Raw genomic sequence first — 119,380 nt, 5'->3', positions numbered from 1 at the left:
CAAGCTTGATTCTTATATTTGACCATTTTTCGACTGTTTACTTGCTGACTAATGTATCCCCCTTACATTATCCGTTATATTCAGAATAGCAATGTTATTTATACAGTATACCTCCCAGTAGTTTTAATGTTTTGGCTAATTGTGGCTGCAAACGTGTGCAATTACATTGTGTAAAAACTGGAATGTTGACGTTTTTCACCGTCCATTAATATTTCACTTGCACGTTGGACACACTTATGAAAGACCTCGAACAGCCCACCAACATTTTATGAGCCTACCAATCCAGCACTGACGCCTTAATGCTGAGAACAATTTGCAGCACCCCAAGATAAACGACTGCCAAAACCTCCCTGGCACTGCTGCCAGCCGGGCTGCGTGATCCTGCACTGCTTCAGAAACAGCTCTGGAATATTTACCTAACTGAACAACAGCGGACACTTTCCATGCCTTACTCTCTCTGTCTCTCACACTCAAGACCAGTATTGGTTATTAGCTAACTCCATTTGTTTAGTTATGTGGATTCAAACTAAATTAAAATGGATTAAAAATAGCAAAAATTGTGGGAAGGAGTGGTCCACTGCAGCATAATTATTGTTGCTGCTCCTTCTGAATTTTATGAAATGTCATGAAATATGAAATCACAGTTATAAAACTTAAACTTGAAATGGCAGATACTGGCACTAGCACTGCGTGTCAACAAACACAGCGCTTTATGAGTCTGAGAACTGTTCCAGCTCCTCAGAGCAACACAAAGCATAACACAGCATTTTGACAGTAATACATTAATTTAAAGTCATATCAAGACCAAAGAAACACACAGTAGACCCCATTTGACATGACATTTACACAGAGCAAGACATTATCAGTCGGTGTTGTGCCATTTCACAGTTTTTCTGAACTAGTTCAAGTTCAGTTCATACATGCTCAAAGTAAACAGTTCAGGTTCAAAGTTCACAATTTTAATTCTGAATTAGTTCAAAGTTCAGTTCATTTTACTTTTTTTGTGAGATATTCAAATAAATACTTTTTTCACACTACAAGCTAGAAATCACTATACGTTCTTTAAAACTGCTCATTGTAGATATTTGCTCATGACACTGCAATTGTGGGTTTCTTACCAGGTGATGAAAATGTTCATAAGGAGAATCAATGTCTGTCTCCATGCCATCACATCCACTTGCTATTTTTTTTTATTGCAGGGCTTCCTCTTACTCTCGTCATTGGTCTCTCTCTCTCTCTCTCTCTCTCTCTCTCTCTCTTTCTCTCTCTCTGTATCTCTCTCTCTCTCTCTCTCTCTCTCTCTCTTTCTCTCTCTCTGTATCTCTCTCGCCCTCGCGCTCCACGCTCTCCGTTTCGTTGCTCCTCTCTCTCTCTCTCTCTCGCTCACGCTCTCCGCGTGTCTGCAGTTCATGACACATAATGTGAACTAATTCATGTTCAAGTTCTTTATTAAAAAATGTGTTGCGTTCAGTTCAGCGTTCACAAAAAAAATTTGCGTGTTCAATGAACACGTTCTTTTGAACTCGTTCACGCACAACACTGTTACCAGTGCTGGTTTATGGAGCACCTAACTGCTTCCTATTTCTTCCCCTATGTCTGAGAATGACTGCATATCACTAGAGGGGGCTAAATGTAGGAAAAAGGCTAAACAGCACAAAAATCAAATTAAAAATAGTGTCTAACTAATTGTCCAGTGTATACTTTTAATTTTAGAAAGTAGATTTAAATGTTTAGCTAAAAAAGAAATGAGAGCTGGCCTGAGTATTTCCATTTTTCTACATCAAACGATTTTTAAACAGTAAATGCACTAGCATTACTGGGTTCTGACCGTGCTGTCTGAGCTGATGCTGAAGACACAGAGAGTGCACTGTCCTAGAACTGAAGTTTAAAAACTGTAAATGAGCTGCGCATGCCCAAAGCCGCTGCTGACTGACCCCGTCCCGTATTTACAGAGCAGGATGCAAATATATATGTGTCTTCAGTGCAACACGAAAATAAATCACTGAATTTATCTTACACAATATCAGTCAGTCACTCACCTCATTCACAGTGTGTGCCTCTTTGTAAAAAGCTAAACATCTAGTCATTTGTCTATAATAGGTTTAAACTAAAGAAAAGTAAAAATAAATAAATAAATAAAACAAAAACAAACAAAAAAAACTGAAAAAACAACAACAAAAAGTAGAATAACAGTTCTGGCTAACTGCTGCTCTTATAAAAACCTTTATCAACATGGCAAAAAATTGATTTATTTAATTTACGTTAAAAAAAGGTATTTTGAGAAGTGACTGCCTATTTAAAAAGCAACAGAATTTGTTCATTTGTTAGAGTTCATTTGTAACATTTCTGACATATTTAAGTTGTTTTTTACTCATTTTCCACAACATTATTCCTTTACAGCTTCAAAAACATGCATTATGCAAATTAGACGATGACGTCATTTAGCGACTTCTAACGACTTTCAGGACAGCTAATAGCTCCTTTCCTTACTGAGGAGTTGGCCACACTAATTCCTTTGTCAGAGTGCACAAAAGGGGAGCTCAAACTTACACAATTTAGTAAATGCTAGCGGGGCAAACAGGAGTCTGCGCTAGGCTAAAAGCTAACACTAGCTGAGTGGCTTTTAGCTCTCCCTCAGCTAACTAACAAACTGCTAAAAACACATCTGAATGAAAATGACTGGCATATTTATTGTTATAGATTAGAAGGGGTGGTCACAAACACTTGGATATATTGTGTATATCATTATTGTCAGGCAACAAGTGTATCATCAAAATAAAATTTATTTTTTTGTACGTTAACCTTCATTTAAAATAAGCTTTTTTAGGGATACAAGATTTGGGTGAATGGTACAGAAGCATAAGTATAACCCAAACATAGCCACAGCTGAAGTGAATCAGGACTGTACTCATTTCTAAACATCTGTCATTGATATTTAAGTAAAAAAGGGAAATATACACACACAGCTAAGCTAATTGTGATACACAAACATATTCAAAAGATACTGTTGCATGCATAGTTTGATGAATGCTGTGTGGGTGGAACAAGTGCCCCTTTCCCTACTCCCCTAAATCTTCTGGAAGGTTGTGTAAACAGTAGGGACTACTACAAACCAGCCCTCCCACATCATCATCAGGACGTTTGATCCCAGTGGAAACCTGCCTCATGATGTATTTATATATTCATGCCTGACCAGTTGAACCCTGTGCTGATATGTGACGCTGTGACTGATTATTCAGGCCTTATGGTGCTGCCTTTAGATAAACACTGTCCTTTCACTGACAGGTAAGAGCTCTCCTTCAAAAGCAGGACCTGCTCCTTTGATCATTTCCCCGTCATCTGAGTCTTTATCAGGACAGTTCAGTCAAGGCCAAGGTAGATACATTTTCTCTTTCAGTTCCCGGAGTACAGTACTGTTTATCTGGACACACTTGTTTCTAATCACCATTAGCACAAACAGTTTGAGAGATGTGTAATGTAAAAAGAACAAATAAATGAGGAAATCATCTGCTTTTGATTATGAATAATAAACCATCATCTTCGAGCATGTGGGCCAAACATGTCAGCATATTCTTTATACAACACTGTGGCACTGATAAGATGAAAAGACTTTAGCTTAATTATTTCATCCAAAAACACAAATTATTATGAAAAACTGTCATTTTGCTTTTCTTGCACATCCCTGTGCTCAATAAGTAAAAACAAAATCAGTTGACTAAGATTTTTTGCAAATTTGCTCTAATTATGTTCACATTTTATTGAAAGCTTCAACTTGATCTTCTTCTTATCTTGATCTAATTTTGAACTTCAAACCAAAATCAAATATTGTGTCTGTTGAGTGTGAGTCTCCAGTGTTTAAACTGCAAGCCTTAATCAACTCCTGAGACTGTTAAATCTGTTAATGAGGTGTGAGTGAGTCAGATCTTTGGGGTGTGAATCTGAACAAAGGCTGTCTGAGGATGTTACTCCATTTTTAGTCTCTAGTCTCATGTTACTGTGGTGAGTCTAAATCTCTGGCATGAATCCAAGTCAATTCTCAAATGCAAGTCTGAATTGTCCCATGTTTTTTTTGCAGGTTGAGTTTGAAGTCTTTAGTACATGTGCTAGTCTTAAATCTCTGGAGTGTAAGTGTCGCTCTAGACTTTCTAAATCGCAACCCAGAGTTTTAGAGAGATCTGCAGTCAGAACTAAAACTTTTGTCTGTAAGATGAGTCCATTCTCCAGTCTCTGAGGTGCATTTCTAAATGGAGTCTTTAGTCTGTAGAATGCAAATGTTAATGCAATTTTAAGTCAAGTCTTAAAGCTCAGGGTTGTAAATCTGAGCTCAGGGTTGTAAAGCGTGAATTCAGCTGTAGCTGAAAACTGTGCTGGACTGAGGTGCACAGCTTTCAACATGTGCATTTACAAGCACGTACCCAACCATGTGGATGGAGGCCATGTGGTCACCTCGTCGTGCGATGTGACTATTGCGCATGCACACATTGCGATGGCGATGCTTAAACAATATATTGTGCAGCCTCAGTCAGTAGTCAGTCAATGCTATAGATGTGCAGCTAAATACTTGCATTTACACACAAATTGAGCTAAAACAAGAGTACTGTAATAGTAATAGTAATGTATTAGTACTGTACCTCATGTGAACCTCGTGTAAAGAGGCCAAGTGTTTCTGCAGATTTGACAACCAGCTCACTGTGAACTGAATGAGACTAATAATTTATTAACAGTACAGCTATGTGCTTTTAAATCCCTCGTCCCCATATAATGCTGCCTCTGCTGCAGATTAAGAATCGTTCACTGGAGACAAACAGTGTTTGCTAAAACAGACACATTCCATGCAATGAAAAAAAAATGATAGATTAGAACATTTTAAGCTCATAATCACAAAATGGCAAGCAATATTAAATTTGTAACTGTTTTGTTTTGTCTTGTTTTTAAAAGATGTATACTGTCAAGATAATGTGTATGAAGAAACACAGTAAATGTCAAACTTTTGCTTCACAAACAACATGATTAATAACTGTTCCTCCCATGTCTCCTCCTCCGAGTCCAATCTGCGCTTGGCTAGCTTGAAAACAAGATCTGTGGGACTTGTGGCATGTACTGTACATTACTCCAAACCTGCGTCACTGGACTTTCCCCTGTAACTGAGATCTGCTTTAGATGACCCAATCTCCTCGCAGATGCTGGCTGCCCTGGCTGGATGTGGGCCATAAGCAACACCGCCCTGTGGGACGCACGTAACATGGCCTTCAGTCTACCTCAGAAAACCTAATGGCCCAGAACTCTTGCCAAGGGCTGCTTACACACCAAACAAAACTGCACCAGCAGAACATCATGATATGGGGCAAGTAAATTACTGCTGTCAAAAGAAAACCTTGATTTAAAAACACTTCTGATATAATAAGTTTTAAATGTTTTACAGTGTGTGAACATTTTATAATTAATAGGCCATGAGAAATTTTATTCTTAAATGGCTATAAATTCTACTTGTTTCAAGTCTTTTACAATAATACAGGAATTTGACTAAATTATTTTCGTCCAATGAATTATACATTTAAAAGAAGTGGTTCAGAATGAAATGGTACATTTGTAGATAAACCTTGTCATTGTTTTGCACGTTAAATAGACATGAACACAGTGATTCCACTTCCATTTTATAGAAATTAAGCCAAAATTATCTGCCTTGTCAACCAGAGTCTACTGTCAATCACTTAATGTCTAGGTGTAGTTAGGAAAAACTAACTGTTCAGATTAGAAACTGGACGTAAAAAGACAGTTTAGAGTAGGCAAATGCGATGGAAAATAAATTTTTTTTTCACAGACACATATATGGTAATAGGCAGAACTACACACCATACTACAGGTTAAGGTTCTAAGAGGCATTAAAGTTGTCTTCTGGGGTCTTGGTCTTCAGTGTCTTCTTGGTTTTGACAGTAAAGTATATGTACATTTTAAGAAAATACACTTTTGTGGGGATTATTTTGCTGTACAGTGCTCTGAATGGAAAATATGCATAGTCAATGTTTCCTCTAATATCAAGGTATATTAAAATTGATTCATCATGCTTTTGTTGGCGTAACTCTCTCAAATGTTTAGGAAAGGCTTTATACTAGATTTTGGAGCATTTTGTGAGGATTTATTTGCATTCAGTGATGAGCATAAGTGAGGTCAGGATGTTGGATGGTCACCACCTCACCTCATGCCCAGTTCCCCATCTTTTACCACAGGTATTGGAGATTGCTCTGTCATTCCAGAGAACACAGTCCCACTGCTACACAAGTCAGTGCTTGCCAAATCTTTAAAATTATGATCATGAATCGTTCTCCATCAGGCAACATGTTTTGTACCTGTTTTGCGTATTAACATTCAGTGATGTAGCTTTGCTCCGGCATTACTCACAACAATATATTACATTTTGCATACAAATGGATCTGTAAAATTCCCCTTGGAATATAACCCAGATTGCATTGTTGTCCATGTACAGCTCTGGAAAAAAATAAGAGACCACTTAATGAGGAGTTTCTTTGATTTTACCAAATTGTAAACCTCTGATATAATTAACAGGAAGATGAACTGCTTGAATTTTTGTACAAGGAGTGGTATAAAGTTATCCAAAAATAGTGTGTAAGACATGCCAAGATACATGAAAACTGTGATTAAAAATCAGGGTTATTCCACCAAATGTTGATTTCTGAACTCTTAAAACTATTTCAGCAATTTCTCATTTTCTGCAAATAAATGCTCTAAATGAAACTATTTTTATTTGGAATTTGGGAGAAATGTTGTCCATAGTTTATATAATAAAACAACAATTTTCGCTTTACTCAAACATATACCTATAAATAGCAAAGTCAGAGAAACTGATTCAGAAACTGAAGTGGTCTCTTATTTTTTTTCCAGAGCTCTAGATACTGGACAATATGCATTGCAATGTAATGATCCAAAATATTTAAAACAATTAATTCATGTTAACCCGTGTTAGAAAAAAACAATCTTCTTCTCTTTTGATTCTGCTGTGGTAAATAAACACTCAGTGATGTGGACCATTACTGCAGCCAGAGCAGTTCCTCACTGGGTCAGAGTGTATCATCTGCCATAATGAACACAGTTCACATCATTCACATGGTTGAATCAGCAGGTCACGACTTTTTGCTAAACAGAGGCTGGAGTGCCTCGTCCCGGAGGAGTGCCATGTTGTTGGACGGAAGCGCCTGAACTTCAGCTAAAGGGCACGGTGCTTCCAGCTGGTTTCCCAATCTCTCCATCCATCTCTCTGGCCTTTCTGTGGAGGCTGTGACTGACGTCAGGGTGAGATACTCTCCCTCTCTCCGCTGACAGTGAGGAGGACTTCTAAAAATATTTCGCCTGGAGGAGCCCCATGGGTTTAGGCCACTCCTTAAGTTGGCACTGCATGGGTGCTATTCTCATGCAGGCTATTCTTTCCCTCCCGCTACAGTAGGTTTTCTGTCGGTGGATATTCCGTCATCTCTCTCTCTCTCTCAGCCAACAAAGCCTCATATCTCCAACTAAAAACAGGGATTGTATTTATTTTCATGTGAACTAATCTAAAAAGATTTAACTGATGAGTTAACTGTTCAGCATTTTACTGACTCTCTTATCCAAAGTAAGCAAGTGTGCTGTTAGAAGTATTGTCCAAAGAATCTTATCAGTCTAGTATGGTTTGCTGGGAAATCACAGACTAGTCTGCCATGGGAAAGACTAGTAGCTGTCTAATAGAATTCAGTAAATTTTAACTGATTCTGGGTCAGCATTCTTACGCAAGTGCACTATGGGAAATGTTAGTGCCCTCAGATTCACATTTAAATTCCACTTAATAATTCAGAAACTCAGAGAAAAATAACATGTATGGGTTTAGGGTTAGTTTGTGATGAAGTTAAATAGATAAAGTTTGGGTTGAGGTTAAAGTTAAAGGTTAGGACCAGATTTACCAGGGTTTATATTTTGGGTTCAGGTTAAAATTGGAGATGTGATTAGGATAAGAATTAACTCAAGGATTTGATTTTAAAGGGTCTCTCAGACAGAGATTAATTCTAATCGTAATTAAATACTTTCCAGTCAATAAAACTGTTCATTCAAAAGAGTACTTGAACTTCACAGCACAGACTGACAATTGGACATTATTCAGAAAGCAGAATTCATGATTTGGCAAATTTTCAAGGTTTGGCCCTGAAACAGCAAAACACACCTACCATGTTTGACATTTTGTGAAATGTTGTTTTCCACATCTACAATTAACGTAGCTTCCTGTCTTTAATTCTAGAAAAATGCTTATATTTTTTGGGAATTGTGTTTTTTTTGGGAACCATTCACACCTGGTATTATCTTGCATTTTGGGTTATCTAATCAGAAATGATTGCCAAAATGCATAGCTATTTACTGCTGGCATTATAAATACATATCTTGTGAGCACTTATGATTGAATTTCCTAATAATTTCTGCTGGAGGAAAGCTAGTTTCCTTTATTTGTTACTTGCTCTTATTTGTTACAGGGTTAATGTGGGCACATCAAGATGCTTGGGTGTTTACAACAATAATGATAATAACGTGGTGATGTGCGTATTTGTTTACATTACATTACATTTGGCAGACGCTTTTGTCCAAAGCGACTTACAATAATGAAGTACAAAAGTAATAGGAATTAAGATAAACCATTTTTAGATAGGGCTTAAAGGAGGTTGAAGGGAAATAAAGGGATAGAGAAGTGAAGGAGGGGAACGAGGAAATGGGGTTAGAAGTAGTTAGTTAGTTAGAGGTGTTAGGAGAGTAAGTGCTCTTTGAAGAGCTCTGTCTTCAGGAGTCTCTTAAAGATAGTGAGAGATTCTCCTGATCTGGTAGTGGAAGGTAGTTTGTTCCACCATTGGGGAACTCTGTATGAGAACAGTCTGGATTGCTTTGTGTGAGTTTTTGGCAAAGCGAGGCGACGTTCGTTGGAGGAGCGCAGCGGCCGGGAGGTAGCGTAAGCCTTCAGGAGTGAGTGCAGGTAGGAAGGAGCCTGTACTGTCATCACCTTGTAGGCGATTGTAAGAGTTTTGAATTTGATGCGAGCATCAACTGGTAGCCAGTGGAGCTCAATGAGCAGCGGGGTGACATGTGCCCGTTTTGGTTGGTTGAAGACCAGACGTGCTGCTGCATTCTGGATCATTTGGAGTGGTTTTACTACGCAGGCTGGGAGGCCAGTTAGCAGGGCATTGCAGTAGTCGAGGCGTGAGATGACGACTGCTTGTACCAGGAGTTGGGTGGCCTGTTGCGTCAGAAACTGTCTAATTTTCCCGATGTTATAAAGCGTGAAGCGGCAGGATCGAGCAACTGAGGCCACATGGTGCGTGAAGGAGAGCTGGTCATCAACCATAACACCCAGGTTCCTAGCAACCTTTGTCGGTGAGAGAGAGAGAGAGAGTCGATGCTTATAGAGAGATTGTGTTGATCATATTCTGATGCATCTGTGAGACACATTGTACCCTGTTCAGCCTGTACTTTATGCTGGCCACTGATGATTTTCCTGTTCTCTTTGTGGTTGCGAATTCATTCAGCACTGCACCTTGGGCGAGTGAGGCCTGCAGTTCATTATCTGTTTGTTTAGGTTCATTTGTGACTTCCTGGAAAAGCCATCGCTGTGTTCTTGGAGGAATTTCGGAATCCCAGTTATTTCTTGGAAGATTCAGTACTGTTCCAAATTTTCTTAATTTAGAGAAAGTGGCTCTCACTCTCACATAATTTCTTTGGATTGTGTCTCATTAAGACCATTCGTTGCACGTCACATTGCTGGAAATGTTCTATTTAAGTGGAGTTCCCATTCAGAGGGAGTGGAAGTAATCAAGCCTGTGTGTGGTTGCGGATCGTGTGTGGTTTAATGTATTTCATTTATCAATGAGTTGGTGACAGAAAGCGTTTCTTTAACTAGAAAAGTGATTTTTTTAGGGAAATGCAGAATGATTGCGCAGCTGAATGGCTGGAATGAGGGATAAAAACATGACAAATAGATGAGTGTGCCTCAGCATGGCTGTGGAATAGGACTTGTGGACCTGCACTGAATGAAAACCTGCACTTTGAAAGCTATTTTACAAAGAGCTGCTTTACAAAAGAAAAATAAAAGTACAAATACAAATGTGCAGGTCAAAACAAGTTCTGATTTTAGTTTAGATGTTAGATGATTGTCTGATCAAAAAAGGTTCATACAAGCCCACATCACACAATGAGCCACAAGTCTCCTTTTGCTAAAATCCACTTATTCTTATTCTTTGTGAAACACTATAGGTCTCTCTGAGTTGTGCTATATCTTTACAACTAAGGCTGTATCTCTGAAAACTTTTTGTCCTTTGAGTTTAAGAGCTGTAAATTTGACTGTGGGGGGAATGCATGTAGGCATTCTCTGCTGCAGTGCTGTTAGCCAATCAGAGGTGATATATTTGCATGTATGAATATTCATGAGAAAGATTATACAGAAACACTGGAGCACCTTTTCATTTTTTCTATTTTTTTTATTTATTATTATGATATTTTTTAAATGGCTCACATGGCATTCATCCATACTAGAGGCCACAACTAGACATTTTAAAATGAATGAAAATTAAATTTGGTGGCAAACGTTTGTTGGAAGAAACTCTATGACTTGGACATGTGGCAAAATGAATGGGAGTGAATGGAAGTAACAAGTGATGAAAATGAATTTGTTCTCAGGGGGCCTGCCTTAATATAGTGCATCTTAAATGTTGTTGGTTGTTCAAGCAGAAATACAGAACATGACTGTGCACTTTTGCACTTCATTTTAATTAAAAAAAAAAAATATTTAAAAAAACATATATTTTTTATTTGCTTATATTGAATACTCAAATTTAAAATCAAGTGTAAATTGTAACCAGGGCATATATTTACTATCAATCAATCAAACTTTATTTTCACTCCGTGATACATTAAGGGTAATCCTCATTTACAATGCCGCCAATCTGAGCTAACTCCCTACCTCTATCACTCTCACACACTCTCCTCACACACACACACACACACACACAGATCACTCACCAATCAGTGTGCCATTACTGAAAGATGAATTCTAATATATAGGCTAAGTCCACATACCATCTGCACACCCCTACACACACATTCATCACCTCCCAATCAGTGTGCCATTACTGAAAGATGAATTCTGATATGAGGTACGTCCGCACACCATCTGCACACCCCTCCACACACACAAACACACAGCTTCCTGTTCTTCAGACAGTAAATGCCAGACCGCCCTCTCCACCCTGCAGCCCCTACATTGTAAGAGAGCATCTGATAAAGGTCACATCATCACACCCGAGACGTGACTCTCGCACGCAGCATCTGCAGGAACAGTCCACCTTATAGAAGAGCACAGAGCGGAAAAAACAGCATGCTTGTGTCTTTAATTACCACACGACCAAAAAGAACATGAAGTGTGTTTAACCACTATACCTTCACATCCATGTCAGCCCGATGATAAGTTTCCTCCTAGTCAGTTAATTTATGCTCTAAAATCTAAAATCCTCTGTTACTAATGTGTATAAATCTACTTTATACATTTAATTTATCTGAGAAAACACATAATGGTAGAATGTGTGGCTTTGTGGCTGGCCTGCTGCTTTAACCACAAGTATCTGAAACAGTTTAGCAGATGTCTAAGATGCTGTCAGATATTCTGGTGGGTTTTGTTGCTCAACACAGCAAAAACCACCTACTTTAACAAGATGATTTGATGATTGACATGCAAACCAAACAATTAAAGACTCTTGTTCTAGTGCAGCAGGTGATTCTGGAAAAAAAAATATGTTAGTAACTGTTAGTATGTTGCTTGAGAAATACAAAAGCCTTTTTAATACAGTACCATAAAAAATATTTACCTGCTTAGGATCTTTAACTGGACCAGCTTAAATAGAGGCTTTGCCACTTTGATCTGAGGATGTATCGGAGGAAGCATGTGCTAGTCTTCACCCTCCTGGTGTGTTGGAGCATCACTAGTGATAGGGGGAGTCCTAATGAGTGGGTTGGTTAATTGGCCGTGTAAATTGGGGAGAAAATGGGAAAAATTAGAAAAAAAAAAAAAAAAAAAGTTTACAGGTTTGCGGGTGGCATGCACACTTTCCATATTGACATGCTAAATTTCCATATTATTATACTTTGTTTAATCCCCCATATTATGCAGTGAAGTGGAGACTTACAGTGGTATTAGGATACAAATAAACATAATATTAGACTTTTTATACTGCAGTTTTTGCTTCAGACATAAATGCTAATAGAAATATCATGTAGATAAGACATCAGAGAATCTTTATCATTACATGTGGGTATGCCAATCCCCCCCCCCCCCCCCCAAAATAAAAAAAAACCCACTGAGTGCCCATCGATGAAGTAGAGTGGGTTGTTACAGAGGCAGCAGCCCTTGGGAAAAAGCTTTTCCTTTGTCTGTTGGTCAGAAACAGTGTGTGTGTTTTTTTCCTGAATTAATTGATTAAAGGCAGAGGCCAAAATCCTTTTTTTTTTTTCAAAAACAAATCATGATTAAAGGTCCAATATAAATGCTCCAAAATTATTTGAATTATTTTTTTTTATTTTATTACATTGACTTACAATAAAGGTTTCAGAAAAAGCTGACTTTTTTTAAAGACTGACTGACTGAGGAAAAAATGTGCATAGGAAAAAACATATCAGTTTTGAGGCCAAGCTTGGTTTGAAATGCCATTAATTTTTTCCATAAAGAAAAACATCCAAGACCTGGACTTCCTTATCAAGCTGATTCACAAACTCTGTCTGAGTCTGTTGCACTGGGAGTGTTGGCACGCAGAAGTGACGTCATGGAAATGCAGCTCGGAGAAGTTTGAGTTCCTCAGAAAGAGGTTTATGACTAGGAAAGCAGAGAAAGTGGCCTTTTTTTCTGCTGGGAAGTGGGAGAAGACCTCAATTCCAGCTTCAGTTCCAAGCATAGAAGCAGTATAAGTGGCTGTAAGTGGAGTCCATAAAGCTCCTGTAGAGTTTGTAAGTTCTGTAGAAGCCCTGCATTGTGAGTGACTTCTGTCCTCTACCCATGTTTACATTCAGAGGTCAGGCCGGGCGCCCAGACGTGAGGACTATTATGAATAAAAACAGTACACAGACACACAAGATATAAATGGCTTCTGTATATTAAACAGTACAGACATTAATTCCTATTCAGCAGCAGCCTAAACCTCCAGCAAACAGGCTTCTGAGAATATGTGACTGAGGGGACTTCACAAACTGTACCAGGCTAAGTGCTTTTACGAGAAACGAAGCTGTAAAGCGTCCAACCAAAAAAAAGTGGCTGCTTAATTCCAGTCAGTGTTATTTTCTTTTTATATTTATTCACAAGTTCCACTTTCCTTTGCATTGTAATGGCCAGATGGGCTCAGCGGGGTCACAAGAGAGCAAGCTCACAGTGCTCTATAAATAGCTAATGAATTCATAATTTTCCGTGTTGCAGGATGACTGCTGTGTCACTGTGCGTTTGTGTATTTTTGTGTGTGTGTTTTTTTAATTGTTTGTTGGGACCTAATATATCCATGATTATAGAAAAAAACTGTCCATTGTTATAGTGTTTATGTGCAAACATACATAATAAATGCTTGCTTAAGGAGATTTTAAAGAATTACTTTAGCTGCAGACATTAATGTTTAAGACTTTAGTTTTTTTTTCTTCAAGTTTCAAAGCAGCATTATGTTATCTTTTTGCTCTTTTTGCTGTTTAACAACACTGTCATAAATACAAATCACACTTTAAGCTCTTAATTGTGGATAGCTGTAAACATTCACTTGTTGACAAGATGAAAGATACAGAGGAAGTTAAATAAGAGTGTGAATTGACACACTGGAAGAAATAGACAAAATAATTAAAAAATTGTAATGTATATGCTTACATTAAGCAAATAAAAACTGCTATTTTTTTTTTATTAATCTCAGTTTGAGTAAGACTTAAATCAAGGTAAAATTCCTGATTTTAATCATCAGAACACGATCATTAAGATCATTGGTTCTAAAATAAGCAAATTAATCTTAAACTTACAATGCTTGGTAAGACAAAAAATATTTTTTGCATTAAAATATTAGCTAAATTCACTTGCAAATATTTGTTTTTGGCAGTGCATGGTGGAGCAGGGTCCATTAGAGGTCTCCAGCACCAGGATTGAGGAACACTTTGGTAGAGGCTTCTTGCTCAAATGGAAGGACAGGAAGCTACATTTAAAGATTTCCATTTTTTTCTATAAAAGCAAGAATATTTCCCCTTTCCACTTGGGCAAACAGGAGACATCACACAGTGAGGGGGCGCTGCATCCGCAACCCCAAAGTCTCTCTAATGATGACAAAAACAAAGCCTGTATTGATCTGTAGGAGAAAAAAAAGCTTCACAAGCGAAGATGATCATGATGTGTTTTTCTCCCACTTCCTTTCCTATACAAAACAGCTCTTTATTCCCTTTCCTCAGTTTTTATTCTGACGCTGAGTAGCAGTTATCTCAGTGGCTTGTGACCCACTCAATGAGCACAGTGTCCATTTGCTCTGCGGGACTCTGATAAGAGACTCTAACTGGACTTCCTGCCCGCAGGGTCACTGTCAACTGCCATTTCATTAACCCACCACACATCTCAGCAGCTTAATTAATCAGTTTATATCAAGCCTTCTCCCTCAAGTAGATTGTTGGGATTTCATTTACAGAAATGTATACATACAGACAAACGCAGGAACCAAATTGTGGCTAGTTATTATCGAAACACCAGCAGTAGAATACTCTGCATGTCCATTTTCAGCTTTAATCAGGGACATTTTTGCCTTCTCTAATGGGTGTTTCCGAGTAGGACAGATGCCCTCTGCCTGACACCACAGGCGACTCTCTCTGTGGCCTTCAGCACTAAAAGAGCTTTTCATCCTTCAAAGAGAAAACAGGCAAACATGCTTATCTCAAAAAGCATACACCACACAGGCACTGTAAAGCTCTATAGAAGACCCCCAACGCCTACCATGATATCCTAATCACCTCTATTTTCCTGAAAGACCAGGAAGTCATCTACACTTATATATGCCCTCATATTATATGGAATGCATTAGTCAGAAAGGCCATGCTGTAAAATTGTCACTGTTGGAAGGTAACATTGCATCCCCAAAAATTACACTTCTAGAACTGGGTGAACATAATATTTATTGCAATCTTCTAGAGTTTTTATCTTACATTTAAATGCTTTCATGCATAGTACAATGATTTTTTTTACAATGAAGTACTGATTATTTATATATATATGTACAGTTGTGGTCAAAAGTTTACATACACTTGTAAAAAAACATAATGTTATGGCTGTCTTGAGTTTTCAATAAGTTCTACAACTCTTGTTTTTCTGTGATAGAGTGATCGGAACACATACATGTTTGTCACAAAAAACAGTCATAAAATTTGGTTCTTTCATAAATTTATTATGGGTCTGCTGAAAATGTCACCAAATCTGCTGGGTCAAAAATATACATACAGCAACATTAGTATTTGGTTACATGTCCCTTGGCCATTTTCACGGCAACTAGGCGCTTTTGGTAGCCATCCACAAGCTCCTGGCAAGCTTCAGGTCGAATGTTTGACCACTCTTCTTGACAGAATTGGTGCAGTTCAGCTAAATGTGATGGTTTTCTTGCATGAACCCGTTTCTTTAGCACTGTCCACATGTTCTCAATGGGGTTTAAGTCAGGACTTTGGGAAGGCCATTCTAAAACCTTAATTCTAGCCTGGTTTAGCCATTCCTTTACCACTTTTGATGTGTGTTTTGGGTCATTGTCTTGTTGGAATACCCAACTGCGCCCAAGACCCAACCTTCGGGCTGATGGTTTTAAGTTTTCCTGCAGAATTTGGAGGTAATCCTCCTTCTTCATTATCCCATTTACTTTCTGCAAAGAACCAGTTCCACTGGCAGCAAAACATCCCCAGAGCATAATACTACCACCACCATGCTTGACAGTAGGCATGGTGTTCCTGGGATTAAAGGCCTCACCTTTTCTCCTCCAAACATATTGCTGGGTGTTGTGGCCAAACAGCTCAATTTTTGTTTCGTCTGACCAGAGAACTTTCCTCCAGAAGGTTTTATCTTTGTCCATGTGATCAGCAGCAAACTTCAGCCGAGTCTTAAGGTGCCTTTTCTGGAGCAAGGGCTTCTTTCTTGCACGGCAGCCTCTCAGTCCATGGCAATGTAAAACACGCTTGACTGTGGAGACTGACACCTGTGTTCCATCAGCTTCCAAATCCTTGCAGACCTGCTTCTTGGTGATTCTTGGTTGACTCTTGACCATCCTGACCAATCTCCTCTCGGCAGCATGTGATAGCTTGCGTTTTCTTCCTGATCGTGGCAGTGACACAACTGTTCCATGCACTTTATACTTGCGTATAATTGTCTGCACAGTTGCTCTTGGGACCTGTAGCTGCTTTGAAATGGCTCCAAGTGACTTCCCTGACTTGTTCAAGTCAATAATTCGCTTTTTCAGATCCACATTGAGTTCCTTTGACTTTCCCATTGTAGCTTTTGTAGCTGAGTCTAATCACTGGGTCAAATGAGCCCTATTTAAATGGGCTCATGAGAAGTCAACAGCTGTAGTCAATCAGAATCACTTACAAGAAGTGAAGAGGCCATGACATGAAGCTAATTTGATTGACACAACTCGCTACATCACCAAAATTGACAAATTTTGTTGCTGTATGTATATTTTTGACCCAGCAGATTTGGTGACATTTTCAGCAGACCCATAATAAATTTATGAAAGAACCAAATTTTATGACTGTTTTTTGTGACAAACATGTATGTGTTCCGATCACTCTATCACAGAAAAATAAGAGTTGTAGAACTTATTGAAAACTCAAGACAGCCATAACATTATGTTTTTTTACAAGTGTATGTAAACTTTTGACCACAACTGTATATATATATATATATATATATATATATATATATATATATATATATATATATATATTATATTTCTTTTTAATTCTTCAGCCAGATCACTGTGTATTTGTCAACCAGCTTCAACCAACCTAGCTTATCTTTCATAATGAGCAAAGGTTTGCATAGTAAAAAAAGTTTATTCACTTTTTTACAATAAGAGATATAACTAGATACAAAATATATGTATATTTTTAAATTGCTGTTTTTATTAAGACACAAATTCTCCTGTTATGTATTTGAGTTTTTAGAATTTTGTAGTTATGAAACGAGACATGCTGGTTTTTTTTTTCAGGATTTCAGAGTTTGTTAAAACTGAATTCAGAATTTAGTTCTGAATAAAATTGAACAAAAAAAGAAATTGCCCTAAACCAGTCACTGTTAACCTAAAAATAGATTTTCTGTTTGTCCATTCATCATGAAAAGTTGACTCAGTGTAACTGTAAATGTTTACTGTCCTGTGATGCACTTAGGGACTTTATCAGTTAAAGTGAAGGACCGAGTGAGGTAAGGAATTTTACACATATTTTATGTGGAAATGATGACCACTAACATGAATGTTTGGGAGGATATTTTAAACTTAGTGTATTCAGGCACATACGCACCTCATCCTTTTAGCTACAACACATTTTGTGTTTGAAACGTATTAAGCTAGGCCAAAAATTGCTCTAAATAATGGAGGCTTGAGAAGTGCGTGCATGCGCTCATGACGCATGAGTGACAGGGCAGCTTGTTGAAGGTTTTGCCAGACTTCCTGCAGTGAAAGGGCTTGTCGTTGGTGTGCATGTTGCGCCAAATGTGTGTAAGAATTTGCTTGTGGTAGTTAGGCTTCTTGCCTGTATGCAAGCGCTTGTGCTGCTGTAGCGTGCCCTGATGCAAATTGGTCTTCCAGCATGTGTCGCAATATGGTAAAGGTGCAGCTTGAGTCCGCTGTCAATGTCCATGTGACTCATGAAGTTTAATGTACTTCTTAAGTCCAGTGGAAGCAGATGCATATGTAGGGCCGATTCTCAGCATCTGGCTACTGAGTTTCCTGTTGGCATAGGTCACCAAACCAAATGATAATGGTGTGAAGTCTTTTGAATTGTGCAAAAAAAAAAAAAAAAAGAATTAACATAGTTATAAATGTGTCTGTTGTCTGTACATGAAAAGATGTTATAGTATAGTATAGTATAGTGTATGTGTACAGTATGTGGAACTGAAGTTGAAACTACCTTAACTAGAGGTGTGCCATATCGTATCGTACACAATAATATCGCCAACATTTTTGAATATCGTGAACGATATTATACCCTGAAATATCGTGCCATAACACTCACCCCTAATTATCACATAAGGGTACTCCATTGTTTTTGTTCTCATTTCCTATTAAATATCTACTAGAGACAGATTATGTCTGCCCAGTATCATTTATTTTACCTTAATCCTGGATATATGGAGATATATGGAGTTCATTATTATTAGTAGTATCATGACATTCTGAATCATTGACTTCTGTTACAAATCTGCTAAAATCTGCTTGTTTTTTTTTTATATCTTAGTTAGAGGTGTGCAAAATCATATCGTACACAATAATAAATTGTAAGTTTTGTTTTTTTTACAGTAGTGTATTTTTTACTTTTTTGTCATATCACCAAGAGTATCGTTATCGCGATAATACCATGAAATATCGTGGTATTATTTTATGGCCATATCGCCCACCCCTAACCTTAACCACTAATAATGAATTACTCACTTCACTGTTTGTCCTACATATCTTTGACCTCAGATGTCAGCCATTGTATACACCAGCCACTGGTGTATCAACATTTGCATTACTAAAAATAAGTGTCAGTGTCAACTCCATGAACAGAGGTTGATTGTACTGCTGTTTTTTTTCTTGCCAACTTAAATCCTCTTATTTGTTTTATTCATATTATACAAAGAGGACAGTGTGTGTGAGTTTCTTAGAAATTGTAGTATTTGCTAAAATAGTTGCCTATTCCTGGTTTGTCACAAAAGGCATCGTCAAACTCCATATATGGCAAAAACTCTCTAGTAAACTCTAAGAAATACGAACACGTATATATTACAGAGGTTAATATATTGGTCTCTAATGCAGTAAATTATGGATGTCAGCATAGCTGGGATTACAGCAGACCCACTGGTCTCCAGGATTCCACAGGCAGTAAAGCAGTGGTGTTTTTCTGACACTGGTCTGATACTGACACTCGGACCGAGTTTGAGGCTGGCTGGTGGTCAGAGATGCCGAGCCAGGGAATTTCTCCAGCTTGAGCTTATGGACCTTGTGGGTTCCATTCCCCCTCAAGGCCTGGATAATATCATAGTGTGGGGGGGATCTCCAACCAGACCAGGGTGGAGCTCTAACTTCGCATTACTGACAAGATGCCTTAAGACCAGTGTCACCATAACAAGTTCGAAGCCACAATCAGTTTATTGTATTTGCTTGACTTTTATAAGCTTGCAGCAGTTTAAGTTACATTAAAATCTGCTCTAGATGAATTTGAGTTGAGTTTATATAAATAAGTCATGGCATTCCACTCACATTTATCTTATGGTTGTAATCAAGGAGTCAGTAAGCTGAGATGGGAGAAACCGTTTCATAACCATTTCACCCCACCTGGGATTAATAATAAAAAGAAAAAGCTATTGGTAAAAAAATAAATAAATAAAACGATTTGGGCAATTCAAAAGTCAAAGTTTGACAAGATAAAATTAAGCTTTACTGTCTTTGTGTAAAATTCTAAATATGGCACTGATCCTTACCTGAAAACATACTCTTTACTGTGAAGCATGGTGTTGGGAGGATGGATGGAGTGTCTTTAAGGACAACCGGTTCTGTTTTATCAAGTCGCTTGATATTGAGGTAAAAGTCCACCTTCCAAAATGACAGTGACCAAAAGAATACAACCAAACATGCTTGAGTCATTTAGGGCCAATAAATACATGTTTTAGAATTACTTTAAAGTAGCTTTTTGACATACAGATCCAATGTGACTAAAAATCTTTATTTTTAACCCATTTATCTCCACAATTATGCTAAGCCAGTTAAACTTCCCACTTATTAGGACTCATATCAATTGTATCGCCCATGACACTGAAGTCAGCCACTGCGTCTTAACAAAGGGGCCATCAATGCAGCCAATTCACTTAGAGGAAGGCACCAGATCCCAGCTCTGATACATCAGCCACACAATAGGAGTGATGAGGGTAGAGAGCGCAGTCTACTCACCCAGTGTGATCATGGCCAATTGTGCTGTGCCAGTTCAAGTTCGTTCACTCAGTGGCCATCTTTTCCAGCTGATGATTGGGCCCATGTATTGTAGAATCTTAAGTTAGAACCTCCTGGCCTCAGACAGAACACTGAAGATGGGTTGTGGATCCTACAAACTACACCAAAATAAGTGGTACGCGTTTAATTTTTTTTTTCCTGAGCTTGATAAATATTGCCAGAGCATTAAGGCAAACATACTGCTGCCATGTTTACTACGTCAATCCAATGATTAATTGATTTCCCAACAGGGATTAACATATCTTATATAACCAATAATAATTTTACTCAACATCATCCATTAAACTGACTAATATTCCTAAGGATGGCAACTTTTGGAAAAATATGCATTTTTTAGGATTAAACACAGCCTGCTTTTATACCCAACACCACACTTTCCATGTGCAATCATCTTAAGCATCAATCACACTATCCAGGCCACACTTACTCCCTCACTCAACACACACACACACACACACACACACGTGCGTTCTTGCTTTTGCACCACATTCCTTTTCCGTGAATAGAGGGACAGTTTGCTCTTTCAGCAACTTTATAGCATCTTGTAAAGACCCTGCTATAGAGTTCTATGAGCCGATTAAGGCCAGCAGGAAGTGAGCCCACTGGCCATCAGCCAGAAGGACAAACAGTGTGTGAATCAAGCGAGCCCATTACTGTTCCGCCGTGTAGCAGGTGAGTGTGTGTTTGTGCAGGGTCATGCCGAGGAGGAGGAGCACTTTAGCAGCATCTGGGTGAGCGCTAGAGCTTTTAGGAAGCTGAATGAGCGGGTCATTAGCGCCCGAGTGACTTCATTAGCGAGGCTGTATTGCTGGGCCTCCTGGACGTGCAGGTGAGGAGGCACATTTTCTTTAATGTGAAGGAGAGTACAAACAGTACTCTGGGGCTGTACCTGATGGTAGGGGCTGTACCTGATGTATTAAGTTGCAGATGGCTGGCCTCTGACTCAGTGGTCTAAGAGCAACTCCATCTCTGACCTTCAGCTTGGGTGAAAGTGCAGGTCAGAGTGTACTGGATTATTACAGAAACACTATACACGTCTACCTAAGTTAAATTACATTACATTATATTACATTTGGCAGACGCTTTTGTCCAAAGCGACCTACAATAATGATGTACATTTAGTAATAGAAATTCAAGATAAAAAAAAAACATTTTTAGATAGGGTCTAAAGGAAGCCAAAGAGAAATAGTGGGATAGAGGAGGAAGGGAATGAAAGAAGGAAATGAGGTTAGAAGTAGTTAGTTAGTTAGTTAGAGGTGTTAGGAGAGTAAGTGCTCTTTGAAGAGCTCTGTCTTCAGGAGTTTCTTAAAGATAGCGAGAGATTCTCCTGATCTGGTAAAAAAAGGTAGTTTGTTTCATCATTGGGGAACTCTCTTTCTCTGCTTCCCTTTGCAGTCTGACTCATCCCAAAGCATCTCTTGTGTTTTTAGGTTGGGTAAATGTGGAGGCCAAACATTGTTTTGTATCTCCAAACTTTTGACTGGCACTGTGTATTGTAAAAAAAAACTACACATGCCCTTTAAAATAGTGGTGATAAAAGCTATGTCAGGCATATACATCTCTTAAAAAAAAAAAAAAAAAAAAAAAAAAAAAAAAACCATTTTAGACAGCAGGTAATGTATTCCCAACCGGTTAATGTGATTCATCTTTTGGGGCTGTGCTTTCAAAGACTCATTCAACTTTTTAGAAGTCTGCTTCCTATCTTAATTCTGGTATGCATGTATGCTCCTCAAGAACAACATCGACAGTGTAATAACCATTAAATTATAAAAGTAATAGTTTAATTGGAATGCATTTAAACATACCTGTTTGACTGCAGGCTTAACCTGGCATCTATGTCTACAGCACTGGATGAATCATGTATTTTTTACAATCTTAAAAGCAAGTACTGTTTTATAATAGAAGTATTGCAATTTGCCCACCACTCGTCTACAAAAGGCTATTGGTGTTGCTGTTTATTGGAGTGCAGACTAAATTTAATTACACAAGATTTCATTAGAGCGAAACAACACATAATAGCAGCTCTCTGTACTCCACATAATTATGACCACAAGCTCAAATGGAACATGAAAGTACATTATAGGAACAGTTAAGAACAAGCCAAGAGCAGATTGGTGTTTTAAGTGTAGTTATATAAGAGATAAACATGTACACACGTAGCTAGGTTGCACAGAGCTAACACTTGTTTGATGCTTGATTTTGTCTGTACATTTCCCCTTTAATATAAATATCAGTGTGTCTTGTGATGTATCATCAGACTATTCAAGGTTACTTTAACCATCAAATGGTTTCAGGGAAGTGTGTGGTAGTTTAGACATGACGTTAGCACCACGCAAACTTGTGGTTTCCTTTTTGTGTTCGCTGCATTAGCCTCATAGCTGCAGTCCAAAAATACAGAGACGACATTTAGTCATCAAACACGTCTAAGCTGATCAGTTTGATGTTCTGTGAAGTGCAGAGCAGGTGTATTTACAGTGGTGTTGACAGTGTAACCAGTGGTTACAGTATTTATACTGCAAATATAGCCATTTCCTTTACTCTTCAAAATGACCAGTGAATCTACATTTTTACACAGATTGTTAATAATGGTATGCTTTATAACAAACTCTTTAAAAGAGATAAATCTAACTGTTAAACATTTCTCTAAGGACTATTTTACCTTCTAATACCCTATATGTACACTTTATGATGTCCAAATGTTTGTGGACACTTTTACATCAAGGAAAAATCTGGTGTAAAGTTGACTTTTGGTGCAGTAAAACATGATAAAATGTACTTACCTTTGTTGAATAGCCCACCTCAGCTTTCTGAAGTGAGAAGCTACTTTAAACCTGGATACCAGTGTAAAAAGCGATTTATCGGGGCAAAATATGCCCCGAAGAGCCAGTTGTACAGAGTGCTGGTCAAAAAGCACAAAATAACTGGATCTCAAAAAGCTGTAGGAGAGCGGAGGTGGGCTATTCAACTAAGGTATCGTACTTTTTATCTGCAAAATAGGCCATTGCACTATAGGTCCCTGCACTATAGGCCCCTGCACTATAGGTCCCTGTCCAATCTTTTTGTCCAATCTTCTTCTCTGATGTTTCTGCTAGTTAGACTTCTAGGACTCTGTTAAGATCCTGGTCCAGTTTGCTCCCTTGTTGTTGTTGTTTTCCGGGTGTTTTTCTCTTCTCATCTCACTTTTCAGAATGGCCAACTTAGTTTTAATCTGCTTATTCATAAATAGTTAAAACAAAACAAAACAAATACCCAGATTTAGCCACTCTGAAAAGAGACTGCACCACAATGCATGTTTTAAAAGTGTTTTTTTTGTGTGTTTTCACTGCAATTACATTTATAGACTGTCACTTTGAAGTATCATTAATTAATGTAAAAAAAACAGGGCTGGATGAAATAGACTGCATCTCAAACAACAGTATTTACACAGTTTAGATTTTCAAAGGTTTGTGGTCTATAGCAGACTGCATTTTTCACATGCCTAAGTGACAATCTCAAAGTGAGGAGTGTCCACATCATGTAATTTTTTTCTCTGGGACAATTAATAGAGCAAACAGAGCGCCTGGCTCCCGTCCCTGAACACTGCACCAGTTCAAACACTCCCTTTATGATTTATTCTGTTTTCTTTTTTCTGTTGTCCAGACGGTTCTAGTATTTTCACACTTTTTGTTTGACAGTTGAGCTAACTGTTTTTGAGGCTGTGTGTTAGAGAGAGAGAGAGAGTGTGTGTGAGTAAGAGAGAGAGAGAGAGAGAGAGAGAGAGAGAGAGAGAGAGAGAGAGAGAGAGAGAGAGAGAGAGAGAGAGAGAGAGAAAAAGTGTAAGAGACCGAGAGAGAAGTTCGCTGCCCTGTGGGAATCTGTGAGGTGTGTTTTAAATGCCAGTGAGATGTGCTCAGCCCCTCTGTGGTCCAGTGATAATGAAAACATGCTCCAGAGGCCTACGACACAAACGTCAACCACAATCCAGCAACACAGCTCCCACTGCAGATTCAGCTACAGCCCCAGTAACACAGTTCCAGTTTCAGCTCTTAAACCCAAACAAGGCAATGCAATAAATCTGCAGCACTTTTTACTGAAAATTATTTTAATGTCAGCAGTAAATGTCACACAGAATGATGCTTGAGGACTGGGCAGTTCCACAGGAATCAGACATAAGTACAGACAGAATGATGCATCCTTATTTGGTCATTTTACAAGGCAGGAATGGTCTGAGTTTTGTCTTACCGCTCTAGCGTATTTGTCTCCTGATTTTCATTCAGAGAAAACATGGAAAAAAAATGTAACAACAGCCTCATCTAATGGGCAAAATCAGTATTGCATTCAAATAAAGTATTGTGCAGTAAACACACTTTCATGCTACATCAAGAGTGGAAAATTATACCTATTTTTTTCATTATATTAACAACTTGATGAACTTTAGACAAAAACTGTGTTTGCTTTAAACTTATTTTCTTACCTCACATTTTCATGGAAAATCATAATTTACTTCCTTTACAATTAAATTGAATATACAGTACCTGTCAAATGTTTGGACACACTTCTCATTTAATTATTTTTTTCTTTCTTATTATTTTTTATGATTATTAATACTGAATACATCAAAAATATGAAGTAACACATGCAATTATGAATAAACAAAAAAGTGTTAAACAGGCCCAAATAGATTTTATACTTTAGATGCTTAAAAAAAAAGCTCCTTTTGTTTTGATGCCAAATTTGCCCTCTCTTGGCATCATTCTCTCACTCAGCTTCATGAGAAGCTGGGCTAAGCTCTTGTTAACTGTTTTTCTTTTACTCTGAGCTTCAACTCGGTTTTATCTATCAGGTGTTTTTTAAGTCTTTAATTTTAATCTAAAATGTAAAAAATGATAAAAATGAGAGAAATATTAGAGAATGTGTGTTCAAACATTTGACTGGTACTAAATGTTTTTCATAGTAGTTACTTTGAACTTTTGATGTACATTTTTCCACTTTACTTTTTAAATATTAGCCTCATCCTATGGACAGAATATGGACATAATTTCATATGTTAATTTCATTAAAAAGTACATTTGTCAGTTTTTATAAACTAACAGCAGTTTTTTTTTTTAAACGCTTACGTAAACAGTCCTTCTATCAAATAATTTTACATTCATATCTGAAAAAGGATATTAAACCTTATTTAAAACCTTTCATACAAAATCAGTGCATGATTACGCTGTCTTAAACAGTCTTAATTATTCAGGAAAGTCAGCTTATGCTTAGCTTAAGCTACTTCAAAGTATGTAAAATAAATCATAGGTATAAAAAAATGATAGTAAAAAAAAATGTTATAAAAATGCTAAAATGCTGATTACAGGCATACGCTTAGAGGTATTAGGGGCATTAGAGTCACAGCTGCTACAAATAATGTTTTTTTCTGTATGTCAATTCATTTGATTCTCTTGTTAGTGTGAAGAGTCTCAGGGGCTTGTGAGCTGTTCTTCCTCCAGTCACAGATCTCGCTGTAGGGACACATGGTGCACTTCCATGCATCCTCTATATCCACTCCTCTGGGCTCCCTCTGGCCGGTCCAGTAGGCCAGGTAGCCCCGCAGGTCTGACCGTAGCTGTGCCTCGTCGAAGGGGACCACCCTGGTGCCGATGAGGCTATTAGAGTCCTGGTGACGGTACTCCATCTGGAGGAGGTCGATGCACGGCACCTCAGTACAGGACAGGACCATGAGAAAAGTGTCCACCAGCTCACCGAACGTAACCACATTAATCCCGATCCTCAGAGCATGTGCCTGAACCTCAGATCCCAGTACCTGCGAGGGTCGCAGTGTGAAATTGTTCACAATGTGCTCTCTCCTCACTTCTCCTCTGATCAGTCCATCAAACAGAAGCTTATACAAGCCAACCTAATAACCACACAGAGAGAAGTGTTTAATCAGAGTAAAAAATACCAGATGTTTCTCCACAGAGTTTTCTAAATGTAATTTGAATGGTCTGGTACATTTTGGCAGATTTAGTAGTTTTTCTGGCTGTATCACTTTTTTTTATTTACTTAGATCACATGCACAGCCTCTGAATGGGGACGGGGATGGGGACACACAAAAGGGGTGGGACAATTGGGACACAATGTGGAAAAGTCAGAAATAAAATGATAAAAAAAACACCTTTGAAAACTACTTTTCTGCATGCTTGCTGCAATTAAATATTCTCATATTTAGAGGTCTCTAAATCCCCAAAGCCCTTAAATTCACGGACTGTCGCTTTAATGTTCTAAGCAGCAGTGGACAAAGTACAAGAAAACAGCCCTAAAGATGAGTACTAATGAAAACTGTACTAGATTACCGTGTTTGGCGCACTTTAAATCCTTAGAAGGGAAATGGCTACACCCTTGTTCACTTCAAGTATGCAGTCACTTAATGCGCCTTATAATCCAGTGTGCCTTATAATATTTAAATTTCTGATAGTTCTGATATACACCTCCATTCTAAATTATGTATGTTAAAACAAAAGCTACTCAGGCTGAAAACTGTATTAACATTATTTTTAAAAAATACAGATGCAATAAAAATGATAATTCAATTTAAAATATTAGTCAAATGTCATAAAAACAGGAAAATAAACAACATATATTTTTTAAATATGTGACGCTAAAATGAAAGTAAAAAAAAAAAAAGTCAAAGCAGCCATGTAAAGGCCTTCATACGAAACAAGCCAAGCTGGTTTATCCTTATCTTTTTCTTTAAAGCTCAGGTTCAGAAGACTGTCTGGTGGATTTGTTCTGCTCAGTGTACAGGTATACACCAGTACACAGTACTACTACATTTTTTTTTTCTTACAAGTTGCTGGTGTGTAAAAAAAGCTGTAAACTCAGAGGCAGAACCAATCAGAAACTACAATAATTGAATAAATTGTGAGGAAAAATAACACTCTTAGGTTTGCTATATCTAAAGGGACTCTCAAGTTCAAAAAGTTAGATTTTGTCTTTTGATAAGAAGCTGATTATTTGAATCAGATGTTTTAGAGCAAGGAAGCACCCAAACCTAGAAAAAAATTGTCTACAGTATCACTATGTTTTTTTATTTCAGTTCATTTTATTTTTTGGCAAAAATATAATGCAATCAGATCTTTCAGACAATACAGTTTCTATCTTTCACTCACCTGAAATGAGTGTCCGAGGGCCTGAGCATCTCCAGGGAGAGAGTCGTGCCTGCGGGTCTTAAGCTCGTTCAACACCAGCTCCCCCTTCTGGTTATAACTCAGCTCATCAATGACTCCCATAATATTCACACCTTCCAACACTCCAAACACTGGAAACTCACGCACACACTGGCCTGAAACCACACACAACAGCTATTTAACAATTTAGTAGTTTTTTCTTTATTATTTTTTAATTTCTATAAATCAATACTTTGTGTTGAACAACAATTGCATCAGTTCTTAATCAACATAATGATGTACCTGCTTCCAGTATGGGAATCATATGTAGCACATTAAGGATCCTGATACCAAAAGAATCCTCTCTGGTCTTCGTATCAATAGGAATCACTGAATGAACTTCCAGCTCTGTAAACAGAGGTAGGTGGTTGGGGATTGGTGTTAAATGCATCCACAAAGAGCAAAACAATTAGACAGAAAAGAGAAAAAGCAGAAATACACCCCAATGTAGTTGGATGAGCTAGTTGTATGTGTATGTGAGCATAATGTGACATCTTAAAGATATGATTAAGTCTCAGTAGGAAACCGATGGATTGTTTACTCCAGGTGGAGTTCCAGTATCTCAGTGTTTTATTCATGAGTGAGGGAACAATGGAGTGTGAGATTGGCCACAGAATGTTGTGACTAAAAGGAAGCTGAGCAAAAAAGCTAAGCTCTTGATCTACCAGATCCTCAGTCCTACTCTCACCTATGGTCATGATAGATGGGTTATGATCGAAAGGATGAGATTGTGAAATTGGCTTCCTCAGAATTATGGCTGGGGTCTCTTTTGGAGATAAGATGAGAAGATCAGTCATCCGTGAGGGATTCAGAGTAGAACCATTTCTTCTTTGCATGGAAAGAAGCCAGTCGAGGTGGTTTGGGCATCTGATAAGGATGCCACCACGGCGCCTCCTGGTTGGAAACCTCAGTGCAGACCAAGAACTAAGTGGAGAGATTATATCTCCACTTTTGCCTGGGAACACCTAGGGATTCCTCAGTCAGAGTTGGACAATGTTATCAGGGAAAGGGAGGTTAGGAAAGTTAGCTAGAGCTGCAACCTCCTAATCCCAGATAAGCATGGATGGATGGATGGGTGCAACTAAAAAGGGCTGAATGCATTCAATTTTAATGCATTTCTTTAGACATAAAGTTTCAAACGCAACCCAAACTTAACATACATCATTCATGAACATCTAAAGGCCGCAATTAACTGGATCAGATGGGGTGGATTGGGTTGGATCCACAGTGTAAGGCAGATCAGAAAACTGTTCTGGCCCACCCCTGTTTTTTAAGGGAACATAGTTCTGCAGAAGCATGGCTGAAGATCAGTGCCCTGTACAATGCACTGCGCATGTTATAAAACCATTAAAACCTCTGCATTCATGTCACTAGGGTTTGATTTGATTTTACCAAATTGAAAAACTCTGGAATATAATCAAGAGGAAGATGGATGTTCAAATGCCATCAAACCAAGCTGAACTGCTTGAATTTTTGCACCAGGAGTGGCATTAAGTTATCTAAAAGCAGTGTGTAAAACTGGTGGAGGAGATAATGCCAAGATGCTTGAAAACTTTGATTAAAAACCAGGGTTAATAAAACTTAACCAATATAAACTTGTTTTCTTTGCATTATTTGAGGTCTGAAATCGATGTCTTTTTTGTAATTTCAGCCATTTCTTATATTCTGCAAATAAATGCTCTAAATGACATTTTTTATTTGGAATTTGGGAGAAATGTTGTCCGTAGTTTATAGAATAAAACAACAATGTTCATTTTTAGTTAAACACATACCTATAAATAGCAAAATCTGAGATACTGATTCAGAAACTGAAGTGGTCCCTTAATTTTTTCCAGAGTTGTATACTCTCACTTGGTAGGAAATACACATTCAGTAATTCAGACTGAAATCTGACTGTGTTGATTGTTTTGATTGTACTGGGCTGGGTTTTGTTTTATGACTGTCTTATATAACAGATGACTCAGACCAACAGCTGTGGTTTGACTGATTGAAATATGATGCATTTTAAATGTGTTTTGCGTGTGTTTTTATTTGCATTTTTATGTAACTTGGCCTTTCCTAGATATAATCCTAATTAGGGATGTGCTACATTTTTTTATATAGTTATCGCAAAAATACCCTAAAACGTTGTGATATTATTAGGTATTAGATATTATTATTATTAACTTTTTTGCTGTTTGTAGTAGAAGGAAAACTCACACTTCTCATTTCCTTTATATATCTAACAAAGGCATATTATATTTGTCCATTATTTTGTATTTTACCGTATTTTAATCCTGACTATATGGAGTGCATTATTATTTAATCATGCCATGTTGGATCATTTTGACATCTATTACAATCTGGTAAAAAGCTTAATTAGGGCTGTACCATGCCATATCGTATTGAATAATATCGGCAAATCAAATTTAATCTTCATCCTTTTTGCAATACAGTATTATTGAAATTATTTTATTTTAATTTAATGATATGTCATATTACAGAAGTACCCTGAAATATTAATATTATTTTAGGGCCATTTTGCCAGGCCTAGCTCATACCTAAAATAGTTAAACCACTTTATTAACATAATAAAAAACCCTTCACTTATTTAGGTTGTATCCTCTTATAACTTCTCTAATACATTGGAGTAAATGGAGCACAAAAAGTAATAAAAACTGATATCTGAAGAATTAGAAATGCTTGAATTGGTGCTGATTCTGACCCCATGGATTGGACTCGGACATCCCTAGGTATCATAATGCAATATGATATCTACAGTAAAGTAAACACAGATAAAGATAGCTAGTATTTGTCTTAACCTCTTGCCAGGTGAATACTGGCGCCTGTCTGGATCTCTGTCCGCCGCTCGTCTGTTTTCCTGATTTGAGGATTTCGGATGCCGTATTCGAGCTTTAGCTCACACCAGGTCTGCTCACACAGCTGGGTTACACTCAGGTGACGCTTCATGAAGCGCAGTAAGGGCTTTTGGACAACCCCAGCGTTTCTCTTCCTCTTCTCACCTCTCTCCTCATCTGTTTTAACACTCCTCTGCTGCAGGCCCAGTTCATTCCTGACAGCCAGGACACAGACAATACTGACCATTATATACTGAGCAGCCCCTGCACATTATTCAGTTACCACCCCACACCAGAAACTGCAATCTGCAGCTCAACACAATAGAACTATTATCTATCAAGAACTACAGAGCAGAGAAAGACTCTAGTAAAGACTTGTAGTATGACACATTATTAGTAAGGAGGGTAAAAAGTCACAAAATGCATAATTCTACACAATATTGGTGATTTTCAGTACATCTGTATTACTACATTTTTGACAGATTTACAGTTATTGAATTCTGTAAGGGACACTGAATCAGAGCAATGTATTAATGTTACATAAGCAGGCTAACCCTGCGTTCACACTAGCAAACAAAAAATCACTTATGTTTCCCCATGTTTTGTTTGTTGTGGGGGTTGTTCAAGGCCGTTTACATTGACAGTTTTGTTTTTACACTTTTTAATACCTCACAGAATTAAGACAAAATTAAGATCGCTTTTGCAAGTAAAAAGCAAAAATCACACAATAATACAAAATGTACAGACTTTACAGTAATCTTGTAACTCCTGTTGTCTGACAGACCAAAATTAGAACCAAAACTGGAACTGTTTGTACACTTAAATTAGGGTACAATCAAAAATTAAGGTTATCTAACCCCCATGAAATGTTTTTAGGGTCTCTGGACCATTTTAAGACTTTGGGAGATGGATTTTAAACATTTTGACACAAATAAAAAGTATTTTTTTATGAATCTGCAGATACCCTGATCTGATAAAAATAACTTTAATTTTACTTTAAACTGTTCCCGTATATGCATGCACATATTACCGCTGTCAATGAAAGACAATTATTCCCATTTTTGTCGACTTTTAGTTTACTACATAATTATATAACACACAAACTGTCCCTTACACTATTGACATTTCTTCAAGTCAAGAGGCTTTATTTGTCATTCAATGATGAAAAATTACCTGATATTAACTATTCCATTGAAAGTGAAGAAGGCCTTATTTCTCTCCTGTGTCGCTTTTTGGAGATTATTAACATTAGGTTTTTGTTTCAGCTACAATTTACCTGTGATCTGATGGTAAGGAAATTATGGCGTTCACAGTGTCTTTACTGGTGTCAGGTTTGCTACAGGATGGCTTAGGTTGTTCATCTGAAACATGAATAAGTACAAACACTGTAAAAATAAGAGTCATAGTAACAGACCCTGAAAGCAACATTACTGTTGGCCAAACCTTTAAATGTACACATCTCTAACAGACAGATAATAATTTCATTACTGCACTTCACCTGTCAGACTGTCTTCTCTTCATTGCTGAAACTGAGACTTATTTCAGTGTTAAGCTGAGCTAAAGCTAAGTTACCATGTGGGTCAGTCAAACCTCTTCCTGTGTACCAGTTTCCTCTGGTGTAGGAAACAGTGCTCACCATTCCTCTGATTTTTTTTTTAAATACAAGGCTCATACTTTTAATATTCACAGAGTTCTCTGTGTTTCTGTGTGTTTTTCTAGTTATTATGATGAATGTGTTAATGAGCTGTGTGTAAGTGTGTAAATGCTGCAGTGGAGACTGCAGTAACATGATATGTACCAGCATTGCTTTACTACAGATTAAGGCTTGGTAAATATACATTTTTAAAAATCAATTTCCAGTGCTCAGTTTATTTCCATTGCTACGTACCAGCTGTATGGTGTTAACAATTTTTTGTTGAAGAATAATCATGCCTTTATTTTATTACATTTTTTACAACACTAAAAGTAGTATTATTATTTTTTTTAAAAAACCTCTATGACCTCAATCAGCTTTCACTCCTGCTCTGACTTTAAACCCATACATCACCCAGTGCCCCTCTTAAACTACCCCTCTTTTTTTTTTTAAGGCATTTTTCAAATTGAGCTGAGAGTAGAGTCAGCAAAAAACAGGGGGTTTAATGGTCTTTTAAAGGCCTTAAAAAAAAATTTACTGCCTAAATTTGTACACTGTATTTTTTACCATTGCTGGTTATTAAAGTGGGTTTTCTAAAAATTTTGACCAGAATTGCATATAAAATTAATTGTAGTTTCATTCAGAAGCTGTAAATGGGAATTCTGTAAAAAGAAAAAAATATACTAATTATGGAAATTATTAAATTACAAATTAATTATAAGATTAATTATTTTGTAATTATTTTAATTATTATTTTATTATATATAGTTTTTTTTTTATAAATTATTAATTCCAAGTGATAAAGTGATATGTAAATGCCATATGTAGTCCAGTTTAGGACCACATTAATATTGCAATCAGGGGAGTGTACAACACAATCAAAACTCCTGTGTAGGCTATAATTTGGCTTAATTTATATGTAGCAGTGTGAAACAAATTAATCAATTCAAATGAAAAAGAGACAATATCACAAAAAACAAGCTTGACTAGATTTTAGCAAACAGACTGGACATGTGAAAACAGAACGGCTTAACTAAAGCATTGAAATACGTTACATAAGACATATTTAACGCTATCAAACTAAAACAGAAGAAACCTTGTAGTGTAGATACTGACTTATCACACAGCAGCAGACACGTGATAATAATTCAACAAAACAACAACAGCGCCGCCTCGTGACCACAGCGAGCCTGAACATCTACTGACCATACATGTTTAGATACTACAGATTCATTAGTAAATCAATAAACCATATAAAAATACTCTTAATTTTAACTAAAGCAAGTTTTTTTTTTACAAATCTCTCTGTATGAACATACTAAGCTAACGCTAGCTAAGCTAATACAATCTACAACTGTCTACTGAGTGTGAGCAGGCGCTGGTAACTTAGCTGGTCATAAGGTTAGTATTTCTGGTGTTTAAAATTATTAATGTAGTAATGATCATGGTGTGATAATTACCTGAGCTGTAGTGATCTAGATCGATATCCAGGAGCTCAGAGTCGCTGATGTTGTCCCACTCTTCACTCTGAGACTCCATGATAACAGCAGCAGCAGCAGCTCAGACTCTCATCACTATTACAGAGTACTGGTGATTATACTGCTGCTGTAATCACGTGTTCACATGTTGTGATAATCACGCGCGTATTAAAGGTATCACAGGTCCCATCACTCACTTACTCACACCTCTCTCTATTTACTAGCTATAGATCTTCATGTTCTGACTCACTTCCTGTGTGTTTGTGTTATGCCTGGACATGCCTCCAGTTTAGGGCACGCCCCCGCAACACCATTGGCTCACACGTGAATCACTACGGCAACGCATTCTAGTTTTTAATACAGCGTGTTTACATTAGAAATCGAATTTGATTATAAATGTCCCAAACATAAAATAGTAAAGAAATATTTAATAATAAGGTAAAACTTAAGATTTTGATGCATATAAACATTTCTATCTTTTAGAGACACTACACACCCCAGTATACATTTATAACTTAACGAATAAAGTAATGAACTAAATTTAGCTTAAAGCAGCACTAGGTAGAATTTCCTAGATTTTTTTATCTTTTTAAAGAAGTAAAATTACAGCTTGAAACTCACTGCAGCGCTGCATTGAGGTGTATTAGGAGGAATAGCACGCAGTGCTCTCTGAGCTCAAACCAGACTTTGTATGTTTTCAGAGGCGGCCGCGACCAACGCTCGGGAGAACTGCGACCTGCTTTCCGACCTTTAGTTCTAACAGTTCTACAAAGATTACTGGTTCATTCTTTACAAACTAACATACAGTCGCTCTGGCAGAAGCTGGAAAGAGACCGAATATGTCTGTGAAAGCCAGAAAACGAGAAAGAGAAACTAATCCGCCTGAAACATTTATTACACTCTACAACGGTGGGGGGGGGGGGGGGGGCCACGAGCACAAAATCTCAATCCTACCTAGTGGAGCTTTAAATCAGTGAATTGGCCAGTGTCCAAAGGTGTGAAAAGTATTCACATTCATTACTCAGGTAGAAGTCATAGATACTAGGGTTTAAAATTAACTCAAGCCTTTATTTTTTAAGTAAAAGTGTAAACATACTGCTTTCAAAACTGCTTAAAGTATAAAAGTAAAAGTAATTAAGGGGGAAAATGGCATTAGGAACAAAAGCTTTGGCCACGTCACAGGGTTAAATAGTGCATGTGGATTGCCTATCAACCAATAGGGTGTCGGAATGGTATGTTAATACTTCACATCCAATCAAAGTCAAATTTACTCTATCGGGATGGAGATATTTATCTGGATAGTTTTTTTTTTTTTCAATGATGAGAAGCCGGAATAAAACAAATAAAAAATAAATAGGAGTAACAAGACTATTTTTAAAATGTAAGATGTAGAAAATTCAAATAATTGTGTGAAAATGTAAAAATCATTTCTCCAGTAAAGTATAGATAACCTAAATATCTATATAAGTAAGGAAACAAAGTATTTGTACGGTACTTTATTACTTACTACAGTGTCTGCCAGTTGTAGAAGTGCGGCCAGTGTCGCTTGTGTCGATACCAATATAATTCCAATATCCTTGTTCATCCTACTTAAGGCAGTAATAAACATTGTTAAATGGTAAAGGAATGTATCAACTAATTATTAATTGATACTAAGACATTATTAAATGTTAATGCTTAAGTATGTTGTAAATATTAATGAACGAAGACATCAGATAAAAAATTAATGATTAATAATGTCTAAACTAGTGTCAGTTAACATTACTAACTACAGAACATCTCAACTAATTATTATATGTTACAGATTAACACAACACTGACACTGAGGGAAACTAATTTATGATGGAAACAAAATAAATAACTTAAACAGTCAAACTGCAAACAATCCAAAGTAGCAGCTAAAAGACAGTGACCATTTACTGTGTATTTAAGTTCTGTTTATTAGTACTGAATATTACTGAATATTAATGAAATATCTTGTATTTCATTAATATCTAAATGTAAGTATCTAAATGAATAAAACATCAAACAGATATGCTTAGGTAGATGTTTATTATATATCTAAATATAAATATAATCAGAAAGATATGACAAGTTTGGACTATAAAACTATTTTGTAATATTTATGCACACGTGTGGTTATATTAATCCTTTCCAGCAGGATTTTCACATACCCCCATTTTCTCACCTCTAGGGGGCGTCAGAGTATAATGAATAGGCGTCTAAATTGCTGGTACTGTCCTGCTGTCTCCACACATTTTAAAACACCCAAACTATTCAACAAAATCACATCACAGTACTTGTTGGAAAAAGCCCATGTTTATTTCAGCCTGAAACTAATGTGTTTTGTACGATTTGTCCTATACCCCTTTCTATTCATCTGAATATTCAACAGGGCAACAATATTCGGAAAACTGAAATAAATATACTGAAAACAGTGATTTTCATATGACATGATTAAATTGAAGTGCCTCTGAACTGGTAAAGTCATTACATTAAAAGAAATGGGATTGTCTACAAGTGCTGCAATTCAAACATATATACACACACAAACACACACATTCATAAGAGATCAGTTCTCCCTCTCAGAACAACCATTCATATTTCCTCACTTATTCGCAGCAAAAATAAAAAACCCAAACAAACAAGACATTACAACCAAGCAGTGTGATATACTTGGCATATTACTTTCAGAAAGAAAAAATCATAAGGAAGAATTACGGTACGTGATAAAATCTTGAAAATGACATATGCCTAAACATAGACGTACAGTAGTGCACATAGAATGTGAAGAGTGTGTGTCGAACTCTAGTGGATCCTGGGTTTCAGGTATGCAAATCCATATCTTCTCGACCTGTTAGCACTGTGCAAAATATCCAATATTACCCTGTTTCTTAAGAAAATAATTTTCCATCCATGAGAGAGCGCACAGATTCTTGAGTCCTGTGATACATAAATGTGAAGTTAGACCTGGGTAAAACATCTCAACATGTGCACATTCAAAACAGAGCAGGGTGAACAAAAGCACAGGAAAAGCCACATATCTGCACACATGCAGTTTAAAATTATGATTTTGTGTAAATTGACTTAAAAAAGCCAGATTTCAGGTTTGCAGGTTTTTTCATGAAAACCTAAATATATAGTCACCCTGGACCATACAATGTTACAATACTAGCATTTTCCTTGATGTATGTGTGCAGCTATCTCACTTTACATCATCAGTGAAACAAACTACAGATACCCCATTAACTTACATAAAACAGCCTTTTTACCTGTTTAATTTTATATCAGCATTACAAGTAAAATCATCTCATCCTCATAAGTCACTTCCCTGCACGGTTTTATATACAGTTTGCCTTACTACCAATAAACTACCAATAAACCCCTCAGTCAGTAATGATCCAACATCACTGAGCATCATCTCAGCATTAACCAAAACCAAGCAAACATCTGCAGCAGCATTAAAAAGCCCAAAGTAATAGAATCTCACAGAGTTTGGGTCACAGAAAAGGCTGCAGATGTTACTTAGAAAATATGATCCATTTCCATAATCCAACCCTCCACTTGCCAAAGCTAATCTCTCTAAACCAGAGCCATAACAGTCCCAGCTAAAAACAATTATGCTAAAAGAAACAGGGGGTTAAAACAGGCAGTCTTAGGAAGTCCACTCATAGTTAATAGTCCAGATTTGTCCCGATTACTGTGAGCATCAGTCTTTAAAGGGTTAAGGATAGGCATACTTTGTAAGAAATCTCTGAAAAGCCAATCACCCTTCAGTTCTGACTGGCTCTACAGTCAGACGCCTCCAGCTCCACACTGGACAGGAAGCGTTTGGACAGCTTCCGTCCATCATAACTGAGGTGGGTGGTGTAGAGGGTCCTGGCATGCTTGGGGTATACAATAGTGGTGCTCTGGTAGCGCTGCACCCGCTGACGAGGCTGGAACTCCAGCTGCGTTTTGTAACGCCTCCAGGTGCTCTGAGACAGAGCCAACACAGTCTGGCTGCACAGCTCCAGACCCAGACCCTTGGGCTGTAGAGACACGTCCTGGATGAAGTGGCGATCCGAGTCATAGCGCACTGATGAGGTGTATCTGCAACAATAACCAGAAGTTCCACACGTGTTTAACTCGTGTTTGTACACAAAAAAAAAAAATGAACATGATGGACATTATGCACCTGAAAGATAATCACCTTATTTCTTTTGGAGGCAGAGGATCAAGTTCAATTCCTTCCCCATAAGAGAATGGGTGAAGACCTTTCAATTGTTTTGGTGGAACCTGGAATAAAATTATAAAGGCCGAGTTTAGATATTATATCTAGACAAACATAGCATCAGCATAATAACTTGGCATATAAATGTTTACCTCAGGCATTGTAACTAAATAAATGAGGTGAATGAGTGCACATTCACATTGAGTTTCTTGAGCTGCATTTCCCAAATTCACATAATTTCTAAATATGCCACTCCTGAATTCACTTCACATTTCCTTAAACAATAATTCTTGAATTCACCTCACATTTCCTGAGCAATTACTCCTGAATTTGTTTCTTTTTCTTCAGATCACTTGCTTCACATTTCTTGAGCAATAGTTCCCGAATTTACCTATTTTTTCTTGAGCTGTAAATCCTGAATTCACCTTACGTTTCTTGAGCTGTAAATCCGGAATTCACCTTACACTTCTTGAGCTGCAAATCCTGAATTCACCTCAAGTTTATTGAGCTGTAAATCCGGAATTCACTTCACGTTTCTTGAGCTATAACTCCTGAATTCACCTCACATTTCTTAAACTGTAATTTCTGAATTCACCTCTGAATTGTTTAACTAAACCTGAGGTAAACATTCCTATTTAAAATCACAAGATTGATACTGTTTGTCTCGTTATATATAAACATGAATTTAGGAATTAGAGATGAACAAATGAAATTACAATTTAATAAACAGATGAAGTTAGTAATTACATTTTAACAAATCTGAGGGACTTTCAGGTATTGTAGTTTTACATGCATGAGACTAATTCATTAATTTTAGCTACCTACACACATAACATGGTATATAATATGGGAATTATTAAATGCTTTAAAATATCAGAACATGTTGTACATATGTAATAAAAATGTTAAATCACCCACTAGTTGCTTGCTACCTGATGCAGCATAAATAAACTAAATCCACTCTGGGTGTCTGTGGATATTAGTTCAGCTTTAATAGCATTATTCAGAGGTAAAGACTAAGCTGAATTGTCTGCTAACTGTGAGGTTTTCAGTGTGCCTGTTAGCTATAGGTACTCACCCTGGCTTCGTCCTCTGAGCCCCCGCTGCTCCTCTCGCTGCCCGCCGGCAGTAGCCAGGGGCTGGGGCTGGGGCTGGGCGGCAGTCCGGAGTCCGGACTGTCCAGAGTGCGCTCAGCTTTAAAACTCATATCCAGAAGCTCGTCGTCAGACACATTGTGCAGGTTCAGTCTTCCCACCATTGCCCCTCAGCTCCAGCTCCACCAGAGAGCTCCAACCCGAGAGGAACTGTGCTGCTGTCTTACAGACACTCTATCCAGTGAGTTCTACAGTCCTTCAGTAGCGTTCAGCAGCTCCCCTCACTCTGACAGGTACTTTCACACTGAGGATCACTTTCTAAAGAAGCTTTTCACTGCTGTAGATCCTTCCTTTTTTATTCCCCAGACCTCCTGAATCTCTCCAGTGCTCCCCACTTAAGGCTAGAACACTTGTGTTAAATAGGAAAATCCACAAGCTTTTCTGAAGTAGCAGCAAAAATACACCACCAACTAAACCAACCACAAGAACTGGCTGGAGTTTAAAACTGTCCTACCTCAAAGCTCTTCATTGTTTTACAAGCAGGCAGCTTAAAAAGGACCGCCCTCACAAGAGCCTCCCCACTGCTGATTGGAGTGAAAATTAGAGGGGGGGAAAACAGTTTGGGGCCCATGAGAACCAAACCCCTCCCCTCCCGGATCAGGAGAATAAATACTCCTTTAAAGACAGGTCTTCCATTTTTTCTTCCAATGCTGCACATTTTATTGACAGAATTATAGCACTTATATTAGGAGTGATTTATAGTATAAAAGTTGCATTTCTATTAACAGTAGGCAGGAATGTATATACACATCAGACTGAATAATCATTGATATAATCATAAGCAGAACTTCAAAGTCAGAAGCCCAGGCCTCTCACACATCGCATAAACAATCTACAATCAATCTACAGACATGTATGCATCAACAGCAAAGCAATTACAGACAGTGAGGACAGTAAATTAAACTCTTCTTTCTCTTTAGATAAACATGACAATTGATATCATCAGCTGTTACTCTATAAGTCATCTTCATGAGGCCCTTATAATAACAATACAATATACTTTAAGATGTTCCGGAAAATACTGTACTTAAAGTCTGTTGATACTAAGACAAAAATCTCAAAGAACATGTTTTGTTTTTGGATAGTACCTGCACATGTTTTGATCAAATTCTTTCTATTATTTTATTTCTATTAGCTTGGCTAAATCTGATCACTGAAAACCCATTCTGTGTATATTTGTGATAAATGTCGACATAAGCCATTGCTGACCACCTCTGAATCTGATTTGAGTGATCCGATCGTAATCTAGGGACTCACTGTAATTTTCATTCCCCCATCAAAAAAAAAAAAAACTAAATGTTTGGCTAAAGAACAAATACCAAATTCAATCCTAGGCATGGTTTATCACAGGTTTTCATTCATGTCACCCTTTTTTAATTTTTTCAACCACAAACCAAAAATGCATGCATTCCGTATATGAATTATCTACATTAAAAACAAGGCAGCTGGTTTGTGTCCAATTTGGAGAAAATTGGACACAATTGGAGGAAATCCTAGGTTCCTCTCTGGCACAGACTGCCTGGAGCTCCACTGCTGCTGAGCCCAAAGACCTTTTACAAGTTTTGTACGCACTATGTCCCCCACACACCCATTCTGCAGCTCCAGCAACCGTTTACTGTAATAATGAGGGGGACATTCAATGAAAGCACTGCCCTTAAATCAATTTCATGTTCAGACTCGGCAGGCCGGAAGAATCTGTGCCAAAGTAGCAGCAGGCAACTTCGAGCAGATTCTGCCATCCATTTTACTTTAAGTGCAAACATATTTCAGAGAAATGTGCAACGTAAATGACGCTACGGCCACTATGGCGAGCCTGAGCATTAGTGTTCTAAAAAAGAAAGCTTCACATAAAAACACAGTGGTAAATGACTCACTCATGCCAGCAATGCATTGGTGGAAATTTCATCACAATCTAACAGCCTTCATATCATGAGGTTCACATTAATGCATGGATGGAGAACTCTTATTTTTGACTTTACTGATATGAGACAGCTGATTTGTATCAGGACAGGCACGTCCTCGTTTACCACATTTTACATAAGGGTGTATAACACCACTTTGATCTCTGAACGCATATTGAGTGGTGAATCAGTCCACATTGAGATCACTGGATTCTTTTTTTGATGAGCTTCTCCAGTTTGCGGATGCGTGAGGACTCCTGCTCAGGGGTGGGAGCGCTGAAAGACAGAGAGGGTCCTCCATCTGGCCCGGAGGGTGGAGTGGGTAACCTCTGTCTGAAGAGCTCCAGCATACTGTTCTGCTCACTGCGCTTCAGTCCCTGAAGATGTTTAGAGACAGACACACATACAATTAAGTGTGAGAAGAACTACAAAGACAATACAAGACCTCCTCTGAACAAAACAACAAAACAAAGATAACTTTGTGTGAGTGGTTCTCTGTAAGACAGTTTCTTGGTATTTCCCGAGTAAAACTAGATCAGGAGCACCTTAACCTTTAATAGAGAAAGTCACTTAATGGTACAAAATTAATTTGCATAGCAGCAGCAATTATACAGCAGCTGTTTGCTTACTTAGAAAAAAGCTCCAGAAGTAGCACTAAAGGGAAGGTATTTAGGCATAACCCACAAACATATTATTGATCCCCTTTAAAAGGGATTCCCTGTAGAGTAGATATAGATGGATTGCATAAAAAAAAGCATGAATGGTAGAGATATCCAACCTATCCAGAAAAAGTGAGGCTTACCTTCATGTCTAGAATCTTCTGAAACGTCTCAGGGTTGCCATCAGCAAGAAGCTTGATGTAGTTATCCACAAAGACCACTGGTGGCTCATGTGGAGCCATAACCACCTAAAGGTTACAAAGAGAAGTAGGTCAGTCAAGCAACTAGGACTGCCCCACAGACCTTAGCCCTGTCCCAAAGGCCTGCTTTAGTGAGCAGGAGAACATTAGACAGTCGCCAAATAGCAAAAGTTGCAAACAAAGAGCAACACTCAAGAGCAATGTTTTAACAGAGCAATTACACCATGCTTGAACGACACTGAATTAGCCTCACCGGTAATTATTTTGGCTATAATGAGAGAGTCTGGGCAAATCAGCAGTTAAAGAGGTTAAATGCGGCACAGGCCCATTCAGTGGATCCTTTTTTCCCCTCTGTCCTCTGCACTTGGAGAAAAAAAAAGAAAAAAGCTGGATAGCTTGTGACTATTCATATTTCTAGCAGAGTAGGGGAACACATGGCTGACAGACACTGCTAAAAAAGAGAAAAAAGGAGGAGGGTGAGGTATAGAACAGCACCCCCAGCATTTCTCTATTTCCCAACCCCCAACACTGCTCCTGTCCCTACCTTGCAGGACAGCACTCTCCTTCAGAAATATGCATGAGAAAAATATTGAAAAGCGACATGTAACTGTGGATTGTTTGGAATTTTAATGACAATCCCTCCCTTCAACAGCGTGATTTACTTAGCGACTGTCTGGAGAAAGGCCAATGAAAAGCCTTGAGGGGGCCTTGCTGCAGTTAGCATGTTGTAAAGGGGAGATGGAGAGAGCGAAAGACAAGGAGACAGAGAGAAAAACAGACAGAGAGACAGACAGAAAGGAAAGAAAGAGAGCAAGAGAGAGAGGGGGGAGGCAAAACAGACAAATAGAGTGAAGAGGCATCAGTACTGCCTTTCCATTTATTTTCCAGAAAGGGCCACAACAGGAGGGAGAGAAAGAGGCTATGGAAAACAGCCACGTCTCACAGGCTGCATGCTTGGCCTGCTCTACCTCTTTTAGCTTCACATCCCTCTCTCTCCTTCTCTCTTTAAAGTCAGGAGCAGGCCCATTCCCAGCAAAGACAAGTAAGGACATCTTTAACAGATTATTCTCTACGTTAGCGCTGTAATGAGCATCATGTGGACAGCCAAACTGTAAGCCTCCAACCGCAATCGAGGTCACATTTCACTCTTAAATCAGTAAACGTGTCACGGAAGTAACAGTGTTTCTCACATAAGTAACTCATTGATGCACTGACACCGATTCTGAAATAAAGGAAGGAAATGGTTGTAATATCGGTCCACCGAGCACAATGTAAACATCACCCACAGCCTGTTGCTGGGCTTTTAAAGCAGCAGTGGAAGGGGGCTAAGACAAACTGGGAAAGTTGGGACTGTATGGAAAATGCGGTTACATGAATTTTGACATTTATTTGATTGCAGACAGTATCAACACAATATATGTAAATGTTTTATCTGGTCAACTCCATTTTATTTGTTAATAAACATTCATTCCTGCATTTTATGACTGCAACACATTTAAACAAAAAAACAAAAACAAAATGATCAATAGTAGTAATGATGTAAACAAGTGATTGTAATCATGATTTGGTACAAAAGCAGTATTTACAAAGGCCCAAGGGCACAAGCCTAAGCTGAACACCTGTAATCTGCAATCGCTCAGGCAGTACTGCATTAACAACGGTCAAAGCTACAAAGCAAGGGTTTACTTTGGCAAACCTTTGTCCAGAACAACACACTTTTAAATTTACAAATGACACTTTATACTTTGGTGTGTAAACCAGAAGCCGTATGTTAACCATGCCCAGAAGCAGCGTCAGCTAGTCTGGGCTTGAATGCATCTGCAATGGACAATCATACAATAGTAAAAAAAAAAAAAAAAAAAAAAAAAAACTCTACAAAAATCTTTTACAGGGGCATCTATGCTTTTTTTAACAAGAACATGCTGCAGAAGAAGAGAGTGTGGTACTTAACTGGGTGATTCTCACGAAGACCTTCACATTAACATAAAAAAGTTTTTCACCTCATTGCAGCATTTTTTCAAGTTGAGAAGCTAAAATAGAATGTGTATTTTACTATATTGATTTTTTTTTTCATATATTTTTTTTTATAGAATTTTATTATCATTTGAATCTGATATGATCCAGAATAATTCTCATTACCGTTACAGTAAATGACGAAGCTAGATCAACGGTTCAAAACATTTTTTGATGATTAATTTCATATTTCCACAACAAATTCCATCAACTTAACAGCACAGTCCTTGACAATTACTTTGATCTTTTTTATTTATTTATTTATAGTTAAGCAACTCTCATTACCGATACAACATTTGTAAAATATCTTTTAATTTTTTAATTAATGGAAATTATTTTAGAATATGTTTGATCAAAAACTCATGTGGACAACAGGTGAGGGATATACTATAATAAAATGAAGAAAAGTTATGATAAGATGTGAAACATTTAAAAAAAATTAACATTTTAGATCCATAACGGTAATGAGAACACAATTAAACGGTAATGAGAATAAATGTAACAGTAATGAAACTTAGTTAACCCTTGTGTGGTGTTCGGGTCTGTGGGACCCGTTTTCATTTTTCATCAATCGAAACTGAAAAAATATTTTTTCTAACTCAAACTCATTGGCATTGGCTATTTTTTTGTGAAAAACATACATAAAAACACATTTTTGATAAACACACACTGTACACACATTTACATTTGTAAATTTGAAACTAAACAAATTTTCTTCTCATATCTTGAGTTTAATTCATTTTCTTTTACATTTTATTAAAAAACTAATAAAAAAGAGTAGCACTTTTTGAAAGAAATGTAACATAAGAAAGGAAAAGGGCAAATATTAACCTTGTAAGCTGTTTATATTGCTTGCAATTTAGGTGAAGCAAGCATATGTAAAGCATTTTAATGTAAAATTGCTTAATTTTGCTGAATTAAATACAAGTAACAAAGTAAATGAGTAGCAAAAATATGAACACCAAACAAGGGTTAAGGCAATTGTGTAACAAACCATGGAACCAGAAAAACAAGCAAATCTCAAGAAACTCTAGCCTTGGCTGCTGCCTTCTTGCGTTCAATCTCTGTCAGTCTTCAAAAAATTAATATAATCATTAGACTAATCAAAAGAGTATAAACATCAATGACATATATATATAATATATATATATATTATTTTTTTTATATATAGTAAATAGTAGACTGTTATGTACTACATAAATAGTGGAAAATCCACCTGCATGTAAGCTACTTTCCATCAGAAAGTAAAAAGCACACGAAAATAATTATAATTACAACCATCATCTAGATATATATTTATAATGACCAAAAATGATATATATATATAAAATGAATTACCATAAATGATCAAATAAACTCTGTTGAATGACTTTTAGCAGTCTTACATAAGAATCTCATTACCAGCTCAATGGTTCTTATTACAGTTATGGCCCTCACAATGCATGGTAATGAGAATATTGAGTAACGGTAATGAGATGCTCTTGGCTAATTTCACAAATAACTTAAAATGCTAATATGCTAACAACCTATAACTTTGCCAGATGTCAAAGCCTTATATTGTGATAATATTCGTGAAATAATTTATTTTTATATTTTTTAAAGTAATGAATATTAAACCATAACGGTAATGATAATAGACAGTGTAACTGAGGACAGTTTTAGCAATATTAACACAGATTTCTCAAAGGGAGAGAAGAGTGACCAACTGACCTTATCTCCATTTTGAAGCTTGTCTCTGAAGTGATGCATCATGGGATAGCTGATCAATTTAAAGGCACAGTGTAATTTTTATAGGGGGGTAAAATCATGAAACGGTAATGAGAAAAAAATTGTTCGGACACAGATATTTTGTTTAAAATCAAGTACATTTTTTTGTTCAACACAAAAAATGTTTATATTATGTATAAATATAGATATTCTAAATGACTTTACCCTATTTTATTGATTCGATATGCTTAGTACTTTTAATATGGTTAAACTTAAAATTAGAAAGAAGGGATACAGACACATAACGGTAATGAGAATTTCCATATATTTTTGATTTAATTTATATAAAAATAATTTTATATGATGATGAAAACAATTGATCCATACAGTACTCCCTATTCGCTTTACACACAATATCAGAGTTGTTATGAATTAAGTATTGATTTAAAAAAAATTGTCATGGACATGTTCCCTGCAGCTTCATGAGAATCACCCAACTAGCCTGTCTACAGCCCTGACCTGTTCCTAACAGAGAAAGTGTGAGAGTTAAAAAGATGACAATGACAAGACCATGAGGAACAGAACAATAGAACACCTGAAAGACTCCATTGCTGTCTATCCTCTGTGCTAAAACATCTGTTAAGTGTTGTGAAGAGGAATGACAACATTACAAAGTGGTAAATGCTTTATTATCTCAATTTTCCAGAATGTGTTGCAGGCAAATGAAATAAAGTTGACCAAATAGTAAAGTAAATATAAAAAAATAAAACATACTGTTCAATTTTTTTCTACTGTGGAGATGCAATGGTTTAATTTATGCCTGACCTTCTCCTTTAACCCCTTATTCTCTGTGACTTTTATTACACCCCATGGATTACTGTTCAGTAAATACATGCAAAGTAATGCAAACTGGCTGAGTTGCTCCCAAGGTAATACCAGTGGGGGAAAAGGGCAGAGAACTGGTGGTTCCGGAGTGTAAGAGGTTAAGGCACTCTCCATAAAAGATGGAAGCATTTACCTGAGAGGCACCTGGGGCAGTGCAAAGTCAATCATTCAATGCTAACCAGATCTAAAGGCTGACTCTATGAATTCATTGAGTTCAAGGACAGGCTTACGCAGCCCCGCAAAGCAGCCATAAGCAAGGGGAATGCATGTAAACACATTCACAGCATTCTGGCTGCAGCCAAGCAGAGACTTCATCCATGCTCATCAGAGTCTGGACAATGTGCCGACAGATTCAGCTGCTGAACATGTTCAGTGTAGATCAATAAAAGCTTATTGCTTACAGTGATAACACTCTTAAACTATGCTAAAACACAGATCTTAATCAAGGTTATCTCTTTGAGTGGCATCTAAACAGACAAGGATCAACATCCTCTCTAAGTGCATTATAACAGCAATTCTGTCCAATATTTGCTTTGAATCAAGACATAATGACTTCATGATCACCACAAGATGTTGATAATGACAAGACCACCGTGTCTAAAACCTTATTTTTCCACGCAAACTCTTTTCTGGCACGATCTTGCATGATTAGAGCTGGTCCCAGTTTTACATTAGAAAGATCAAGGCTGAATTCCAGGCAGTTTAAGAAGAACAGGAAGGCCCTGGGGAGCCAAGCAAGTGGCCAGAGATCACAGGGTTGAGGTCAAAGTCAAAAGGGTCAGGAAGAAACGGAGATGCAAGGAAGTATCTTGTGTGTTTTACCTAGCAACACTAAATCCTGCCATCTACAAACACTGTTACTGTCAGCTTAGGTTAAGAGTCGAGATTCAAACTCTAGCCCTAATGTTTTACCACTTCTAAAGCACACTAAAAGTTGGTATGCAGTTGGGGCGACCTTGCAACATAGACAATATGGCCAAAATAATGGGGACGCGTACATTTAGAGTTGTCATTGGTGAAGAGCTCTTAACAGAGGGTGTAGAACTCAGCAGACTTTTATTCACTACGCTCCTAAGCATTAGGCAGTCCAAATCTGTAATTTGTGGTCTCTGCATGGTCTGACCCTTTGCTGAGATGCTGTAGTTTCTATACCTTTCACATTTTTAATAATACTAATGATCATGAAATATGATTTCCAAAATTTAGATATCACAGACAAGATACAAGTGAAATAGAGGGGCACAAAAACGGATTTCAAACACTTTAATCGAAAAACCTACATTGTTGTTTTAGCACCTGTGCTTCCAACAAGCTTGTCTTTGAGCACATACATTGTTGGTCTTGTAATGGATAACAATCTGTGACAAAAAAAGTGATCTGATTTAAGCTGTGAAAATTTATGATTCTTTACACCACTATTAAACACTGTAAACATAAAGGTGCACTGAGAGAAAATGAGAGCAATCCTCATCAGTCCTGGCTTTTTAATTGACACATGGATTTAGTTTTACAATTCTGTGAACATCTATAACATCTGGTTATATTAATCAAATCCTTTATAAAAATGTAAATGAGAGGGAAAGGTGAGTTTCTTACTTTTTCAAACATATTTAATAGGGCCTTAATAAAGGTAAACTGGTCTGGTTAGGTGCTTAATTTTACCTGTGGCAATGGGACTTATTGACATAGATAAGTTCAATGATTAAGAGATCCCAATACTTTTATTTATATAGTGTAAAAGCAAGGCTGGGCCAGAATATCGACAATGAAAAATATGTCATTTTGGTCTACAAGTTCTCTAACTCACCAATTTGCTTGTCACAATGACTATTTGATGGTATAACAAAAATGTTTTGAGATAAATTATAAAACTGTCATTTTAGGACAATTTTGTATTGATGTTAAAACAAATGTTTAATTATTAGTGTAGATAACTGGCTTGGTTGGCAGCAGTGCAGTAATTTTGGTATATCTGGTCCATAACAATCTGCAATAAATTTTGAAGGCCTTTGTAACCAATGATTTTCCCCAAATCTGGACCATGGTTTGTTCCAGCATCGCCAAGTGTGAGTGTGCGCAAGTCTGCAAGTGTTAAGACTCTCGGAGTAGAGCCCTGCTGGGTGCGGGCACTTCCTGCCTTGAGGAGAAAGCTCATTAAAACAGAGGGGCATAGCTCAGTGAGGGGTTCCTAACCAGCACAGAGCCATGAGGGCCTTTATGAGCTACTCATAATAAAATACTTTCCTGCATGGGGTCAAACAGGCAGCCTGCAGAGCGAGCTTGTTAAAAGGGAATTCTTGGAAAAAACTAACTCTGTTTCAAATGATGAGTCCTCTGGTCATGGGTGGGTGTACAGATGGATGGATGGGTGGAGAGAGAGAGATGGAAGAATGAATGGAAAGACAGAGATACTTACCTTTAGAATCATCTCCGCACGGGTCATCCCCTTGACCACTATTTTAGTGTAGCTCGCCGGAGCTTTGCGGAGCACCTGAGAGCCGATTGAAGGAAGGTCTAGCAGAACAGTCTTGAGGGAGTGTGTGTCCAGTAGAAGCTAATATAAAAACACAAGGAAGGAGTTACAGCTAAAAGTTGCCTGAACTTTTAGCTGTACAATTCAATCTTTATTACACCGCCATGCCAATAGCAGGGATAGCAGTTTCGTAATTGATACATCAGGGAATGCTCAGAAGAAACCCCCCCAACTGTGGATCTTTTTATAGACATTGTCACAGAAGCCTGCACTATGGAAACGTTGACTTTCGTCCGTTCGTCTCCATAAGGAACTGGGGAGTAAAATCTGGTGGAAATAGGTTGGTATATCCAAGAATGTGTGGAGGATTGAGTTTTTGATTTGTTAACCCTCCCACACACTATGAACCATGTTTTCTTTTCTCCTTAATATTATTTATTATTATTATTATAATACATGTATAAAGTTATTATTATTCATTTTTTCTTAGTATTATTATTATTATACTACTGCCTGCCCTAGACCTGAACTGCGTGCATTTGTGATTATATGTATGTGACTGTGGAAAAAAAAATCAGTTTGGACATCAGGGAATGATTGGAAACACCAACAAATGTTGTTGTATAAGTTGTGAAGTGTTATCTTGTCAGTGAGGTTGAACACTGGCCAGCATGCTCATGACAAGGCTAAATTAATTATTAGGGGTCCAAGATGGATGGGACATTTCAATTCTGAGGTTATGCAGGCATGCGAACATTCCTTGATTTACAAGTGTAATGGAAATTTTCCATAGAATTAGTTACTACCCACAGTTGACAGTGGGTAGTAGTGGGCACAGTGGGTGGTAATGATCATGACCGATGGTCTCTGTCTAGAGTTGTCTGTGAGAACAGACAAGCAATTCTGGCAGAGATCACATCCACAATCAATGCAGGAGGTCCCACACACACATCCCACAGGTCAGTGCAGCAATCAGCTTCACTAGTAAATGGCAATAGTCATGGGGCACAATACTATGACATCTGGCATGTCAGTGCATATGAATAAATCTAAAACAACAGTAAATCAGAATAAATAAATGGTCTAAATAAAAAGCTAAAAAACAGAAAAATGCTTCACCTCAGATTAGCACTCTGCTTACCTGCTCAGCTCCAACCATGCTGATGGGTTTACATCTGAACAAGTGATTGATAAACTTTGGAATGAAGGAGCTACAACAAAAAAATACAGGAAAAAAAAAATATCAGGATGATCAGACACATAATACGTATATTATCAGAGCAAATTAAACAGATTGGAAAGGTTTCCAGTACGAACTTGGTGAACTTGATGCAGAACTGGGTGAAGTATTTGCGGGCAGCAGCGAGGTTGTCTCTGATGATGGGTACATTCTGTTTGATGTGCATGATGACAGATGTGACATAGGGACTCTGGTCACCCACATGTTCTACACTCTGCCATGGCATCTGCAGAGACACAAAAACACACGTGCACCATCTTAGCATTTGTGGTCTGAAAACAGCCGCTCTATGGATCAGCTCTCTCAAGGATTAACGTTAATCTACATTCTCACATGTTAATGCACATGTTTGAGGAATTTGTAAATCACGTTCCACTCACCTTGCTCATGGCTGTGAGGGCTGGGTCACATGCAGCGTCCAGATCCTGAACCAAAAGCTGGATGCTGTTTGAGATCACACTGCCACACAAAGGCACAGTTCAGGGAGGGAGAAAGAGAGGCAGTCCAAAGGTGGAGGAAAAAAAAACGAATATATTAACAAATACTGTTCTGTATATTTTAGCCTAAAAAAACAAATTAATTAAAGATGACTGTGATGTAGACAAGATTACAATGACACTTACGTGCTAAAGGTGTCCATTTCTCCTGTTAGGTTGATCCTTTCTATGAGAGATTTGTCCACCTTCTCCTTTAGTTTCTCTTCAAGCTGTGGACATAAGGCAAGGACACTTTTATCTATCTCTATGTACTCAGCATCAAAAAATAGCTGCACCCAGAAGAACTCAATCTAATGATATATAACTTGGTGGATAGTCATCTTCATCTTCAGTGAAGAGTCCTGCCTTTTTGTATGTGTTTCAGTCAAATATTTCATAATTTATTGATACTGGTAACCTTTATCCTTTATTCCTTCTGAATAGTACTGCAATCCAACACTTTATTTTGGGTGCAACTATTTTTGCAACAATTTCTTCAACGATAAGTGTATGTGCCTATATGTGTCTATGTATATGTAATGACCTGTTGTGTGGTAGCAAGGCAGTATTCGGCTGTGCTGAGGATACTGCAAATGAGACAGAGCTCCTCTGTGGTGAACTTGGCCACTTCCGAACCTTCTTTTTCCTTCAGCAGACTGCTGATGGTCAGACCTCCGCTGTTACTGCTTGTCCTGCAGCACACATACACACACACATACTGACCAGAGCACTTCCTATACCCAGCAGCCTCCTGAAACTCCTCCAGTTGTTCAAATGTTGGAGAAACCAGAGAAACCACATCAGCTTCTCCAAAAGAAAGGCTTTCTTTAGTTTGATCTCCCAAAGACAATAGAGGGTAAGCCACCCAAGATGGCGGGTGGTGCTTTTTCTTTCAAAGCAAAACAACACAGAGGAACTTTTTAAAACAGGGCCACACAGAAATGGATTTGCTTGCTGGGCAATAACAACAGCATAAACAACTCCACTGCTGAGTCCAGAGATCAAAAGCCAGGCATGGTGGCAGTGAGACAAGAGAAAAGCCCCTTAAAAGTTAAACCAGATGAGGGGTGGGTGGGCTGATTACACTGCAGTGGGACGCTTCACTTACTTGGGCAGGTTTCCAGAGAGGATCTTCCAAGCATACTCGCGCAGGTACTTCTGGAAGATAGTGGTGAGGGCTATCATGGGCTCGCCTGTACTAAGCTGAGAGCATTGCACCATGCACTTCTTATAGTAGACGAAGAGATCAGCACAGCTGGGTAGAACGGCACCCCCTTCCTCTGTGCCTGACTTGGGGGGACCTTGCGCTCGGAAATCGGCCACAAAGCGGTCAATCAGCTCCCCCAGATTCCTGAAAGAGTCACACAAAAGCCATTTTGTTAGCCGTAACCCTTCAGAACCGCACCACAAATAGGAATGTGATCGGCAATGTACAGAGGTGTGAGAACTATTTGGGACAGGGAGTGCATTGTATGTGCCACAGCGGAGGGTCATCCCCTTTAGAAGTCAGAAACCAGACACCAAACGCCCAAGTGAAGAATGTGGGCATTTTCATGCCAGACAGGTCAGTCTGAACTGGAAATAAAGAAGGCCATTGTCAGAAAAAGGTCAGTCTACTTTAGCCAATGGACCATTACAAGACCAGAGGCAAGAGAGTCCCCCCTCTTTAGAGCCTCAGATTTGGAAGTCCTCCTGTGGGTTAGAGAAACTGCAAGAAAAAGAGAAGAAAGCAGACAGAGAAAGGGAGGGAGGGTGAGAGAGAGGAAGAGGGAGAGAGAAAGAAAAGAAAAGCAGAGAAGGAGATCTGCTGCGAAAAGCAGAGAAGGAGATCTGCTGCTGTAGCACTTTTCAAGCCGTCTGCTGAGGCTGTGGTTAACACAGCTAATGGGAAACATTTCTGCTTCAGTGGAGAGATAGAAAGGAAGAGATGGAGACAGACACAGAGGAATGACTGGTTAGGAAGTACTGAAGGGGACAAACACACACACACACACACACACTCTCTCACACACACAAACTGAGGCCATGTGATTAGTTTGTCATGTGAAGCAACTCTCCTGGTTTCAAACTTCTAGTGGCAGTCCATTTACACAGTGACACAAAATCCCCATTGTGGTGGGTATTTTGGGACATGTTTTTGTACTGGTATAATTCCCTGCACATTCCACTTACTTGTCCTGTGATTCTATGTAGACGTAGAGATGAGGCTCGAAGCATTTGGAAATAATGCCATGGAACGGATTCTCTGGGGCCTTGGGCTTCTTTGGCTGAAAACAGGAAAACATTAGTCAACTAGGAGTTTCTTTAGATGTTTTTTTTCTTGGCTTAAGAGATCAGATAAGACAGAAAGTGGAAGGAAATTTCACTGTTAACACGTTTTGAAATACCAAACAGAACATACCAGAGTGATGCTATTGTCGTAAACACAGGCCAATTAATACCTTTTGTGCTGTCAGTGGTATTTGCTAATTCTGATGTTTGCTCATACCAGGCTGACCTGAGACCTGCCTTAATCGAAACAATATTAAGAGACTCTAATCAATCTGTTAATCAAATTGTTAGTTCATTTAATGTTCATATAATGACACCTTGCACCAAAAAATACCATGTCTCTTATTTATTTTAATATAAATCGTAATTGAGGTATAAAATTCAATCAATTGTGATCCAACAGTATCTCAGGGTTTCGGCTCTTTTTGTTGTTAAACGTCTTTACTCTGCTTCTCCAGGAAACATTTCAGTCATACACATTTCACAGTAGCTTTAACTTAGATACCCTGTTTTGATGCTTGTTTTACAAAGGATGCAACATATACGGATCGCTAAAAGAAAGAGTGTTCTGTTTTTCATGTACTGGAATGCAAGCGTTGTGTTGGTGTATAGCTTGAATAAACCATGTAAACGACTACAACAGAGGTAAGTCTGCCACACTATTGTGGTTAAACTTTGGCAGTTAATACATGGTTCACATTTATGCTGCAGATATGCCGCTAACATTAGCAGTTGTGGAATTTGGATTTTGGCTATGAAGTACAGTACATTGTTCAGCCTATATATAGAAGAAGTGTATCCAGGGACAGTTTTGTATTTTGCCAACAATTATATATATATAACAGAGTAACAGAATGAATTGTCTATGCGTGTTTTGAGGAAAAAAAACACTTGATACTGTTTTCTGCTTGCAATTGCTTTGACTGGATGTTAGAATCGAAATTTGCCTCAGACTCATTTAATGTGAGATTTAATAATAATTTGTTTTTTTACCTTTAAAAAGAGCTTGCACACTGTGCAACATGTAAACTAGTTTTGAATAATGGAATTTAATTTTATTGATTGCACTACTCATCATTTAACCCAAAATTTTATTGAAATTTGTTGAAATAAAACAGCACCTATCTGACTTTAGGTGTGGTTAATGTGAACACCACATGGGGTCATGGGTTGTTGTGGTATTTACACTATCTTAACCCTATCTTCAGTTTAAATAAATGCATGAGCCCTTTAATACACTTAAATAACAGTCTTCACGCAGGCCTGGATAGAGCTAAACTGTGTTGGAGGAGGACATATAAAGTCACGCTACAAATGAACTAGAATGAGGATGATTGACAATACCCTGTCTAGATCTTCATCCTTCTCTGATACATTGTCCTCTGATTCATCTTCTAGAAAAGGGTTAGTGGGCTCCAGGGGCGTCTCGGGTTTTTTCTGCAAACAAAAGATCAGACAACAGTAAGAACCTCCCAACCTCATTCCCATCAGTTTCACGCTCCAGAAAAGCCCATTTGTATGCAGGCACATGCCACTGTGACCTGGAAAGGAACCTGAGCCAAGAACAGTCCATGCTGGCCTTACCCCCGGGACGTCAGTCAAGGTGCTGCCTGAGAAACGCTTAGCCAGCAGCCCCTCGAAATTGGTGGTCCTCTGAATAGCAAAGAGAAGGAGCTTGACCTCAATCTCCCTGGCACGGGCTCGCATCAACTTCGCCAGCTCTGTCCTGATGAGCACACAAAACACACACACGCATTGTGGTCAGCAAGCCTTCACATACTAGGCAAGAGTCAGGCTTCAGGTCAGTGATTTTATAGGTCAACACATGCATGCTGTTAAACTGGAAAATTGTGGCGGCAATCAAAAATGCAAATGTTTTCATGTAAGTTTTTTTTCATGTAAGGAAGACCTAGCTGTATAGGAATTTATAAAGCACTTGTTTGTGAGAAATGTATGCTTCTCTCTTATGAAGGGAGAGAAGATAAGTCAGTCTGTTTTGAGACTACAATGGAAGTACAACAATCATTTCCATTTATAGAATCTCTGGTATAGTTTACCTACTATCATACATACAAATTAACAGAAGTGTGGCTTCTGAAAACACATTTCCTGTTAGTCAGAACAACATGTGTCTCCATTCTCATTCTTCACGTTTGTTCAGCTGAATTTTCAGTTGTAAGAACAATTAAAGTATTTCACTGCCTTTTCTTATCTGAGCCAACCCTAAAGCTCAGGAACAGGAGGTCTTGACCAGCAAGCAGGGCCAAGAGACTGGCATGGAACAGTGGAAAGCCAGGGAGTGGTGAAAGGCCAGTTACATGGGTCCTGAACACCAAGAAGCAACAAAAAGCTGTTGCCAAGTCGTTATACATTGAGAAACAGTGACTGGCCAATGGCACTGGCTCTCAGGTCTTGCCCCTTTTGTCAGACCTGATATTTGATTTATTAGCCAGCATGGGCCATTTTGTACAGTAGCAGAAATAGGAAAAAAGATGCAGATCTAACTACCGTTCGATCTGTAATTTAATCTATCATTCTATCTATTTGTCATTCTAACATCCTATCTGTTGTTCTGTCTATCGTTATATTGTTACCCAACTTTCCTTGCCAAATATCCAAGTCATTTACTAGGAAGTTGGAGTAGTAGCTGGTGGTTTATGTTTGAGGGAAATACTGCTTTAAAATAGTGCTATCTGTAAGAAAATAAAGCTACATCTGATGCCATCTCTCACCCTTTGCTCCAGAGTGGAGGGTGTGCCACATCATGGTTTAGCAATACAGGATGATGACATTTTGAAAGTGGAAGGAAAGCATTGCATTAAAGTGCAATCGCTGTTCTGGTACCTTGTGATATGGCAAAACTCCACAGCGATACGCTCAGTCATGCACCACTCCTCGGGAAACATGCGCCCGTACTTTTCTTCATAGTCCACAAGCTGACGCTTAATCCATGCGTAGCGCCGGTCAATCTTATCCAACCACGCCACCTGAATTCAAGGCACAGAGGCACTCGTTCACACTAAATGCCAGAAAGATATTGAATTGTATAATTAGCCAAGCTGACAGCAAAGTGCATTTTTGTGACATACTCACATCCTGGTTCTCTTGAAAAAGGACAAGATACTCTGAGAGGTGTTGCCTGATGAACTTCTTGATTATTTCTTGCTTAATGCGAGGGTCTAGAACATTTGCCACCAGACAGGCATCTCTGAGCACCATGCTGGGGCCTCCAGGTCTCTGTGTTAAAAAAAAAAAAAAAAAAAAATACAAAAATGAATGAAACTCAAACATTTCTATATTAGGCTAATAGGTTAAGATAAGCTATTATAAAAAGGTATTATGTTTTTTTTCTCCATATAATACCTTTGACCCCTGTGAAGGGAAAGCCTCCTCAAAATCAGCCAGTATCTGAGTGCCTAGCTCACTCTGTGCTGCTTTCACCCTGTGGGGACAAGTCAGATTGATGAGTTTCAACACAAAAACTCCCTGGTCTCATGGCAGGATCAGTCTTTAGGCAGGATGAGCCTTCCCCTCATTATCCCTAATGGAGCAAGATCAAACAGAGAAGGTCACTTTCAGTCTGAACCTGCTCTAGGCTATGGAACCTCTCAATTACCGTGAGCCTGAATGGAATAAAAAAAAAGTGGATAAAGCAATGTTGAAACTTTCCCAGTTTAAGGATGTGCATTTCTTAATAACTGATCCTGAGAGAGCAGCAAAGTCAGGCCCTTAAAGTAAAGTGGTATCTAAAAGAGAATATGAAGAGTGGAGAGAAGACTTTTATGTTTATGCTAGATAATGGGTCAGTTTCCTGGAAAGAGATTAAGCCTGACCATAGACTGTATTCTCTTTTAAGTGGAGAACCTCCATTCATGCTGTGTAGTCCGGGACTAGGCATACTCCCTGTTTTGGAAACAGACACAATATTTTACATACATTTACATCTAAATCTAAAAATCTGGATCTGTTGGAGTGGGCACAAACCGCTCGCCAAGACTGTGTAAACCTCAGTATAACCTATATTTTAGTCATAGTTGTATAACTAAATAAATAAATAAATAAATACTCAGTCCACATACTTTTTCACTACCCATCCTGATCCTATATCCATCAGTTTGTCAACAAATTCCTGTTCACAGCTGTGATTTGTGTTTACAAAAATCATGTACAAACGGGATTTTAAAGTTGTTTAAGGTCTTTTTAAGGTACAATGCTACAACATACTGCTATAACCTTGTTCAACTACATATAAAATGCCTGTGTTATGTTTTATCTTTTAGTTACATAGTTATTCGTGGCTTTATCTCCCCTAAATGTCAATTTACATAATGTTTTACATAATGCTGACAGCAGAATACTTACTGTAGTTGTTGTTCAGATTATTACACATTATTGCACCACAAAGGATTGTATCAATACCTGTCTTAGGTCTTGGTTTAAGGTCTGCAGATCCTCTTATGTGTTCTGGATTAAGCTATTTATAAGCTGCTAAAGACCACCCAGTATTTTTTTTCTGCACACACTGATGGATGGACGTTTTCCTGCAAAGTGTTTATAGTAAAGCAGAATTTAAGGTTTATTTAATGATGGCAAGTCAGCCTGGTGCTGATTCAGCAAAGTATCTATCTAAGCTGTCACACTTTTGCTAACATGCTTGACTTAATGCAGTCTCTGGTTTCCATTGGTCACAACACTGGCCATCAACACATTCCAGACTTGATTAGTCTGTCTTTAGTAGGTTGTCTTTTCAAAAACCTACAAATAGACTGTTTTGTCTTCTGCTTCATGAAAGGATGTTATGCCACAGATACATTTATGGGATAACCACTGCAGAGATGAGTCATTACTGTTGCAAATCTCATCAAATTAATTAATATTGTTGACTATATAGACCAGGGTTCATGAACATCTAACCAGATTTATTTTTTTGCTCTTATTACCAGGTTTAGTTAAAATGCAAGAGCAGGGAAATCACTAAACTGTGATGGGCTCTAAGGGCCCTCAATTCTCCACCACTGGGCTAGACAGAGTGCGCTTGGAAATACCTGGTAAACAGGCATAAACAACACTGTTATTACCACAACATAACCTAATAATATGTTGTCAGACCCGATGATTAGAAAGGTGATTCGCCCAAAAATACATTCCTGTGCAGTCTGAGAATTTTGCTAACAGCAAAGTAATGCTGGGAACATTTTTAGTCTAAGTTATGCTTCTATTTTTGCCAAAATACTGCTCAGTAATTCCAAACCTTGACAAATATAGTCATGGAACTCTTAATGTAATGCAGTGGAGCAGTAATGACCAAGAACCATGTTGCAATTATATATCATGTAGCGAAGGATAATATTAGTCCAATAAATCGCCTTGTACTGCTAATGTGTGTTTATTTATTTGGCACACCATGCAAAAGGCTAAATGATGTCTCTTTCCCTCAGACTCCCTCTACTTACCACTGCATGGGAGAACAAAGTGAACAAATATGAATAATGTGCAAAAACACAGCAAAACACACAGGGGCAGAACCTTTTTCATGTCTGTTTACATATTGGTGCATTAGCATTTGCACTGTTTGTCAGATTTCAGCACTCACAGCAGTGGGCAGGTTCATGGCAAGTTGAGGATGAGTTTAAAGCGGTTTGGGAGCATAACAGCACAGTGGATATGGGATTCCAATTTCATTTCTAAATTCACTGTCGGTGCTGGATGCAGCCAGATCCTATCATTGGAACAACAAGTGCCTTCCAGGATAAACAAGAGCAGCTAGAGAAAGAGTGGACACATGTTCTTGCCAGATGGACACCAGACTCCAACTGGGCATATGTCTACTTATCTGAGTCTTTCTAAACTGCTCTAAAGACCCAGCCGTGTCTGACTTGTGGCTGTACTCTCAGCTGCTGTCCCTGATCAAAAGTCTCCATGCCACACCTTTCAACCAACCAGACATTTCTATTTAGGGTGAGTAGATGAGTGGGTCTCGCCTCGGAATGAAAACATTTCACTTCTCTTGTTTTTGGCACGGGCTAAAACTGAGCATCGCAACGGGCCAATCAGATATGAGCAACGCTGCATTTCTGTGCTCCTCTCACACAACAATTCAAGCTCAGCATGTCAAGTTCAAAACAAGGAAGCCCTCATTGTGTTCTAAAACCATCCCAACCGAGCTCCAAAGGGGGCTAATACAGTTTGTTTTCAGTGTAAATTTCAAGGTCTCCAAAACCACCTCCGCCCACTCAAATGGGCGTTTTTTTTTTTCCATACTCTTAAGATCTGAAGAAGTGGTTAGATCAGGGTCAGAAAGTGCCAACTCACTGTACATGTGAATAAATATGATTGATTGGTTTATACACTAACCCTCAAAAAAAGAGTTTCACACAGAAAGTTGTTTTGGTATTTGTGACAAACTGTCATGGAGTGACTCAGAATGGCAGCAGATCATCATCAATGACAATGTCCACTTTTGTCCATGTGTGGGTGCACTGTGTTCACTGTCAAGATCAACAGTTTGTTGTCACATGTCACACATGCAGAAGGGCTGGTGTCATGGTATGGGGTGCAATTTCGTACGATGCCAGATCACCTTGGGTCTTCATTACAGGCAGTTTGACAGCCCAAAGTTACAGTAATGAGGTGGCCAACATGCCCAATTAGTGGCCATACCTTTTCTGAACACACACTCCTGTGTGCTATTTCAACAGGACAATGCTTATCCACATAGTGCTGCCGTGCCTTGAAGACAAATTATTATACTATAAACACTAATTTATTGAAGATAAATTACTTTGCCATGGACCACCACATATCCCTAATTGAAAATGTGTAAAATTCTATTGGATAGGCTATCAACACTCCACCACTAACACACAATCTGCCAAAACTGTCAATATTATCACAGGACACCATTAGGAACCTCTACAAGAGCATGCTGAGATGTTTTAGCTGCGACTTCTGTATGTGCAGCTCTATGAATATGAAACAAGAGTTGGCCATATATTGCCCACTCTACATTTTTAATAATGTACTGTTCCTAGTAACCTTTATCATCCTTCTAAATAGCATTGCAACCTGACACTTATTTCTGGGTGAAACTATTTCTTTGATGAGTGTATGCTCAAGCAATTAGAAAATCTTAAGTAATTACAGTACATGCCTGTGAACAGCTTTAAGTCCGCTTTTAGCCGAAGACTGCTGGGGTGGTGGAGAGGCTAAATGTGGGAGCAGGGAAGGGTAATTGAAGTCACAGGCCTTTCCAGATAAACATTAAGGCACTGGAACAATCTGGGGAATAGTTTTCCACATCAAACACACCCTCTTTGCCCTTTGCTTATGAACCAACAGCTTTATCAGAGAATCCAACATAAATAGGCAGTGGGAAGGAGCGAGTCATAGAGATCCGTGGAATGAAACGGGATGGAATGGGGGCCTCTCTCAGTCCTCACAATGAGTCCAGTTTCTGCGACTGCAGGGACATGGGCTCCACGGCTGGGGACATGCGAGGACAGACACCCTCTCTCTGCTGAAAGAGCATGGCTAAAAAAAGTGCTTGAACAAAAGAGTAAGACCTTTAGAGCAGATTTCCTTCCTGTGTTGCATCTGTGGTAAACATAAACAGGATCCTCATATCCTCAGCACCATTCAATTTAGAGAATTACAGCCAGAATTAGTCATATAAACAGTGTCTGCGTTTTCAGTTCATTCGGACAACAGGCAGACAGCCTGAGTATACAGTTAGGCCATGGCTCACTTCACATGCTCAACAGAGCTCAAGAGGCAGATAAGAACTGGGGAAGGGAATGCAAGTGTGTGTGAGTGAGTGTGTGTGTGTGTGTGTGTGTGTGAGCTTACCTCTCAGAGAGCTGACGTATCTGAGGGATGCCCATATACTTCTGGAAATGCTCAAGCACATTGACCACTCCCTGCAGCAGGTTGGCCACCTCCCCATACTGTCTCTTGCGTGTCATTGCTCTGAAAGGGAGCATAATCAATTTACCAACCAATCAAATATCTGTAATACACTGTCACAATGGTACTTTCACCAGTCTGTAAAGAGAAACCTTCAGAATGGAGTTGGTTAAAGTGATAGTTCAGCCAAAAACCTTACTTGGACAAAAGAACTGACACAATTCAGACTGGTTTTAATTATGCAATGTACTTTTTGAAGATGCAATGTTTTTGTAGATAACAGCACAACATGCAATGTTAGTAACCACATAAACAAGTCTGCTCTTAATTAAAGACTTGATATGGTCTAAGGGAAACGTGTAATGATTTAGATATGCAGTTTGCATAACGTTAATTTGTGAGATATAAACTTCTGTTACATGTTAGCGTCACTGATACATGGTATGTAAATTGATCATGAAGTGTTGTCTTGAAGGACAACACTTGTGAGGCAATTCCTTTTGAGTAAGGATGAACACTGGCCTGTGTACTTATAGCAAGATGACATGAAATATCTGAATTTCACATGTCTGACCACAATGGACAGTGGAGTGGGTGGTAAAAATCATGACCGGTGGTGTCCACAATCAATGCAAGAGGTCCAACATGCATATCCCACAGGTTAGTGCAGAATTCTATAGTTCCCCTTGAATTCAGAAGAAACAATGTATGAGCAAGTATTCATATACTTTCACATGTGAAGTACATTTAGAGTAAGGGGATTTTTGGCTAGACTATCAATTTAAGATCCCTTTAAAAGCATTTATCAGATGTGTGGGCCTGTAAAAGGTGAGTCCACTTACTCCAGGGTGTCTACACCGCCAGCCAACATGTGCAGGTGATTTAGTGTTGTGATGGAGGTTGTCAGGTGACGCTTGGCATGGTCCAGCTGTTTGATGTCCCGAGTGATCTCTTTTACCTGAGGAGGAGAACAAACATCTCAGAACTGATTGCAGCAGCATATCCAGCTCTGAAAGACTCCCCATTGTTTTCCTGTCCCACATCTCCAGCTAGCCAGACCCTGCCCTTCCGGTGACCTGCTCGCCACTGGTAACATGCAGATGGCTAGTGCATTACCCAGGGCTTTTAGGGCTGCAGTGTACAAAAACCGCAGGATGTCACAATTTCCTCCTGCATAGTTAGCCAGCGTTGGGGAACGTGCTGTGGGAGTGGGTGAAAGTCCTATTTACACTGGGTCAACTTTCAGGCCCTAAATGACCAGGTTCCTGTCTGGGAGGCTTATTTTTACTCACCATTTGCTCCGATTTCTCTGCTTTGTCCTTGATGTCTTTGATTTTTCCAAACAGTTGTTGGATGGCTTTCTGCGCCTCCTCCAGAGCCTGGAATAGAGGCAAATGGTCAGAGATACTGCATCCATGATCTCTCTCACAGACCTGCCCTAATATTTCCATACAGTTGCTGAGAAATGAAAGTTCATCCGTACTGTAACAACAGTCTTAAAACTTTTAGGACAGCTGGCCATGGAAAGACAGCTTTTCTTTATATGGTTTTCTTAAAAATCTTCACAATATTTCTTGTACAAATGAACTATTTATGACGTCAAACAGAGTAACTTATTAAAACCTCTTAAAACTACATCAAAGATGTCTGGTAATGCCAGTACCAGAAACCTTTTGTGAATATATGAAGATATAAGATGAGTAAAAGGGCTGGAGTAGAAAGAGATGTTGATGTTGTTCCTGGCCTGTTTTCCACCTCCTCCTCCTCCTCTCTCTGTATTATTTTAGTGAGCTTTTCTGTCTTACTCTCCCTCTCTTTCTTTCTCTATCTCTCTCTTTCATTTTCTCTCTCTCTCTGTCATTCAGGCAGAGAAATGAGAACCAAATGGGACTGCTTGATGAAAAAAGAAAGAAAAGAAAAAAAAAAAAACCTTGCCCACAGTTTGCCCCCACATTCCAACAGGGTAAGTGTGCAGCAGCTGCACTGAGGCATCCCAGGCCTGCCACATGTTGCCCCACCTGACCCCAGCACATCGCTACGGCGCCCATGCTGGTCAAAAGGTGGATTCGCCTCCATAAAGAGTTAACTGAAGGGTTAATGGCAGTGGCATACTTCTATCGACCATGCAAAGGCCTACAAAAAAAAGTCCTGCTGGCTTTTGATAATGTGTAATTGCCATACAGTGTTTGAGCAGCTGTGGTGGTGGACAGTAAGCTATGGAGGCAGTTGCTGCCAGTGCGTTTTGCTGGGCCAGGGCCGAGCCGACAGGGTGTATGAAGGTTGGCTCTCTCTTTTTCTCTCTCTCTCTCACAGTCAGATGGAATGCTAACAGCCGGCACCAGCTGCCCCATGGAATTTACCACTTTTACAAGCCTCCTCAAAAAACAGGAGGACGCTCCCTAGCTCTTGTCTCTCTCTCTCACACACACAGACATATATATATATATACACATACACACACAACAGAATTGTGGTGCAAACCATTTCCAAATTCTAAATTTATCAAACTATCCATCTCTGTCTAAGACAACCTGTCAGTAAGGCCATAATCAAGATTGTGTTGTAATGAAACCAAAGTATTTTTTTTTAGTCTACTAGGCATTGTAGTAGGACAATTTTCCATTGTAAAACTGTTATTAATGAAAGTAGGTGAGGTCCATTCACTCTGTGCTCTCATAATGTTGCTATTCCTTGTCAAAACACTTTGCAATAGTTTGTTGGAACCATGCATAAATGACATATTTTTGGTGTCATTATAACCCAAGGTTCGCAACACATTATTGTAAAATCCTCCACACACACTTAACGGAGGATATGGCAGGGTTTTAGGCAGTCCAGTCCAGTATCTGTACCTTTTTTATCCACAGCCATGTCTGTGTGATGTGTACAGCATTGTCTTGTTGAATGCAAAATGCAAAGATATGGTTTCCCAATTCAGCAGGGGAGCTTGGACGGGTCACAAGTCAGTACAACAAAACATAAGATCACAGCATCCATTTGGAAAAAAAATATTCTAGATTGATAAACAACCAATCAAGGTAGTTTCTATTTCTGTACTATAGGCAGCCTGCCAAAAATGATACACATCTAAACAAGAATATTACTTTTCTGTTCTGTATATTTACTAAAAAATGTCAATGCGTTCAGTATTCAATGTTTACTACTTTGTCTAAAGAATAATCCTAACAGACTTTTGTTTCTGTATTCACCCAAAGAGAGAGAACCATGCAGCAAATGCGTTTGGGAAAACAGTCGAGAGCATTTAGCAATGCAGATATGCAGATAGTGGGATTAGGAGTGGTTAAGCATTCCAAATGGTTCATTTCCAGAGTTTAAAGTGAGAGACTGAATGCTGGAGGACTTGCTCCTTTCCTTGTCTGTTCCCCTCCCTGCCTGATGGCAAGGAGGTGTAGGGCTGCCACACATGTGGACTCCATTTGCAGTTTGGGGATATCTCCACTCGGACAGTTGTAGAAGGGCACAGACTGCAGGAAGATATTAACTAAAATGTTGACTGGGTGGCATTTCTTGTCCTCCTTGCTGAAACAATATATATTTTTTTACTTTGAAATCTATTTTTATTAGAAGTTAGACCTACAGTTTGGGGCAGCTACCAACCAGTTCTATATAACTTAAAGAAAACACCTAGTTTTTCTTTGCAGCCACTAGCAATGACCTGTTGGCCAGGAGTACTTGCGGTAATTCCAGATAATTCCAGGACCCTATTTTGACCCATTCACGTGGAACAATGAAAAACATACACAAGCATGTTAGTACTATATGGAACAATTCCAGAAAGAAAGGAAGGGACCAATGTGCAAAGAAAGATAGAAAAGCGCATTAGCAGTAAACGTTCCTTCCTGTTTGTAGATTAAATATTTATGCTACATTCTTGGGGAGGTCCATTCTCAGGATTCCTAATAAGCAGCTCCAGATGCCAAAAACTACATGAGACATCCTGATCCCAACTGGCTCCCTGACAGCCATAAAACTCTCATCTGAAACCCCACCCCCTACCCCATCTGGGAACACAATATGGCAGGATTTTTATATGGAATTTTTAGCTGCATCAAAGAAAATAATATACATTACAGTAATGGCTGGGCTAGACAAAGGGAAACCAATGAGAGTGACCCAGCACGCTGATAATTGGCACCAAATGTTCTCAGCATTCTGTTGATTTTCTGCTCTATTCAATGTTGCATACGTTTAAGCACACTGTAAAACAATTTTCCGCTTCAGCAGATATTCTACAAAGGCCTTCGCCAATGGATGAACACCACATGGGCCGTACTTTGAAAACATGTGTCAGGAGATTATATTGTATATAGACATATAGTTCTTCACATGAGAAAACTACATACAGGGAAGAAGCATGGCTGGGTTGATATGGTAAATAAATATTACAATATTTAAAGACATTTTCACAATACACAATTAGATATAGACAAATCAGTGTTTTGTCTGTTTTGTCAAACATTAATCATTTTTCAGTAAGATAAGTAGATTTCGGTACAGATTGAGGGCAGGGCTGGATGCTACATTAACCATTCCAGGAAAACTGATGATGCCAGTTTAGCGGTGTGTGTTAGCTTTTCTATATTCTGATACTCACTATTTCGACTGAGTGACACACTCTTGAGAGTAGAGTCCTGTTAGTAAAGTGACAATAGCTGGCATTATCTTTAATTAGCTGAGGCATTCAATCTTAATACACAATATTTACCAAATATAGACAAACACCATACTAGCAGATACTTATACACTGCTATTAAATTACTATACTATACCCATTGCAGTGATGCTTAGCCTAAATCTACCATACTCCATCCAATTACAATCTCTGTACTAAAATGTGTAGTTGGTTAGTTAGAAAAGCATTTAGTGTATTAACTGTGTCTTATGACAACAAATTGACATTTTGACCACCTTAGACAGAAGCCTTTGGAATTCAACAGATTTCCTCCGAAACTATGTAGTGGAGGAACAGTTGGGCCCAGAACCAGAACTTTCCTAGGGTGCACAGCTGGCTGTTCTTGCCAAGGAGAGAGAGAATCCTCTCAGCAGGCAGACAATAACAGTTTTTTCCTTCTTCCCAAGACGGATTTTTGTCCACAAGGCATTTAAACAGGGCCAACATCTGTGCTGTGACCGCTGTTCAATGCAGGAGACACCGCTTATCTGGCCTTCAGTTTCAACTCCACATCAAAGCACAGTCACTGACTCACTCTCAGGCTAACTGGACAAATCACTTCCCTAACGCAAAGTGTGAAATTCTGCCCTTTTAAAAGAAAAAAAGGGGTCCTGATACCACTCTAAAAACACATATTGTCCACCTCCTCCTCCACACAGCTAGAATTATCACGCATGCCCCCGAGACCCCACTCCAGAAGCAGATGTCCCCACCCTACTGATAAATAGTACTTAGACTAAACAAGAACAAGCAATGTACTTTCCAGTCCATGTTCTCTCCTTAATCGGCCCCCAGTCCCTACATCTGTAGCCCACACCTCACAGCATTTCCATTTGCAGAAAGGATTTTCCTTTGCTTGGTGGAAAGATCTTAGAAGGCTACAGGCCATGAAACTCCAAGCCTTGACCCAAAGAACTGGCCCAGCCATGAGCGCTTTCCACATTTCGGAGTAAACAGGTTAGGAGAGGAGCTCCGGACCCCTCTAAAACCCTCACTAGCCCCTACTCAATCCTCGCAATCAGGTGTCACATTTCACCTCTGCCTGCCACCCTGATTGAGCACGGATCTGTGTTGAATCAAGGTTTTCCACCAGCTCCAAGAAGCAGCGGGACACAAAACCACAATGTGGAATGGAACTATAGTGGAGAAGAGGGAAATCCAGGGGAATGTGCCTCCTCTTCCAGAGCAAAAGAACGATGGTCTGAGTCTGGGAACGTGACGGTTATGATAAATCCTAGCCTGTTCCACAGAGGTAAAATAGATGGAGGACACATGAAGTAGATTTATTAAATGTCACAGACATGATGGTGCAAAAAAGACTAGCTTTGTTAAACACTTGTTAATATAATGTATTATTCTGTATTACAACACTGCAGCACTCAGTCTCCTTGGTTTCCTTTATGTTTTTTTTTTTTTTTGTTTTTTAAAATCTATTAGTGCTTCCTCACTACACTACCCAGCATGCATTATGCAAATAGAGGTCATATAACCTCTTATGAGTCACTGAGGTAGGCTGACGAATAGGTAATAAGGACAGTTGCCTAGCAGTACCATTAGCAATATGGCCAGCTAGCACAGAAAAAAATGCCACATTTCAGACTGTAAAAGTTCAACCCCAAACACCAGATTTTCACAAAACAGGCATTTTCAAGATGGGCTTGGTCATTGATCAGACATAATACTTGGTCATGATGTCCTCTTTGTATCTAAGAGTAGTATAAATAATATTGGGTATATGGTATATTAGGGGTGGGCAGTATATTGTTATGGTATTGGTAATAATGGGTCATATATTTCACAAGCAGACAAAATTATGCAGCAGACTCTTAAAATGTGATTATACACTATTTTTATTTAAATATAGTAATTTGTTCAGACTGTTCAGAATGTGCTGAACTTCATCAAATTAAACATGACTAATTACACTTTCTGTAACAAAATGTGCTTCTAGTAAACAGGTAATGGAACATTAAAACAGCACCAAATTCTCTTGTCTCAAGTGCTGCATGATGTGTGTGATTTTAATCTGTCCCATGTGACCTTGCACATCCTGCGATATGACTGCTGCACATGCACACACTAATGACAATGCTCAAACAATAGACTGTGTAGCCCCACAGTGGGCCTTTAATGATTAGCTAGGCTTAAAGGGTTCTTGTGTCTGAACAGGAGAGGCAGCCCTGCAGGGTCTGGTGCCACATCCATCATCACAACATCAAACTAAAGTTGCTTTCTCCATTCACATGCTGTGTAGCCCAGAGCAAGGCTCTCTAACAGCACTCTGCTAGTCCAATTTATCTTCTACCTGTCCCAAACAGCAACCCTTCCGACCACATACACACTCTCCCAACGTCCCTTCCACAAGCTCTCCTAAATAAGACTGCTGTAGGTGTATCAGAAGGAGTATCATTACTTCACAAACTTCTCATTTAAACTCATTCCTAAAACAACAAATGCAAAATTCAGTGTGATCCTAAAATTCCTAAAACTGACCTACAACTGAAATACAATTATAAGAAGATGTATTTACATAAATCTATATATTAGAAATTGACTATGATTTTACAAAAACATAAATAATTAATTAAAACATATTTTTTTTGTATAACTAACCTAGATAACATTTCATCTAAACTAGATAAAATACAAAAAAAATAAATTAATTGCAAGGATAACTCAATGGCTGGACGTAAGACACTCACCTGTCTGCCATCCTGTCCCACATTCGTTTGCCCCCTCACCACCGTCCTGATGTTATCATCCAGCCGTCTGGTGCAACAGAGCAAGAAAAAAAAGACAAATCATAATATGTGACAGTGATTCGAGAACCACTGTTCTACATTATGTTAACACTTCACCAAAACATTGTAGATTGTTATGTGAGATAAAATGCTCACCTGATTTTCAGTCGAATCTTGTTGACCACTTCATCTATGTTTGCAAGAGACTGTTAAAGGGAAGGTTTACAATTTATATTAAATCATGCGTTAAAACATTACCCATTTTAATTAGCATTAGTATAAACCTATATGAGTAGAAAGTGAAAAACAGTAAGAGGGAAAAATAATCAATCCAGACCTGTATCAAATCTAGCATGAACACACTAACATGGTGTGACTAAATGTTGTTTGCCATGTGATTTGTCCTATGAGGTACTTACTTAGTCTACATATAAATATTAATTTTAACTTAAGCTGCTTCAGTAAACGGAGAAATCATACAGGATAGATATCAACATCAGAAAATACCCAATAGTTTTAATATTAGCATCTCAAAGAAAATATTATTCCACAAAAACACTTTTAAAGTTCCCTCTTCATTTTCACATGGAGCCTAAGTGAATGCTGTGCTTGACACATAGGCTCAGATCCACTACTGAAAGGCAACAGCACCGCCTAGTGGTCTAAAAAGGCAAAACAATTCAGTTCAGCAATTCAATTAAAAATCAGCCTGATTGACAAAAACAACAATTAGCAACTCAAATTGCAACTCAGGTGTTAGATTATCATTTTTGGTTAAGTGTTGCTGATCAGATAGATCATATATGTCCCCAGCAACTTAAGGAAGTAACATTTTAGGGAAAGGAAATGGAAAAGTTTTAAAAACTAGTAGGCTTCATTTGTAAAATGCTTTTCCTATACAGAATTTATTTTGATATATTTTTTAAGAACTAAAACATTAAACCATTAGTACAGATATTACTGTCACATATCATATATATACCTGAATTCAAAATATACAAAAAGAAAAGTACCCAATGTTACTTTTACACAGATTCTACACACACTAGTGCTGTGCGATAAAACGATAACGATAATTATCGCGAAATAACTTTTTCTCGATAGAACAATAAGACATAGTCGATAAATCTTCGATATAACTTGTTCCAGGAATGTTTCTGACAGACAACGGAAACAGCCAATGAGATTAAGAGTAGCGCCACGCTGAACCAATCATGTGGCTGGAATAGAGCTAAGTCGGGTTTGGTTGACGCCCACAGCTTTCCCCACCCGGGGCGAGTAGGTCACACGCTAATGTTTGGGCTTCTGCAGAGCTGCACGCTGCTATGCTAATTAGCTAACGCTAGCTAGCTAAGAGCTAGAGTAACAAAAAGGAAATAAAATGGAGACGGAAAACGTTAAAAAAACCTCAAGCGACAGCATTACCCAGGTAGACCCCCCAACCAACACAGCCCAAGGCTCAAATGATGAGGAAATCGTTGAAAAAAATGGTCCGACGAATTCGGTTGTGTGGAGGTATTTTGGATACTTAAAGTCGGACAAGAGGCAAAGCAGCGTTCACTGCAGACTGTGTCGCAAGCATGTTCCCACAAAGACAGGTAATACTACCAATCTTTTTTACCATCTGAAGCAGTGCCATACTTTAGAGCACACGCAATGCAAGAATTTACAGTCCCAGATCAAAGCAAGCACCGGTGGTCCATCTAAAACAACAACCAGTGTGATGCCCATGCAACAGCAGACCGTAGTGTCTGCTTTCTCCGCCGCGATGCCATACAACAAAAAAACGAAGAGACACGGTGATATAACAAATGCGATAACCTATTTTATTGGAAAAGATATGATGCCAATAAACACGGTTGAAAATGACGGATTTAAGCGGCTGATAAAAGTACTTGACCCCCGTTACCAACTACCTGGCCGTAAACATTTCTCTCACACGGCACTTCCCCAGCTATACACGGAGTGCAGAGAGAAAGTTGAAAACGAACTGCAAAGTGTGTCCTACTTCGCGACCACGTCAGATTTGTGGTCAAGTCGCACTTCCGAACCTTATATGAGCCTCACTGCCCACTTCATTGACAATGACTGGAATTTGAAAAGCAAATGTCTTCAAACCGCCTACTTTCCTGAAGACCATACAGGCGAAATAATGGCTTTAGGACTGGCAGAAGCACTTGCATCCTGGGGACTAAGTGAAGCCAAACAAGTCTGCATCACAACAGACAGTGGAACAAATATAGTAAAGGCAACATCAATTAACAACTGGACACGGCTGCAGTGCTTCGGGCATGTACTTCACTCTGCTGTTGGTAAGTTGATGAGAAGAATTTTATATTTGTTGCGACTTAAATTGCATATCCAACTCAGACAAACTGCAAGAATGAGCTTGAAATCTCACTAACTTTAAGCATTAAGTGTAAGAGTAAATTAATAATGAAACTGGAAAATAGTGATACACAGTTGGTTACTTTAAAGTTAAAATTGATTACAAAAATGGTCAGTCTTTTATTCAGAAGCTAAACTGATTGTTTTATTTTAATGAATGGATTTTGTATTATTTATTTTAGGCTTAGTAGTTAACTAAACCTTAACTTTAATAGTTAAGTAGTTATTTTTGGTTAGCAGTAACTTTTTTTTTTAGCTTATAGACATTTTAATTAAATATTTTTTTTAAGTAATTAATTAGATGTAACTTATATATTTACATTTTGTTCTCAGAGAAAGCAGGAAAAGACAAGAGGGTGGAGCGAGCTGTGGGGGTGTGTAAAAAAGTGGTGGCTGCTTTCACTTACTCCTGGAAGAAGAAGAGAGAGATGGCTACTGCCCAGCAGCAGCATCACCTTCCCCAACACAAGCTGATGACAGAGTCACCCACTAGGTGGGGTTCACGTCAAAAAATGATTGGACGGGTGTTGGAGCAGCACAAGGCCATCTCTCAGGTACTCAGTGCAGATAAGAAGACCAGGCACTTGGTTCCCACCTGGCAGGACATGGATGTGGTGGAGTCCATGCATGAGGCCTTGAATCCATTAGTGGAATTCACTGACTCACTTTCTGGAGAATCTTATGTGAGTGTGTCCTACCTCAAGCCGATGCTGCATCTCTTCAGAACACAGATTCTGCAGCCATCAGACTGTAAAACTCAGCTCACAAAGGACATGAGAAAGACTGTCATGGTATACCTAGATGAAAAGTATGCTGATCAGAAAACAGATGACCTGCTTGATGTGGCAACACTGGTGGATCCACGCTTCAAGGTACAATATATCAAGCCAGAAAAACTCAAAACCATCAAAATGAGAGCAGTGTCTGAGATGCTGGAGAAAAACCAAGACCCCTCCACTTCACACAGAACAGAGGAAGAAGAGGAAGGAGCTGCTGCATTGCTCCCTTCCCAGAAGAAACAGAAAAGGTCACTGGGCAGTTTCTTTAAGAGATCTTACCCCACCAGTACAGGACTTGGTGACAAAGAAACCATGGAAAAGGAGCTTGACAATTACCTGCTGGCACCATATGCAGACAGTGAAATGGACCCCTTGCAGTGGTGGAAGATCAATGAGACAAGCTTCCCAAGAGTAAGCTGCCTGGCAAAGCGCTATTTGTGCATCCCTGCCACCAGCACCCCCTCTGAGAGAGTTTTTAGCACAGGCGGAAATATTGTGACCTGCCACAGGGCAGCTTTAAAACCTGAGGCAGTGGACAGGCTTGTCTTCCTGGCCCGCAACTTGTAAACTTGCAACTTAAGAGACAGTATTGCACTAATAGTTATTGTGCCTTTCTTTATTTTGCGTTTGAGCATAAGCTGAGCACAATTGAGTGAATTTTATGTTATCTTTTGTTTACATTGGAAAGTTGCTTGACATTTTTGTTTTAATATTTTATGGAACTGACCAGGTCTGTTTTTCTTTTAAAAAGAATTTACTTTTTGTATGAGAGATTTTATTTATTTGGAACTGACAAAGAATTTAGTTCTGTTTACTTTATCTTTGGTTCCCATTTTCAATATACAGGATTTGAGTTATATTTTTATTTATTTATTTATACAGTTGTATAATGTTCATTTGTTAACTGACAAAAATAAACGGACTAAATAAAATTGAAACTAAAATTGTTGATATCTTCACTCCCTTATTCTCTCACTTGAAATCTTTAAGTGTGATATATCGTGATATATATCGATATCGACTGATATGAAAAACTATATCGTGATAAGATTTTTTTCCATATCGCCCAGCCCTAACACACACAGTATAAAACTATACTATACAAAGAATTATCATTTTAGAAAATATACCATACGTTGTGGTTATTCTGACTGTGTGCAGATTGAAACTGACATTGACCTACCTGCTCAGTGGGAAACAAAGTGTTGATGTATTCAACAGCATTGAAATCTGGTCGATCAAGAGGATCTTGACTGGGGAAAACCTGAAATGAAGAGATTACAGACAGAAAATAAGAAAAACAGTCTTAAACTGCTACATAACACTGATCAGCCAGAAGATTATAAATAACCTTCTTGTTTCTGATTTCCCTGTAGCCGTTTTTTTTAATATTGTGGCTGAAGCTTGTCTAACCATTATTCTAAAAACATTCATCCTAGATTGTTGTATTAATCACATGCATTTTTTCAAGTAAATAGAAATAGTGTAAAAGAGCATATTAAATTGCGGAATTAACTGTAGAACAATACACATACTTTACTTAAAGTACCAAGCAGTCATGCAATGCATAAAAATAAATCCTCTATAGAAGAAAAAGATTAATCTAGCTGCACTGATGATCATTTTATAATCCCATTGCAGTCCTCTGATTTGTAATCGAATCGTATGGTGCTTACAGATTCCCACCTCTAACTGCTAGTTACCTACAAAACAAAAATTACATTTTATTTGGAGATATTATTGCTAATGATATGATATGGCACATCCCTAATAGAAATAATAAATAAAGACTGTAACCGAAGTCAATGATCTAACATGTCAATACTTCATATATCCAGGATTGAGGTAAAATAAATCATACTGGTCAGATATACAGCTCTGGAAAAAAATAAGAGACCACTTAAAAATTATTAGTTTCTTTGATTTTACCAAATTGAAAACCTCTGGAATATAATCAAGAGGAAGATCACAAACCATCAAACCAAGCTGAACTGCTTGAATTTTTGCACCAGGTGTGGCGTAAATTTATCCAAATGCAGTGTGTAAGACTGGTGGAGGAGAACATGCCAAGATGCATGAAAACTGTGATTAAAAAACAGGGTTATTCCACCAAATATTGATTTCTGAACTGAAACTGTATGAATATTAACTTGTTTTCTTCTCATTATTTAAGGTCTGAAAGCTCTGCATCTTTTTTGTTTTTTTCAGCCATTTCTCATTTTCTGCAAATGAATACTCTAAATAACAATATTTTTATTTGGAATTTGGGAGAAATGTTAATTTTACTCAAACATATAAACCTATAAATAGCAAAATCAGATAATCTGATTTAGAAACTGAGGTGGTCTCTTAATTATTTTCCAGAGCTGTGTCTGTCTAGTAGATTTTTGAAGGGAAACGAGAACAGTGGGAATTTTCCTTTTAATACAAACTGCACAAAATTTCTACCCTGATGGCCCACATGGCCATAAAATCATATCACGATATTACAGGGTATTTTGGCGATATTATTGCGTACGATACAATATGGCACACCCCTATCAGCTAACTATAACAACAAACCAGCGAACTAGCTAACGTTAGATAGACTGCTAGCTATGAGGCTATAATAGCCTACTACCAACTCAGAACAAATGACGTCCAAATGCGACATGTAACGAACCGTATTATACGAGACATTGTATAAACTGCTAAAAACAACTTAACACAAAGAAAGGCTAAATAAAATGTATACAAAAGTTGACAAACCGGAGCTAGCGTTGGATAGCTAGTTAGACGTAGGTTAGCTAACGCTAGCTAGGCTACCTAGCTCCTGTGCTATCTAAACTACGACAAATGCGTCCTAAACCGCGAAAAAACAAATGTTCCGCTCGTTACATGTTCTATGGCCAGCTGCACTTCTGGAGAAAGATGTAAAATAGCGTCCAAATCCTCTACAAACTCCAGTTCCTCCTCCTCCATCATTGTAGCAGCCGGTTGTCAGTGAGCTGTAACTGAAGCTGCCCAGCTCTCGCTGTTCCCTCAGCTGATCATCCAGCTCCACAGCGCTGTTACTGCTGTTACTGCCACCCACTGCCCTGGAGCTCAGCACCTCTAAACCCTGAACTGTGACAAGATAAAACATTAACAGATTTCAATAAAAAAAGAAAGAAATAAAACAGTAGAAGTGTAAAAAAAAAAAAAAAAAGACTCATGAAAAATATGGGAGGTAAATCCTGCCAAAAATAAAACTGAAATGAAAACACTAAAATGAAAATGAAAATACTGTTTTGTGCTTTTCTTTTCTAAATGTGTGAAAATATTATGACAATATGTAAAAAACTAAATAAAATCTTCATTTGCAATTAAATTTTCATATTGTCATATGTGACAAAAATAAAATGAAAATTAAATGGATTTTTTTTTCCTTCATTATCATACGTGTATTGAACAGTTGAATCTAAAAGGAAAAAGCCTTTTCAACTTCACCAGCATGCAAATACATGTATACATGTTAATTAACAATAGTGGGGCTACAATTTTACAGAGACGTGCAACTTGGCGCGTCTTTGCTCAGGTATTAATGGCTAACTCGGTTGTGGAGCTACTGCAGGAGGCTGCAGGGGTGCTGGAGCGAGGGCAAGGTGCTGCTAGTGAACCGCAGCCTTAGCCTTAAGTAGTTAGCTAGTGCTAGCTATGGAAGTAGTTTGAGATTCTTGAATTTTTTATTTTTTTCTTCACAATTAGCTTTTTCATTTTACCCATATGCTAATGAAGATAAAATAGCAAAAAACCTTTTTAATTTTAATTTTGTCACATATGCTCAGGTGAAAAACAACATTTGAAATAAAGTGATTTAATTTAGCTTGTCATAATATTTTAACACGTTTGGAAAAAAAGTGCTAAATGTTTTTTGCATTTTCATTTTATTTTTTTTATTTCAGTTTTATTTTTGGTAGGATTTACCTCCTATAGAAAAAAAAACATTTTAAATAATCTGAAATAATTTAAACAGCAGAGAGCAAATTTAAATGGGTCAGTATTAGGGCTGCAACTATCAATTACTTTGGAGTATATAGGGGTCCTTCAATCTGAAACTGTCTGGAACCTCTAACAAGGCTTGAATTAACATTTTTCTTTAAAAAAAAAATGTAAAAGTCCTCAAAGCATCTATCAGTTTCCAATAAAAAAATAAAAGTTCGCGAAATTTATACTTTCAGGGGTTTTAAAGACTCTGGATTCTAAAAGTTAAAATAATTCTAAAAGTTTAAATGTGTATTTGCATAAGTCTTACTCTCCCACATATACATACTCCTACATATACAAACATACAGGTGTAAAGGTGTTTTATTAAAAAACACTCAAATGTGTGCTGATCCTAAAGTTACAGTAGAGTGAATAAAACTCATGCAGCAGTAATCACTCCCACACATAGTTAGCGATTCCTCAGCCTGCCACTGAAAAGTGCAGCTTATCTCTGTCTCTTTGACTCTCTCTCTTCCTTGAACACCACACTGTATCACAGATTGTAAATGATTCACCCGCCGTAGTTAAGGCACAGCAATTGATTGTATCATTCTCTTCTTAGAGCCACCCTTGCTCACAGTAGATCACTTTGGACGATGAACGACACACAGCAAGGGGAATCATTTTGTGGAAAAGTATCAAGACAAATCAAAAACTACAAATGGAGAGAAATCTTCACATGGTGAGTGGATGCTCTGTGAATGTTTTAATGTAATTTGGGGTTGCATTACTAACTTAATATGAGATTAGGTCAAACTCAACAAGGTTTCTTCCTCCTGCAGCTCTGAGGGATTTTTGCTTCGCGCTCACTAGGGGTTCTGTGTTCTGTATTTTTATGTTTAATGTTTTGCCTGATACTCTCTGATTTTTTAAATGTAGAAGCATACATTTATTTATATATACAGCTCTGTAAAAAAAAGAGACCACTGATGCCATCAAACCAAGATGAACTGCTTGAATTTTTGCACCAGGAGTGGCATAAATTTATCCAAAAGCAGTGTGTAAGACTGGTGGAGGAGAACATGCCAAGATGCATGAAAACTGTAATTAAAAAACAGGGTTATTCCACCAAATACTGATTTGTGAACTCTTAAAACGTTATCTTTATCTTTCTTTGCATTATTTGAGGTTTGAAAGCTCTGCATTTTATATGTTCTTTCAGCCATTTCTAATTTTATGCAAATAAATGCTCTAAATGACAATATTTGTATTTGGAATTTGGGAGGAAATGTTGTCCGTATTTTATAAAATATAACAACAATGCTCATTTTACTCAAACATCTACCTATAAATAGCATAATCAGAGAAACTGATTCAAAAACTTAAGTGGTCTCTTTATTTTTGTCCAGAGCTGTATATTTCATTGACAGAGATGGAAAAAGCTACTTGGCTATAAAATTAAATATTTATCTGTATTGAATATGTATCAAAAACTACACAATGGTATTACTCCTGATAATATTATCTTTGCACATAAGGGGTGTATAAACAAATCATACTAGATCACAGCAGATACAGAATAGAGCACAAAATTGAGAACATTTCTCACAAATTATTGCAATTACACGTTTAAATTAAAAGACAGATTTGACATAATTTCACACCAAATTCCAAAAATGGGCAATACACAAAGGAAATAAACATAACAAAATAACGCTCACTGGGGGTTCTGTGTTCTGTATTTTTATGTTTAATGTTTTGCCTGATACTTTGTCCTGTGATCACATTTCTGTAAAGCTGCTTTGTGACATCAGTTGTAAAAGCGCTTTACAAATAAATTTGATTTGATTTGGTTTGATTTTGCTAATTTCTCTTACAATCCCATAGCAACAGCTGCAAACGTTGATAGCTATTAAACAAATAAATGTAATACACCATTGAAAAGGTAATACATGGGTTGTTTAGGTTTTAACATTTAAAACATTAGTAATCTCCCTTTTTGTTGGTGCAATGCAGCATCCCGGTTAAGCATCTTTTGCTTAACTGAAAGCTTGTACGACCTCTTCACTACAGGATTAGTTTTACCAAACTGTTAGAACTAGCCCTCCAAAGCATACAGCGAATCTTAATTCACAGCAGTATATTTTATGTACATATTTATTAAAAATATATTTTAGACATCATATAAGTAACTTATATTTAAATGCATTGAATTAGTACTTGCACAGCCTCAATTTACTAACATAGTGGTCCTTTTTGTAACAGACAAAGTAGAGTTCTATTTCCCAACCAAGTAAACACACCATGCTACTTAACTGTTGATGAATGTCCTAAAATTATTTTTGCCTTATATACATAATAACACAATATAATTAAAATGTTCTGCAAGTCCTTTTGCAGAACAGCTTCAACAAAATGCTGTAAATGTCAATTCATACTAACAAGAGAGTACCAATTGTTCGTATAAAATATACTCTTAAAATATTTATAAAAAGCTTTATTTCCAGTCCCAAACAAGGTCTAACCTTTAACAATACTACTTTTCAGTATTTTCAGTAGACAGTAGGAAATGGCGCTGCAGTTTAGACCAAGAACCTGAATATAAATCTAACTGAAAGTGACTCATTTGTTTTATTAAGAATTGTTAGTTTACTAGATAAGCATGTCTGTGTGTTTATTCTAGGCAGCTGCTGAAAACATTGCTGATGGGTCAGGGACTATCAGCACTGATTTGTGGAACCGCAGTAACATCTCAGTACCTGGCATCAACCTGGAACCTGGATGTACCCATGCTCCAGAGCTTCATCAACTACACCCTTCTATTCTTCACCTACACTACTGCACTCCTCTTTAGAACAGGTCTGTTTCAGTTCTTATTCAATATACTAATCAATGTTTGGGACAAAGGAATTGCTCATTTTTTATTTTATACTCAAACAATTTACATGGAATTTAGGGGGGTTTCCTTTAATTAATTTACTTACATAACATTCTTCATATCTATTTTTTAAATGTAGAAGCATACATTTATTTATATATACAGCTCTGTAAAAAAAAGAGACCACTGATGCCATCAAACCAAGATGAACTGCTTGAATTTCTGCACCAGGAGTGGCATAAATCTATCCAAAAGCAGTGTGTAAGACTGGTGGAGGAGAACATGCCAAGATGCATGAAAACTGTAATTAAAAAAACGGGTTATTCCACCAAATACTGATTTGTGAACTCTTAAAACGTTATCTTTATCTTTCTTTGCATTATTTGAGGTTTGAAAGCTCTGCATTTTATATGTTCTTTCAGCCATTTCTAATTTTATGCAAATAAATGCTCTAAATGACAATATTTGTATTTGGAATTTGGGAGGAAATGTTGTCCGTAGTTTATAAAATATAACAACAATGCTCATTTTACTCAAACATCTACCTATAAATAGCATAATCAGAGAAACTGATTCAAAAACTTAAGTGGTCTCTTTATTTTTGTCCAGAGCTGTATATTTCATTGACAGAGATGGAAAAAGCTACTTGGCTATAAAATTAAATATTTATCTGTATTGAATATGTATCAAAAACTACACAATGGTATTACTCCTGATAATATTATCTTTGCACATAAGGGGTGTATAAACAAATCATACTAGATCACAGCAGATACAGAATAGAGCACAAAATTGAGAATATTTCTCACAAATTATTGCAATTACACGTTTAAATAAAAAGACAGATTTGACATAATTTCACACCAAATTCCAAAAATGGGCAATACACAAAGGAAATAAACATAACAAAATAACTTTTTGGGAGGAAATAGATTTTCTTGAGGAATTACAGGGGTGCCATCACTTTTGGCCATGACTGTTTAAGTCTGTTGAGTCACTAATTACTTACTTCTTCTTCAATGTTAAGAAAATTTATTTTTATGGGTGCAGTGCTTTAGAGAATGCCATTGTGTAACATCCAGGATGCCTCTCTTTTAATGTAGGTGATGGCAATATTTTGCAGATATTAAAGACAAAATGGTGGAAGTATATCTTGTTGGGCCTGGCTGATGTGGAGGCAAATTACGCTGTGGTAAAAGCATACCAGTATACCACCTTAACAAGTATACAGGTAAATACACTTCCTATCGAGCTGAATGATTCATTACATTGATAAGTATGTGTGCTGTGATGTAGTGTGTTAATGCAAGCTGTATAATTAAATCTGCATGAATTTCCTGTGTTTCAGTTGCTGGACTGCTTCATCATCCCGGTGCTTATGATCCTCTCCTGGTTCTTCCTGAAGGCACGATACAGGATAGTTCACTATGTGGCTGTGTGTGTGTGTTTGGCTGGTGTGGGAGCCATGGTTGGAGCTGATCTCATTGCAGGCCGGGACCAGGGGTCAAGTGAGGACACTGATTGCAGGCTTTCTGCTCCTTTACCTTTTTTGGTGTCTTTGATTTGCCATCTTAGAGTAAAGCACTGTTAGTAGTCAAGACTAGACTACTACTAGACACTCCATATTAACAATTAAACAGTGATGCTGCAGTTAGTGTTCTCCTCACAATGTGTTGAGCAGTACAGTGATGTTACATTAGCAGATATAGTTAAGGGACTTCATATGACTCAGAGGACCTTATCCCTCATTCTCCTAGCACTAATATTGCGTACATTCTCCACAATAACAAAAAGTACTGCAAGAAACTCAAGTATTTTGCATCGCCTCATAAACAGGGGTTGGACAATGAAACTGAAAAAACTGTCATTTTAGTGTGGGAGGTTTCATGGCTAAATTGGAGCAGCCTGGTGGCCAATCTTCATTAATTGCACATTGCACCAGTAAGAGCGTATAGAGTGTGAAGGTTCAATTAGCAGGGTAAGAGCACAGTTTTGCTCAAAATATTGCAATGCACACAACATTATGGGTGACATACCAGAGTTCAAAAGAGGACAAATCTTGCTGGCGCATCTGTGACCAATACAGCAAGTCTTTGTGATGAATCAAGAGCCACGGTATCCAGGGTATTGTCAGCATTCCACCAAGAAGGACGAAGCACATCCAACAGGATTAACTGTGGGCGCAAGAGAAAGCTGTCTGAAAGGGATGTTTGGGTGCTCACCTGGATTGTATCCAGCAAACATAAAACCACAACTGCCCAAATCACGGCAGAATTCAATGTGCACCTCAACTATTGTTATCTAAAAGCAGGTGTTTCAGTTTCATTGTCCAACCCCTGTAGGTGGATGCAATATGTATATATTGCCTTTTAACTGCTAAATAACATTTAAGTTTAATTTAGGAGATTACAGGGACACAAACTGGAAGTTGAAAAAAAGTGATGGATGGTTGCTGATGACCTTTTGACCTCAGTCCATTGTGACAGATTGTAACTACACTTACATACTTCATGTCTGTGTCGACAGCCAGTAACATTCTGCTGGGAGATGGGCTGGTGATCCTCAGTGCTAGCCTGTATGCCATCTCCAACGTGTGTCAGGAGTACACAGTGAAGAACCGGAGCAGGATGGAGTTCCTGGGCATGCTGGGTCTGTTTGGGATGCTCATCAGTGGCATACAACTGTGAGATTCTTTTAGGTGTATATCAGGTTGCATGTTGAGGTGAATGTAATCCCTTAAAAATCCACTTAACTTTATTTTAAATGGTGAGCAATGATGATTTCAGGTCATGTAGTTGAGGGAGTTAAGTTAAATACTTATGTTTGGGCCAGCTGTAAAATTTCTCAATGTTGTAACTATATAACATTTCATTCAGCTACAGTGTAATTTTGTCTTGAATACTTTGTTTACATAAGATTAGACTACATACATGTATACTTTATTCCTATTAACTGATAAGGAATGTATAATTTTATTCCAATGAAAAGAAAAATGGCACTGAACTAATTTTAACTCATCAAAAGCTTTGTCATGGACATGGACAAAGAATGAGTTTATCCTGCCTTTGTTGAAGTAACTTTCTCTACTGTGTAGTTAGTATTTAATTTACTTACACTTACTACTTATCATTGACAGTGTCTTAAAATTTCTTGATGAATGGACCAATAGATTTTTTTAGTTATCTAAAACTCTTTTTACATTGACATCCATTAAAAGTTAATGTTTTATCTCTCTTCAGTAAAGTTGCTGTTTTCGAGACACATTTTTTATTGGACTTTTTTTCTTGTTCTGTCATAAAATGTTTAGTTAATGGGTTAATATGCATTTAAATTCAATCAATGCAGACTGAATAGGTTAATGCACTGTATTCTCTCTTTTGCAGTGGTATTTTAGAACATGCACAGATAGCAAATATTCAGTGGACGTGGCAAATTGGTAAGAATCCTTCATTCAGTAATTAAGTGTTTGACATCTATTCTTTTGGAACCATCCTTAATGTTTTATCATACATTCAGAAATCTTATCTTATCCATCAATATTATAATGGTCTGAAAAACATCCTCCTCTCTCCTCAGTTTTGCTCCTGAGTGGGTTCGGGCTGTGTATGTACGCTCTCTACAGCTGCATGCCGTTGGTGGTGAAGCTGACCAGTGCTACAGCAGTTAACCTGTCTCTGCTCACCGCTGACCTGTTCAGCCTGTTCTGTGGCCTGTTCCTGTTCCAGTACTCAGTAAGTGTAATTATACACCTGACACCAGCACACATGCTCAGAGAGAGCAGAGCAGGTTTCAGCTGCATCTGAACAGAGGAAAGGCTTTTTATTGATTGTGAGATTAATAAATACTGTGCTTTTATGCTCTCTGTTGGCACATGTGAACGAATGGTAGGGTCACTGTGACCTGCTAATTGATGATGACTGTTAATGTGTAAACATAAGAATGTGTAACTTGAATCTTATGTGAGCATTAGAATGAATCACAGTAATTTTAGATACAGGAGTCTGATATATGGCCATATGTGCACAGACACGATTGGGGATATACAGTCAGAAAGGGAGCAATAAGGAATATATGGAGGAATAAAACTGGGTAGTCATGTCAAACTGTGATGCACTGATTCAGAATGATAGCAGGTCTTCTTAAATGATGAATCTCTGTTTGTTTTGGAAGAGACAACCAACAAAACAGATGTGTACAGGCACTGCGGTCAGTGCCAAGATCTATAACTTGTAGTCAGACATACAGAAGGCATGGTTGAATGAGTTTTTTATAAAAATGGTAAAAAAAAATATTTTTAATGGTATATCCATTGCATTCAACTTTTGGATTTAGGATTGTATTTGAAATGTATATATTGCCATGTATCAAATTTCCATATGTATTCAGAGTCATTGTGTGCTGTTTTCTAATGTGCTAATGTAAATGTGTTGATATGTCCACTGACCTTAGTTCTCAGCCTGTTTCTCCCTCAGTTCTCAGGACTCTACATTGTGTCATTAGTGACTATCATGGTGGGCTTCATCACCTTTAATGCTGTCCCTACACCAAGCCCACCTACTGAATCAGTGTGTGAGGAGGGAGGCTACGACAACCAGGGTGCAGAGCTGGATGAAGAAGGACAGGTTGGCTATGCGGTTGATAACACATGTGAAGATCAAGGGAAAGAGAAAAGCGAGAGCAGTTCTAGAGGGAAATCACACTCATCAGAAACCAGATGTGTTATTATTAGCAGAACTGAAATGTAGCTTAATATTTAACAGCATTATCAATGGATTGTATAATAACTGATGATAGCAATCTATTCTAGATAGTATTATGTATTCCCTTGAATATATTTCAAACAAACCTGTCCTCACACTTTCAGCTATTTATTGAGAGAGTAACACGAATATTTTTTTCTGTATCTAATAATCTAATCGTGCATCTAATATTATTTTGTTTAAATTGTGTTAACATTGTGATGACTAGACCTTTATTTGATGTTTAAACAGCTGTTTAGAGTGTTCTCCCAGCTAGTCCATAGAAAATTATAATGTTGTCCTTTTATACTCAATGTGCTATCTGGAAAAACTAAATTAAAACAAAAAAATTAAATCACAAAAATGTGATATTCAACTGTCAAAGAGCAGGTTTCTAAAAAACATGATTACAAGTTTTTTTTTTCTCTTAAGTAATGTGGCTGGTGGTTTCAGCTCTCGGCTCTTCAGCGGAATCTGAGTGAAATATCAATGCTCTACCACTATCTGTGAGGGTTTCCTCCCTCAGTCAAAAAATATGATCACATAGGGCACAGATTATGGAAAGGATTGGTAGGGTCACACCCCCTAATTAAAATGTGTTAACATCTCCATATATTATTTTATTATATAATTAGTATTTTATAATATTATATTACATTGTATTATATTCTATTATATTATAATGTGTCGTTTATATTATATTATATTGTTAACGTTGAAAAATGTGGGATGCACTATGGTTCCCTGTTTCATCTGCATATCATTGCTGTACAATAAAAACCAAGTATCTCAATTTTTGTCAATTTTTAGTTTACTACATAATTCGAACACACAAACTGTCCCTTAAACTGTGTCAAACTTTCTTGATGAATGGAGCAATATACATTTTTCAGAATTGCCTGAAATAATCTCTTTTTACATTGACTTCCATTGAAAGTTAAGGTTTTATCTCTCTCCTCTAAAGCTGCTGTTTTGCATATACATGTTTTTCATTGGGCAGTGATGATATTTACTTATTTTAGTACAATTTAAATATGTCAAAGAAGCTTAGTTTTGCTAAGTAATGAGGCTATTTTTAAATTATGAGGAGAAAGTTCAGATAATTGTGTGAAAATGTAAGGAATAGAAAGTTCAGATAATTGTGTAAAATTTATGGAGTAGACGTAAAAAGTTGGCTGAAAAATAATTACTCCAGTTAAGTATAGATAACCAGAATTTCTACTTAAGTAAAATAATAAAGTTTTTGTACTTCATAACTTTACGCCACTTGCAGTTTGTTTAGAGCTGCTGCTCACTCAGTTTACCTCAACGTTAACGGACCTGTCCCAAATCAATCCCTGCTCCTCTGCTAAAAACAACGCGCAGTGCTATTGGGCGAGAGTTCTACAAGGGCGCGAGGTTTTAAAAAGGCGCGCTTTTAGGGACACACTCTTTTTACAGAGCTTGATGAGGTGTTTCCGGTTTAGTTTAGTAGGGTAAAACACAGCGGCGCTACAGTTCCCCACGCGCTCTGTGCTCTTACAGTAACAACGCGGGCAAAAAAACTCCTTGTGCTGGGCCTTCATTAAAGCAGCATCTGTACAAGCCATGGCACTGTGTGTAAGTAGCTGCTAACTAATTTTATTGCCTTCAGTAACTCATTCACGTTCACCATTCCACCTTAAACAACTTTACTGCTAATTTACCATTCCACTCTAAAAGCTGATATTTTACCATTCAACGTTAAATGCTACTAATTTACCATTCCACCTTAAACACTGCTAATTTACCATTTCATCTTAAATATTGCTAAGTTACCATTTCACCTAAAATGCTGCTAATTTACAGTTCCACCTTAAACGCTGCTAATTTACCATTCTACCGTAAATGCTGCTTATTAACAGTTCCACCTTAAGCACTGCTAATTTACCGTTCCACCTCAAATGCTGCTAATTTACAGTTTCACCTTAAATGCTGCTAATATACCGTTCCACCTTAAATGCTGCTACTGTACCATTCCTTCTTAAATGCTGCTGTGGCGACACACAGGCTTCTAAATAAAGCCACCTTAAATGCTGCTACTGTAACATTCCTCCTTAAATGCTGCTGTGGCGACACACAGGCTTCTAAATAAAGCCTACATCTTTTAAGGTGGAACAGAACATGCATATAAGAACAGGTAAAGTTTTATGTGGACTGTTATTTCGGCACAACATGAGCTAAAAATAATAAACAAAAAAATATCTCAAAGCACTTATCATCTGCTGTATGCTCAGTGTAATCTGTGCATCAAGGTGGAACTGAAAATGTGAATATGAAACTATAAGCTTTATTAGGTTTAACGACTTTACAGTAAGTTTTTTTTTTTTTTTTTTACCAAACCACTATCTTAACTAACCTGCATATTAAATGTAAACCCTCAAAAGCCTTATTTTTAGTTAATAATTTAAGACTTTAAGGATCTGCAGATACCATGTCAGATATTAATGCAGTGAATGGAATGTACATATATGAACATGTGAATGAATACAAATAACAGTATGGAAACCCACTTCCGCCACTTGGGGGGAAAAAGGTAAGGGTCTTTCACAAAGTCATAGTTATGCTATAGTAAGTCATAATTATGAGATGCTAAGTCTGGGGGTATTATCTTATGACTTAGTATCTCAAAATAATGACTTAGAATCTCATAGTAATGGCTTAATATCTCATTATGACTTAGCATATCAAAGTAATGACTTATTATGTCATAATTATGACATCTCAAAATAATGACTTTTTTCTCTAAAGTATCTAATAAATATGACAGTGGAGGACATACATTTTTTGTGACAGAAATGGGCTTCCATACACATATAAAACTCACTGACAGTGAGACTGTAACACATTATCTTGCTATGTTACTTTAAAATTACTTTAAAAAGCAGTGTGAATCTTTTATTTTAGTTATGAGTGAGCAATCATTAATGAAAGAGTTTTGTGAGTTTACTCACTGGCAATTTTTTCCTGCCTGAGTTTTACTCTACTCTAGGTGAAAAGCATTAGAGTGCTGCAATAAATGAGGATAAAGTCAACCTTGTAACCTTCACTTTACTGTTGTAAAAAATTGATATAATTCTTACACATAAATGCCACACTTGGTCAGGACATATTAGACCACAAGCATAATTGCTTACTTAACGCATATTTCATAAAAAAAAAAAATTAAGACAATTTTCTTTTTTTTTTTTTTTTTTTTTTTACATTTGAGCAAACTTTTATCAAACTGCCAGATTGTGCTTATTCATGGCCGTGTTTAGTACTGTGGGGCTGAAAGCATGCCCAGGGGTTGTTTTGGGTACTGGGTGTATGATAGACAGATGTGCTCAATTGTTAACTAGAGTGACTGAGCCTGCAAACATCAATTAGGCACAGAATAACCCAACAGTAGTCTGCTAACTGCTGGCAGGAGAAACGTTTTAACTTATTTCTCCCACCTGATCTGAAAGTTAAGAATTTAAACAGTCGAGGGTGCAGAACTGAAAAATAAATGGGACTGCTGCTGCAAGATGTGCTGATTGGTGTGACATTTGCTTTAGGATGTGCTTGTTGCTATGTAATATAGTGATTTGTGCGCAGGCTGGTATGCCAGCAGCTGTAAGATGGTGGTGTGTCGGTTGCTGTAAAGGTGTGCTGATTGGTGTGACTGCGGTTTTAGGATGTACTGGTTCCCTTAAGGTATAGCATTTTGTGTGCAGGCTGGTATGTCAGCAGCTGTAACATGTGCCATTTAGTGTGCTGATTGGTGTACCAGATACTGTAAGATGTACTGATTGGTGTGACAGTTGCTTTAGGATGTGCTGGTTGCTTTAATATATCATATATTATATACATTTTGTGTGCTAATACCAGCAGCTGTAAGATGCACCAGTAGGTGTAGCGGTTGCTGTAAGGTGTGCTGTTTGGTGTGACTGCTGTTTTTGGATGTGCTGGTTGTTTTTTGTTTTGTGTGCAGGCTGGTATGCCAGCAGCTGTAAGGTGTGCCAGCTACTGTAAGATGTGTTGGTTGATGTGCGGGTTGTTTTAAGATATAACATTTTGCATGCCTGTGGGTATGCCAGGAGCAGCAAGATGTGCCGTACTTTTAAGATGTACTGGTTGGTGTGCTGTTTTTAAGATGTGGTTTTAGATGGTTTGTATACAATAAAAAGACAAATATTGATGATATAATTTGCCTAATTTATCAAGTTAAACAAATTTCCGTTGGTCAGTGCAGCAATAGACAAGACCATAATGTGGCAGGTACAATCTATTTGCTGTTTCAACATATTTTAATTATTTTTTATTTTTTGAAAAGACAGAAATGACTACTAAAATATCTTGAAGTTAATTTTAACAATAGCTCCTTAGTCACAGCCTTCTTAAGGTTTCCTTACCACCTAATTTTTTCGATAGGTGTGAGTGAAATTGTGTGTGTGGGTCCCTGTGACATGTAGCAAAGAAGACTGAAAGAACAATACTGTACATGTAGCAATGTAACAAGATTTTATATATTCAACAATTGTTCTCTTTATTTCCAATCTTCCTCTTCATTTATAACTTTAATAAGATGGACAGTTAGATCTATGCAGCCCCAAATTTACAGGCTATATACAATGTAAACTTTCTCCATAGGGAAAACACACTTTTTGTATATATAATATCAATGTGGAAAGAGGTCTGAAAGGTTGCCCCATAGTATTCAGTACTGTACATGGTCCCCCAAACAAATCAATAAGAAAGCAAAAGAAACTTCCATAGTCAGCATTAAAACAAGTCATTCATCTACATGCAAAAATCATACATGGACTGGAAAACATGTTTTCATTGGTGAAGTGTACAGCCTAGTGTACGTAAACATGTGATAAATCCTCAGTGAAAGTAAAGGAAGCTGTTTAACTCCTCACACACAAAGCATTCAAACAAAGGAAGGGACTCTCTCTCGCTCGGTTAAGTCAATGCTTGGTTGTATTGGTATTTGTAAACGTGGGTCGCTCTCATTGGGGCACATGAGCAGTATCACAGTGCTCGAGGTTTAGTAAGTCAAATCTCATTGGACAGAAAGGCTGTGCTCAAGCTGTGCAGCAGGACTGGCGTAGTCGGCAGGGTTCGGCTAAGACTAAGACGTCTGTGTGAAGTGCCCTGCTTTGTTAGAAGTACTGTAAATGATCCTGCACATTCATACACTTGATGCAGCCAAAAACAATATCTATGATGCTTTGGATAATGTACTGTATATGTCCTCTCATCTCTCTCCCCTTTTCCACCAAATAACTAATAACAGACAAACACACTACTGAGTACATACACACTAATTAAACTGGATCAATCAAACTGTAGTAGACACAAATTGACAAACAAGGTAGAATTATGGCATACACACCTACAACACACATACACACTAACTTCCCTACTCACAAACGATGAGCATGCAGAGGCTGTCGAGGTTGCGCCTGCCAGCATAGATGAGCAAATTCACATTCGTCAACAATTTGACAAGATGAAGGCCTTAAATAGGTGACATCAGAACTCAGAAAAAGTACATTCACAAAGAAGTTCGGAAAAGCCTATTCTTTAACCCCCCACCCCAATTTATATTTTAATGTCTGTAATAACTGTGAGATTTTGTGTTTGTTGCAGAAGCTGTGCTAGTCTATAAGAGTGCAGATGCGTATCATGGACAGTGGAGGGCGTCTGTGCAGCATTGAACAGGACTGCTGTGCCTATAAAAGGCACTGGTAAAGGCACAGGCAAACTGATTTCACTCAAGAGTCCCTCCGTCCAAAAAGGTCATCTATTACTACAATCGGAAAGGTAAAAAAAAAAAAATCAGAGCAGCCTCCTAAGAGCCAGACCAAGCAGTAACTCTAACTGGGACATGTACACTACGGGTCAGTTTCTCAGACAGGGATTAAGCTAAGGCTTAGTTGTACAGTACATTTTCCTTTCAATGCAAAATCTCATTTCTGAATACTGTGTAGTTCAAGACTAGGCTTAATCCCAGTCTGGGAAACTGTGGACACCCCTTTTGATGAATACATTCAGCTTTAATTTAATTTACTTTAATTTGCACTCGCTTGTCTAGTGCCTGTAGATAATAGTAGATAGTATTGCCAATAGAAAGGAGGACTAATAGAATAGAATCTATATTTGCTTTCTGGGGGGAAAAAAAAAAAAAACATTCTAGAGCAGAAAGCTCAATGCTTTTGTCCATATAGTGTACCTACAGCCCCAGAAAAGCCTTGTTGAAGTTATTCTTTCAGACGTGGGAACATCAGAGCAGGTAAATAATTAACCATGGACTTTAACTGATCACATTAAAGAAAGGCTTATGGGCATCTCACCTAATTCCACCTTTGTTCCAGCACTACTAGAACTAGAACAACAAGGGTTGAGGAAACCTGGGGGAAGGGACGACCACCGCAACCACCTAAACCCTCAGAACAGGGTCAGCAAGAGCCGTGATCCATTAGCTGATGAGAGTAGTAGTGAGGTATGGGTTTCTACACTAAGCCACAGAGCACTAATCATTGCACCACCCATGCCTTCAGTCACATGACACAGCAGCTTTTGCTGACATCCTTCTGTGACTGGTTAGCACACTGATCCCAATGATACACTCCACATGCACTCACACAGGCTCTTTCAAGCACACACACACACTTGCATCATACATACTGAGCAGCACGGAAAGACTCTAGACATCTTCACACTCTGATTTGATCCACACACAAGGATACAAAATCTTTTTTTGTATTTTACTGTATATTATTATATAGTTATAAATCAATTTTGATTTCAGAGTCTTTTTATATGATCTTTTTTTCTGGAATGTATTGAATGTTCATCTGCTTGCTGTAATGCTGTATGTGACTGTTGGGTTCCACAAGTCCATCCATGCCCTAGTTAATCGCGAGGTTGTCCGCGTCAGGTCGCTGCTTCAGGCCAGCTTCAGCGTACTGACGGGGAAGGAGGGCATGGTCACCATTGTGACCGGGTTGAGGACGGTCTGGGCAGCCAGATGCGGGTGATGAGCCACCACCTGGGGCACCTGTTTAGCCACCATAGCTGCGGCCTGTGGGCTAGGCTGGGAGGTTCCGTTCACCTGGCTGTGGGAGAGCGTGTGAGCGATGTGGCTAACCACAGTGGGCGGGGCAACAGTGACAGGTTGGGGGTAGAGTGCAGGCAGGTGCTGGCCCAGGTGGGCCACCGGGTGCACCGTGATGTGTCCAATAGGCTGAGGTCCGTGGGCCAGCTGCTTGGGGCCGGCCTGAATGACGTGGTTGACGGCTTGAATGACGGACGCGTGAGAGGCTGCAGCAGCGTGGGTGATGACGGTAGGTTGAAGGCTGGGAGCGCTCACGATGTGCGTGTGAGCAGGCGGAAGGCCATGAGCCGTCACCACTTGGGTCTGGAGCTGCTGGGGTGCCAAAGCGGCCAGGCCATTAGGAGCCTGGGCTGGAGTGGGGGAGAGAGAAGGGGCAGAGGGCTGCACAGGGGCTGAGGCAGGGGCAGGCTGAAGAGCAGGGGCAGGCGGATGCAGTTCGGAGGATTTGGGAGGGATGGACAGGTGCTGGGTCAGAGACTGGGCCAGCTGGGGCTTCCTTAGCTCCGGCTGCAGGATGAGAGGCACTTTAGGTAAGGAGACAGGCGCTGCTGAGGGGCTCTCCTCCTCCATGTCCTCATCAATGTTATCTTCACCTTCTGTGGAAGCACAATTCAAAGCAATGAAGCAAACAATTTATTAAAGCTAAAGGCATTTGCAAACATTAGATAACTAGTAATTACAACAAAGACTACATAGGTATCTCAATCTTAAAGCTCTGCTGTATTAAAAAAGGTTCTGTGACAACTAACCCATACGTAAAAAAAACTGATAATAACTGATGTTTAGTGCACTATATTGCTCCTTTAGTTTGGTAGAAGTCATTAGTCAATACAGAAAAAAAATCAATATGCTCATAATGTATCCATGTCTGACTGAGCATTAAAAACAAACATTGGACAGCTATTTAAGGCTCCATCCAGACATAACCGCTTATAAGTTTCATAAGCCTGTGTTTTGACTTGTCCACATTAAAACAGTTGGTCACTAAAAAAATAGAGATTTATAAAAATGCATGCATGTTTCTGGCTGCCATCTCAAATGCCTGTTTACTTCCCATTTTAATAAACAGAAACTGGCTGCAAACTACAACATATCACTTAGATTTCAGATTTTAAAATGTATGAATACATGTATAGTTCTATTCAAATATATAAAGCTAAATATACACTACATGTGGAGTACTTTGTAATATGGGATTAAACCTGTTTCTTTTCTTTTTTGTAGTGTCTGTGTAAAAAATATTTTCAGAAACAGAGATGAATCTTATTTTTTTAAATGTTCAGAAAGTCTGAATGGGACCTAAGACAGGCAGGTTTTGTCACTGTTAAATTGGCCTATGATTGTTGTTCCTATTTTTATATTTTGCAGTTTCCTTTACCAAAGCTGTGAAAAGTATTGATTAACATTCATTTCTCAAATAGAAGTATATGTACTAGGGTTTAAAATACTTCTGTACAACTTAAGACAACTTAACACATTTTTCTAAAAGCCACAATAAATAAAATGTAACATTAAAATGTTAATGTTAATTCACTAGGCTCCTTGTTTTAGGTGCATGTATGCCCATTGAAAAATGAATGTATTTTAGTACAATGTAAATATATTAAAGAAGCTTAGTTTCACTTAAATTCTCGAGTCTCTGCACAGATCATCATCATCATCATAGGCTACATATGTCTGCTATGATTTTGCTGGAGTGTGACGTGCAAGTGCGAGTAAAAAAATAGTGTTGATTTGTCGATGATTGATACTTGTCACTCAACCACAATCAAACTTGCACTATTTTTTATTTATTTTGATGATGAGAAGCCTGTTTAAAAACAAGCTGAAATAAAATAGGAGTAACAAGGCTGTTTAAAATGTAAGAAATAGAAAGTACAGATTGTGTGACAATGTAAGTAGAAGTTAAAAAAGTTGTCTAAAAAATAATTACTCCAGTAAAGTATAGATAACTATAATTTCTACGTAAGCAAAGTAATGAAGTATTTGTACTTCAAGCTTTCAGTGACCCAGCCATTTTCACAGAGCTTGATATGTTTCCGGTTTAGATGAGTCCTACAGCTCCCCATGCGTATTTTTAAACCCTAGTATCTGTACTTCTACCTAAATAATGAATGTGAACACTTTTCACTCCTTTGCCTTTATTTTTTCAGTTTTAGGTGTTCTAAAAGCTCCTCTTTTGCTCCTCTGTCAACACACATCCATGGTGAGAAAGAAAGACAAAGTCTAAAATGACTCGATTTGAATGTTACCTGAGGCTGTGGAGGTGGACACCTGATCATCTTCAGGCTGGACAGTCTGGCGCAGCACTCTGTCGACCTCCATCACGTCCATCCACTGGCTGAGGTCATTCTTCAGTTCGGCCAACCTCTGCTGAGTGGAGATCTTCTCTCGAGCCAAACGCTCCATCTCGTGTTCATACTCCTTCTCTTTCCTCTTCAGAGTCTGGGGATAAGAGGGGGGAAAGCAGAGAAGTGAGCATCTTAACCAGACATTCGCACACACAGACTAAACTTAAAAGCAATTTCAATAGACAATCTCTACAAACTCAAGAGTCATAGTTCAGATCTATAGGTTTAATATATGTTCTAAAACCAGAGTCACCTGACCAGTGTAAAGGTGGTCACACACCGAAGGCTACACACTGTATTTTTCATTATTATATTAAAGCAACAGTCCAGAAGTTTGGGGGATCTGATAAGAATATGTAATTGCACAAGTCATGCTAAATAGTACTTTCAAGCAGTTTAATGCTTCTTTTATTTATGAAATACTTTAAAATCAAAGAAAGTAATTACATAAAACAAACCTCCCAGATCACACTAGACACTGTTTTTACAATTAACATATTAGAGGGATGGTTGCACCAGGACTCTGATACTATTAAAAAAATAGTTTGTCAGGAATATTACTGCTTGTGATTTACCAAAAAATAAATAAATAATAATGCAATTGATTCCTAAAGTAATGCCACCAAACGAATAGTAATATATGAACCATGGATTTGATTTGAATTTTCAATGAGAAGCAAGAAAACCCAATATTTGAGACTTTTTACGTGGAGTAGACTGGCTCTGTTCAGCTTACTCAAATCAAGTTTAGCTTACAATAAACTCCCTTGTAGGTGATGGATGAGAAAAGGTTGATCAATAATCTGATTTATCTGATTATTTTAGTAATTTAAACGACACAAAAGTTTATCGGATTACTTACACACTCACATATATACAAAATAAATAAATAAAACATCTTTAGTATGAATAAATATTTATGTTATGGTGCTATCACTTCAGCACTTGGTTGCTTGGCACAGTGCTGCAGGGTACTGCCCCGAATGTCCATGCCAACCTCTAAGAATGTTTTAAGAAGGTTCAACTAAAAAGAGCACATTTATTTACTGTATGTCTGTTTTTTATGATTAATGCTCTCAGAAATTGAGCTAAAGAATATTTTATGGCTGGGTAAAGGAAAGATCTGTCCTTTATGGAGTCCTTCCATTAATCTACATAATAAACTGTCCTCCTTCCATTAGGGCTGAGAGGGCTTTTATAGTTGAGTAGAACCAGTACTGCTCCCATCATCTCATCCTCTTTCTCATACTGGATGCACAGATACAGAAATGACTAGCTGGCTGGCTTCCTAAAACGTGACTTATGATGTTGACTTCTGTGGAATTTCAAAGATCTATGATGGGCTCATAAGAACGTATGGGTTTGTGCGCAGGTGAAGGTCTGCTGTGCAGATGTAAAGTTGTGTGTTCTGCTTCCTCATGCAGGCTTCAGTCTGCATTTTTTTTTTTAAACAAAAGCCCTCCCATTCCTGATTCTCACTACACCCTCCAACACCTTCTGGGAAGGGGGAGGCTACACCAGCTCTACACGCGTAAACAAGCGCAGACAGGCTGGTGGGTGGAGCTTGTGGGAGGCCAGCTGAACCAATCCTAGGTGGACATCTGGGCAGAAAGCAGTGAGTCACAAAACCTCCTGGTGCACTAGCGCAGAAACCAAGGCTCCACCCACTCACACAAGCGCGTGCTCACAGGCCCACACCCTGCCCAATTTCACAAACACTGGTCACAGTCACGCACAGAGAGAGAGAGAGAGAGGGAGGGCGGGCAGGAGAGAGAGGATATATTAGACACTGGGCTGTGCCTCAGTGACCTAGTTCCCCCTCCGCTCAGTCAGCTGACGCAGGCAGGAGCAGCACACAGGCAATAAGGACACACGTCTAAGGCATTTAAGAGCTTTGAAGTGGATGTATAAAGATTACGGTGTCTGTACACTGTACCATATTCTGCTTTCATAATATAAAGAGACATTTAATAAAACTAAAGAACACACCACCACCACCACTCACAGTACAAAGCATAAACACAAAGACGCAAAGTTAAAAAGCTTCAATTATCTCAAACAAGTGGTTTATATCTTCAAGAACATGAAGCAAACTGTAAAACTATTGCCAGTCCATGGTTTTTGGGTGGTTTAAGTGGTCTCACTACTTAAGCAAGGCTCTCTCTCTGTCCTCTGCCGGACTAAATGTGACTGGAAACCATATGAGGTCTGTCTAAGGCTGCACCTGTGTGAGGCAGGCTTTTATCCTGGATTAGAAATCCGGCCGCTGGTCCTCTGTGTCCATACATAGACGCCACAACAGATTCAGACACGCTCTGGTAATAGCATTGCTTTGTTTTTCTTTAGGATTAGCTCCTATTAGGAATGTGACCATATGTTAGTTATTTATATATAAATGCAGATGTTTTGGTTACTCCTAGCACAAATATGTTTTAGTATAAATGCAGCATATTGACGATACTACTTTAAAAGCTTTGAGACTTGGGAAAAGGTATCCGAGAGCTTTAATCTTTAGAAGTGCACATGCTTTGGCATTGAGCTTCTTTCTTTTTTTCCTACACTGTAAAATTGTACAAAAACGATTTCCGCATGCCATTACTATGTGCCATATTTTAAGATACTTCATATATCAGTGCATCAAAGCACATCTTAAATTAAGAAATCCCACATCATACTCTTTCTATTATAAACTGTACAGACCAGCAAAAAAAACAAAACAAAAAACTAAATAACTACTACTAACAGCAAAACTACTGTGGTCAAGCAAAACTTCTACAAAACTATTGACATTAGTTTCTGTGTATTCTGACTCGCTCTGGATGTCTCACTTGTTACAGTGCATGTACACAAAGATGACAAATCAAAAAGCTTCAATTATTTTACACAAGTGTTTTACATCTACGTAAATGTGAAACAAACTGTAAAACCATTGGCAGTCCATGTTTTTTCAGTGATTTGAGCGGTTTCACTACTTATGCAAGGCTCTCTCTCTGTCCACTGCAGGAGGTACGTCTAAGGCTCCACCTGTGTGAGGCAGGCTTTTATCCTGGATTAGAAATCTGGCCTCTGGTCCTCCGTGACCATACATAGTCACTACAGCAACAGATTCAGACTATCTATATCTGTACTGGCACCGGTTCTGGCACTTACACACAGTGGTGTATTGTCAATAAAAAGGACCGATACCAAGAAGCAGTTAGTGACACACATAAAGCCCACTATAGGATGATTCTCGACTGAAGTCGGCAGCATTTTTATTTTTTCAAAGCTCTGAAACACTTAATTTCAAAATGTGCAGTTACTCAATTAGCAAATGCTTATTAGATCTAATTTGAGATATAGAACATTGCCTTTACCAAAGTGTAGCCTATAAAAAATGCACTGCAATAAATATAGTGATATAATAGGTGCATCAGTGCAGTCCTACTTTACTGACTCTTACTTTCTTTAATATTGTGAATAATGCTGGCAGGCAGCTAACAGCAGCTTGAGGAAGAGCAAATTTAAGCCTCTCTTAAACAGAAGATCTCTTATCAGCAGGCTGAGACGAAGCCCTCCCATGATTTGGATACCCTGCAGCATGGAGCAAATGGCTATTAAGCCTGCAAGTATCACATCTCACTCCAGCTGATTACAATGCTCATCCTCTCCCTCGCCACGTGCTCCCGCGGACCATGGCTGCAGCAACAAAACAACAACAGCCTGACGCGCAGGCCCATTGGATACGGCTCTAGAGAAGAGAGGGAAGGGGGAGGATGAGAGGCGAGACCAATGGGAGTCGGGAGCAGCAGTTTGACCCCAAAGGCCCCCCTTCTTCCAGATTAAAGATAGATACACGCACCACCCACGTTAATGCATTCAGCACAGGAGCTTATTAAAACTGAAGGGGTTCCTCCTCTTTTGTTTTAACAAATGAGACGCTGTCCAGCCTATTGTTTCAACAAATAAGATCCCGGGGTCCCCCGCTGTCGTCAAGGCAACAGTCGTAAAACAGCAGCGTCTCCTTGGTAACAAGACTCCCAGTCAGGTGTGCGAAGAGCAGCAGACCCAGGGGTGGGGGGTTGAAATGGATGGTGGGGGCTTCTGCTGGACTAGAAGGTATGCTTCACCAGAGTAACCGCATCAATCAACTTTCACAAACTGTGCACACTGTAAAAGCCTGTCATGATTTGAAAATCTTATTGAATCTTAATAATTTTTTTTTGCAAAACTGTATCGATTTTAAAAAACAGTACTGATTTGTAATTATTAGTAATAATTATATATATAATAAAGGTCTCTTTCCGTTAAAATACACTTTTTCTTGTTCTTTGTGAAATATAATAGGTCTCCCTGAGTTGTTTATGCATGATGCACATGAAACTCTTCCTCAACCTTCATTGTCTGCAGTAGCTAGTAAATATTCAGGAAAAAGAGGCCTGTGTTGTTCCTGTGATCTTTGTGCAAATAACACATCGGTGTTATATGCTTTGCCCAGTAATTCAGAGCTTAGGAACAAACGATTAGAATTTGTTTATGGAACAACCCCAGCGAAGTACAATTGAGATAAGTAGGTGTATTTTTAGAACAATTCTGTTTTAAAATTAAAAGTTAAAAGTCCTAAAAATCCTATTGTTTCTTCCCGCCCACTCCTCCTCTGTACTAAAGCACCACTATACCAGAGCACTTTTTCACAAAAAAAACAGCTCCCATTACATTTATTCATACTAGAGACCACAATCAGACATTTAAAAATTAATAAAAAACGAAATATGAAATAAGACTTAAACATTAAAGGACCGTTAAGGATTATATTTTCTATAGTAACTCATATCATGATCAGGATGTATCATCAGATATCAAGAAAGCATGGTAAGTTTAAGCACTAGCAAGGAACTTTATTTACAATAATATGGTTTATTGCAATTATTTCTGGTCCGAATAAACAATTATTATGACAGGACTAACACTGTGCAGCATGTTTGCATCTGCTTCTATAGAACAAAAGCAATAGTAGACCAGTCTTTAATAGTATGGAAAACAGGAACCCTTAAGAACTAACTAACTGTTGCAATGTGCTGCAAAAAAAATGCACGCAAACTTCCCTGCTAGCTGTAGAAAAGCTTCCTGTCGCGTTATATCACAAGGGTTGTGCAATGAACCGAACAGAGAGCGCCTTTCAGAACCCGTGGGAATAAATTAACACCCCGAATGGCACAAGAGCTTTTCTGTGAACTGAAAAAAAACTGTGCGTCTCTGTGTTTGCCTGAATGCTTTTTTTAATACATAGCAGAAAAGCTGAAACAAGGCAGCGATCAACACAAGTCTTAAAAATATGACCTTGCCATACAACAAATGAGACCAACATCTTAAGGCATGTTTGAAGAGCTAGAGCTTCCTCAGCTTTCAGGAGAGACCCTCCCCCTACACCCGACTCTTCTCTCCACCCTCCCCTGAGGGACAGGCAACTCTTCCCTAGCCATCCCCACCAGGTCCCTCCTCCTCCTCCTGCTGCTGGTGCCAGCCCTTTCCTCCTCTCTGGGCTGGCTGAGGACTGCAGCAGACCCAGCCCCACGCTACAGCTGTGCTCTACATGCCTACTACAATTATTCACCCGCAGGGCAGGCTGCTCTACAAACCCCCAAACCCAGTGAACTCCATGAGCCCTCCTCCAGTTCTGTCTAGGCTTAACTGGGCTGAACTCTCTGGGTCTACTGTCTGAATATGTGCAGGCTCAACCTGTGCTGTTTCTTCGTAACAGTCTTGAGTCTGAATTAGAGTGGGAACAGCAATGAGAGCAACAATCCAGAGCCTTTATTAATGAATACGACATAAATACAGTCCAGATTAAAGCTAATAGTTCTGATGGGAATTATATGAGACAATTTTTGGACAAAATTAAATACGTTTACATGCTCATTATAATCTGATTTTTGCACAACATTGGAGTGTCAGTAATCTGACCAATACAGTTACATAAACTTGGATCATGAGGAACCTTATTTTACATTATAGCAGTTCACATGGGTAGGGCTGTAGCTAATGTGTATTTTGGTCGTCGACTAATCTCTCGGTTATTTTGTTATTTTCCAGAATAGTCAACGATAATTTCTGCCATGCTCTCAATCTCTGCTTCCTGTTGATGCGACTTCTGTTCCTAGCCTAGAAACAGCTAAATGTGGGATTTAAACAAGTCTGATTACATGAGTAGCTCAATAAACGATTTTTACTCTGAAACCAGTCAAAAAAAAAACTCATAGAATAAGGTCACGACAAAACGTCATAAAACCAACACTTCAAAAGATTTAAAAGATTAAAATCCTTTAATTCTGTTTCAGAAAGCGATGTGTGACCATCTTACGGGTTCTGTTTTAATGCTGTTCATTTCAAGGAGAAGATGAGAAGGAAGCTGATTGTGGTTGTAATTAGTCTTTGTACTGCTGTCTCTTCTTCACACGGATAAGAACAGACTCCCCAAACCCTCCCCCCTCCCAACTATGTTCCAGCCGACTCCAGTTAAAGCCTTTAGCCCCGCCTGTGTGTATGAGTGCATGTGTCCTTGTGTATGTGTGTGTGTGTGTGTGTGTGTGTAAGTGGACCAGACCATGCCGTTTAGGCTGCATGGAGAAGTAAATATGGCTTGGGCACAGTCACATGCAATGCGAGTGAGGAGCACATGGCCAGATCCTCGCAGGGTGGGGAGGGGTGCACTGCTCACTCACTCAACATGCAGAGAAAAAGAGGAAAAAGAGAGATAGATAGAGAGACAGAGACAGGGCAAGAGAACAGAAAAAAGCTAGCTAGCACGCTAGCCACGTTGCAGTCATGCTTCATCTCATAAACAGGCCTGCAGAGACAGCAGTCTTGTGACTCCAGTTTCTAACCCTGCTCATTCTCTGCAGCTGAAACAGGAAAACCTGGAAAAAGCTCAGGTTCTCTAGTTGAACAAAAAGAAAAGAGAGAGAACAAACACTCTGCACATAAAAGAGAGGCCATAAAGGAGAGGCAGCAATATAAAATAAAAAAGAGAACCACATAAAGGAGCTGGAGCAAGAAAAAAAAAAAAGCTTTTTACATGTGTCTGGGTGTGCTCATTGTATGCCGTTCTTTCTAGGTCATTCCAATAACTAGCAACAGTGTTTAAACACACACTCTGAGCCAATATTTGAGTTAGGCTACTGTCTTGGACTACAGTCACAGAGACATTATGATTATATACAGAGATTATATCCTTGGCTGTTCACAGACAGCGCTGTCCTCAGGCAGCTAAAGCACACAGACTGCCATTATGATCCACTAAGAGCATAAGCTGCAGCAACAATTACTGTCTGAGTCAAGCTGAAAATGGCAGGAGAGAGGGTTCAAAAAGTGAACCCAATTTTTCTGAATTTCACCCATCCAGTTCAGCATTTCAGAGCACGCAGCTGCAGAACGGCTCAGCCGGAGGACCCCTGTCGCAGAGGCAGACCCCCCCGGGTGTTCACTTGACAGGGTTAAACAGGACAGTTATGGGGGCAGCCCAGGCCAGATTGAATACAGTGATTACAGGGCAAGAAGACAATACTAAATGGTTCATTTCTTTACAGCAACAATATGGGCTGTGGATTGGCTATGCTCTGACAAAATGAAGACCAACACAATGCAGAACACCAATACTTTACAATACAATACAATACTTTACAATACTTTTTGATGAATATGTATCAAAACTAGGGCTGTGTATTGCCAAGAATCAGACGATACGATGCGATACACAGTAACAATGCATAAGCATAAAAAGTAAACTTGTTACTCAGATTTTATAAATATTAAATATAAAATATAAGTGTTTTTAATACTATGAATTTTTCTAAAATTTGATTTACAGAATCACAAGATCACCTTACTACCAGTGTCGCAATATATTGCAACATATTTAATCGTAACTCCTGTATTGTGACACATTGCATCACACTGGCGGTTCTAGGGGCGGGGGCAATGGTCCCAGCTGAAGTGCCCTTGTCCTGTTACTCATTTTGTCTATATACAGTAAAAAAAAATAAAAAAAAAAGCCAAATGTTTTAGAGAAAAACATTAAATACACATTAACGCAACCAAGAGATTCCAAAACCAATCCACAAAATAATCCCTGAAAATGAAAGCAAAGACTGGCAAAACCCAAACACAAATTTTCGTTAACGACAAAGTATAAGAAAGTAACCAAGTATATTTAAAAAGGTATATTTGATATTTTTAAAGCCCTTTAAAGCCTTTTAAAATTACATGTTTTGCCAACGCACAGCCCAAAAACTGTTCTATAATACAAAAAATAATGTATTAATAAAACTTGAGTGGGATCTAAAGACACAAGACAGCTCTGCTATGTAAAAGTCCAAGTTTAAACATAACACACAAAGGACCACTGTTTAACACCCATCTTCACATGTGAGCTAATATTTAAAAATCAATACTATGTTTTGAGAATCAACACACAATCAAAACATAATATTGTGTAACAATATTTTATAACACCTGTACAAAAATACAGGGCATTACATAAACACGTGCATGGCTGTGTTATTCAGTAAACCTTAAACACAGTTGCGTCCTCCTTTTAAACAAATATAGCATAACTAGAACAGGCCAATAACAAAACCCCCAAACTGTTAGCTTACACAACAGTCCTAATAAATACAGTATTTACTCACTAGAGAACACCACATCACCACCAGCATTTACTAGATACCGTCCAATGGGTTGCAACATGAACCAGGCCTTGTGACCACAGCTTTGCCTGAGGCCTGATCTGAGGAAGGGGAGTCAAATACAGGGTGTAAGGAAGCGAAAGCAGGGGAAGTGGGCAAATATCCAAGCTAGCTAACCACTCTTAACTGGTTTTATCATCACTTCATCTAACTAACCACACACCACAATACAGTATATCAGCTCTATATCTCTGGGAAGCCTCAGGAAGTTATTACAGAGTTCTTGCTACAGTACTAAAAATGATGTGTTATGGCTTTTGTGTGGGCTATTGTGCTGCCTCAGATTACTTCAGCCAATCAAAAAAGAGCAATCAAATTATTTACTAGCCCAGCATAAAAGTGCAAATGGGGGTGTTTAGTCTTAAGTAAAAGATAGGGTTGCAAATAGGAGTGTAAAACCAAATTTGGTCAATCACAAAATCTAATTCTTTAAATGTAGATTTCAGAGAACAATTAAAAATACTGAATAAATACATTACTGTTAGCGATATACCCGAATAAAAAGGTTTCATTTGAAACATGTCTGAGGGGCAAATTTTTCAGGTTCTTTTTTTTTACCATTGCATAAAATTAAATAGTATTTGGTGTGTTTTGCTTTATTTATTTTATTTGCTATATTTTAAATAACACAATATTACAAATATATAATTCATAAGTTGTCTGGTTGAGATTTTATTGCCTCATCAAAAACATTGTTTGGTATAAATTAATCTGCATTTTTAAACTGTGTGTCCAAACAACTTTTTCCTGCTCTTTTTTGGTTGAATAATAATTACACTTATCGAACATTTGATTAATCTCTTATTACTGCATATTACATCATCAAAATGAATAAGCAACTGGATCAAACTGCATCTCAGCTTCTCCATAAACTCTTTCCCAACATGCTTATAACTGCTTTTAAAGCACCGTCACCAGATTGCATGCTAATTATCACTTACTGTCAAATCAGACAGTGAATGTGAATGTGCTGAAAATAAGGGCTGCATTATTTGGACAGAAAAATGACTAAATCTTTAGTCACAGCTTTAAACCCTGATTGAACATGTCAATAATCCACTTCTGTGATTAGTCAGCTCAGAACTGAAATCTGTGAGTATGGGGAGGTGTGGTTTGTGAGACACTAAGCTCTGATGCACCTAAACAGTTAAAATACTGTAGTACTGAAACCACTAATGCATTTCAAAGAGCAAACTAAATGATGAAGTGACACATGATACACTGCACAGCTTTAGCAGGAAACATGCGCTTTTCTCCAACAGGATGAGCGATGTGCTTCAACAGCACAATTTGGTCGACCGAAAACCCTTTTACCCTTCTTCTGTGTGTGTGTGTCTAAGTGCAGCCATGCTGCCCCCACACAAAGAGAGGAAATGCACAGATAAACACACATCTGCCAGAAGACTGAAGACCTCATTTACTGGCTGTGCTTCCTCTTTGTTTATTTTTGAACAAATGGAGATGGAGGTCAGTGATCGTGAAGCAAGACGGCTGTCCAGAATCAGATCTTCCTCCATAGTGGCAGATTAACCAAAAGAGAAGATTCCACACTTATTTTAATATATTTTATATCAAACACAATCCAAATACTTAACACAATACCTTATACAAGTAAGATGATCAGAAAGGTAAGGGTGCTAATTACCCACTGAAGGAAAAAACAAGCTGGTCAAGCTGGTTTATTTTAGTAAAAGTTATAAAAAAAAAAAAAAAAAAAAAAAAAAAAAAAAAAAAGGGTCTATAGGCAAAAGACTCCGTTGTAAATAGGAGTGTAAAACCACATCACATCATTTACATTTTTATAATTGTGGTTATTTTAGACTTTATTTATTTATTTATTTATTTTTTAAACAGTGTTTATATTTTATTATTCTATGTATTTATCTCTGTTTTATTGCTCTGCATTTTAGCTTGTTTGCATATCCTTTTATTTTTTAGTTATTTTATTTTTTCTTAATTAAATCTTACAATGTTTGTTTGCTTGTTTTTATCATTTAAATTTAAGTTTCAATCCCTTTAACTCTATGTAAGCTCGGCTACACTGAAAACGAGGGCTACCCTCAATGTATTTACCGAGTGAAAATAAAGGTTGATTGATTGATTTTGATTGCCCTGATGTCAATCAATCAATCAAATACTGTTCATGTAGATTTCAGAGAACAATTAGAAAATACTGAATAAATACATTACTGTTAGCGATATACCCGTATTTGGATTTTGTTTGATATGAAATAGATTAAAATAAGTGTGGAATCTTCTATTTTGTCTAATCAGCCACTATGGAGGAAGATCTGACTCTGAACAACCATTTTGCTTCAAAATTTGAGTTTGATGGTTTATCTGGTATACAAGCACAACAAACCTGGCCAAGCTATGCAACCTGTAAAACCAAGCCTGACCGTGCTGATCATGTATGTTGGGAGCTGGGTAAACACTTACTCTATTCAAAACTGTGCCCTGTTTACTGTTCCCTACATATGAAAATGAGCGTGTGAGCTTCATGCTCTGTGACAGCAGACTGTGCCACAAACAATCCGAATTGCATTCTTCCTCTGAGAAGCTAAGCACCAATCTTTAAATCAAACAGTGCAATGAATTATGGGTATTCCATTTGTACAATATTTATTACAGTGCACTGTGAAATTGTTACAGTGCAGTACAAGTCTGAATCACGAATCAAGCTGCTTGCATCAGCAGCTGGAGTCTGAGAGAGCTGACTGAACATGTGTTGAATAATCTAGTGCTAGTGTTGGAGCATTGCTAGTAAAATGGATAGGCTTAATAAGTGGATGGGGTTTTTGCTCTTCCATGTCCAGGTACTGAAAATGCAGAGTGGAAAATTGGGAACTACTACTTTATCTTACCAATTTTACAACGGATAACCAACAATGTATTTACTGAACTATATTTAGATGACATTTTACTACTGCAACAAAAAATACTGTACCTCTTTAATTCCAATTCAAAAATCCACAAATGTATAATAATGAAAATAATACTAACAATGCTTTCAGTCTGGAAGTCCATTATAATAAGTACTTCCGTATATTTGGTAACAGCAAGGTTTGTCCCAGCTCAAGGGTTGGACAGCCTACACACATACACACTGAGGTAATGGACTCTAACCTTTGAGCAAAGGGCATTTTGAGCTCTGTTTTGTTTTTATGTTGATTGCACAGCTGGAATGTTCTAATTTCTGAGTGTGGTGTCAATGCATTACCAGAAACCAGCCCATCAAGGGGTGGATATAATGACATGTGATATTTATTGTGATCAAATTCCAGAGTGTACTGAGGGTGATGACATTATTTACACATCAAATACATGCTTCTAAATAGGGATTAAGAACAACACTCTTACAAATGAAGGTGCTTACAAATTGTTCTTTGTACAAATATTTATCCCCTTAAAAGGACAAAAAAAACGTTATGGTCCTATGCTTCCTGTGACAACCATGAATCAGTTATAAAGGCAAAATTGTAAACAAAAATAGATTTCATAAGATTTTCCATTTATTTTTAAGGGCTATAGCTATAGACAGCTTGTAAACAACTTGTGGTTTCATAACAGCATAACAACCTAATTAAACCTGCATAGCAACCAGGAGCAGTCGGCCTATTATGCCATTATCCTATTTATCTTTGTGGTCATGAAAAAAGGAAAAAATAGTGCCTCACAAATTACAACTTCACAGGAGAAGGAATAAATCTTCTTAAATCCCAATGCTAGTCCAGATAAAACATGTTATCATAGTCATTTTGGTTCATTTCAATTGATCCATCATTCTATATTGACATCATTAAAAGTAATGCATTGAGCAATTGACAGATCTGCATTATGTTAAAAAATATATAAAAAAGCAACATTTGCCACTAATACTTGTAAAGCATAACATACATATGGTGTACCAAGATTTTTACATTTCTGTCACATCACTCAGCCCTAGGCTTACTGTAGCAGCTTTATCAGATATAACACAAGGAAAACTTCAGCTACACTGTATGTTGTGTTTTGCAGGATGTATCCACAAGGCAGACGCGTGTCATGATACTCAGCAGAATATAAGCCTGCAGCGACCCAGCGCTGCTACCCTGTCTGCCTGCGAGCAGAACCTGTTCTGCTGATTTTACACAGTTCCAGAGCCATGAAAGCAGTGGGAGGTTTCAGAGAGGCTGCCAGGCTAAGCTTTAGCTCGTGTGCTAGCAGACAGCGCGGCAGCTGGGGCTGTGCGGCTGAGCACTGGCTCACAGAGAGGGGGGAGGGTTAGGGTTAGGGTGACATCATGCGAGTCGGGCTAGCCATGTGCTTCGTGCTCATGTGGCCAGAGAGTACAACCAGGCAGGGAGGCAGGAACAAGAGGAGGGAGGGAGAGAGCTAGAATTAGAGAGAGCGAGAGAGAGAGAGATGTAGGCAGTGGGGGAGAGATAAAGAGGGAGGAGGGGCTCTACACTGGAATGAACAGCATACACAGTCACAGACTACAGAGTATTCAACTGGAACTTCCATTTTTAGAAAGCGTCTCTGCAGTTAGTAGGTTTTTTGGCGTTTGTCCTAAATGACAGACACTTAAATATTAATACCATCTTTAATATCAATTTAAGCTTGTACATAATCTCACTCATAGATCTAGGTCATGATATACAGACCTGAAAAACAAGACTGGTAGTAACGAGAAAAAGACTGGTAGAAAAACCACGAGACTTCTCATTCTGACTCAGCTAGCAAAGAAGCGAAACAAGGAAGTCTTGATTTTCTCACAGGCCTCCAGCCCCAGATCACATGCTCGTGAGATTAGCTCCAATGCACTTTATCGCTGCAGGACTGCAGACGTAAATAAACGTCACTCATGACCTCGCTGAGTGAGGGGCCGCGACGATGAGGAAAAATTCAAACGAATCCACACCGACAATCCCCTTACTCAATCCTCAGGAACAGCTTGGCAGGGTGAATTTACCCTGTGTCGGACACACGGGAGGGAAGGGTGGGGTGGGGGGAGGGGGGGGTGGTGGGAGTTGTGTAGAGGAGCCCAACGCATGCAGGCACACGCATGCCTGAACAGCCCATGGCTCAGTCACCCACACCACATGCTGTTCTTATCCTCCAGCAGGCCTGCCCTGCTACTACAACAACAACAACAGCAGCAGCAGCACGCAGAACACACACACACACACCTACATAGCACTACCGCTACCAGCAGTGTTAGATTCTCACTCTGCTTTAATCACCTAGCACCGATGGTAAGGGCACGAGTCTGTGCAAGGCTTCAATGACTGCTCATCAACTAACCACCACTCAACTCACAATAAATAAATCTTTCCAGGAAAGTGCTAACTACAAGATACACGCAGTCAACAGTTTAAACCAATTCCTGTAAAGGTTTGACACAAGCCAGTTCACAGAATACTCCTGTTTTATATACATGATGAGTTAGAGACAGGGAGAGCCAGAGAGAGATGTAAGAAAGAAATATTCTGAGTTCTATAGTCAGAGAGAGAGAGAAAGTCAGCAAAAAGAAAGAGTCTGATAGAGAGACAAAGTTCTAAAGTGAACAAGTCAGAGAGAGAAAGACGGAAAAAAGAAAGAATCAGACACAGACATAGTTCTAAATTCAGAAAGAAAGAAAGTGTCAGCTAAAGAAAGAGTCAGAGAGACAGAATTTTAAAGTAAACAAGTCAGAGAAAGAGAGCAAGACAAAATAGGAGTGAAAGAGATAAATCAGAAAAGAAGGAAGAGTCAAAAAAAGTGTGTAAGATAGAAAACTGAAAAATCAGAGAAACAGTAAAAAAAATATTTTTTTTTTTAAAAAATGTCTCAAAGAAAGGACAGAAAGACAAAGAGAGACAAAAAGTACAGTGAAAAGAGAAATACCAAGATATTCATATAGAAAGAGAGTCAAAGAGAGAGAGTCACAGAGAGGGAGAATCTCACAGAGAGGAAGAGAGTCACAAAGAGGAAGAGTCTCACAGAGAGGAAGAGAGTCACACAGAGGAAGAGAGTCAGAGAGGAAGCGAGTCACAGAGACGAGAGAGTCACTGAGAGGAAGAGTCACAAAGAGGGAGAGTCTCACAGAGATGAAGAGAGAGAGTCACAGAGAGGAAGAGAGTCACAGAGAGGAAGAGAAGGAGTCACAGAGAGGAGGAGGAAAAAGTCACATAGCGATAGAGTCAAAGACGAAGAGAGAGTCAGAAACGGGGAGTCACAGGACGAAGATAGTCACAGAGAGGAAGAGACAGAGTGGAAGAGTCACAAAGAGGGAGAGTCTTGCAGAGAGGAAGAGAGAAAGTTACAGAGAGGAAGAGAGAGAATCACAGAGAGGATAAGAGTCACAGAGTGATAGAGTCAGAGACAAAGAGAGAGTCAGAAACAGGGAGTCGCAGAGAGGAATAAAGAGTCACAGAAAGAGCATGAGCTGGGCCAGTCTAGCATTAACAACACAGAGAGCACAGTCACAGAACAGGAGGGGAGGAGGGATCCAGTCACACAAGCTCTGTTCCACTGTCCTACTTTAATCTGAAAGCCCACGAGTCGTGCAATCATCAAGCTCCCTCCTCCTTTTTATCTCTGCCTTCATTTAGACAGTGACAGAACAATGATTCAAAACGCATCAAGCCTCCATTACACACCACAGAGCTAATGGAACTAAAACAGCTTTCAACCGGTGTATCCTTTCTTCTCTCCCCAGAAACACTCTGATCAGCACTTCAGAATCACCACCTGCCCAATGCTGTATTTATCTGCTAGTGGGAAAACCCTACTTTCCTCTTGTGAAGTCAGAATTACGAGCAAGTCACGTTCAAGTGCGTTTTTGTTGGAACAACATGAAAAATGGTGAATGCAAGGCTGGTTCTCATCTGCTTTTTGGGGAAACCGCACTAGCAGAATAGCTAGAAACAGCTTTGTTCAATATCAAGTTATATGCACACTAAATACAGATTAGAATAATGTGCAACCATTAAGATTAGCTGCGCTGTTAAAAATAGAGGATTATATGAAATTGGTTTGAAATTCACTGGAAATTACAACTTGAGAGGGTATTCATGTGCATCTTCCAAGTCAGGAACTTACAATGGTATTTACCAAAATTCCATTAACATATGGACACAGCATAACACAGAGTGTCCCCAATCAACAGCACATGATCACTAACCACTGGAGACAAAGATCAACCACAAACACTGTCAATAAATGTCTCATTCATGTCTCAACTCAAGCTGCATCTAATCAGTGTTTCGGTAGTTAACTTATGGACTAAATGGGAAAATGCTCTTTACATTGGTCAACAGTTACTTTTGACATGCCCTCCATCGCTTTGAATTGAAAGAAACAGCTAAATATGGGACTTCAAGGTCCTTTAAATGTGGAAAGTGTTGATATTTAATGAGTGACCACATAATCTGTTGAGTTTAGGCACTTTTGGAGATGGAGGCCAAGTTGAGTATCAACTGAGTGTGAGAACATAGCATTTCTCTCTCCAGCACTTTGTCTAGCGCTATCCTGTTACACATTAATGTTCAGTTGACACTAAAGCCTGAAGTCAAATATTTTATATTTTTATAATATTTATAATATATGATATTGTAGATGATATCAAGTAATCGTTACAGCTCAACAGTCAATATCACACAATGTGCATCACTTCAGTAGGGGTTCTTGCTCAATTTTAAAATTCAAATGTAATGCTCCTTAAAACCCTTTTTAATACCTCAATAAGTATAATTTAAGACCCAAAAATATAGTAAAAATTTCTTTGGTAACCTAAATTCTCTTGCCGCTAATGGTAGCTAGCCCTCTTCTCTCCCAGATAATGTTGGCTAGTTTGCCACTAACGTTAGCTAGCTCTCTGCTAACCTTAGTTCTCTCCCCGGTAACATACCTAACTCACCACTAAGGTCAGTATGTTAGCTAGCTAGATGTTAATGTTAGTTTGTTAGCTAGCTTGTTGCTAATGTTACCTAGCTCTGTGCTAACCTTAGTTATTTAAGACGGTGCATCTGAAAATGCAATACAGCAAATTTACAGTAAATTTAAGACAATTTGGGACCTTGATTACCCAGATTGTAATTTAAGACATTTTAAGACTTATTAAGGACCCACAGGAGCACTGCTTTATACGTGGCATGGCAGTTAAAGTTTTATCAGTGTGATAAATGATTGATTTCTCTATGTTACAACACCTAAATGCCTGTAGTATACTGCAATCGGACAGAATGTAAAGATATGTCAGGAACATAGGAGTATTATAGTAAACTTCTTTTCCACATTCATATTAGACCCTTCAGTCCAATCAGAAAAGTAACAGCTAAAAGCAAAGGTGACCCACAAAATGCCTGTATGCCATTATCTATCAAAGAGCAACAAAAAGCAGTAATTCAAGCCAAATTTCCTACCTGTATGTATCTTAGTGCACTTCTCAACACACTCAGATTGGAGGTCTTCTTTTCATCCACGTTAGGGATGTTCTTCTTAAGAGTCTCAAAGCACTCCTTTAAGTGTGCACGTCTAAAAAGAGAGAAGAGAAGAACGTTGGAGAGGAATGCTGATGTATTCAAATCGATTCAACATCCAGCAGCACAACAAAAAGCCTTCCCATTTTCTCTCAGGGTGGAACCTGTACGATACACCAAACAACAAAAGAACAAAAGTACAGACAAAACTAAAGTGCAGGGCGTTTAAAGCAGTACGTACAGTATAAAGGGTGCAGGAGTGTTTTGGATATTTTCAGACTTTTAGTGAAAGTATAAAATCACGGGGGAAAATGCTAAATATCTCCGCTGCAGCTCCAGAGCTCTAAAGCTTAAGGGTAATTTCAGTGTTCTCTGGGGGAAAAGGCCTGAGCAGCAAATCTCCATAATGTTATGAAAATGGAATCCAGAGATTAAACTCACCTGTTTTTTTCAAGCTTGTTGTGTACCTCCCGTGTGCCCGCCCTAACAACAGAGACCAAACACACAATGTAATTCCCAATTGAACAAAACGCAATTACAGGAATGGACACACTTAAGAAACATTCCAATTCAAAATTAAATAAAACTAAATAAAAATTTTAAAGACATGAGAATAAAGCGTTTATATTTTTTAAAATTATGAACATTCTTACTAAGATATTGAAAAATGAGGCCCATTCATTTAATCAGTAAACGAGCCTTACGTTTAATCAAACACCTCAGAGTAAGAATTTTACACAAAGTTCCAATGTCATATAGGCCTACACCCATAGATCATAAAACAACATTATCACCACTGAGATATGAAGTGAAATACACAAACCATCTACAGTGGCATCCATCAAAGGGTAGATATATTATGCAACAACTGATCAGTCCGTTCTTGGGTTTGGTTTGATGCTTTTGTTAAGAGCAGGAAAAATAGCCAAGTGTGAGAATCTGAGCAAATTTAACAAAAGAAAAAAAAAAGGCTTCAAGTTACAAGACTACTGCTTATATCTTAATGCCTTTAGAGGCCTTCAGAGGCCACACCTCAAATGTTCAGATTTATAGAAGGGGAAGCAACTCAATATATTGCTTTGTAAAAGGCCTGATTAGATCATAGATTAACAAGTTTTGAAATTTTGTCACAGACCACCTCCTGAAGTTTTATTTTTTCATGTGAAATGGCCCAATACATAAGGTACCACTCAAACATTTAAACACACAATCTCATTAATATTTGTTCTTTATTTGTATTATTTACTACATTGTAGATTAATATTAAATACTTAAAAACTAAAGTAACGTGCAATTAGATAGTGGACAAAAAAACACCTGACATAAAAACTCAACCCAGGTGGTTTGGAACGAGTTGCAGGGTGAAGGAAAAGCAGTTAACAAGAGCTGAGCACCTCTAGAATTCCTTTAAAACATTCCAGGTTCTACCTCATGAAGCCTGCTGAGAGAATGATGCCAATAATGGGCAAAGCTGGCCCCAAAGCAAAAGGAGCTACTTTGAAGAATCTAAAGTATAAAACATATTTTGGCCAATTTATCACTTTTTTGTGTACTTCATAATTGCATATTCGTTCTTTCATAGTTTTGCTGTCTTTAGTATTTATTAACAAAGTAAAACATAATTAAAATGAAGGAAATATTAAATGAGAAGGGGTGTGTCCAAACTTTCGACTGGTACTGTATATACAGCTCTGGAATAAAAAAAAAGAGACCACTTCAGTTTCTGAATCAATTTCTCTGATTTTGCTATTTATAGGTAAATGTTTGAATAAAATGAACAATGTTGTTTTAATCTATAAACCACAGAAAATATTTAAATTTCCAAATAAATATATATTTATTTAGAGCATTTATTGGCAGGAAATGAGAAATGGCCAAAATAAAAAATGATGCAGAGCTTTCAGACCTCAATTAATGCAAAGATAACAAGTTCCTATTTATAAAGATTTAGGAGTTCAGAAATCAATATTTGGTGGAACCCTGGTTTTTTAATCACAGTTTTATTGGCACATCTTGGCATGTTCTCCTCCACCAGTCTTACACACTGCTTTTAGATAAATTTATGCCACTCATGTTGCAAAAATTCAAGCAGTTGAGCTTGGTTTGATGGCTTGTGATCATTCATCTTCCTCTTGATTATATTCCAGAGGTTTTCAATTTGGTAAAATCAAAGGAACACAACATTTTTAAGTGGTCTCTTATTTTTTTTTTTCAGAGCTGTGTAGATCCCTATTTGTCAAGATGCGTAATAATCAGGTGTAAACAAGTTCTAGAAGTGCTGACCTAAGTTCTGCTGATAATTACAGGAATTTGATTTTACACAGTTGTACTCCTGAGACGTCACCTCATTTGATCTAATGATCACATCACCCATCTTACCCGCCAGGTCTTTTCTTGTTGTCCAGATTGCGCAGGTCGTCTGGAGGGCTGCCTCTGGACACAGGGCTGGACTGTGCTGGCTGAGGCAGCAGGGAGGTTGTGACAATGGACCCAGGGTAGGGCTGCAGCAGCTGAGGTGGTTTAGTGCCATTGGTCTGGGCCAGAGGTGTTGGCGCGGCCTTCACCTGAGGGGGTACGACTGCGCACTGGTGCAGTGCACTCTGGGCTGGGGGGGAGTGGGTTGCTTTTCGTGGAGGTGTGAGGCGGGGGGTAGTTGGGGGGCTGAGTGGAGTGGAAGGAGTTGCAGGTAAAGAGGTGGGGCTCGACGAAACATAGGGGATGGGGATGACCGTGATGGGAATAGAGGGAGCAGGAAGAGCTTGTGGGGGAGGGGGAGGAGGTGGGGCAGGTGCAGGGGTGTGATGACGCTCTTGAGTCGACTCCTCAGCCCAGATCGTGTGATTGGTACGTGTAGGCTGAACGCAGGAGACAACCTCTGCTCTCCGCTTCTCGGCCTCCCGTTCGAGGCGCAGTCTCTCTCGTAGCTCGTTCTCTTCTGGGGGAAAAAAGAGAGGAAATTAGCTTGGATTTGCATGGATGAAACCATCTCTGCAACCCAAACCAAGCCCAAGCAATCAGCAAAGCCTCTATAGCAGGTGATTTTAGACTAGACTGGACTGGTTATAGCAACTAAAGAATGGAATAACAAACAGGAACTCATCATGACCCAGAGGGCCAGCTAAAGCCTGTTGTGTGCAGGCTGCGGAATACAGTTACTTCAGCTTATAAAGGAAATACGATGCCAGTCCTAGTACTCCACCTCCTTCTACAGGGCTATTCCAGCATTAACACACACACACACACACACACACACAGGTCTGCCTGCTGGTTTTCTACTGAGCTGTGAGACTTAATGAATAATGCAGTCTTACATCACTTGAGACCTGTTTGAAGAGCAACCACTACTGGTAGAGGTCACATGTAATTCTGGACTGATATATACATGCACATATTTATCATCAACAATTCACCATGCTCTGCTCTCATAGAATGAACTACTGTGCAAATTATTATCCATGACATCTTATTAACCATAAGTGCATCATTCATCTTAAAGCATCATTAAAAAATAAAGCATTCAGAACAATTCCTGTATTAAAAGAAAACAACTGCAAATATATACGCCAGTCCCAATCCCAAGTAAGCAAAGCTGATACACATTTAACACAAATTTCACCTTTAGTATTGATTCGACAATTTGTTTGACATCAAATTAATAGCCCAAGAAGAGTCAGGCTGAATCCCAGACATCACAAACACGCCTAATAAATGGTCTGTACTCAACAGAAGTGCATTAAAGTATCAGCCCACCAATAACAGGGCGGAACCAAGAATTACTGCGGCCTAACTTTTTCAATAACAGCAGTTTTCTACGTCTTAATCTAAGTCTTACTGCACTGTCAAGCAACTGCTCCCGAAAGCCTGGGCACTTCCTCATTATTGTGGGTTCTGTAATTCCTCTGGTAAGCCTCTTACCCTGAACTTACAAGGATATAGACTCCATCTAGGGTATGGGTAACAGAGCCGCTTAAACAAGACAGTGAGGTAAAACCACACAATCAAAACACTTTCAGATGTCGACTTTCACATTTCAGAGACTGTATGAGGGAAACAGAAACACAGAGTGTAAAACATCAGGCCAAGCAGCATGAAGGCAGAGGAAGAGTGTGAGAAAAACCGACGGGCCTACTGTGTGCTGAGAGATACTGTGGGAGTGTTTGCATGAGTGTGTGTTTGTGTGTTTCACTGAGGAACTGTGTTGGATCCATTGAGCAATCTGTTAAATCTGAGAGCTCAATAAACATTTACTGCACGTAGCAACAGTGTAGCAATGACAAGACTTCTTTATAGCTTTAAAGGATTCGTGACCTACATTGTCAACATTTATGACATCTGTGGATCTATATAAATAATTTACTTTTTTTTTTTTGTTGCGTTTTCCAATCTCTCATTATCTATTAGAATTAAATCCTGATTTTGTAATTGTGCTCTTCTGACTCTTCAGTAGGTGCCTTGTATAACAGTCCAGACTGAAACACTTAGAACTTTATCAGAATGGGGGAGATTAACCAATCTACATACTCTGTTACACTAAATCCTTATGTTACCAAAACAGCAACTCTACAGAAGAAGGAAGCAACCTTTTTAAGTTTCAATGGAAGTCACTGTAAAAAGAGTTGATTCCAGGACATTCTGGGCCATTTTTACTGGTCCTGTAAAAGAGCTGAGCAACAGGGTAAAAAATATATATTTTAAAACAATATTTGTATAATTTAAAAAAATATTATTCCATAACGTGCGCTTTTCAAAGGTGATTATGGAGATTGCACATCTTTACATATATAAGCTGCTAAAGGGAATCTCAGTAGATAAATATTTGCTTTGATCAGAAACCTGTAAAGAACTTTTATGTGGCAGTCATTCTTTTTATATTTTACACCTTTTAAAAACTGAAATACAATGTTATGTTTGCACCATATTTAATATAAAAGCTTTAGTAAATAGTATATACACATTTGTATATATTTAAGGTAATGAAAAAATGGCTAGTGCCTCACTTTAAATTGTGCTGTTTGTTTACAAATAAAAAAAAATAAATGTTGTAATGTAGGAACTGAAAATCTAAATTGTAATCGATAATTGCTCATATATTTAATAAATACTGAATATCAGTCAGCCCTAAGTGGAATACTCTCTTGTGCATAGCACAGTTATTGTTTCACTTTTTGCTGAACAGCTCTAATTATACTCTCTGTAATAATAAAAAAACTAAAATATGTTTTTCTGTCAATACAATAAAAGAAACTATCACAATACATTGTCTACCTCGATCATCATTCTTTTACTCAACATAAAAAATAAATACCAGATTCAAATCAAGCAAAATAAACCAATGTTTTTGCTTAACCGTGACATGAAAATGTAAATGAGTTGTATTTTGTGACATCAGAAAGAAAAGTATTTATTTTCATTTTTATATACATACTGTATGGACTGAATGGTGTGTTGCAAAACATACAAACAATGCTTGCATACGATTTTGGACCATCACATATTTCAGATTTCCCCTGAGCTGCGTGTCATTCTACTCCAGTAGCCCACTGTTGTAGTGACCAATTGCGAGCCAATCACAGCACAGCCACTCACCCTATCACGGCAGAACGACAATAGTCAAACAGTGAGTTTCCTCCAGCCACTAAAATCAAAGTGCGCAGGGATGGCTGTCCAGTTACTATGGCAACACACTTATGAGAAACACAAGACACAAAGGAGCAGTCTTCCACATCAACACAAGCAGAAACGTTACCATTCAAGCACTCAATGCTCCCCGTGCCACCCAACTGGGTCAGACCGTGACCTAGACATGCTCTGCCTTCTGGGTCAAAAAACAAAGGCAGTGGCATAAAATAACATCCACGTCCAGAACATGTCAACCTTTTATCTACTGCTCAGAACTGGGTCCTGATATCCACAGCACTGATCCTCGAGTACTAATTAAATTACTGCTCGTGCATCTAAAAAAAATCTATTTTCTCCATATTTGCGCAGAAAACACAAATTATGTGCATTCCTGCAGTTCAGCCTAGGCCACATCCATTCCTAAACAATGTATTTATTCTCAAAACTCTGATCTGGCGCCGCCATACTGGTCTTTCCTCAGCCCACTACACACTGGCAAACAATGCAGACTGGGTGCAAAGAGTAACCACACACCGGAAATGACCATGAAGAACTACCCCTTACTATGGCACAATAAACTGCAACCTCTACAATTTTGGTGAGAGCCACATGAGTGTAAGAATTCAAAGGTCAGCAAGATGTGTGACAGAAGAGGAGACCATTACAAATATTCAAACCACAAACCATAACACACAGTCCAGTCCAAGATTCATCAAGTCATGGAGTTCCCCAAATCCATTTCCACTAAATGCTGACAGTGCATTCTTTACCTCTGATTACTCTTAATGTAAAATCTTAAAAGAAGCATTTAAACCTGATATGATAGAAACAGAGATGCTTTACTTTAGGCTTTGACAGCAGAGTCAGAAGGTTGTCGCAGTAGAAATGGAGGAGTAGCTCAGAACAGTAATAGAGAAATGTACTTACATTAAGACTGCACTGTATTAGAAAAAACTGGCATTGCAATATAGCCTACTGTTGTTTTGCAGTATATAAAATTGTGATTAAAAAAGCAATTTTCACCAGAAATGAATAACTCATTATGATAATTGCTCTCAGGTAGATATAATCCGACCCAGGAAGGTAAATCACAGAGGATTTTTTTTTGTAACATTGCTTTTTGGCAATAATTCTTATAACATTGGAAAGCCTGTTAATCTTCATTGTAAATTGTGCATTTGTAACATTCGTAAGGAAACTGGTCTTTAGTTCGGAGACGGTTAATAGGGGCTCACTCTAAATAATGCTGAAACTTGGTTTTGTGGAACAGTATCTTTAAATTGCATGGGCAATTAAATTGGATGGGCCCATATCCAGACCTGTAAGATTTAACTTTAACACCAAAAGATTAAATACACTCAAAAATCAACTTTGATTCAATGTTTTATGCTAACCCTGTGTTTAGTTTCATTATGTAAGACGTGTGTTTTTTCTGTTAAATCGTGTGTAAACGAGGCGGAGGCTCGCGCCCTACTTTTAGCTCGTGCTCTCCTCTCGCGCGGTGCACGTGGCTAAAAGGGGCCGGGCCTCGGCCACGCGCTCCGTGCAGCAGGGCGGGGCAAGTGCGGACACGTCACAGCAGCGCTGGACCGAAACAAGCGCTGTCTTGAAAAACACGAGCCCGCATCGCGTCTCGAGCGACAAGTACGAGGTGGCGGGTCGGGGGGGCAGGGTGACAGCGCGCGCCCCTCATTCACAACCCGAACCCTATAGCTGTCTGCCTGCAGAAGCAGCGCATATTTCTCCGCGAGGCCCGTAACAAGACACCCCGCGCGCCTCGTTATGTAAAAGCGCCAAATGTAGCTCCCCGCGCGCGCACGGCAAACGCCACCGCCCTTCAGAAGCAGCGCGAGCTTACTGATGAAAGCGAAACCGCGCGCGGGCAGTCACGAGAGCAAAACAACAGTGCTTATTTTTCCTTTTAAAAAAGTTCACTTTTTAAAAGTGCTGAATTTGCCCTCCACCCGGGGCTCATGCAAACCAGCCACAGCTTATTATAGAGCGCAAATAACGTCAGTAGCCATTCCAGACATGTCACAAGACAAGTCAGTATAGATTCCTAAATATCACAAAGTCAGGAGCTAGCAATTCTGGAAATCCAAATAAAGTCAGTAGCAATTCAAGAATATCACAGAAAGTCAGTAACATGACAAATAAAGTCAATAACATGACAAAGTCAGTAGTAATTCAATAAAATGACAGTCAGTAGCAAATCCAGAACATCACAAATAAGTCAAGTCACAATAGCAGACCATCAAAAATAAAGTCAGTAGCAATTTTAGAACATCACAGATAGTCAGTATCAAATCCAGAACATTACAAATAAAGTCAGTATCAAATCCAGAAAATTACAAATAGAGTCAGTAGCAATTCAAGAATATCACAAATAAAGTCAGTAGCAATAAATGACACTTAATCTGCAGGAACAATACTGCACAACACATGCATTTTAGACAGCACTTTGAACAGTCGTACACCTCGTGATTTCCTGTAGCCTGATTATATAAAACATTTCAGAAGCATGCATCAGGTAAATCATGACACGAGATCACTGTTTTAATTCGGGCTCAGAGAGTACTATCTTTTATCAGGGCAGGACTCCTCTACTCACTACCAGCAGCAGAAGCAGCAGCCCTGCACGCGCCCTCCCGCCCAGCCCCAGACCCCCTCTGTCGCTCACTGTCTCTTACCACGTGCTCTCTGTTGTTGCTGGGCTTGCAATTCCAGAAACTTGGCTGCCTCTAAAAGCGTTTCGATACTCATCTCTGCTTCAGTCCGTTCTTTTCCCACCCAGCTCCACGAGAAACTGCCGAACAGCCTTCGCTTCGGGTCAGTCAGAAAGACCAGTCTTCCGCCCGAGACCCAACACCTTCGCCTGTAGAAGGAAAAAAACAGAAAGAAAGAAAAAGGCAGCGGCGGCGGCTGTAACCGGATCCCCCTCGCAGAAACTCTTCCACGCACGTAGAGGAGTCGCGACAAGATGGCGGGCTGGAGCTCCAGCAGGCTGCACGTCGCACCGCCGCCCGCCCCTCCACTGACTCCTCCCCGCCAGGAGGAGCTCAAAACCCGGACCCGCTCCGGCTCGGCGGCGCAGAGTCAATCCCTACAGAAACCGGACTCAAGCACGAGTCAAACTCAGATATTACTTTAATTCAGAGCATTTCAAATTCTATTAAATTACACTTAAATATTTCTAATATTTTCACAGTTTCGTTAACAAATAGTATTTCTTATTAAGCTCTGTTTACTATAATTGTCTTCAGCATCTACACTGTTAACATGACACGTTTGTAGGCCCACTCTGTAGTCATCATACTGCAAGAATAATTAATAATAATAAAAAAAAAACATACGGTATGACATTTCAAGAATAAAGTCGTAATATTTCAAGAAGAGTAATATTATGAGGTTACAATTTCAACATTACGAGATAAAAGTTGTAATATTTTGAAAAAAAAAAAACATGGAATTTAAAGATTTTAGTCATAAAATTACATAAATAAAGCTGTAATATTTTGAGAAAAAAAGTCTGACACCACATTTCAAGATTAAAATCATAATATTACAAGAATAAAGTTGTATTACTTAGAGATTAAAATCATATTACAAGATTAAAGTCGTGACATTTAGAAAATGATTTGTAGATGAATAAAGTAATATTTTGAGGAAAAAGTAGGCTACTATGGTGCCAGTTTAAGAAGCACAGACAGTAATTGCGACTTTATTCTCTAAATGTCATATATCGTTTTTACTCAAAATATTACGAATTTATTCTCAAAATAGTAAAAATAAAATTTCTCTAAATCATTTTTTTTAAAGTGGCCATAAAATGCAGTCTTAGTTAGGTTTAGCATTTAAAACAAAATTATAGCATTGCCTATGCAGTTTACTAGGAATTCTATTTAAGAAGGTTATTCCTACAAAGCTGCAATTATAGCACTATATATGTCATTAAAGTCCCAATCATTACGAATGTGTGTATAATAAATGTGCTGAACCTGTACTGTGTATTATCTATTTGTCTGCTATGAAGTTAGGCCCATATCTCTGCTCGTGCTCTGTGTTGAAGTAGCAGCACCCCTCCACTCCGGGATCCGCTGCATGTTTTCCCGCTGCCGGTCCTGAAGCCCCGCCCCAAACTCATAAATAAAACATGAGCTTGAAACAGCCAATCGGAGCAGAGAATGAGAAGGCATGGCCTGCGCTCACATGGGTGGCATTCGGTGCGTTTGTTTTGCAGCGCTGTTGTGGCACATCGATGTTTATAGCTCGATTTGACCTCGCAGGTCAAGCTTTTATTGCAAGGGCGCTCACGCTAATGCAAAATGCGTGTGGAACAACATCTGTACAGCTTCTTTCTATTAAACAGCCAAAAGAAACATATTATACAGTTTAAAATTATTATATATTTATTGATGGAAAGCTGCAAAGCATACAGCTCCAAGAGACCACTTTATTTTCTGAATCAGTTTCTCTGATTCTGCTATTTGTAGG

The 119,380-nt window shown here is 38.4% G+C and overlaps 5 protein-coding genes across 6 annotated transcripts; 1 reads left to right on the top strand and 4 right to left on the bottom strand.

Annotated features, from left to right (window-relative positions):
• Positions 1-24,318: 24,318 nt before the first annotated feature.
• exo5 (exonuclease 5) lies at positions 24,319-33,686 on the bottom strand. The gene is made up of 6 exons (XM_007245926.4): positions 33,370-33,686; positions 31,553-31,637; positions 30,241-30,491; positions 27,683-27,787; positions 27,383-27,555; positions 24,319-26,130 (listed from the first exon to the last, which is right to left on the bottom strand). Exons 1-6 carry the CDS (start codon positions 33,446-33,448, stop codon positions 25,663-25,665), a joined length of 1,161 nt encoding a protein of 386 aa, XP_007245988.3. The 5' UTR covers positions 33,449-33,686; the 3' UTR covers positions 24,319-25,662.
• Positions 33,687-35,687: 2,001 nt separating this feature from the next.
• On the bottom strand, positions 35,688-39,279 carry rflnb (refilin B). The gene is made up of 3 exons (XM_007245924.4): positions 38,679-39,279; positions 37,580-37,665; positions 35,688-37,479 (listed from the first exon to the last, which is right to left on the bottom strand). Exons 1-3 carry the CDS (start codon positions 38,856-38,858, stop codon positions 37,161-37,163), a joined length of 585 nt encoding a protein of 194 aa, XP_007245986.3. The 5' UTR covers positions 38,859-39,279; the 3' UTR covers positions 35,688-37,160.
• A 105-nt stretch (positions 39,280-39,384) lies between these two features.
• vps53 (VPS53 subunit of GARP complex) lies at positions 39,385-74,115 on the bottom strand. The gene is made up of 22 exons (XM_007245923.4): positions 73,960-74,115; positions 72,266-72,346; positions 68,072-68,121; positions 67,877-67,943; positions 61,774-61,860; positions 61,324-61,439; positions 60,425-60,544; positions 55,943-56,021; positions 55,673-55,816; positions 55,424-55,566; positions 54,164-54,305; positions 53,924-54,016; positions 52,481-52,575; positions 51,417-51,659; positions 50,853-51,000; positions 50,456-50,538; positions 50,213-50,291; positions 49,910-50,058; positions 49,734-49,803; positions 48,536-48,673; positions 41,458-41,562; positions 39,385-41,032 (listed from the first exon to the last, which is right to left on the bottom strand). The coding sequence occupies exons 1-22, from the start codon at positions 74,044-74,046 to the stop codon at positions 40,859-40,861; spliced, it is 2,493 nt and encodes an 830-aa protein (XP_007245985.2). The 5' UTR covers positions 74,047-74,115; the 3' UTR covers positions 39,385-40,858.
• Positions 74,116-75,587: 1,472 nt separating this feature from the next.
• On the top strand, positions 75,588-84,232 carry slc35f2l (info solute carrier family 35 member F2, like). Of its 2 annotated transcripts, XM_022670745.2 has the most exons (8): positions 75,588-75,769; positions 77,711-77,886; positions 79,009-79,136; positions 79,254-79,413; positions 80,432-80,588; positions 81,289-81,341; positions 81,482-81,636; positions 82,378-84,232. In XM_022670745.2, exons 1-8 carry the CDS (start codon positions 75,684-75,686, stop codon positions 82,648-82,650), a joined length of 1,188 nt encoding a protein of 395 aa, XP_022526466.2. In that variant the 5' UTR covers positions 75,588-75,683; the 3' UTR covers positions 82,651-84,232. The 2 variants fall into 2 exon arrangements, with proteins under 2 accessions (XP_022526466.2, XP_022526470.2); XM_022670749.2 differs by lacking the exon at positions 75,588-75,769 and having other exon boundaries at positions 77,724-77,886; positions 79,029-79,136.
• Positions 84,233-87,130: 2,898 nt separating this feature from the next.
• On the bottom strand, positions 87,131-117,987 carry mnta (MAX network transcriptional repressor a). The gene is made up of 6 exons (XM_007245922.4): positions 117,577-117,987; positions 111,647-112,202; positions 109,709-109,750; positions 109,211-109,322; positions 92,002-92,194; positions 87,131-90,345 (listed from the first exon to the last, which is right to left on the bottom strand). The coding sequence occupies exons 1-6, from the start codon at positions 117,647-117,649 to the stop codon at positions 89,582-89,584; spliced, it is 1,740 nt and encodes a 579-aa protein (XP_007245984.1). The 5' UTR covers positions 117,650-117,987; the 3' UTR covers positions 87,131-89,581.
• Between the last annotated feature and the right edge of the window lie 1,393 nt (positions 117,988-119,380).

This window comes from Astyanax mexicanus, chromosome 18 (genome assembly GCF_023375975.1).
Source record: "Astyanax mexicanus isolate ESR-SI-001 chromosome 18, AstMex3_surface, whole genome shotgun sequence".
NCBI lineage: Eukaryota > Metazoa > Chordata > Actinopteri > Characiformes > Acestrorhamphidae > Astyanax > Astyanax mexicanus.
The sequence above is the reverse complement of the archived record's forward strand: the minus strand, read 5'-3'. Positions and strand labels throughout refer to the sequence as shown.

Coding starts and splice junctions, on each gene's coding strand:
- exo5 (XM_007245926.4), bottom strand. CDS start 33,448: ATGGAGTCTCAGAGTGAAGAGTGGGACAACATCAGCGACTCTGAGCTC. Junction 31,638..33,369: donor TCTAGATCACTACAGCTCAG/GTAATTATCACA, acceptor TTCATGTTTCAG/ATGAACAACCTAAGCCATCC. Junction 27,556..27,682: donor GATTCCCATACTGGAAGCAG/GTACATCATTAT, acceptor GTGTGGTTTCAG/GCCAGTGTGTGCGTGAGTTT.
- rflnb (XM_007245924.4), bottom strand. CDS start 38,858: ATGGTGGGAAGACTGAACCTGCACAATGTGTCTGACGACGAGCTTCTG. Junction 37,666..38,678: donor GCTCAGAGGACGAAGCCAGG/GTGAGTACCTAT, acceptor ATTTTATTCCAG/GTTCCACCAAAACAATTGAA. Junction 37,480..37,579: donor CTGCCTCCAAAAGAAATAAG/GTGATTATCTTT, acceptor TTATTGTTGCAG/ATACACCTCATCAGTGCGCT.
- vps53 (XM_007245923.4), bottom strand. CDS start 74,046: ATGATGGAGGAGGAGGAACTGGAGTTTGTAGAGGATTTGGACGCTATT. Junction 41,563..48,535: donor GTGCGGAGATGATTCTAAAG/GTAAGTATCTCT, acceptor TGTAACCTTTAG/GTGGTTATGGCTCCACATGA. Junction 41,033..41,457: donor AGAAGATTCTAGACATGAAG/GTAAGCCTCACT, acceptor AAACATCTTCAG/GGACTGAAGCGCAGTGAGCA.
- slc35f2l (XM_022670745.2), top strand. CDS start 75,684: ATGAACGACACACAGCAAGGGGAATCATTTTGTGGAAAAGTATCAAGA. Junction 80,589..81,288: donor CTCATCAGTGGCATACAACT/GTGAGATTCTTT, acceptor TCTCTTTTGCAG/TGGTATTTTAGAACATGCAC. Junction 81,637..82,377: donor TGTTCCTGTTCCAGTACTCA/GTAAGTGTAATT, acceptor TTTCTCCCTCAG/TTCTCAGGACTCTACATTGT.
- mnta (XM_007245922.4), bottom strand. CDS start 117,649: ATGAGTATCGAAACGCTTTTAGAGGCAGCCAAGTTTCTGGAATTGCAA. Junction 109,751..111,646: donor AACAAGAAAAGACCTGGCGG/GTAAGATGGGTG, acceptor CTCTGTTGTTAG/GGCGGGCACACGGGAGGTAC. Junction 90,346..92,001: donor GTCCACCTCCACAGCCTCAG/GTAACATTCAAA, acceptor GTGCTTCCACAG/AAGGTGAAGATAACATTGAT.